Source organism: Furipterus horrens, unplaced genomic scaffold (assembly GCF_987537825.1).
Source record: "Furipterus horrens unplaced genomic scaffold, mFurHor1.1.pri manual_scaffold_17, whole genome shotgun sequence".
Classification (NCBI taxonomy): Eukaryota; Metazoa; Chordata; class Mammalia; order Chiroptera; family Furipteridae; genus Furipterus; species Furipterus horrens.
Genome location: NW_028327187.1, coordinates 69,611,248 through 69,755,426, shown reverse-complemented (window position 1 = coordinate 69,755,426; position 144,179 = coordinate 69,611,248).

The window sequence follows — 144,179 nt, the reverse complement described above, 5'->3', positions numbered from 1 at the left end:
CACCAGAATAAACTCAAAATGGATCAAAGACTTAAATGTAAGCCGTGATACCATAAAAGTCCTAGAGGAAAAAATAGGCAGGAAAATTTCAGATATCTCACGTAGCAACATTTTCACTGATATATCTCCTAAGGCAAGGGAAATAAAGGAAAGAATAAACAAATGGGACTACATCAAACTAAAAAGTTTCTGCTCAGCTAAAGAAAACATCAGCAAGATGCAAAGGAAACCAACCATATGGGAAAATATATTCTCCAATTACATCTCAGACAAGGGATTGATCTCCAAAATATATAAAGAACACATACGACTCAACACCAAGAAGACAGACAACCCAATTAAAAAATGGGCAAAGGACCGGAACAAACACTTCTCCAAAGAAGACATACAGAGGGCCCATAGACATATGAAAGTATGCTCAACATCACTAGCCATCAGAGAGATGCAAATTAAAACCACAATGAGATACCAACTCACACCAGTCAGAATGCCCATCATCAACAAATCAACAAAAAACTTGTGCTGGAGAGGATGCGGAGAAACGGCAACCCTGGTGCATTGCTGGTGGAAATGCAGACTGGTGCACCCACTGTGGAAAACAGTTTGGAATTTCTTTATAAAACTAAAAATGGAACTGCCTTTTGAACCAGCAATTCCATTGCTAGGATTATATCCAAAAAATCCGGAAACACCAATTCAAAAGAACCTATGCACTCCAATGTTCATAGTAACACTATTTACAATAGCCAAGTGCTGGAAACAACGTAAATGCCCATCTGTAGATGAGTGGATCAAAAAACTATAGTACATTTACACAATGTAATTCTATGTAGCAGAAAGAAAGAAGGAACTTCTACCATTTGCGACAACATGGATGGAACTAGAGAAAATTATGCTTAGTGAAATAAGCCAGGCAACAAAAGAAAAATAACTTATGCTGTCACCTATTACAGGAAACTAATGAACAACACAAACAAATGAGCAAAATTGAACCAGAGGTATGTAAACAAGAAGTAGACTAACAGTAACAAGGTGGGCGGGGAGGAGGAAAAGAAAGGTGTAAGGGGAAGGGTCAAGTAAAAAAAAAAAAAAATATATATATATATGAATGACCGACAGACAGGGGCAACTGATTGGGGACTAAATGTGGGGGAAGGGAGGGGCAGGGTGCAGGGAAACAAGAGGGCTAAAAAAGTGAGATAATTGTAATGGAAAAATAAACAAAAATTTTTTTTAGTGGGGGAAAAATGAAAATATGAAGAATGGAAATGCCATTTCAGTGAATATTAGGACAAAGATTTTCCTTCATGTTGTATATTTTTCTCCCTATGTGATCCCTCCAGAGTTTGGCATTCTAAACAAGTAAGTAATGACATAAGTTTCTTTGCATAGAACTAATAAGACCAGTTGTCAACAGAGGTTCCCTTTTTTTTTTTTTTTGACCAAGTCTTTGACTGGAATGTCAAGCCTAAAGGAAACATACTTGGGCTCAGATTGTTACCAAAAAGCCCTGAGGAACTGGGAATGACTTTCAAAGGTAATAAAAGCCCACGACATAAAAGGCCTGGTACCATGGTTGGTTGTGCGGTCCACAGCAATCTTTCCAGGGAAGGAACGAAGGTTGTTTTCCTGAAAGATGGCTAGAAGGGACCTTAAGCCACAAGAAAAACCAGAAAGACTTGGAAAAAACAGGTGTGTACAGGCAAGGATGAATGCCAGATATGTGGCTCAGCTTCTGTGCCCTGAAGAACAGACTGAAGGTCACCCCAAATATTCCTTGGGTAAGTTCCAGCAAAGCAGAACTAAAGATCATAAGTGATCTTTTGCTGCTCTTGTTATGTTTATGCAAACGAACAGGATAAATTAAAAATGGACTTAATGTAGTCCCTTTAAAGAAAAGGAGGGTAACTTTAGGGAGAAAAGTTATTATTCAAGGAAAATCACAATGATTAGTAGTAGAGTATAAAACAGGGCAACTAACTGTCTTAAAAGTTTCTTCTCATTTAAAACATGGTTTCACTTGAAAATTAAACCATGTCTGTGATATCATCAAAGATATTCAAGTTGCAGGCAAATAGAATTTCAAGTGCCTTGCAACTAGATGTCTTCCCAATAAGACAGTCTTACGGATTTAGAGACTTGTTTGTGGGTTATGTTACATAAATTAACACGTGTTTTTTGTTTTCAAAGGACATAAGCCTATGATCGCATTACCTGAGTGATTATCTGTACGCATAAGCCTCACTTAATCCTGTCTGCATCACTGCCTCCTGAGACTCAATGGTTTGGCTGAACTAAGTGGCTCGTTTGGTGAAGTATGGGGTGGTCTGTGGGCTTCACTTTAAAACGGGTTTCTCTTTTCTATCCTAATGGCTTGGACAGAAAAGGCCCAGAGGTCTGAGAGGGGGAAAACCTAAACTATTTACCTCAGCCCAAAATAAGTATAATGGGCAAAAGGGTTTTGGACAGGTGAGATGTGCCTAGCACAGCTTCTTACAAAGAAGCCCTTTTCTTTTTTTTTTTTTTCCTAATATGGAACATTGAAAAATTAATCCCTGCCTTTTGTCCTCTAGTAGTTATGGATTGAATGATGTCTTTTAACCCTTTTTGCCAAATCTGTTGCCCCCAGAACACAACAAGGACACCAACCTGTTAAACCAAGCACGCCGTTGACCGGAGACAGCCAACTGACCTGGAGTCTGGACAATCCTTCCCCATGTGGGAAGGCCACCCTCCCCTCCACACCCCCACTCTTATCAGGGTTTTCTGGACCCAAGGGTAGGTAGGACGACGACCATGTCCAGCTTGAAGCAGCTAGAGGAGCTTGAGACCTTCGCCCATTGTCCTTTACAAGATTACAAATGGTCCTAATATTTGAGGGGGGGGATAGTTAATTTTTACGAACCAGAGGTATGGACTTGGGGGGGATTGCTGGGGGCGGGGGGTGCTGCGTGGAGGGGAGCAAGGGGGAGAAAATTGGAACTGTTGTAACAATATAATCAATAAAAAACATTAAAAAAAACACATGTTAATTTATGTAACATGACCCACATACGAGTCTCTAAATCTGTAGGACTGTCTTATCGGAAAGACATCCAGTTGCAAGGCATTTGACATTCTTCTTGCCTGTAAATTAAACATCTTTGATAATACCACAGACATGGTTTAACTTTCAAATGAAAACAAATTTTAAATGAAAAGAAACTTTAAAGACGGTTAGCTGCACTACTTTATAGTATACCACTGAGCATTCTGATTTTCCTTGAATCACAATTTTTCTCCCTAAGATTACCCTCCTTGTCTTTAAAGGGACTGCATTAAGTCCATTTTAAATTTATCCTGTTCATTTGCATAAGCACAACAAGAGCAGCAAATGATCACTTATGATCTTTAGTTCTGCTTTGCTGGAACTTACGCAAGGAACATTTAGGGTGACCTTTAGTCTCCCCTTCAGGGCATATAAGCAGAACTACATACCTGGCATTCAGCCTTGCCTGTAAACACCTGTCTTTTCCAGGTCCTTCTGGTTTTCCAATGTGCCTTAAGGTTCTTTCTAGCCATCTTTCAAGAGAACAACCTTCATTCCTTCCCTGGAAAGATTGCCATGGACCACAGATTCAATCAAGGTACCAGGCCTTTTATGTCGTGGGCTTTTATTACCTTTGAAAGTCAATCCCAGTTCCTCAGGGCTTTTTGGTAACAACCAAAGCCCAAGCATGTCTCCTTTAGGCATGACATTCCAGTCAAAGTCTTAGTAAAAAAAACCTCTATTAACAACTGGTCTTATTAGTTTTATGCAAAGAAACTTATGTCATTACTTACTTCTTTAGAATGCCAAACTCTGGAGGGAACAGATAAGGAGAAAAATATACAGTGTGAAGAAAAATTCTTGTCCTAATATTCACTGAACTTGCATTTCCATTCTTTATATTTTCATATTTTTCCCCACTAAAAATTTTTTTCTGTTTGTATTTCCATTACAGTTGTCCCACTTTTTTCCCCTCTTGCTTCCTTGCACCCTGCCCCCCCTTCTCCCACATTCAGTCCCCACCCATTTGTCCATGTTCATGGATCATTTATACATTTTCTTTGACTAGAGCCTTCCCCTTCTTACCCCTTTCACTCCCTCCCATCTCCCCCTTTGTTGCTGTTTGTTCATTCCTTGTTTACATACCTCTGGTCAATTTTGCTCATTTGTTTGTGTTGCTCATTAGTTTCCTTTAATAGGTGACAGCATAAGGTATTTTTATTTCGTTGCCTGGCTTATTTCGCTAAGATAATTCTCTCTAGTTCAATCCATGTTGTTGCAAATGGTAGAAGTTCCTTCTTTCTTTCAGTACTTATTCATTGTCATTTTACTCCTTTGTACTCATGTTCCTCTCTGTCTCTCTCTGTTTCTTCATCTTCTTAAAGCAGACTCTTTAGCATCTCTTGCAATGCTGGTTTGGTGAAGATGTATTCTTTTAGCCTTCTTTTGTCTTGGAAACTCCTTAGTTTACCTTCCATTTTGAATGAGAGTCTTCCTGGGTAGAGTATTCTTGGTTGTCGCCCTTTGTTTTTCATTTCTTGGAATATTTTTTTGCCATTCTCTTCTGGCTTGTAGTGTTTCTGTTGAGAAATCTGATGATAGCCTTATTGGAGCTCCCTTGTATGTTATTAGTTGTTTCTCTCTTGCTGCTTTTAGGATTCTCTCTTTGTCTTGGAATGTTGCCATTTTAATTATGATGTGCCTTGAAGTGGGCCTGTTGGGGTTCATCTTCATTGGGACCCTCTGTGCTTCCTGGACATGCGTGACTCTTTCTCTCCTCATGTTAAGGAAGTTTTCTGTCATTAGTTTTTCAAAGAGGTTTTCTATCCCTTGCTCTTCTCCTCCTTCTGGAGTTCCTGTGATACAGATATTATTACATTTCATGTTGTCCTGCAGCTGTCTTAGAGCCTCTTCAGTCCTGTTCAGTCTTTTTTCATTTTTTTGCACTGTTTTGGAATTTATGTCTACATTGTCTTCCAGCTCGCTGATCCGATCTTCTGCTTCCTTTAGCCTGTTTTAATTCCTTCTATTGTTTTTTCAATTCAGAGATTGTATTCTTCATTTCCTCCTGGCTCTTATTGATAGTTTCTATGTCCTTTTTCATGCTGGTGTAATTCTCAGAAGGTTCCTTGTCGTTTTTCTGGAGTTCCTTGTAGTTTCCCTGGAGTTCTTTGTAGTTTCCGCTGAGCTCATTGAGCTTCTCCATAATCCATGTTTTGAATTCCATATCTGATAGTTCGCTCCCCTCTATTTCATTTAGCACTCTTTCTGGGGATTCTACCTTTCCTTTCGATGGGGGGTTGTTTCTCTGTCTTCCTATTTTTGTGACTCCTATTGTTTGTTGGTGCTTCTTAGAATGATCTGCACTTCCTGGTTCTGCCCCTGGTGGCATCAGATCCTGTACCAATCTGGGCCTAGGCAGCCTGTTGGAGACTTCCAGGGATCTACTACCTTTGTCTGTCTTCTTTAGTTGTTAATCTACTCAATCTGTGATTAGCTGTCAGGCTTAAGAACCGAGGGTGTGGCAGCTTAATTCCTGTAGGCAGGGCTTTTGCTTCCCCTCAGGCTGATGCCACTTGGAGAGGAGGGAATCGTCTTCCTGCAGTCCTGGTAATGAGTCAGCACTGGGACCCAGTCGGCTGCCTCCTCAGTTCTCCCCTCAAAGCTGCCACACCATACTCTCCCCAAGTGTCTCTAGTCCTCTCTGCCTTCCCTCTGCTCGAGCCCAGGGTAAGTGGAGGCCAAAATATTTTTGTATGTGATCCGCTTAAGAGCTCTTTTCCTTCCGCTGTTTCTCTCCGGCTGGCAAGAAACCCTGTGGCTTTTTACTTTTCATAGCTGGATGCTATTTTACGTTCCACTCTGTTGCCGTAGGATGGGAAGCTCAGCTGGGGATTTAGACCCTGCCCTTCTCAGGAGAAACCCCCAGCTGCTGAGCTGTTTCTCAATTCCTTCAGCTGCCACTTGTGTGAGCCCAGCGAGCCCTTCAGCATCTCCGCACTCGCTACCGGTCACGTTGTGATGTAGTGGCCTTTTCTGTCTCTCCATGGTTATAATACCTGTCCAGCTAGTGTTTAGTTGGTTATTCCAGATGATTTCTCTAAAATTAAGTAGTAAGTCGAGACTAGTTCTGGGATGAGGTTAGTGTAGTTTTCACTTACTCTTCCACCATCTTGTTTCTCCCTCTTTGTTGAATTTTTGATGATATCATTTTGATAGGTGTGAGGTGATATCTCACAGTGGTTTAAATTTGCATCTCTGTGATGATTAGTAACATTGAGCATCTTTTCATATGTCTGTTGGCCAGACATATGTTCTTTCGAAAGGTGTCTATTAAAGTACTCTACTCGTTTTTTAATTATATTGTTTGTTATTTTGTTACATTGTAAAAGTTCTTTATTAACTTTGTATATTAATCCCTTATCAGATGTATCATTGCTGAATATGTTTTTTTTTCCCTTTCAGAGGCTTGTCTTTTCATTTTGTTGATGATTTCCTTTGCTATGCAAAAACTTTTTAGTTTGATGTAGTCTTATTTGTTTATTTTTCCTTCTGATTCCTTTGCCTGAGTAGATATATCAGAAAAAATATTGCTACAAGAAATGTCTGAGATTTTACTGTCTACATTTTATTCTAGGATTTTTATAGCTTCAAGTCTTACATTCAATTCTTTAGTCCATTTTGAGTTTATTCTTGTGTGTGGTGTAGGAGGTGGTCTAATTCCTTTTTTTTGCATATGTCTGTCTAATTTTCCATCTATTGAATACGCTGTCTTTCCCCCATTGTATGTTTTTGCCTCATTTGTCAAATATTAATATTTTTGGACAAAAGTATTTTATCAGATAGTGGTTTTGCATTTGCAAAGTGGATCTACTCTGAAGATATAACAAGAAGAATGCTTCCATTTCCTCCCTCACTGTAACTGTTTAATTGCTCTCTGCAGGTGTACCTCCTTTTATGCAATAAACTTTTTATTCACAATCCCAAATACTTGTAGAAAGGTTATAATTTAACTTCTGATAGCCTCTTGTGAGTATTTTTGCAAAGTTATTTATTTTTCAAAGAAACTACTTTTAATATTTTAGGTGGGCAATTTAGGTTCCTCTACACTATATTTGTATTGTTAAAGTGGGGCATCATTTAGCTTCATACATTAGATGTTCTCACCCACACTGATCAGATATGTAAAGAAGTTGGTGGTTAAATGAGACCTGAAAAAATAAGTCAAAAACAGGGTGAAAGGCTAATCTTGCTGCTTAGCTGTGTGCAGAGCTCACACAAACCCCCACCTGGTGGATGCTCTGGGATCAGGTGATCTCATTGAAACTGATGACTGAGTCTTAGCATATGTTGAAACATATTTGGAAATCTCCCCATTATGTTCCCTTGTTTAATGGGGCTAAGTTGAAACAATGCAATCTTGTCTCTGGTCATTACTGAACATTTAACATTCACTAAGCTCTCCTTGAGCTATTATTTCTCCTTCTCTCCCCTCTCTTCATTAAGAAGATTTTTTTGTATACTATAGAGGTGATAGAAGTTGAAACTGACTTTTCATATAGTTTTTCTTTATGGTTTGACATATCCTTAGACCTTGACTATTGAAACTCAGAGGCAAAAATGTGATTCTTTGTCTTCCTTGTGTTCTTTTCCCTGAGTCAATAAGTGCTGTATATCTACTGGCCCTAATATTTTTGGTAATGGAATCACAAGAAATACAAAAACAACTGTTAATAATCTCAAAATTTTAGCATCAAACATTTTCCTCCTTCATTAAGTTGATGCATTCAAATAGAACATGTATTACTTTGTTTATTCACTTACTCATTAGCGCAACAAATATTTCTGAGAACATACTATATTCTAGACCCTGGGCTAAGCACTGCATATAAATGAGTAAGTAAGTCAGGCACAACCCCTGGCCTCAAGGAACTTACAGGTAAGTAAATTCCAACAGGTTTAAAGTCACAACATGTTAAAGATAAAAAATATTGGTGGAGTAATTAAAAGTATTTAAAAAATATTTTTAAGCATAAGAGTATTGGAGACACCTTAAGAAAGACTGCAATATCAGAAACCATAAAGAATAATATAAAAGTATTTGAGTGTACATATATTTGAAACTATTCACATTGTTAAATGTACCATAATAAAAGTAAAAAATAAACATTTTAGACTAGAAAAAAACACTTGTGACACATGATAAATGATTAATAATGCCAGTGAGCAAGAATTTCCACAAATTACTAAAATAGAGATAAGGAAACTAGTAAAAAAATATAGGCCTAGGGTATGAACTTTCAATTCATAGAAGATGATATATTGTCAATAAACATATGAGAACATTCTCAAATAACTAGGGAAATGCAAATTAATAAAAAAATGAAATGCCATTTTCCCCTTTAGATGGAAAATTTTAAAAGTGATGTAAATCCTGAGAAGGCAATGAGGCATAAGCACTCTTATACATTGCTGGTGAAAGGATGAATTTCTACCCTCTATGGAAAAATAACCTAACAATATCTATTTAAATGTTCATATCCTTTGGTTTTCTGAGAACATAATTGAAAAAAACTAAAAGTCCTTGCATGTACAAAGATGTTTATAGCAGCAAAAAATTTCCATAAACATCCTGAATATTTAACTATACAAGAATGGCTGAATAAATTGTAGTAGATTTGGCTATAATATAATGGAGCTATTAACACCAATGAATAAAATCCCTATAGAGATCAGGAGATTAAGAAGCTTATTAATTTTTTCTTGTACATCCTTATACTGCTTGATTATAAAGAGCAACTATGTTTTGTAATTAAAAATTCCATAAATTAAAAAAAATAATGTAATTATAGCACATGTTACATGTTACAGTAAGAGTCAATCAGGTGCTCTGGGAACTTACAAGAGAAGGCACCTATAACCCTGTTTTAATACATCTAGAGAGGTTTTTCTGGAGGATATGACATCCATGTTTACCCCTGAAGTTGAGTGGGAGTTAGGTTGTGGGTTGGACTGGAGAGCATTCTAGGGCAAAGGAAACAATATATATGGAGGCTGAGAGGAGAGAGAGAGCTTGACTGGATTGAGTAACTAAGACCAGAGTTATGGCTGAAGCACTAGAGGGGAAAGGTGAGTTAAATTAAGATAGAAAGGTCAGCAGTGGCTAGATTACCACATTACAATGGTCCATTATGTCATGTTAAGCTTGAACTTAATTATTATCAATAGAAGGTGTCCCTTGGAAGTTGCAAACACAGGAGTGACATGATCAGGCTATTCTCACACTGGCTGCTCTGTTGGGAAGGGGCTAGTAGGTGGGAGGCTAGGGGATATATTAGGAGGACACTGAAGTTGTACAACAAGAGAGAAATGTGATTTTGACTAGCACGGTGGCAATGGAGAACAGGGAGAACTGCATAGATTCAAAAGATGTTTACGTGCAGAACTGATGGAACTTGCTGATAGATAAGATTAAAGAAGAGAAGGGATTCAATGAGGATGTCTGACTTTTGGTCTTGAACTGTTGTTTAAAAAAAAAACAGAGAAACTGATATTTAAACTGTGTGTTCCATTTTGGACAAGGCTTGGTGGGAAGGTGGGCACAATTGAACAACACTTGACTTCCAGTGGTTGATCTGTTTGGCCCAAGAACCTGGACTCTGACAATGGTGTCGCCCTCTGGTCTGTCTCTTGGTAACTGCATACCTATGTGGGAAAGCTATGATTATATCTTGCCCTCTACTTTCTAGTCTGGAGTTCAAGACCTCTTGGTTGCCACAAGCCAGGTCTCAGGACCTGATGTAGTTTTCGTAGGGCCTGGAGCTTATACAATTTTGAGGGTCTTCCTTAACAAGATTACAATATTATAATTAGACATAAATGTTGACTTAGAATGAGAAGATAAATCACACCAAATTACTTATTTTAAATAGCAGAGAAAATTCAGAAAAAAAATATTTCAGAGACCTAATTCATTATTTATTAATTTTTGGCACTTTTATTGTTGGTCTCTTACAGTTGCCCACATTTTCTCTCATTTACTCTCCCCTGACCCACACACCACCAACTCCCACAGTAAATAATCACCCTGTTGTCCTTGTCCATGTGTCATGTGTACATGTTCCTTGGCTAGACTCTTCCCCTCTTTCATCCCTTATTCCCATTCATCCTCCATCCTCCCCTCAGGTCAGAGTCACTCTGTTACTTGATTCCATGCCTTTGGTTCTATTTTGTTCATTTGTTTGTTTTGTTCTATGGTCCTCTTATAGGGGAGATCACATGGCATTTGCCTTTCATTATCTGGCTTATTTCACTTGGCATAATACTCTCTAGTTCCATCCGTGGCGTCATAAAGGTAGGAGTTCCTTCTTTCTTTCAGATGCATATTATTCCATCGTGTAAATGTACCACAGTTTTTGATCCACTCATCTGCAGGTGGGTACTCAGGTTGTTTATAGAATTTGGATATTTTAAATAGTGCTGCTATGAACATAGGGGTGCACAGGTTCTTCTGAATTGACATTTCAGGATTCTTCGGGTATAATCCTGGAACTGGAATCACTGGATCAGAAGGCAGTTCCATTCTTAGTTTTTGAGAAAATTCCATGCTGTTTTCCATAGTGGCTGCACCAGTCTGCATTCCCACCAAGAGTGCACTAGGATTCCCTTTTCTTGACATCCTCACCAGCACTTGTTGTTTTTGATTTGTTAATGATGGCCATTCTGACCGGTTTGAGGTTGTGACTCTTGTGATTTTAATTTGAATCTCTCTAATGGCTATTGGTGTTGAGCATCCTTTTATATGTATATAGACTCTTTTATGTCCTCCTTGGAGTAGTGTCTGTTCAGGTCCTTTGTACATTTTTTAATTAAATTGTTTGTCTTCCTGGTGTTGAGTCATATGAGTTCTTTATATATTTTTCAGATCAAATCTTTGTCTGAGGTATCATTGGCAAATAAGTTCTCCCATATAACTTGTTCCCTCTTCACTTTGATGATGTTTTCTTTAGCCAAGCAGAAGCTTTTTAGTAGTCCCATTTGTTCATTCTTTCCTTTACTTCCCTTGCCCTAGGAGATATATCAGTGAGAATATTGCTGCATGGGATATCTAAAATTTTAATACCTATGTTTATGTCTCGGAGATTTATGGTGTCATGCCTTATATTTAAGTCTTTTATCCATCTTGAGTTTATTTTGATGACTGGTGCAAGTTGGCGGTCTAGTTTCTTTTCTTTTCTTTTTTCTTTTTGCATGTACCATTCCAGTTCCTGCAACTCCATTTGTTAAAGAGGCTATTTTTAGTTAATTTTATGCTCCTTCCCTCTTTGTAAAATATTGACCATAGAGACAGGTTTATTTCTGGACTGTCTATCCTGTTCCATTGGCCTGTGTGTCTGTTCTTATGCCAGCCAGACTGTTTTGAATACGGTGGCCTTGTAACATAGTTTGATATACAGTTTTGTGATTCCTCCTACTTCGTTCTTCTTTCTCAAGATCGCTAAGGCTATTTGGGGTCATTTTGTTCCATATAAACTTTTGAAGTATTTGTTCTAAGTCTGTAAAATATATTATTGGTATTTTAAAAGGGATTGCATTCAGTTGATAGATTGCTTTATGTACTATGCACATTTCAATGATGTGAATTCTTCTTATTCACAAATACAGTATATATTTTCATTTATTTGTATCTATCTTAATTTCTTACTTCAGTGTTTTGTAGTTGTTCAAGTCCAGTCTTTTAACTTCTTGGTAAAGTTTATTCCTAGGTACTTTTTTTCTTGTTGTCATAGTAAATGGGATATTTTCCTAGGTTATCTGATATTTCATTGTTGGTGTACAAAAATGCTTCCAATTTCTGAATATTGACTTTGTATCCTGCTATTTTACCACATTCACTTATTAGGTCAAGTAGTTTTTTGGTGAAGCCTAAAGGGTTTTCTATGTACAAGATCATGTCTTCTGCAAATAATGACAGCTTTACTTCCTCCTTTTCAATTTAAATGCCTTTTATTTCCTTTTCTCCTCTGATTGCCATGACTAGAACTTCCAATACAATGTTATGGTGAAAGTTTTCATTTTTTCCATTGAGTATGAGGTTGACTGTAGATTTCTCACATATGGCCTTTATTATATTGAGGTATGCTCCCTCAATTCACACTTTGCTGAGTGTTTTTATTTTTAATGGGTGCTGTACTTTATCAAATGATTTTTAAGCATCTACCCATATGATCATGAGATTTTTGTCTTTCACTTTGTTTATGTGATGTATTATGTTTATTGATTTGTGAATATTGTGCCATCCTTGCATCCCTGGGATGAATCTCACTTGATCATGGTGTATCATTATGTTAATGTGTTGCTGGATCTGTTTTGCCAATACTTTGTTGAGGATTTTAGCATCTAAGTATGTCAGTGATATTGGCCTATAGTTTTCTTTCTTTGTTGTGTTTTTACCTGGTTTTGTAACTAGGAAAATACTGGCCTCAAAGAAAGAGTTTGGAAATCTTTCCTTGTCTTGAGTTTTTAGAATGGTTAGAGAGTGATAAGAGTTAATTCTTTAAATGTTTGCTAAAACTTGCCTGTAAAGCTGTCTGGTCCAAGGCTTTTCTTTGCCAGGAGATTTTTTTTTATTTCTGCTTCAACTTCACTAGTTGTTTTCAGTCTATTCAGGCTTTCTGCTTCTTCTTGATTCGGTTTTGGAAGATTATGTTTCTACAAGTTTGTCCATTTCACCCAGGTTGTCAAATTTATTTGCATATATTTGTTCATGGTAATTTTTATAATCCTTTGTATTTCTGTTGTGTCAGTTTTTATTTCTCCTCTTTTTTTCTTGATGAGTCTAGTTAAAGGCTTTTTGATTTTGTTTATCTTTTCAAAGAACCAACTCTTGGATTTATTGATCTTTGAATTGTTCTTTTATTCTCTATGTCATTTAATTATGCTCTGATTTTGAATGTTTCCTTTTTTTTTTTTTTTTTTTTACTCTGTGCTATGTTTGTTGTTGTTCCTCTAGTTCTTGTAGATGTGGGGTTGGGTTGTTTATTCAAGATTTTTCTATCATTTTAAGGTAAGCCTGTAGTGCTATGAACTTCCCTCTCAGGATTGCCATTGTAATGTTCCATAGGTTTTGGGTTGTTTTGAGTTCATTTTCATTTGTTTCCAGAAATTTTTTGATTTTTTTCTTTGATCTCTTTGTTAACCCAATTCATTATTCAATAGCATCTTTTTCAATCTCCATGAATTTGAGGGCTTTTGAGTTTTTTTCTTTAAGATTGGTTTATACTTCCAAGCCATTCTGATCTGAGAAGATGCTTGATATAATTTCAATTTTCTTGAATTTGTTGAGGCTTGTTTTGTGTCCTACAACTTGGTTTATCTTTGAATATGTTCCACGTGCATTTGAACAGAATGTGTATTTTGCTTTTGTGGGTGAAAGCTTCTGTAATATCAATTAAGCCTATTTGATCTAGAGTGTTTTTCAATGCCACAATACCCTTGTTGATTATTTGCTTGGAAGAACTATCCATTGTTGGCAATGGGTTGTTAAAATCCATTTGTGTTGTTAATTTTTTCTTGAAGTCTCCCACTTTCCTTATATATTTGGGTACTCCTATTTTGGGTGCATATATGTTTATAAGGGTTATATCTCCTTGATGTATTGTTCTCTTAAGAATTATTTAGTGTCCTTCTTTGTCTCTTTTTATGTCTTTTGTTTTGAAATCTATTTTTAAAGTATTGTTACCTCTGCTTTTTAATTTTCATTTCTGTTTACTTGGAATATATTTTCCATCCCTACATTTTCAGTCTCTGCAGGTCTTTTGTTCTGAGGTGGGTCTCTTGTTGATGGAATATATGAGTCATGTTTATTATCCAATCAGCTACTCTATGTCTTTTGACTGGAGCATTTAGTTCATTTACATTTAAGGTTATTATTGATAGGTACTTGCCCTGGCTGGTTTGGCTCAGTGGATTGAGCGTCGGCCTGCGAGCTAAGTGTCGCTGGTTCGATCTTCCAGTCAGGGCACATCAGAGAAGGAAAACTCTGACTCCAAAAAACCTCCGCTGCCTTGCAGCATACCTCTTCAGGGGAAAGGCTAAGGGAGTAAACCCCGACAGAAAAATCCGGAGCCGGAGTCCCTAAGGCGGTTTGACGTTGTAGTCAACACCGGCAACTCCTGCGGCGCACCTGAAGCCAAGCTATATTGACTCCGTCTTTCCCTTGGACCCTTCAGCTGCGAAGAGAGGGGGTGTCTGCTGCATGGGCAACAGCAGACCCTCCATATCACCCTGCCCAGGCTCTGTAGCTTCAGCTTCACTGGAGAGGACACTCCAGCGTCATCGCAAGATGTCGATTCAACACAGGAGGAGACAGATACCGTGTCAGTCCCGAGTCGGACTGCACAGCCATTCTCGGTGGTGCAGATAGACTCTTAAGAAGCTACACCATCGTCTCTCGAGACGGACGGCTGCCGATGCCGATAGGTACTTATTCATTACCATTTTACCTTTGTACCTGTATTCCTCCCTCTTTTTCTTTTTAATTTTAATTATTTATTATTAGAGGGAGGAAAAAGATGAGATAAAGAGAGGGAAAGAAACATAAATGTATAAGAGATGTATCCCTTGGTTGCCTCTTGCATGCCCCCAAATTGGAACCTAACCCACAACCTGGGCATGTGCTTTGACTAGGAATTGAACTGAGAATACTTTGGTCTGCAGAATGGTGCTCAGTCCATTGAGCCACACCAGCTAAGTTTTTCTCTTTTTTCAATTTTCTTAAAGTAGTTCTTTTAGCATCTCTTGCAATACTGGTTTGGTGGAGATGTATTCTTCTAACCTTTTTTTCTCTTCCAATATCCTCATTTCACCTACCATTTAAAATGAGAGCCTTGCTGGGTAGAATATTATTGGTTGTAGGCCTTTGCTTTACATTACTTAGAACATTTCTTGCCATTCCTTTCTGGCTTGTAGTGTTTCTGTTGAGTATTCAGTTGACAGCTTTATTGAGATCCCCTGTATGTTACTAGCTGTTTCTCCCTTGCTGTCTTTAAAATTCTCTCTTTGTCTTTAAATTTTTCCATTTTTGGGATGTGTCTTGGAGTGGGTCTCTGTGTTCATCTTGATTGGGAGCCTTGGTGCTTCCGAGACTTGTGTGAATTTTTTCTTTCATCAAGTTAGAGGAATTTTCTTTCATTATTCTTTCAAGTAGGTTTTCTATCCCTTGCTCATGTTCTTCTACTTCTGGTATCCCTATGATATGGATATTATTCCATTTAATGTGGTCCTTCAGTTCCCTTAAACCATCTTCATTATTTTGAGTCTTCTTTAGTTTTGTGGCTCTGTCTACAAAATTGGTTTCTAACCCGTCCTCCAGCTCACTGGTTTGATACTCTGCTTCATCTAGTCTGCTCTTAAGTGCTCCTACTGTGTTCTTTATTTCAGATATTGTATTTTTCATTTCCTCCTGGCTCTTATTGATAGAGTCTATGTTATTTTAATGTTGGTGTAGTTCACAGTAAATTCCTTGTAGCTCCCCTGTTGTTTTTGTAGTTTTCACTGAGTTCCTTGAGGTTTCTTATAACCATTGTTTTAAACTCAATGTTTGATAGATTGTATGCCTCTATTTCAATTACAGTCTTTTTGGTGATTCCTCCTTTCCTTTAAATTGAGGGTTGTTTTTTTGTCTCCCCACTGCTGTGATTGTTCCTTTTTGTTTCTGTATCTTAGATTGATCTGCTTTGATTCCCTGTCTGTGGGGTGAACTTCTGTGATAGGAGTCCTGTGGGATTCAATGCTGTAGTCTCCTTAATCTCCTTAGCTTGTTGCTCTTGGGCTGCCCTTTATGCTGTTTATGTGGAATCTCTGGTTGTAGTAGGGTTTTGGTTGTTGTTGGGTCATTCTTTGGTGGGTACTACCCTCCAGCTGGATGACTGAGAATCACTCCATGGACCATGCCTTTTTTTTTTTTTTTTTTTTTGTACAGGTGCTTCCATGACAAACCTAAACAGCTCAGGAAACAATGCACACCCACAAAAATAACCCATACTATCAACAGAAAATGAGCCAATATTAATAAAAATGTAAAGCAATTAGGACTATATAAGAAAAGAAAAATGAGTATGAGATAACTCAATGAAAGAAAAATGATTTAGAGATAGTAGAAAGAGGTGCAATAGTAATATTTACTAAGATTAGGGAACAGAGACAAGGCAAAGAGAGAAAGAAAATAAAACTTATATTATAAATAAAAGAGGGTGGGAAGAAGGTGGAATGTAATAAGAGAAGGGATGCATATAGTCTTACATTTAATTTTAAATTATATATATGTATGTCTATATATATAATGAGAGAGAGAAAAGGAAAAGAAAAATATAGGAACCAAATTAAGAAAAAATATTCATGACAGCAATATTAACAACAGAGCAAAGATTAATATAGATGTAATGGCAATAAGAAGAAAAAGAGAAAGAAAATCTTAAGAAATGTGTAGAAGAAAGATAAGCTTTTTTGAACAGATAGAAGGAGAAGAAATACTAAGAGTCAGGAATAAAAACCAGACTAATACAGGGAAAAAATAAAATTAAAAACAAAAAAACAAAAAATTAATAAAAGGCAGCAAGAAGGTAAAATGGAGTAGGAGAGGGGAATGGTAAAATTTGAGATTTGAAGTACAAAAATAGTGAAGATCTAGAAATAAAATTGATGAAATGCAACAACAACCACCATGTCCATAACCAACAATCAAAGATTGATAAATGTGGAGAGAGAAATAGTGTATTTTATGAAAGAGAAATAGAATGTGAGATGACTAATGACAAAGAAAGTGGTTTTGAAAGGCTGGAGGGGAGAGAATTAGTAAGAGTGCAGAATAGAATAAAAGTCTTAGCAAGAGAGTAAATAAAATTTAAAATGAAAATAAAAGAGGAAATAAGAAGGCAAAATGGATTAAGTGAAGGGAGGATAAAAATATTGCTTTGAAATATACTATAATATGAAAACTAGTGACCTAATTGGCACAAACCTAAAAGATAAGAAATGAATGTTAAAAAGCTGTGCAGGACAAGAAATAACACAAATCTTTAAGAAGACCATGATGGAGTTTAATGTAGTAGAATCTAGTTTAGAATATAGTTTTACCACTTTTTTTCTCTTTCTGGATCTGCCCCTGGTGAGGTCAGATGGTGTCTTAATCTGGGCCTAAGCAGCCTATTTGAAACTACTAGCGATTCAAAGCCTTTGGTTGTCTCCTTCACTTGTTAATCCAGTCAATCTGTAATCAGCAGTCAGGCTTAAGCACAATAGGGTATGGCAGAGTAATTCCTGTGGGCAATGTTACTGCTTCCCCTCAGGCTGATGCTACTTGGAGGGGAGTGCTCTGCTTCAGCAAGATGGCGCCTGCAGTATGGGGGATCCTATCAGCTGTTTCTTCAGTTTTTTCCCCAAAGCCACCATCCCCAAACTCTCCACAGGCATCCCTGGTCCACTCTGCCCCCTTTTAATGTAGCCTAGAGTTAGTGGATACAAATGAAATTTTGTGCATTAGCACTTTAAAGACCTCTCCTTGTCTTCATCCATCTTTCCCTGGCAGACAGAAACCCCACTACTTTTCACAGCTGGACATTTTCTGGGTGCCCTTCTGGCTCTGCTACTATAGGCTGTGGAGGCCAACCCAGGGTTTAGACCCCACATTGGGGAAATCTCACAGCCACTGAAATATCACTCTGGCACCTCCACTGCTGCCAGCGGGAGCCCAGCGAGCCCTCTCACATATTCTTCACACTTCATACTGGTCATGCTGTGGTGAAGAGGCTTGTTCCATCTGTCTGTGGTTATAAGGCCTCCCTCCAGCTACTGCTCAGTTGGTCATTCCAGATGACATCTCAAAAATTCAGCTGAAATTCCAGACTACTCTTGGGAGGAGGTCAGCACAGTTCTTACTTTTTCCTCTGCCATCTTGGATTCTTTTCATTTTTTAATTTTAATAAAATTATGTCTATAGAATAGTTTCCTCATTTTCTACATATATCTGTTAAAAGACTGGTATCCAAAATATACCATAAAACCCCCCAAAAAACCTCTTATAACTCAAAAATAAGTAAACAACCCAATTAAAAACTGGCAAAAAGACCTGAACTAACACCTCACCAAGGAAAATATACATATGACACATCAGCATATGAAAAGATGATCCACATCATATGTTACCAGTGAAATGCAAATTAAAACAATGAGATACCTCTGCATACCCATTAGATAGGCCAGAGCACTGACAACATCAAATGCTGATGAGGATGTGGAGCCACAAGAACTCTCATCTATTGCTGGTAGGAATGCAAAATGTTACAGCCACGGTTGAAGACAGTTTAGTGGGTTCTTATAAAACTAAACATACTCCTACTATATGATTCAGCAATTATGCTTCTTGTAATTTACTCAAGTGTGTTAGAAACCTATGTTCACACAAAAACCTGCACTGAAATGTTTATAGGAACTTTACTCATAACGTCAAAAGTTGCAAGCAATGATGATGTCTCTCAGTAGGTGAATGGGTATATAAACTGTGGTATATCCAGACATTGGAATATCATTTGTTGCAAAAAATAAATGAGCTATCAAACTGAAAATACATGGAGAAGCCCTCGATGCATATTTCCAAGTGAAAAAAAGCCAGTCTTAAAAGGCTATAAGATTCCAACTATATGACATTCTGGGAAAGGTAAAAACTATGGAGACAATAAAAATGTCAGTCATTACCAGGAGTTCAGAAAGCTAATGAAGGAGAGCATAGGTGCAGAACAGGAGATTTTTAAGTCTGTGAAACTATTCTGTATGGTACTGTAATGGTGGACACATGAAGATATGCAAGTGGCAAAGATCATAGAACATATGACATAAAAAGTGAACCTGAATAATAATGTGTCAATATTGGTTCATCAATTTTAAGAAATGTACCACACAAGTGCAAGACCTTACTAATAGGGAAAACTGAGCTGAAGTGGGGAAGAGAGTATATGTACTTTCTAGTAAATTTTTATTTAAACCAGAAACTGCTCTAAAAATCTATTAAAATAAGATAATTCAGTCATTTCTTTAACATGGTCCATCAAATATTTATTTTTTTACTATTGATAATTTGGTACTATATCTAACATGAAAGTTCACAGACCGCAGTTTGTATATAGTCCATTTAAGCAGCAATTCTGCTAAATTTTATTTCAAATGATTTCATCAAAATGAGAAAAGTGGAGCTCCTGCCATGGGTGCCCTGTCCAGCGATATCCAGGAAGGACTCAGTAAAAAGGTGTGGTGGCATCCTCCCATCTGGAACTTTGGCTTAATTATTGAGAAAACATGTATGATAAGCTGGACACTGGCTGGAGTTGAGCCTTATGGCCACAGGTGGATATACGATGCTTTTTCATAGCAATCTGTCCGGTGCAGATCTTAGAAAACATGCAGTTGGGAGTCCTGTGAGTACCACCCTGTTGCCCACATGCAGTGGCTCAGTGTGCAGAGAGATTTTACAGCACTCGGAATATCTTCCCTGAGAGGTTTTGTGACTGAAACTCAGATTGGGTCTGCTGGCACAGCTGAGAGTAAAACTAGTGGGGTCTGGCTCTAAGAAGCATAAAGCAGCCTTCTTTTGTTTGTTTGCTTATTTTCACTGACCAGGGAGGAATGGCTGGAGGCACAGTGAGACTCAAGGGGAGCATGGGAGTGGGAGTGCAAGAGTATGGACTTGCCCTGGGCTCTGGTATAGGTAGGGTCAAGTGGACTGGAGACACTTGAGCAGCAAGTAGGGTCAAGGCTATGTGAGACAGTAAATAGTATTTACATTGTATGTTGAAAAAAGGAGGGAGGAAGGCAGAATGAAGTGAGAAAGTGGAAGTGTATAGTATTCAGTTCATATAAGAGTTATATGCTATATATTCAGTGTGAGAGGGAGGATAAACAAAACAGACAAATGAACAAAACAAATTAAAGAAGAATAGGAGGGAGAGAAGGTAGGAAACAGATTAAAGAAAGAATTTTTCTCCAGTACAACCTTTGGGCGCTGTTCTTCTTTTTCTGAATTCATCCCTGGTCAAAATTCCATGGGTTTCAAATCTTTTCTGGCTGGCTGGCTGTGAGGAGATCTAGCTGGATTCTGAGGCTGCTATTCTCTCACTCATGGGCCTGCCGCAGCTCCCTGCTGTGAGCAGCACTAAGTTGGGTCTCTCCCCGCTTGTCCTGTGGTACCCTCCAGCACTTCTCAGGCTTGTCTAGCAACGCTGTTCTGCTGGCAAGCCAGTGTGCAAGCCCCTAGTCCCTGCCCAGCTTCGGGTCCTATCTCTGCCCCTCCTCCAAAAAAGTCTGTGTTGTCTCCCAGCTGCAGCACCAGCCTGTGTTCCTGGCTGGCAGCGCCCTATTGTGCACCTGTGCATACAGCTTGCCTGCCTGGGGTCCCTACTGAGTCTGCATTTCTGCCACAGCTTTCCTGTATGGGCTCCTCTCCATGGCTCAGTTCTGCTTTTTTGTTTGGTGGAGTCATGATGCGAGGACACGGGCAGAGTTGCCAGCCCAGGGACTCCCCACCTAGACTCAGTTCATACAGTTTCTCACAGTCTGGGCTGTTCACTGTCTTCCCATGCCTCTGGATGTTTCAACAAAACCTTCTTGTTGATTCCCTCTGGAACTTTGCTGGTCCGAGAGCTTATGGCAGGGGGGAAAGTTTCTAAGGATATCCTGGCTAATTAGCCAGTCAGCAGTTGCCCCTTTCAGGTGAGGTGAAGCAGAGGTGCTGGGTTTGGATGCCCAGAAACTCCACTTGGAGAGCACTGGGCTGAGCTTTCTGCCCTCTTTCACACCACTCCCACACTCCCATGCATGTGCGCGCTATCTGAAATCAGCATTCACTCAGTCCTCTCCATGTTTGTACTCCAAGTTATTCCACAATGGGAGCAAGCATACAACACTGCTACATACTCTGCCACCATCTTCTTCTTGGCATCTGGACTGGAGACATTTGAGCTGAGATTGGGGCAGAGCTGTCAGCAAAAGAGAGTTGGGGAGATGGTGGAACAGATCCCAATGCAGACTTATCCCCAGTGCTGTGGTAGAAATTGTTTAAGCAGATCACTGCCTTCCAAGTGGCAACAGCTAGAGGGGAAGCAGTAGCCACACCTGAAGAAAGTACTTGGCCCTGCCACATGGTGCTTAACCCTGACTGCAGATTGCAGAGTGACTAGAATAAAAAGTGAAAGAGAGAGACACAGACAAAAGAGCACTGATAGTCCCAAACTTAGACACAAACTGAGGTCAGCAGGGGCAGATCAAGAAAGAGAAGAAAGTGGACAAATCCAGATACTATGGAGACAAATTCTACTGTGATCTTCCACAGTATTTGTCTCCTGAATATCGTTTCAACAGTCATTTTTTTTGTCCTCCTAGTCTAGGCATTATAAGTAACTAGTCTATATATTAGAATTTACTTTAAATCTCATATTTTGCTCCTCCTTTTTCTCAATAAATTTTACCATCTTATTTCCTCCTCTTATTTTTGTTTTAAATTTTAAATTTTCTTTTACTATGACTAGCTTCCAAACTACACTAATTATTTCTCATGTTTCCAACCTCTCCATGACTTTTTCCTTGTCATTAGTCACCTCACATTCTTTTTCCCATCATAAAGTACAGTAGTCCTTCTCTATATCATGGTTCACTTATTGCAGCCTCACTGTATCACAGGATTTTAAAAAACATTATATTTAATTATTTATCACAGATTTTTTCCTATATCGCAGAATTTTGTGGCACTGTGTATGTATGTTGTTAAAGTTACATAGGTTTAAGAGTGTAGAATAAGTGTAAGGTTGCTACTTTGTAGAGGGGTATAGAACGTAATACCCATGATAAGTGAGCGAATACTGTATACTTTTTCTCTCTCCACCTTGATCAATCTGTGACATTCCTGCAACTTTATTCATAGATCTTCACAATTTGGCTATTTCAAATCTCAAATGTTATTGCTTCCATCTCCTAATCCATTCCTACATTCCTGCATCCCTTTCCTTCTTTCATTTTAAATTTGAAATTTTTCCTGTTTTATCCTGATTTTCATTCCTCACTCTAAGTATTTCTTCTCCCTCTATCATCTCGAAATCACTTTCCTTTCCTCCAGGCATCTCTTAAGCTTCTCTTTCTTTTTTACCTCTTACTGCCATTCCACCTATATTAATCTTAACTAATAGGTTATTGTTAGTGTTTTGGTGAAACATTTTTCTCTAATTTGATACCCATTTTTCCTTCTTATTCGTCTTCCTTATTGTGTGTGTGTGTGTGTTGTGTGTTTGTTGTCTCTCTCACGCACACACACACACACTATATATATATATATATATATTTTTTTTTACAACTTCTGTTTAAACCTAATACCGTGAGAAAAGAAGTCAGTGACTCTCAAACCAGTAGAAGATAATTAACAGATAAATCATGGAAAATGAAATGACATTCTGCAGCTTTTAATATCACTGGGATAAAAAGGAGGAAGATTGTCATCACCAAACACAGAAAAATGGGAATATGTAGCTAGATAACTTTGCAAATAAGTTGGATATAGAGATTACCCTTAGTTAATCATAACCTTAGTTAAGTAGTTAATCATGTTAGATTGTGAATCTGGATTAACCAGTAATGGAAAAATGGGGGAGAAGTAGAAGAGGGGGCTAATTGCATTAGGGAGCAGGAGATAATAGTATTAGTATAAAACAAGTTTACTTTGCTACTTCGGGCATGCATGCCCCTGGTTGGGTATGCGCCCAACTCTGAAGACTCATGAATAAACGCGTTGCTTTGCTGCTGAAGTCCTGTGTCCCGGTGTATTATTATGAGCATTTTTCATAATACTACATGTTTCCCCTCTCTCAATTCGTTCTACATTCTTCCCTCTGTTTTTTATATATGATATAAATTTTACTTTCTTTCTCTCATAACCTGGTCTCCAATTGCTGCTATTATTGCTCCTCCGCCCCCCTCAAAAATTATTTTTATTTCAGTTAGTCAACTCTTATTTGTTTTTCCTTTCATAAAATAGTCTTAATCTCTTTACATCCTTACCCTCTTTACTGGCTCAGTTGTAGTTAATGTGGTGACTGAGGGTGGAGGATAACTTTATGGGTGTGAGACTCTTGCCTGGGCAGGTGGCTTTTTTTTTTTTATCAGCAGCTCAAAAATTATTTACAACACAAAGTAGGCGTTGTGACTCTAATCAGCTAGCTGGAGGCAAGGACCCACCAAAGAGCAACACAAAAACAAGCAAAACCAAAATACTACCAGACAGTCCAAATAAATGGCATAAAGGACATCCCAAGAGCATCAAGTTCAGGAGATCAAGGAGTCTGCACACTGAATACCACAGGACTCTGACCACAGAAGGTCAAAACACAAAAACAGGAAGTCAAAACAGATTAATGTAAGAAGCAGAAACAAACAAGAAGAGCCATATAAAATGGGGAGACAAAGAAACAATACCCCATCAAAAGGAAAGGAGGAATTCCAGGAAGGAGGAATAAATGAAATAGAAGCAAGCAAACAATCAGGAATGGAATACAAAACAATGGTAATAATGAAGCTCAATGAAATCAACAAACTCAGAGAAAACTATAATGACCTTGAGGGGAACTACAAAGAACTCTAGGGAAACAAAAAAGAACTCCGGGGAAGCTACAAGGAACTTACTGAGAACTACACCAGCATTTAAAAGGACATAGAAACTATCGGAGACTACTGACCAAGATGAAGGCCTAGATGGACACGCTGTGTCTCCCTCCACAACTAAGAAGGAATACAACTACCTCAAAATGAGAAGTTCCAGAAAATTGACCTGTATGGAAGTCCAACAAACAAAGATATAAAGAAGAAACACTCATCCAGACAAGTAGGAGGGGCGGAGCAGGGGCGGAGAAGACACGGTGCTGTGGCAGCAGCAGTGGCAGTAGTGGCAGTCTGGCAGAAAGCACAACCACACATTTTAAAACTAAGGAGGGACACCTGGGGAGCGCCCCCAGTACCAGACCAGACCAGGCAGCTCACAGTCCCAGCACTGGTGAAAATAAAGCCTCATCGCTTCTAACTGTGAAAAAAAGTGGTGGTTGGAGCAGAGGAAGAAACAGCTGGTCTCTCAGTAGAGTCTGTTTGTTTAAGGCCCCCCATGGTCCTAGAACATCCGCAGGCCCACACACTCTGAGAATCAAAACCAGGGCAACAGCTAGAGAGGCGCCAGTCCCATATGAAAGTGGGAGAAGTGCCTGGAAAAGGACAAGTGCTGAGCAAGCGACATTGTTACCTGTCAGACCCCTCCCCCACATACAGCACCACAACATGGTGAAACAGGTCACCCTATACTGATGAACACCGAAAGCTACTCTCATTACAACATAACAGGTGTGACAGCTCTACCTAAGACATAGAGGCAAACAAACACAGGAGCCTGTCAAGATGAGGAGACAGAGAAGTATGGCCCAAAAGAGGGAACAGATCAAGGTCCCACTGGGAGAATTAAGTGATGAGGAGATAGCCAACCTAACAGATGTAGAGTTCAAAACACTGGTGATAAAGATGCTCACAGGCTTGACAGATATGCTTGAGTAAGGCAGATGCATAAGGGAAGAAGTGAAGGCTATGCTAAGTGAAACGAAGGAAAATCTACACAAAACCAATGGTGAAGGGAAGGAAACTGGGGTTCAAATCAATCATTTGAAACATAAGAAAGGAAAAAACAGTCAACTAGTACAGAATGACGAAAAAATAATTTAAAAAATGAGGAGAGGCATAGAAACCTCTGAAACATCTTTAAATGTACCAACATCCAAATCATAGGGGTGCCAGAAGGAGAAGAGGAAGAGCAAGAAATTGAAAACTTATGTGAGAAAATAATGAAGGAAAACTCTTCAAATATGGTGAAGGAAATAGACATCCAAGTCTATAGAGATTCCCGAACAAGCTAGACCCAAAGAGGACCACACCAAGACACATCAGAATAAAAATGCCAAAGATTCAAGATAAGGAGAGAATCTTAAAAACGGCAAAAGAAAAGCAGACAGTTACCTACAAAGGGATGCCTATAACACTATCAACTGATTTCTCAAAAGAAACTTTATAGGCAAGAAAAGACTGGCAAGAACTATTCAAGGTGATTAAAAGCAAGGACTTGCAATCAAGATTAAACAATCAGCAAAGCTATCATTTAGAATGGAAGGGCAGATAAAGTGTTTCCTGGAAAGGGTAAAGCTAAAGAAATTCATCATCATCAAGCCATTATAAAATGAAATGTCAAAGGGTCTTACTTAAGAAAAAGAAGATTAAAATTATGAACATTAAAATGACAACAAACTCACAACTATCAACAACTGAATCTAAAAATTAAGAACAAAATCCAATTAAGCAAACCAGAATAGGAACAAAGTCTTAGGTATGGGGATCATTTAGAGGGTTATCAGCTGGGAGGGGGGGAAGGGGAGAAATGGGGAAATAATGCAGGGATTAAGAGGCATAGTTTTTTGGTACAAAATAGACAGGTGGAAGTTAAGAATAATACAGGAAAAGGTGGAGCCAAAGAACTTACATGCATGACCCATGGACTTGTACTAAGGGGGGTGGAATTGCTGGAGGGGAGGGGGGGTACTGGACAGAGGGGAGCAAAGGGAAAAAATTGGTACTACTGTATCGACATAATCAATAAAATATACTAATAAAAAAAGGATATAGAAACTATCAATAAGAGCAAGGAAGGTATGAAAAATACAATTCCTGAACTGAAGAACACAGTAGAAGGAATAAAAAGAAAGCTAAATAAGGGAGAGGATCAAATCAGTGAGTTAGAGTACAGCGTTGAAAAAAATTCCCAGATAGTGCAACAAAATAAAAAAAAAAGACTGAAAATGAATAAAGAGGGTTTAAGAGAGCTGCAGGACAACATAAAATGTAACAATATCCATATCATAGGGATCCCAGAAGGAGAGAGGGGGAGCAAGGGATAGAAAACCTGACTGAAAAAGTAATGAGAGAAAAATCCCAAATATGATGATAGTAAAAGTCTCACAAGTCCAGGAAGCACAGAGGTTCCCAAAAAAGATGAACCCAAGGAGGCCCACTGCAAGGCACATCATAATTAAAATGGCAATATTCAAAGCAAAGAGAGAATTCTAAAAACAACAAGAGAAAAACAGCAAATAATATGGCGGAGGTGCCACACATACCCTAGGCTCGGTTGGAAGTTGCTCTGTCCAGCAGAGGCTTCGTGACCATGGTGGAACAAACTTTTACCCAGGACACTTTATTATGTCTGGGGGAAGGAAGGTGACTGCCTCTCTAGTGGAGACCAGCAGGCAAACCTTCATCTCTTATGCCTTCTATTGAGGAGGATACATACAAGAGATACAAGGCTAAAATTCATAAATCATCAATAGCCATTAGGCATTTGACAGTAACAGATTATACATACCAGTATAGGGGACGCAGTGACCAATCTGTGTCAGTGTCTAAAAAAATCTTGACCAGGTGCAAGATTTCATATACTCCTTGCTAGAGATTATTTATGTTACATTACTGATAAGAAAAGCAGAGCAAGTTCTAAAGTATAATGAGCATAATGAGCATCCTTTGATTCAATTCCCATGGCAACCGTCTGAGTGGTTGTCAGTCATGTTCCACACACAGCCTTATGTTGAGACTTAGAGGCAAGCACAGCCATAAAGCTGGCAGCTCGTCATGCTCAGGCCAGGGATACAGTTCCTCAAACCATGAGGAGTGGTTGCCCACAAAATAACATACAAGGGATCTCCAATAAAGCTACCAGCTGATTTATCAACAGAAACACTACAAGCAAGACAGAAATGGCAAAAAAAAAAAAAAAAATTCAAACAATGAAAAACAAAGGCCTACAACCAAGAATACTCTACCCAGTAAAGCTCTCTTTAAAAATGGAAGGTGAAATAAGGAGTTTCCCAAACAAAGGAAGTCTAAAAGAATTCATCTCCACCGAACCAGCATTGCAAGAGATGCTAAAGGGAATGTTCTAAGAAGAAGAAGAAGAAGAAGAAGAAGAGAGAGAGAGAGAGAGAGAGAGAGAGAGAGAGAGAGAGAGAGAGAGAGAGAGAGAGAGAGAGAGAGAGAGAGAGAGAGAGAGAGAGGAGAGAGAGAGAGGAACACAGGTACAAAAGGGGAAAAACCATAATGAATAATTACCTATCAATAAAAACCTTGCCCTGGCTGGTATGGCTCAGTGAATAGAGCACCAGCCTGCAAACAAATGGGTTGCTGGTTCAATTCCCAGACAAGGCACATGCCTGAGTTGGGGATCAGGTCCCCAGTTGGGAACCTGCAAGAGGCAACCACACATTGATGTTTCTCTTCCTCATTTTCTCCCTCATTTCTCCTTTCTAAAAAAAAAATAAAAGTCATCAAAGTTGGAAAACAGGCAGTAAAACACATTATTTGCAGATGCCATATAGCATACACAGAAAACCCTATGGACTCCACTACAAAACTACTTGACCTAATGAGTGAATGTGGCAAAATAGCAGTGTATAAGCCAATATTCAGAAATCAAAGGCATTTCTGTACACCAACAATAAAATATCAGAGATATGAACTAAAAAAATTCTATTTACTTTAGCAGCAAGAAAAATAAACTACTGAGAATTAAACTTAACCTGTACTTGGAAAACTACAGGACGCTGAAGAAAGAAATTAAGGAAAATATAAATAAATGAAAATATATACCATGTTCATGGATGGAAATAATCAACCTCATTAAAATGTCCGTACTACCCAAAACAATTTATACGAAAATACCAATGGCATATTTCACAGACCTAGAACAAATACTTCAGCAATTTATAAGGAACCGATTAAGACCCCAAAGAGCCACAGCAATTTTGAGGACAAGAACACAATAAGAGGAATCACAATACCTGATATCAAACTATACTACAATGCCACTGTAATCAAAAATAGTTTGGTACTGGCTTAAGACCAGACATGTAGATCAATGGAACAGAATAGAAACACCAGAAGTAAATCCAGGTCTCTATAGTCAACTAATATTTTACAAAGGAAGAAGGAACATAAAAAGGAGTGAAAATAGCCTCTCCAACAAACGGTGCTGGGAGAAATGGACAGGGACATGCAAATAAATGAAACTAGAGCACCAACTTACACCACACACAAGAATAAACTCAAGATAGATAAAAGACTTAAATGTAAGCTGTGACATCATAAAAATCATAGAGGAAAACCGATATCCAATGTAGTAATATATTTGCCTATATATTTACTAGGGTAAAGGAAATAAAGAAAAGAATAAACAAATGAGACTACATCAAACTAAAGGGCTTCTGCTCAGCAAAATAAAACATCAGCAAGATGAAAGGCGAACCAACCCTATGGGAAAATGTATTTGCCAATGTTACTTCAGATAAGAGTTTGATCTCCAAAATATATAAATAACTTATATGACTCAACACCAAGAAGACAGGCAATCCAATCAAAAATGGGCAAAGCACCTAACAGACACCTCTCCAAGGACAGAGAGAGGGTCCGTAGGCATATGAAAGAATGCTCTACATCACTAGCCATCAGAGATATGCAAATTAAAACCACAATGAGATACCACCTCGCACTGGTCAGAATTACCATTATAAACAAATCAAATAATAACAAGGATATGGAGAATAGGCAACCCTAGTGCAGTGTTGGTGGGAATGCAGACTGGTTTGCCCATTGTGGACAATTACCTAAAAAATGTAAAAACAGAACTGCCTTTTGATCCAGTGATTCCACTGCTAGGATAATACTTGAAGAACCCTGAAATGCCAATTCAGAAGAACCTATGCACCCCTATGTTCATAGCAGCACTATCTAAAGTAGCCAAATGCTGTAAGCAGCCTAAGTCTCTATCAGTAGATGAGTGGATCAAAAAACTGTGGTACATTTACATGGTGGACTACTATGCAGCAGAAAGAAAGAAGGAACTGCCACCTTTTGTGACAACATGTATGGAACTGGAGAGTATTATGCTTAGTGAAGTAAGCCAGGCAGCAAAAGACAAATACTATATGATATAACTTAATACAGGAAACTAGTGAATATCATAAACAAATGAGCAAAATAGAACCAGAGGCATGTAAACAAGGAACTGACTGACAGTTACCAGGGAGGGAGGGAGTGGGGAGGAGGAAAAGGGGGGAAGGGTTCAGTCAAGGAAATAGTATAATTGACTCATGGACATGGACAGCGAGGTGGGGATAGACTGTCGGAAGGGGGTGGGCAGCGTAGGGGTAAGCAATGGGGAAAAATGTGGGTCAACTGTAATAGAAAAACAATAAATAAATTTTTTAAAAAATATATTAAAATGTTATGGCATATCCCAAGAAAAGACATCTTTACTTTGACTGGACATAAATGAAAATCACAGCCTTCCCTTTCAATATGTAATAGATGCACTATCTACTTACTGCATTCTGAAGATAAGCAATGTCTAAGTGAATATCTGCAGTATAAATCCAACTTTAACCACTTCTTAGCTTCCTCTAGTTTCATCTCCTGGGTAGCATATTTATTGACCAAAAATCTGGGTATTAACTTGGCTGAGCAACTAACCAAAACTGAAGACTACAGACAAAAACAGAAGTGTAGCTTATGAATCTGCTAACTTGGTAATGGAGTGAGTGTGTAACAGAGAAAACTGACTCAAGGTATCAACCTGGCAACCCAGAGTTTCATTCTTGGCCCTGAGCCTCACTAGCAAGGAGAAGACTTGGAGATTCAGACAGGGCTGATGTTGTTGTCTTCTCTCCTAAACTGATTAGCAACACAACCCTTGTACATCAAGCTTCTCTCATTTTCTTGTTGCATTTATGTTCCCTCTGCACCCCCCCACTTTCCAGCTATATCCAACTCTGGCATCTCTAGTTCAATATTTTTTATCCCTTGTTACCTGTCTCATAGACTTGGGATTGGAAGTTTTGCAATTAGGTCAAATTCTCCAGAAAACTTGAAGAGCATCTGCAATATTCTTCATACCTCTCTATACTGGGAAGTCTGGTGATAAAGGCATGAACTACATCACAAAGCACTTCTTAACATGGGGAGCGGTAGAATTTCAGATGGTATATTTCTTTGTTCAATGCCAAATCTGTCTTCCTGAGACTTTTTTTTAAGTATATTTTATTGATTATATTGTTACAATAGTTCCAATTTTTTCCCCTTTGCTCCCCTCCACCCAGCACCCCCCTTCCCCGACAATCCCCTCCCCAAGTCCATGCCCATGGCTCACCCTTTCATATATTCTTCTTCTTTTTTTTTTAATAATGAATTAATTAGTTAAATATTTTAACAATAAAAAATAGCAATCCCTCCCTCTCAGACTTAAGACCCTTTACAATCTTATAAAGGACAATGGACGAAGGTCTCGAGCTCCTCTAGCTGCTTCAAGCTGGACGTGGTCGTCGTCCTACCTACCCTTGGGTCAAGAAATCCCTAATAAGAGTGGGGATGTGGAGGGGAGGGTGGCCTTCCTACAAGGGGAAGGATCGTGCAGACTCCAGGTTGGTTGGCTGTCTCTGGACAACGGCATGCTTGGTTTAACAGGCTGGCATCCTTGTTGTATTCTGGGGGCAATAGGGTTAAAGGACATCGTTTAATCCGTAACCACTAGATGACAAAAGACAGGTATTAATTTTTCAATGTCCCACATTAGGGAAAAGAAGGGCTTCTTTGGAGGAAGGTATGCCAGGTACATCTCACCTGTCCAAAACCCTTCTGCCCATTATACTTAGTTTGGACTGAGGGAAATATTTTAGGTTTCCCCCCTCTCAGGCCTCTGGGCTCTTTCTGTCCAAGACATTAGGATAGAAAAGAGAAACCAGTTTTAAAGTGAAGCCCACAGACCACCCCGTTCTTCACCAACCCAGCCACTTAGTTCAGCCAAACCAGTGAGTCTCAGGAGGCAGCAATGCAGACAGGATTAAGTGAGGCCTATACATACAGACAATCACTCAGGGAATGAGATTGTAGGCTTATGCCCTTTGAAAACAGAAAACACATGTTAATTTATGTAACATAACCCACACACAAGTTTATAGATCTGTAGGACTGTCTTATCGGAAAGACATCCAGTTGCAAGGCATTTGACATTCTTCTTGCCTGTAAATTAAACATCTTTGATAATGCCACAGACGTAGTTTAACTTTCAAATGAAAACAAATTTTAAATGAAAAGAAACTTTAAAGACGGTTAGCTGCACTACTTTATGGTTTACCACTGGGCATTGTGATCTTCCTTGAATCTTGATTTTTCTCCCTAAGATTACCCTCCTTGTCATAAAAGGGACTGCATTAAGTTCATTTTTAATTTATCCTGTTCATTTGCATAAACACAACAAGAGCAGCAAATGATCACTTATGGTCTTTAGTTCTGCTTTGCTGGAACTTACGCAAGGAACGTTTAGGGTGACCTTCAGTCTGCCCTTCAGGGCACAGAAGCTGAGCCACATACCTGGCATTCAGCCTTGCCTGTAAACACCTGTCTTTTCCAGGTCCTCCTGGTTTTCCATTGTGCCTTAAGGTCCCTTCTAGCCATCTTTCAGGAAAACAACCTTCGTTCCTTCCCTGGAAAGATTGCTATGGACTGCTCATCCATCCAAGGTACCAGGCCTTTTATCTCATGGACTTTTATTACCTTTGAAAGTCAGTCCCAGTTGCTCAGGGCTTTTTGGTAACAACCAAAGCCCAAGCATGTCTCCTTTAGGCATGACATTCCAGTCAAAGTCTTAGTCAAAAAAATCGTTATTAACAACTGGTCTTATTAGTTTTATGCAAAGAAACTTAGGTCATTACTTACTTCTTTAGAATGCCAAATTCTGGAGGGATCAGATAGGGAGAAAATATATACAGTGTGAAGGGAAAATCTTGTCCTTCTAATATTCACTGAACTTGCATTTCTATTCTTTATATTTTTATTTTCCCCCCACTAAAAATTTTTCTGTTTGTTTGTTTTTCCATTACAGTTGTCTCACTTTTTTCCTCCTCTTGCTTCTCTGCACCCTGTCACTCCCTTCTCCCACATTCAGTCCCCACCCAGTTGTCCATGTCCATGGGTCATTTATACATGTTCTTTGACTAGACCCTTCCCCTTCTTACCACTTCTCTCCCTCCCATCTCCCCCTTTGTTACTGTTAGTTTATTCCTCGTTTACATACCTCTGGTTCAGTTTTGCTCATTTGTTTGTGTTGTTCATTAGTTTCCTGTAACAGGTGATAGCATAAGGTAATTTTCTTTTGTTGCCTGGCTTATTTTGCTAAGCATAATTCTCTCTAGTTCCAATTATGTTGTTGCAAATGATAGAAGTTCCTTCTTTCTTTCAGTACTTATTCATTGTCATTTTCCCCCTTTGTACTCGTGTTCCTCTCTGTCTCTCTCTATTTCTTCATCTTCTTAAAGCAGACCCTTTAGCATCTCTTGCAATACTGGTTTGGTGGAGATGTATTCTTTTAACCTTCTTTTGTCTTGGAAACTCCTTATTTCACCTTCCATTTTGAATGAGAGCCTTGCTGGGTAGAGTATTCTTGGTTGTAGGCCTTTGTTTTTCATTACCTGGAATATATTTTGCCATTCCCTTCTGGCTTGTAGTGTTTCTGCTGAGAAATCTGATGATAGCCTTATTGGAGCTCCCTTGTATGTTATTAGTTGTTTCTCTCTTGCTGCTTTTAGGATTCTCTCTTTGTCTTTGAATGTTGGCATTTTAATTATGATGTGTCTTGAAGTGGGCCTGTTGGGGTTCATCTTCATTGGGACCCTCTGTGCTTCCTGGTCTTGCATGATTCTTTCTCTCTTCATGTTAGGGAAGTTTTCTGTCATTAGTTTTTCAAAGAGGTTTTCTATCCTTTGCTCTTCTTCTTCTCCTTCTGGAATTCCTATGATACGGATATTATTACGTTTCATGTTGTCCTGCAGCTGTCTTAGAACCTCTTCAGTCTTGTTCAGTCTTTTTTTCATTTTGTTGCACTGTCTGGGAGTTTTTGTCTACATTGTCCTCCAGCTCGCTGATCCGATGTTCTGCTTCCTCTAGCCTGTTTTTAATTCCTTCTACTGTGTTCTTCAATTCAGAGATCGTATTCTTCATTTCCTCCTGGCTCTTATTGATAGCTTCCATGTCCTTTTTGATGCTGGTATAATTCTCAGTAAGTTCCTTATAGTTCTTCTGGAGTTCACTGTAGTTTTTCTGGAGTTCTTTGTAGTTTCCGCTGAGCTCATTGAGCTTCTCCATAATACATGCTTTCAATTCCATATCTGATAGTTGGCTCCCCTCTATTTCATTTAGCACTCTTTCTGGGGACTCTACCTTTCCTTTCGATGGGGTGTTGTTTCTCTGTCTCCCCATTTTTGTGACTCCTATTGTTTGTTGGTGCTTCTTAGAATGATCTGCACTTCCTGGATCTGCCCCTGGTGGCCCTGAGACGTTTTAAAGTCCTCAGTATTTGTTGAGTGAAACCATCCAGAAGAAGCAACATAATAAGTTTGTTCTTCTCATGTGGCAACCCTGAAGGGAGTGCTCTTGGTTCTCCTCACTTTCAGACTAAACATCCCAAGATGTTTAAACAGTTTCTCATATATCTTTCATCCCTTCACCATTTGACTGGCTGCTCTCTAAGCATAGATGAGAATCACATCTTTCCCTTTCAATGTATAACATGTACACTGTCTATTAAGGGGTGCTTCCCAGAAATTATCCAACTGATTCAGTTGTATAGAGGAAGATGGAGCTGGACCGTCTCTTTTTATGAGTGAACACCATATTTTTATTAACACAGTTGGGGTTGGATTAGCCTTACTAGCTGTCATACAGCATTTCTCATTTGTACTGAACTTGCAGACAATTCATATTTGCACATGCTGTTGCTAAGCCACATCTCTCTCTCTTATCCTGATGTCTTTTGAGATTCTGGATTTAACCATTATGTTTATCGCCCCCAGCATTCCTGACTGGTGAGAACTTTGGGAACACTGACTGTACGATTTGTTGTTATTCTTTCATACCATCTCTGATTTTGCTGTTTAGGCCAATTATGTCTTCATTCAGTAAAAGTTTTGGGCATGGGCTTGAGCTGCTTTGGCTAACTTCTTTGAGCAGCACACCTTTAATTTAGTCCTTCAGGCAATTAGAGCACCATCTGACCAAAACATCATCAGCCTGTATTTCTCTATCTTAATAACAGCAACAACAGGGCAATATATATTTATGGAACTTCTATATGCCTGGCCTCTTCTGGGGATAATAATTTTATCAGGCAATTCTTACCACAATCTTCTCAATAGGTTTTATTATCATTCTCATTTTTCAGATGATGAAACAGGATTGGGGAGTTAAATACTTGTACAAAGTCACACAGCTATGGTGTGGAGTGGATCCAAGACTTAATTAAGGTGTGTTTGACACTGATACCTATGTTCTTAACCACTATACTGTACCATTTCCATTTTCTGAAAAGCCAGCTTTCACAAATCCAAATTTATATCACACATAGTAATAATGAATATAAACTGTAATTGAAAAATAAAATTAAAAAGATACATTCCAGGCAGAGGGAAAAGATCAACAAGGTTAAGACAGGAGCATGTCTGAGGTATTTGAGATAGTTGCATGAATACCTGTCTGACTGTAACTCAGTGGGCAAGGGAGAGGCAGTGAGAAATATTTCAGAGGGAGAATTGAGGCCCAGATTTTGTAGGAATTTGTAAAAATTTTGACTTGTACTTTGAGTTAAATGAGAGACTGTAAAATGGTTTTGAGCAGATGAATGACATGATCTAACTTATATATTTTTAAAACTTACTTGTTGCTGTCTATGTTGAGAGGAGGATGTGGGGGGTGTAAGCAAAGAGCTAGTGAGTTCAGTGGACAGGGTCATATTTTAAGGAATGGGGGTTGTAGGAAGAGTCAGCTTTTGTCATAGTTCAGTTCAAAGTTGCTACATTTTAATACACTCACAATTGGGAATGTAAGTTAATTCCTATCTAAGAGAGATTGCAATTAACCGATTTTATTATCATCAGATTAGTTCTATTTTAATTGTTTCAATTAAAGTTTACTTTCAATATTCGTTTCAGGTGTACATAACAGTGGTTAGACAAAGTTGTCCCCCTGATAGTTTCATACCCACCTGACACGAAACATAATTATTGCAGTATTATCAACTTTATTCCCTTTGCTGTAATTTACATCTCCTTGACCATTTTGTAACTACCAATATGTACTTCTAGATCCCTTTGCCTTTCTCACCTCATCCCCAAACCCATCTTTCCATGTGGCAACCATCATTCTGTTCTCTGTATCTGAAAGTCTGTTTCTGTTTTGCTTGTTTGTTTATATTGTTCTTTAGATTCTTTTTTTTATTTTAATTTCCTTTATTTTTTAAATTTATTTATTTTTTGTATTTTATTGATTATATTGTTACAATAGTTCCAATTTTCTCCCCTTTACTCCCCTCTTCCCAGTATCTCCCTTTCCCAACAATCCTCCCCCAAGTCCATACCCATGGTTCGTGAAAAATAACTATCCCTCCCTCTCAGATATTAAGACCCTTTGTAATCTTGTAAAGGACAATGGGCGAAGGTCTCAAGCTCCTCTAGCTGCTTCAAGCTGGACATGGTCATCGTCCTACCTACACTTGGATCCAGAAAACCCTAATAATAGTGGGGGTGTGGAGGGGAGGGTTGCCTTCCCACATGAGGAAGAATCGTGCAGACTCCAGGTCAGTTGGCTGTCCCCGGACAATGGCATGCTTGGTTTAACAGGCTGGCATCCTTGTTGTGAAATCATGTCACTTATATGTGGAATCTAAATTTGTTACTTATCTGTCACCAGATTAGCTTCAGTTCACAAAAGACTTCAGGTGAATTCCCTTGTCCTGGGAGTACCTTTTCCCTTTTTCACTAGAGGACACTTGTGAATACTTCTCATTTCAAGAACATTTACTCCAACAGTATTTACACTAGATGGCACTCAGTCCATTTACCACTGAGGAGGGCTTGCTACTAGTCTGTGTTGACACATTAGTCTAGCTACCTATTGTGTACAGAGATCTCTGGGAAATTTGTCAATACTCGGTTCTTGTAAAACAATCAATTTATATTATTACTGCTTTTCTGTTCAATGTGTAGTGATTTTGAGTCAAATTCATAATCCAGCTTATATTCAAGCAAAGCTCCAGTTTATATTATTTTAGACCAAGGATGTGGATCCCTCCTCAGTCTACCTTTTCTATGAGTTACTTTCTTTCATATGATTAAGAATCTTGATAAAATATCTCCTAAAGCCAGAAAACTGAGCCATGATTCCCTTGCTGACATTCATGTTTTTGGTTTTCAGGGATGGCCATTCCTTAAAGTGGCCCCCTTTTTTTCATGTTTAGTTCTAACTATTATCTTTCCCTAGTTGAGATATACACACATTACCTAAACTGGTTCTTGAGATAAGAATGCATTTCCTTTTCACATTTTGTCTTTCAAAGTTAAACTGACCAAAATATTTTATAGCCAGATTGGAAGGCTAACATTTTCATCCTTTTAGCACTTCAGCCTTATCCAAATTTCCTCTGAAGTTAATTTATTGGAAAGAAGACGAAACTACAAATCATAAGACCTAGATTTAGGCCAAATCTTGACCCTTACTAATGGTGTGTCCTTGGACTTGGAACAATACTTATCTGAGCTTCATTTTTCTCATCTGTAAAATGAGAGAATACTTAGTCATAAAGTACTGGAAGATGCACTCAGCTCTTTCCCATCCAATCAGACATCATGCTGATGAGAGTCCCACTTTTTCCCATTTATTTAGACCTGATTATAAAATATAATTGGCCCCAGAAACATTTCACTTAAGAAAAACCAACATATATAACCACATATTAAGAGTGCAGAAATTCAGACACACATACACACATATAACCTATTTTTGTCAAAGAGGAGAGTAATGAACTTATAATTGCTTACATTTGGAGAGTTTCCAAAATATGTTCACATCTCCTACTTCATATGATCCTCCCACAAATGTCATGTGGAATAAGGCATGCAGCCAGTACAAGTCCTATTTGACAGGTGAAGTATGTGAGGTTAAGAAAACTGAAAGGCGTAGCTCAAGGTCCTAAGTTACTGGGTGATGGAACATGGATGTGAACCCAGGTCTTTGTGAGTCCTACACCATTGGGGACCCACTTGACTTAGGCTGCCTATTAGAGTTAACTGGATAAAGTGTCTCAAAACATTTATCTTTTTTTAAAGGTATTCAACCTAAACCACAGAAAAAGGAAAAACTATAATAGTCACCTGAGGTCATATAAAAAATCACATAAACCAAAAATTGAAGGAAAAATTAAGTCAGTCTAACTTCAGCCCATGTTTACAACAAAACCTCCTTCTGTTTAGTTAAGAGCCAATCTCTTTTTTAAAAAAGCAATCCTGTTATTCTCAAAAGAACCAAATATATTTTCAAATGTGCCCTTTATTAAAATCCCTAAGTGGGAAAAGCAAGAGATGTTTCTGCTTAAAAAAACAGAGCTACTTATTTGTGTTAAGCAAATAGAAATCCTTTGATTCAATTCAACATTTCTATTCTTGGTATGGTCACACATTTTTAAAGAAATAAAAATTGAAATATTCTATGTTTTTCAATACCACCATTCTCTCATTTTGCTTGCTTACTAATATAGTTAAAATGGATTCTTGTTTTGACATGCAAGTTTATTTTTTAAAAATAGTAGATAATATGTTACTACAGCAATAATCTCTTACTCTGAAGCTATTTAATCTTAGATCAACATGGGACTTTAAATATCAAAATGGGCCATATTTAGAATAAATGTTTTGTTTGACTATACTATACCAATAATTAGGGTATTCATGATGAAGAGAAATGGAGTTTTGGGGTTTTGTTGTTGTTTTTCCATTTTTTCTGGTGCTTCTCACTTGTCAGGCATCGTCAGCATGGGGGGAACTATTTGTACATTATGTCAACATAAGATTCCTATGCTACTGGCAACATATGAAAGTGATTAGCTGTGTGTAAGTCACATCTGTTTGTACACTAAGGATCTATGGAAGTGCACAGAGATGCCCATGTTCCACATTCTAATGCAAATATGCACCAGTAAATTTGTGGCAAAATATGCCCCTGGGTAAAACACTTTCCCTTTGTTTAGCAGTCTCTGAATCCAGCATCTGAGAAAGGACTATTTTTCAATGCCAATAGACATTTTACTCTTTGGACATGGCTTTTGAAGAGTAGTCACTATTGTGGAAGGCAGTTCATGTAGTTTGGTATAGCTGCTACCAGGTTGTGTTTAGGTTTAGAGTCAGCTTAGGTGCTTTTACTGATATGATCTGCCTATGACTTGGTCTTCATTTACCAGGATTCAGTTGCTTGTTTAAGTTGTATTCCTGTTGTGGGCCTAATTTCATTATAGAAATAAAAGTTAAATTAAATAAATTATAGAACTGTAGAGCTGGATGAATTTCTTCCTGTTTACTTGGCTGGTCGTGAGAAAGATTCCTAACATTAGCTATAGGGACCTGTGTATATGACCATCTCCTACAACTTACCTACCTTCTCCCTCTTACCCTCTCTGCCATATCTGCACTGAAATCATTTTAATTCCTCAAAGAGTGATGTTCTTTATTGCTTCAGGCATTTATACATGCTGGCCCTTTCCCTGAAATCTTTCCTTTTTTGCTTCCATTTTTAATCAGCTAATTCCTATTTATTACTTAGATCTCAGATCAAGGTAAGTTCCCGAGAGAAACTTTCCCTAAACCTACATTAGTTAGCACCCTGTGTTTCTCATGTCATAAAATTCATCACTGAGATTGCTTACTCAATATATATCTTCTTGGCTAGACAATTAATTCAATGATGTCAGGAATCTATCTTGCTAACCATGTTATTTTCAGTGCCTATCTCAGAGTGGACAGTTAAATGTTTGTTGGATTAATAAATGGATTACAGCTTTGCTGGTAGAAAATCAAGGCTGCTTTGTTTGAATTCAAAAGGCTACATTAAGACTTCCAGCCAAGATGGAGGCTTAGACTCACATGCTCGGTCTCCCTCTACAACTAGAAAGGAATACAACTACCTCAAAACAAAAGATAACTAAAAATTCCAGAAAATAAAATTACATGGAAGCCCAATGTACAAAGTTATAAACCAGTGGCGCTCGTCGGACAGGTAGGAAGAGCGAAAGTGGGCAGTGCTGTTTGCGGTAGCACCAGGGACAGCAGCAGGGAGAGCAATCCTGGTTGCAGTCGAGCCCCAACAGCTCACCACCCCAACGCTGGGAAAAGCAGCCACTGCATTGCCTCGGACGGTGAGGCCCAGAGGGTGGGAGGACGGATCCAGGTCTCCTAGTGGAGAATAACGGCAGGAATCCATCTTGGACCCCCGCCCCAACACAAAGCACCACAGTGCTGCGAAAAAGGTTGTGGATCACCGCTGGTCACCGGGTAGTGACGACGAAAAAGCACCGCAGCACCGCGAAATAGGTTGCAGATCACCACCGGTCACTGGTTAGTAAAGATAAAGTGCCACAGCGCAGCGAAAAAGGTTGCGAATCGCTGCCGGTCGCTGAATTGTGATGAGTACACAGGCTTCGCCCTCTATAGCCGACCCAAGAAGCAAAGCAAAATGCAAATCTGTCAAAATGAGGCAGACAACTATAGAAATCCCGGTGATGCAACTCACCAGGCAACATATGAAGAATCTGACAGATGAACAAATAAGAAACCTGTCAGAGGCTCAGTTCAGAGCTATTGTTATAAGGTCGCTTTCAGAATTAACAAAAGATTTGGAAAAAGACGAGAAAGGATTGAAAACCACTCATACTGAAAAGAACAAAAACACACACGAAGCAACTGGTGAGGAAATAAAATCCAGAGATCAAATCAACAAACTGAAATGTAGGGAAGAAATGAACAGTCAACCAGTGCGGAAAGAGGAAACACAAAGCAAGGAAAGTGAGAAGAGGATCAGAAACCTCTGGGACAGCTATAAGAGATTGAACATATGGATTATAGGATTGCCAGAGGGCAAAGAAGAACTAGAAATTGAAAAATTAAGAGAAAAGATAATAAAGCAGAACTTCCCAAACTTGAGGAAGAAAATAGACTTACAGGTCCAGGAAGCACAGAGAGTTCCAGAAAAACTGGACCCAGGGAGAACCATTCCAAGACACGTTATAATCAAATTGTCAAAAGTTAAAGATAAAGAGAGAATGTTAAAGGCAACAAGAGAGAAGAAAAGAATCATGTACAAAGGGGTCCCAATTAGACTATCAGCTGACTTTTCAAGGGAGACCCTGCAGGCAAGAAGGGACTGGCAAGAAATATTCAAAGTAACGAAAATCCAAAACCTACAGCCATGATTACTCTATCCAACGAAACTGTCATTCAGAATAGAAGGGCAGAGAAAGTGCTTCCAGGACAAAATAAAACTGAAAGAGCTCATTAGATCTAAACCACTATTATATGAGATGTTAAAGCAACTGGTTTTGAAAAAAGAGGATCAAAACTTTGAACATTAAAATGAAAACTGCATCACAAGAACCAACAACAGAAGCTAGGGAATTAAAACAAAGACAAACTAAATAGGCAACGAGAGTGGATAAAGAACAATAGGTATGGGAACATATTGGGGGGAGTTTAGTTGGGATGGGTAAGGGGGTAAGGGAGGGAAATGGTTCAGGAATTAAAAAGCATAGTAGGAGGGAATGGAGTAGAGAGAAAGAGGTTGAGAAGAACTATATGCACAACCAATGGACATGGACTAAAAGGGGGGGACAACTGGAGGGAGGGGGACCATCAGTAGAGGGCATCAGAGTGAAGGGAAATTGAGACAACTGTAACAGTATAATCAATGAAACATTTTTAAAAAGTTTTTTTAAAAGAAAGAAAACAGGAAAAAAATAATAAACATATTCATTGTCTCTTTCAGAAAAAAAAAAAACAACAACAAAACAAAAGGCTACATTAAGATAAGCCACCTCTGTAGCTGGCAGAGTCCATTTTAAATGTGTCACTAAGTTCCTTTTGATGAGCTATGATAAAGAATGCAACTGACTTTTAACACAGAGATCAAAATATACACATATAAATATCTGTAAATTTCTCCAAATTATCTCCATGAGAAGAGACCTTTAGATTCTGTGACACTTTTTTTTTCTTTTGAGTGAAGGTATTTTTTTTTTTTGAAACTGTTGAAAGACTTTTTAGAAATATTAAATTTGTTCATTGGTTTATTCAACAAATTCCTGTTTTTCCCCTGGAAATAAGGTGTGACTAGAAAACAATGGGACCAATTTTCTTGTGAGACTCATATACTGACTCAGAAAGCGATTCAAAGTTACATTTTTTACAAAGGGAATAGAAAATTTATTTTGCTCATTTTTGGAGTCACTGTACTACTCAACTTGTTGACTATTTTAATAAGTCAAGAAAATAATGAAATATTATATACATCACTCAAATATATCATACTTGGGTTATTTTTTGAAAGACACATTAGGATCTAGGACCACACCTGACCGCAGGCAGGTAGAATATAAAAAGCAAACAGGATCTCAGCAATAAAGCTTGTGTGTTCCTTTCCAACCCTGAACTGTGGCTCTGGTTTTCCATTTCTATCCTTCTCAGAGCTCATCCCTTACTTGCAGAGCTTTCTTCCTGGCTTCTGCAGGTGGGTAAGTCATGGTGTATATTTAACCCCTTCTAGACCCCATTAATGTGTTCCATTAATTCAATTAAGTTTAGTTCACACGTGTTGAGCACAATAACAAGTCTTTTGCTAAAAAATGGGATTAAGGAGACTGAGAATATATCGGAAAACTGCAGGGAAGTTAAAGTCTAAGAGAAAAGTTGGATAGATAAATAATTAATGTAAACAATTCTGAGTAGGGCAATAATCCTTGTACATGTAAGACTTAAAGGATGAAGGGCTACAGGAAGGGTTTACTTCCCCTAAGGACTTCACACCACAATGCATGCATTTACATGAATTTATGGTATGTGTAATAAAGGCCTATGCCAAGCATGAGTGTGAGTCAGGGTGCCACATCATCTTGAAATGCGAGAGGGATTTTGTGAAATAGCTATGTCACCTTGGGGTTACAGATTTCTCCTATAGCTGATGATGTTCAGGGACTGTATTAGTTTCCTATTGGCCACTGCAACAAATTACCACAAACTTAGTGGCTTAAAATAACAGAAATTTTACTCTCACTTTTGGGGGATGGAAATTCTAAAATTGAAATATCAGTAGGGCTGCATTTCTTCTGAACACTTCAGAGGAGAATCTGTTCCATTGCCTTTTTAACTTCTGGAGGATGCCTGCATTTTCTGGCTTGTGACCCCTTCCTCATTTTATTCCAATCTCTTGCTCCTGTCATATTTACTACTCTGACATTCCTATCTCCCTCTTTTAAAGACCCTTGTGACTACAATGAGCCTACATGAAAAATCCAGAATAATCTCTCTGTGCCAAGGTCCTTAACTTTATCACAAATACGAAGACCCCATTTTCTTATAAGGTAACATCTAAATTCCAGGGATTACAGCATAGATATCTTTGAGGGCCATTATTCTGCTTACCATAAGGACTAAGGCAACAAAAATAGCAACAACAAAACTAAGAATTTGATGCTATGCCAATCTTGCTTCAAGTCATCAACTGATTGAACCAAAATCAATGGTAGTGACTCTTCCAAATTTTTGCTTCAAACTTCTCTACTTCTTTGAAACATGTCATCGTTACATTACCCATTATACCTCCTTTTGATTTCATCTGTCCACATCCTGATCACCATCAACCCTCCCCTCATTAACTTAAAACTGTAATATCTAGATCACTGTGTTCCTCTATGTTCCTATAATCATTTTTGCTGGCTTGGCCTCTATAACACTCTGACCTCCTGTTAGGGACCCCTGAATTACAGAGAACCCCTGGTGTCGCAGATGAAATGAAGACTTCCCAGGCAGCTTGTGCTAGGGGAGAGAAGGCCAGCAAATATCTGAGAGGCAAATGTCCAGATTGCCTTCCTCCAAGGTCTTTTATTGAGTGCATTAAGCTTAAGGGTATACAGCATGTATGTAAAGCTCATCAATCAATGTTAAACAGTGCTGATTACAGATTACAGAGAACAGACATGGTTCAGGGGTAACAATTGAAGGAAGGTTGATATCTTCCTCAGGTCAGGGTGTGTTGGACATAAAAACTTCAGATAGCTATAAAATAAAGAGGATGAGTTCAATTTGAGTTAAAGTTAAAACCTTTGCTACTGGTATGATAAAGTGATCAAGCGAGATAAAAGAAGAGGGCAAGCTTCAAAGGACATAAAGCATTTTCTCATGGCCCAATTCCCACCAAGGCCCACTGGCTATAGCATCGAGGCACCCAGCTTTTCCAGTTTTCTGGTCAGGTCTTTCAGACTTCGTTTCCTTCACCTGGCCTATGTGGGTCTCCAAGTCTCTATATTTTCCAGGGAGACACCGACATCTCCCCCCACCTTTTTTGTTTGATATCACTATGATGGTGGTTAAACCAGTGAGACTCGCCACCTGTTTCTCATTAATGCAGTCCCGCAGGAACAATTTGCAGATACATCTCAAAACACACAGTATTATAATAATAAGTAGGCATTCAGCAGTTCCAATTACCCACACTCTTAGACTAAGTCCATTAAACCAGGTTTTTTGGGTTCAGCCATTGAAAGTTGTCATTCAAAGTTTGGAAAACACTTTGCTCAGTCAATTTTTTAATGTCCTCAAGTTGCTGATGTAACTCCAACTGCAGTTGATCAACCTCACCTTTCCAGTTGGTGGAAAACACCCCCTGCAAGTGGTGGCATATTTCATCCCAAGAATGTTGGCTGGCATTCCACTTTAGGGGAGTAACACACAGCTTGGAGAAGGCTGTATCACAGGTAAATGGTCAGAAACATAGGCAGTACCTTCAGGGACCCATAGTCAATGGTGTTCTTCTTCTAAGGGTCCATTAGGAGGAAGCCAAGTTCCCCCAGTCCATTTAGTGTCATTGTTCGAAAGTGGGGGTTCCATATTCCACCAGGTATGAAGCTTAAACACAAGTGGATCAAGGATATGGCTCCAATACACGTTGTCATTCTCTGAGTCGGCCATGACAGAATCACCAAGATACAAGATAGTGAGAATCAAAACAATCTTGATAAAATTGGCTGATATCCTAGAAAGATATGCTATAAATCGATTTTCTGGGGTGTCAGTGACCCCATTATCAGCCATAAAATTTTCTGCCCTTGTGTTAAGGGCCTTCAAATCCCCCCATGTTACCCACGGGGTTCAAATGGGGCTTCAGGACCCATTGGCTGGTCTCTCTTCCTCCATCGATGGGTTCTGGTCCTCCAACATCTGTCTGTTAGTGTCACCTCTGCTAGCTGGTCAGTCATATCCTCCAGTTCCCAGATCCTGTCACTTTGTGTTATCCACATGCAACAGTGTGGATACTGTTGGAATATGGTAAGGTTTTACTCATTTGGCTGGAATACACAAAGTTCCTGTGGGAGACAGAACACAAGCATACCCTCTACCCCATGTTATCAATTCAACTGGTCCTTCCCATTTTCCATTTCCAATTGGGTCCTTGTATAGGACTGGAGGACAAGGACCATTCTTCTCCTTTTTGGCAAAATGTCTTTCAATGGGGGTTTTTAAGGAATCATCACAATTTAAAAAATTATAGATATTTACAGCCATCATTAATAAATTTTTTGGTGAGGACTCCTGGCTCCCCATTTTTTGTTTATTAAAGAGTCTTAAGAGTATGGTGAGCTTGCTCGACAATTGCTTGGCCAGTAGGGTTATACGGTATTCCAATTTTGTGTTAAATTTTCTAAGACTGTAAAAAATTGAACAGATCTAGCAATATATCCTGGACCATTATCAGTCTTAATTTGATTGGGGTGCCCTAAAAAACTAAAAGCATCTGGCCAATGAACTTTGATATGCCGTGCTGACTTGCCAGTGAGGGCAGAGACATGAAGAATGCTCAAGTAAGTATCTATGGAAACATGGATATACTTTGATGTGGAGGTGCAACACACACCCTAGGCTCGGCTGGAAGTTACTCTGTCCAGCAGAGGCTTTGTGACCATGGCAGAACAAACTTTTACTCAGGAAACTTTATTATGTTTGGGTGAAGGAAGGTGACTGCTTTATCTAGTGGAGCACAGAAGCTAAACCTTAATCCCTCATGCCTTTTATCAAGGAGGATACATATTAGAGATACAAGGTCAAAATTCATAAATCTTCAATAGCTTTCAGGCTATATGTACATGCACCAATACAGCTGTCACAGTAACTGGTCTTTGTTCGGGTCTATAAAACATCTTGATGTCATACTGGCACCAGGTGCAAGGTTTCATACACTGCTTGCTAGAGATTGTTTATGTTACATTAATGATAAAGAAAGCAGAGCAAGTTCTAAAGCATAATGAGCATAATAAGCATTCTTTTATCCAATTCCCATGGCAACTCTCTGTGTGGTCTTCAGTTATGTTCCATACACAGCCTTATGTTGAGACTTAAAGACAAGCACAGCCGGAATGCCGGTGGCAGTCATGCTCAGGCCGGAGCTACAATTTCCTAAACCACGGGGAGTGGTTGCCCACAATACGTCAGTTTTCCAGAAGGCAAATAGTGAGTTACATCTTTTTTCCAGATGGAACATGATTCAAGGCCACGAGGGTTAATACCCTGGGATGGCAGTCAGGACTTTGACACACAATTTGCTTTGCCTGAGATTTTCTGATATGGAAATGCTTCCTTAGGGTCTGACTGTTCTGATAAAAAAAGTTATGTGAGTCGGCTGCTTGCTGGAAGCTATCAATGGCACTGACTAGAGCATCAGCCTTGGCATTGCCCTCAGCATTGAGAGGTTCTGATGGCCAATGCTAGATTGCTAAAATAACTCCAGAAATTTCCACTCACTGGGTTCAAGAATGTCCCTGTGAGACAACATTTTCCCATTTGCCACCTTCCTGCCAAGTGATGAGAGCCTTACCAGTTTTTGCAGATCCATCAACAAACACAGTGCAAGCTCCCTCAATGGGTGACTGGCTATACTTACTCTTCAACCTGATATTAAGCATGGGGATATTTTGCAAGAGTTTGTCTGGAGGGAGGTGTATCTCAATCCTCACAACATAATCTACTAAGGCAGAATGAAAATCAAAAGATTGATAAATCAATTGATGTAGATATACTTGGGTAAGGGGGAGGTGAATGATTGCTGGATCATGTCCAAAAATTTGGATCAAGTGCTCTCGCCCCTTAATAATAAGAGCACATAGGGAACTGACATAGGTGGTGATAGTTCGCTTGGGTTGATAAGAACAACCATTCAGTCATACCTAAGGAATGAAGCAATTAGTTCATCAAGCAGATCAGCATATATAAGGTTGGAAAACAGAAGAGTCAGACTAGCATGGAGGGATCAATTCTAGACAATTGTTGGTGCTGAAGGTGTTCGCCCATCAGCTAAAGTTCTTTAAGGGCTAGAGGGAATAGAGTCCAGGGGGATTTAAGGTTGAAATCCCCTTTAAGATAATCAAACAGCTGACAGAGCTGGTTGGTGGTAATTCTTAGACTGGGAGGAGTCCAATTAATGCAGCCAAGCAGCTTTTGAAAGGAATTGAGGGTTAAAGGTTTTGGAATCCTCAGTTCTAGGGCTTGTGGCCTGATAGTATGCAAAAACAAAACATAGCCTAAATATATCTATGACTTGCAATGCTGGAACTTGTCAGGAGAAATAACTAGTCCAACCAGGGAAACATTGTGTTGCAACCAAGTATTAGCCTGGGTCAAAGTCTCTTCTGTTGGGGAGGCGAGCAGGATGTCATCCATATTACAATAAAGTAGGATATCACTAAGTTGCTATTGAATAGGTTGCAGTACTTGATGAACATAATGCTGACAGATAATGGGATTATTAAGCATGCCCTGTGGGAGTACTTTCCACTAATAATACTGAATAGGTTGAGAGTTATTAAGAACTAGAACAAAAAAGGCAAAAATTTTCCTATCCTTCTCTGCAAGGGTGATAGTAAAGAAGCAATCCTTCATATCAATGACTATTAGAGGCCAATCCTTAGGGATACAGGCAGGATTAGGGACACCTGGTTGAAGTGCCCCGATCAGCTGCAAAATTCCATTAATCTTTCTAAGATCATGAATTAGTCTCCACTTCCCTGATTTCTTGGGGACCACAAAAACTGGGGCATTCCATGGACTTCTGGAAGGCTCAATTCAAATGGAATTCAGTTGTTCCTGGACCAATTTCTTAAGGTGGTTGATCCTCTCCCCTTTCTGTGGCCACTGATCAACCCAAACCAGCGTGTTGGACAATCAGGTAAGGGGTAGAGGAGAGGCACGAACAGTGGCCACTAGAGAAAAGATGGTATGTTGATCTGCATTCCACATTGGGTTAAAATATTGAGGAGGGCTGGAAGAACATAGGGACATATCCGCCCTTCTTGCTCCTCTGGACCACAGCATCTGAGAGTCCAGAGGCTTCGGAGAGGCTGTGAAGCCCCTCCAATGCCATTGATAGTAATATCATCTTCAGTAAGGGGCCAGTCATGTGGCCAATGCTGGTGGGAAATAACGGTAATACCAGCTCCAGTATCTAGCAATCCATAGAAGTCCTAGCCTCTAATGGAGACCTTCAGGATGGGTTTATTAAGTTTAATGGAGGCTGTCCAAAACACCTACTGATCATTGGTGCTTTCGAAGCCTCTGTTCTCTTTTTTTATCTGTTGAACATTGGGAACAAAATAAGGGAATAGAATTTGATAAATTCTCGTCTGAGATGGTATAACATGGTAGCTTGTAGTAGACAGAATAACTTGAATTTCTCCCTGAAAGTCACCCCAAGTTGGATTATTACAGCCTGATAAGTAAAACTAGATCTTCCAATTATTATAACAATCATCCCTTTGGGTAAAGATCCCCACGCTCCCATGGGGGCCTTAACAATTGTTCCCTGTCCTTTTAGGATGAACTCTCTAGTGGTGACCAGATCCAGTCCTGTGCTCCCCCTTGTGGTGGCACAGAGGTCGATAATAGGATGCTGGCCTGGTTCCATAGCAATTGCTAATCATTCCTGCCTGCTGGGCTCTTGTTTGGGTTTGGGGTGCCAGAGGTTGCACCCCCCTTCCCATTTTCCTGAGGAGGGAGAAGCTTGCCATCCTTGTCATATTTAGATCGGCATTGATTAGACCAGTGCTTCCCTTTGCCACACGAGGGCATACCTTAGGCAGGGGGCCACGGTTATCCCCCTTCCCCTTGCTGCAACATTCCTTCTGCATATGGCCAGGCTTCCCACAATTATAACACTTGATGTTGCCTCGAAGATCAGCAGCGACTGTGGTCATAGTAGTGGCGGCAGCAAGACTAGCTCTATGCTCTTCTGTCCCTATGTCCTGACAAGCCTTAATGAATTGACTCATATCAGTGGCCATCAGCTGGATAGAGTTAAGGGCTAATCTGCAGTCCCAGGTGGAATTGTCATAGGCCAATTGGAGGAATAGAGCTGTGGCTGCTTCTTCACTCTCAGTCTGTTTCTGAATGGCTTCCTGGAGTTGGTCAACAAAATTTAAATAAGGTTCAGTCGTCGTCGTCGGCAGCCGTCCATCTCGAGAGACAATGGTGTAGCTTCTTAAGAGTCTATCTGCACCGCCGAGAATGGCTGTGCAGTCCGACTCGGGAGTGACACGGTATCTGTCTCCTCCCGTGTTGAATCGACATCTTACGATGGCGTTGGAGTGTCCTCTCCAGTGAAGCTGAAGCTACAGAGCCTGGGCAGGGTGATATGGAGGGTCTGCTGTTGCCCATGCAGCAGACACCCCCTCTCTTCGCAGCTGAAGGGTCCAAGGGAAAGACGGAGTCAATACAGCTTGGCTTCAGGTGCGCCGCAGGAGTTGCCGGTGTTGACTACAACGTCAAACCGCCTTAGGGACTCCGGCTCCGGATTTTTCTGTTGGGGTTTACTCCCTTAGCCTTTCCCCTGAAGAGGTATGCCGCAAGGCAGCGGAGGTTTTTTGGAGTCAGAGTTTTCCTTCTCTGATGTGCCCTGACTGGAAGATCGAACAAGCGACACTTAGCTCGCAGGCCGACGCTCAATCCACTGAGCCAAACCAGCCAGGGGTTCAGTAGCTCCTTGATAAATGTTAGTGAAGCCTTAGTCCTGGTTTCTGGAACAAGTTTAAATGCTCTGAGAGTTGTGAGTGAACTTTGAACAAACACCAGTGGATTTATCTTAGCTTGTTCCTCAGGTTCCACATATTACTCTACCCCAGAAGCATTTTAAAGGTGACTGGGCTCCTGCTCGCATTATTCTCCATAACCTGCATGCAGCATTTCTCTTGATATTCAGATTTCCAAACCGGGAATTGAATGGGAGTCAGGACAGTCTACACTAAATTGGTCCAATCACAGGGGGCAATGTGATACATTTCCATAATTGTGGTGAGGAGCCCTGGAGATTGAAGCCTATGCTCTTTAATATTTTTCTTAAGATCCTTATATACCTCAAAAGACATGGGCTTGTGAGTGGGTTTTTCACTGGTCTTCTGATGCTTAAAAACTATAGGAAATGCTTGCATAGCTTCACAACCCCCACTTGCATGGACTATAACAAACATTTCTGCATTATGTGGGAGCCTTTAGAAGGAATGGTAGCAGTTGGTGGCGACTGGGGAAGGAACTCCACCAGTAGAAGGGGCAGAGGTTGACCCAAACTATCTGGTTTGTCATCCCACTCAGGGGCTCTCACTCCCAGAAGCTCCCCCTGAGGAGTAGACTCAGAATCAGTCTCTTCCTCCTCAGTAATGGGAACACAACCCTTGGTTTTTGTACAAGCACTTTCAGGGTAATCATAAATATTTTCTTCAGCTTTATGAGCCCTGGCTGCAAAGGCACCAATGCCACCCTAACCATTCTCCAAGTCACCAAATTTTGAGCTCCAATGTGAGTGCCACTATCTTGAAGCCAAATCAGTTTTTGCCCAACCCTTTCCCAAATATCTAGATCTAGCGTCCCTCTATCAGGGAACCAAGGGCAATGATCCCTGACAACTTTGAAAAGTGCAATTAAAGTTTTTTCCTTTACTTTGCATCCCAAGTGTTTGAGCAATTGTTGAACTACTTAGAAATAAATCTCCTGTTCCTTAGAAAGTCTATTTCCCATGTTTTCTTTGGCACTGAAAGAACAGCAGACATACTAGTTTCAACTTCAAAATTCCCCGATTCCCCTCTCCACCGCTAAACTCAGCTAGGGTTTAAGTGGGGAGAAATAAAATGGTGGAGGACAGGAAGGGATAAATTAAACCAAAATGACTGAAAAACTGGCTTTAGACGTTCCTCTTATCTTTATCTTCAGCTGCGAAGAGAGGGGGGGTCTGCTGCATGGGCAACAGCAGACCCTCCATATCACCCTGCCCAGGCTCTGTAGCTTCAGCTTCACTGGAGAGGACACTCCAGCGTCATCGCAAGATGTTGATTCAACACAGGAGGAGACAGATACCGTGTCACTCCCGAGTCGGACTGCACAGCCATTCTCGGCGGTGCAGATAGACTCTTAAGAAGCTACACCATCGTCTCTCGAGACGGACGGCTGCCGACGATATCTTTGACATACCAGCAGATATACCAAAATTCAGTACTGCCATCCCTTACCATGGGAAGAAGGTGCCAATTCCCATTGATTGGTGTGTGCCATCCACGGCGGTGGCTCATAGCCTCCCAGCATGGGTGAAGCATGAATATTAAACCCCAAGCCCTACATGGATGCCAGGCTGTTGTGGACCCCCTACCCGCAGAGATCGCCTAGTGTTGCATATAAAATGAAAACTTCCCTGGCAGCTTGTGCTAGGGGAGAGAAGGCCAGCAAATGTCTGAGAGACAAATGTCCTGATTGCCTTCCTCCAAGGTCTTTTCCTGAATGCATTAAGCTTAAGGGCATGCAACATGCATGTAAATCTCATCGATCAATGTTAAACAGTGCTGATTATTGAAAACAGATATGGTTCAGGGGTAATGATTAAAGGAAGGTTGATATCTCCCTCAGGTCAGGGTGTGTTGGACACAAAGACTTCAGATTGCTGTAGGGAGGGTCAGTTCATTTTGAGTTAAAGTTAAAATCTTTGCTGGTGGTATGATAAAAGGATCAAGTGAGATAAAAGAAGAGGGCAAGCTTCAAAGGACATAAAGCATTTTCTCATGGCCCAATTCCCACCAGGGCCCACTGGCTTTAGCATTGAGGCACCCAGCTTTCCCAGTTTTCTGGTCAGGTCTTACAGGCTTTGTTTCATTCATCTGGCCCGCATGGGGCTCCAAGTCTCAATACTTTCCCAGGGGGATCCCAACAACCTCCCACTTGGGTTGTTATGGCTACATAGGCGAGATTGAACACTCTGAAGCGGTGTATAAAGTTAAGCAAAGGATTTTTAATAATGGCCAGGAGTTGGGCAGACCCTGAGCAGGTCTCTAACATGCTCCAACCTACAATGGAGTCTAAACGCTGGGTTTTTATACTGGTGCAGTCTCTTCGTTTCTTCTTTGGCGGGAAACAGCCTTAGGAAGAGGGGGCTGGCAGGACTGCAGGAATGTCTTGGCAGTAACAGGAACAGAAATTTGCAAGGCTAAAGGTTATCTTCGATGGCAGCATAGCTCTTCAGCCAGGGACGAACTCCCTGTGAAGCAATTTATTTTCAAAGGGCTAGACATTCTGCAAAGCACAACCTTCACAAATGTTATAAACCAGACACAAGCAAGCAAATGGGAGGTGATAGAGGCTGAAGTCCTTTTAGCTTGTAAATCACCAATTGCTATAACACTCCTTCTTACATTCCTTTTTCCAAGGCCTTTTAGCAAGTCCTTGCTACTTCTTACAAAGAACATTTAAAGCCCTTACATACTTACATATTGAAACTTTTTACAGGGACTATTTGGTGCCCCTACAGGGTGACCTTTTTTTTAATCATCATTGGTCATTTTCACCAAGAGCAAATCAATCACACAGAATTGTTTAAAATTCTGGAATTACAAGTATTCAACTCTCTAATCATTTCCTCTTATCCTTCTTACTATAATAGTTGCAATGATAAAATTTAATTTAAAATTTCTCTTTATTTAACTTTCCATCCTTGTTACAGAATGGGGGTGTTCAAAGCCCCCAGAGCTTGCAGCTGGGGGATGGGGAAAAGGAAGCAGCTTTTAGGATGCCTTTGCATGCCTGGGGCTAGTGACTGGTAACTTTGTTGCACAAATGGCTTTGATGCTTCCAGGGCCAGGGAATATGGGAGGGGTCTTGGACCATGGGATGGTATTGAAAGAGCATACAGAGCCTGCATAAGGTTCTGTGAATGGTCAGTACTGGTTACCAAACCCACTGCGTCAGAGGATGCAGTCGGGGATTTAAAAAGCAGCAGCAGACACTTTTAGTGAGGCTCTCCATGCTACTTGAAGAAGGATGCTCTCTCCATGCGGCTTGGTGAAGGGGTTTTAGCCATGTGGCTTTGAGAAGTTAGGTTCTCCATGTGGATTAAATAAGTTGAGTTCTTCATGCAGTTTTGAGAAGGTTCTTCATGCTGTTTTGAGAGGGAAACAGCATACGGCTTTGAGAAGGCAGTTTACAAGGATGCTGAAAATCCACACAGCTCTGCATTGAAAGCTGGCAGGCACCACAACACAGAAAGACCTCCCCAATCAAAATTGAATAATTGGTAACTACCATAAAGCTGAACTGTGTATAGGAAGTAGGGAAATGTTACCTCTAACTTTTCTAAAACCAGCATGGTTTGGTAGTGGGAGGCAGAACTATGTGTTTGTGGGTGTTTTAAAGAACATAAGACTAAATGGCAGAAATCCACAAATAATCTAAATCTATATAACTGCTAAATAAACAGTTCTTTTTCTTTTCACTAAACTCTGGTATTGAGAGTTATAATTCTGGCGGTGGACAATCAGGCCCCTAACTAAACAGCCAGTGGGTTCTGTTTCAATCGGAGCAGCCCAGGGGTTCTGTTACACCCTGACCTCAAGTATATTCTCCTGTTATCTGCTTGTCCCAGAAACAGTGGTGAGAAAAATAAAGGTCTTGCCCTCATGAAACTTATTTTAGGCAAAACACAATTGCTCCCATGTAATTGACTATAATTCTTTGCACCACTCCTGAAATTTCAATTTCTTTATCCTCATTTTTTATGTTTTATTGTTTATGCTATTACAGTTGTTTCAATTATTTTCTTCTTTGCCTCTCTCCATCCAGCTGTGCCCTTAAGGGGCACATACAAGATCATGGCCACTTAATTTGGAGATTCGTATTCACAGATAATAAAAACCCTAAATCAAATATGAATACCTAAGCACTTTATTAAGCGAGAGCAAAGTGAAAGCAAGAATTAAAATCATACATCATAACTGACCTGGAGTCTGCAAAGTCCTTCCCCATGTGGGAAGGCCACCCTCCCCTCCACACCCCCACTCTTATTAGGGATTTCTGGACCCAAGAGTGGGTAGGACAATACCATGTCCAGCTTGAAACAGTTAGAGGAGCAGGAGATCTTCGCCCATTGTCTTTTATAAGATTATAAAGGGTTTTAAATATGAGAGGGGGGAATTATTACAGAGCAGGGGTCAGCCCAGAAATAATTAATTAGTTAATTAATTTAAAGAAATGGCTCATACATCACAAATGGGAGTTCACCAACGCCCAAGCATAGATGCTGGGGAATCCCAGAGGTAGCATTCAGGGTCCGACTGGGAAAACTCCGAATGAAGCATCCTTTTTTCAGGTGGGATTCCAAAGTCTTACTTTGGGATTTATGCTTAACTATGTTTTAGATAAAATTAGCTTCACGCCAAGGCCCTTGTGTGACTTAACTAACCAACAGGTCCCCCAGGGAGGAGGGCTATTTCTCCTAAAAGGAACAGTTAAATATTAAAAGTATTAATCTCCCAGGGAGAAGGGCCAGTTCTCCCTGGGTGAGAGCATGCCTATATTTCATGCTTACAATAAAGGCCACAGCTTGGGCATAAACATGGAGGATTCTCAATGTCCCTTTAATCCATCACCATCCCACTCCCCACTTCCATAGTCAAGTTCTACTTCATTGCCCATGTCCATGGGTCTTTCATATATGTTCTTTGACTAATCCCTTCATTATCTTTCAGAGTCCCACTCTCCCCTCCTCCCCTCATACTGCTGCCAGTCTATTCCATCAGTCTATGCCTCTGGTTCTATTTTTCTCATTAGTTTGTTTTGTTCATTAGATTCTTCTTATAAGTAAGATCATATGGTATTTGTCTTTCATAGACTGGCTTGTTTCACTTATAATGATAGTCTCCAGTTCCCTTTACAATGTCACAAAAGGTAGAAATGTTTTTTCTGTTGCATAGTATTCCATTGTGTAAACGTATCACAGTTTTTTTATCCACTCATCTATTGATGGGCATGTAGGCTGTTTCCAGTAATGGGCTGTTGTAAATAGTGCTGCTATGAACATAGGGGTGCATAAGTTTTTTGAATTGGTGTTTTGGGATTCTTAGAGTATATTCCCAGCAGTGGAAACACTGGGTCAAAAGATAGTTCCATTGTTAAATTTTTGGGAAATTCTATACTGTTTCCCACAGTGGCTGCACCAGTATGCATTTCCAACAGTGCACTACGGTTCTCTTTTATCCATATCCTCACCAGCATTTGTGGATTGGTGATTTATTAATAGTCATTTTGGCAGGTGTGAAGTGATAACTCATCGTGGTTTTAATTTGCATCTCTCTGATGGCTAGTGATGTTGAACATATTTTTATATGTCTATGGGCTATCAGTATGTCATCCTTGGGGAAGTGTCTGTTCAGGACCTTTGCCCATTTTTTAATTGGTTTGTTTGTCTTCTTGGTGTTGAGCCATATGAGTTCTTTATATATTTTGGAGATTAAATGATTGTCCAATGTATCAATAAATGGTGTTGAGAGAACTGAACTGGTACACGCAAAAAAAAAAAAAGAAAAAAAGTAGATTGTCAATTTACAATATATATCAGAATAAACTAAAAATGATCAAAATCTTACATATAAGTCATAAAATAAAAATCCTAGCAGAAAACATAGGCAGTAAAATTTCAGATATCAGACGTAGCAATATTTTTGCCTATATTTCTCACAGGGCAAGAGAAATTAAAAAAAAAACATAAACAAATGGGACTACATCAAATTAAAAACCTTCTTCACAGGTAAAGAAATCATAATCAAAATAAAAAGGGAACTGACTGTATGGGAGAACATATTTGCCAATGAAATTTCAATTTCAAACATCCTTTTCTGATGGCGATCACGAGTCCATTAAGTTCACCACTTTCTCCCTATCACCATTCTCTTTTTGCTCAAATTTACCTTAGACAAATGCTCAGCTGATGAATGTGATTCATACTTTACTCAAAAGAGAGACCTCTCATCTTTCCATTACTATGTTTTTAAATCACTCCAATTGTTTCCTCTTTCTCTTGTATCGTGTTTCTATCTTTTGACTGCATCATCTCATCAGCATACAAACATGCTCTAGTATTTTTGTCTTCAAACAAACAACAAAAAGAATTTTGTTCATATATCCCCTTCCAGCTGCTGTCGTATTACATTTTAAAAAGTTAATCCTCAAGTGAGGATATGTTTATTGATTTTTAGGGAGAGAGGAATGGAGGAAGGGAAGGAGAGAGGGGGGGAGAGAGAGAGAGAGACATCAATGTAACAGAGAAACATTGATCAGTTGCCTCCCATATGCACCCCAAATGGAGATCAAACTTGCAACATAGGTAGGCACCCTACCGGGGATCACACCTGTAATCATTTGGTGTACAGGGTAGTGCTCCAACCAACTGAGCCACCTGGTAAGGGCTGCTATTGCCTTATTTCTAGGCTCTACTTCACATCAAAATGCCTTGAAAGAATAGTGCAATTTCTGGGACACCACTTCCTCATCTCATATTCACTATTCAAGTCATTATGAACTGACTTTCATGAAAATATGTACTCTTGTCAAGGTCAATATTCATGACACCAATGTGACATTAATATTCTTGTCATTAAGTCTAGTGAATACTGCATATACACTTAATGGAGTGTCCAGTATCTCCACTTAGACACTTTCAGGGGGGTATTTCAGTCTTAATGTCCAAAATGAAACTCCAACCCCTAACCCAAATCTCTCATTTCCCCAGTCTTTAACCTTCAAATATTACTCCATGATCAAATTTATCACGAAATCATATATGAAAATGTATCCAATCTATATATGTCTTTCTATCCCAATCACCTCTAGTATAGTCTCCTGCCTGCTCTCCCTACTACCATTCTTGCCCCACTATTATCCATTCTTCACCCAGATTATAGAGTAGTGTGAAAATTATTCATATCCTTCACTCATTTTAATTATTTATGTAAAGCAGGGGCAGCAAACTCACCTTCCTCACAACAGTCAGAAAGGTAAATGAGAGAAGATCCAATGTGGCAGAGGAGTAACTGGAAGCTACACTAAACTTCTCCAAGGAACAATCTGGAATTACAACTTAAATGTGGATAAATCATCTGGAATAACCAGCTGAACAATAGCAAGAGAGAAGCCTTATAACCACGACAGACAGAAGAAACCAAGCCATCACAATATGACTGGTACAAGGTGCAGAAGAGATATTAGAGGGCTTGCTGGGCTCCCATTGGTGGCTGCTGAAGGTACAGTGAAATATTTTAGTGGCCATAAAGTTACTCCTGAGAAGTATGGGGCCTAAACCCTAAGCTGGGCTCCACAGCCTACCACATTAAAGTCAGAGAAGAACCCAGATAGCATTCAGCTGCAAAAAGCAATGTTTTCTTTTTTTTTTTTGCCAGAAAGGGAGAGGTGGCTAGAGCCATAGAGAGCTTATTAAAGGTCCGACACACAAAATTTTAATGGTACCCAATTAACCTGGGCTCCAGCAGAGGTAGGGAAGAGTGGACTAGAGATATTTGAGGAGAGTTTGAGAGTGGTGGCTTTGGGCAGAGAACTGAGGGAGCAGATGATTTGAACCTTGTACTGACTCATCCCCCGTACTGCAGGAGTCATCTAGCTAAAGCAGAGCACTTCCCTCCAAGTGGCATCAACCTGGGGGGAAACAATAGCCCTGCTCTGAAGAATTACTCTGTCACACCCTGTGCTTCTTAAGCCTCACTGCTGATTACAGGGTGACTAGTTTAACAACTGAAGAAGACAACCAAAAACTGCGGATAACTGGCAGTCTCAAACAGGCTGCCTAGGCCCAGTCTGGGACACCATCTGATACCAGGGGAAGATCCAAAAAGAGAAGACAGTGGCAAGAAACAGATACTACTGAGACAAATTCCACCATGGTATCTTTCATGAATTATTTTCTCTCCTGCATTACTTTAACATTTATTTCTTAGCCTTCAAGTTTGTGCATATTTAAGTCACTAGTTTTTTATTATAGTTTCTTTCAAAGCACACATTTTGTTCCTCTTTTCCACTATTCCATTTTACCATCTTATTTTCTCTTCTTATTTTCATTTTAATTCTTTTTTTATTTTTTATTTTTTTATTTTTATTTTTTGGTTATTCAATTACAGTTGTCTCATTTTCCCCCCATTGCTCCCCTCTCCCAGCCCATCCCTTCTCCCACAATTATATCCTTCCCTGTTGTCCATGTCCATGAGTCATTCATATACGGTCCTTGACTAGACCCTTCCCTTACTTATCCCCTTCTCTCCCTCGCCCCTCCCCCCTACTACTACTATTCTAGTCTTTGCCTATTTAGTTCATTTGTTCGTTTTGCTCTTTAGTTTCCTGTATTGGGTGATATCATATGGTATTTTGTTTTCTTTGCCTGGATTATTTCACTAAGCATAATTCTCTCTAGTTCCATCCATGTTGTCGCAAATGGCAGGAGTTCCTTCTTTCTTTCTGCTACATAGTATTCCATTGTGTAGATGTACCACTGTTTTTTGATCCACTCATCTACAGATGGGCACTTAGGCTTTTTCCAGCTCTTAGCGATTGTAAACAGGGCTACTATGAACATAGGGGTGCATAAGTTTTTTTGAATTAGGGTTTTAGGATTTTTCGGGTATAATCCTAGCAGTGGAATCACTGGTTCAAATGGCAGTTCCATTTTTAGTTTTTTGAGGTAATTCCATACTGTTTTCCTTAGTGGATGCACCAGTCTGCATTCCCACCAACAGTGCAGTAGGGTTCCTGTTTCTCCACATCCTCGCCAGCATTTGTTGTTTGTTGATTTGCTGATGATGGCCATTCTGAGAGGTGTAAGGTGGTATCTCATTGTGGTTTTTACTTGCATCTCTCTGATGGCCAATGATGTTTAGCATTTTTTCATGTGCCAATGGACCGTCTGTATGTCCTCTTCGGAGAAGTGTTTGTTCAGGTCCTTTGCCCATTTTTTCATTGGGTTGTTTGTTTTCTTGATGTTGAGTTCTATAAGCTCTTTATATATTTTGGAGATCAGTCCCCTGTCTGTGATATCATTGGCAAATATGTTTTCCCATATGGTTGGTTTCCTTTTCATCTTGCTGATGTTTTCTTTTGATGAGCAGAAACTTTTTAGTTTGATGTAGTCCCATTTGTTTATTTTTTCCTTTATTTCTCTTGCCTTGGGAGATGTATCCATGAAGATATTGTTACGGGTGATATCTGAAATTTTCCTGCCTATGTTTTCCTCTAGGACTTTTATGATATCACGGCTTACATTTAAGTCTTTAATTCATCTTGAGTTTATTCTCGTGTGTGGTATAAGTTGGTGGTCTGGTTTCATTTTTTTGCACATCCCTGTCCAGTGCTCTGAGCACCATTTGTTAAAGGCTCTTCTCACTCCATTTTATGTTCCTTCCTGCTTTATCAAAGATTAGTTGACCATAGAGGCCTGGGTTTATTTCTGGGCTTTCAATTCTGTTCCACTGATCTATATGTCTGTTCTTATGCCAGTACCAGACTGTTTTGATCACAGTGCCTTTGTAGTATTGTTTGATGTCTGGTATCGTGATTCCTCCAGCTGTGTTCTTCTGTTTCAAGATTGCTTTTGCTATTCGGGGTCTTTTTTGGTTCCATATGAATTTTTGGAGGATTTGTTCTAAGTCAGTGAAATATGTCATGGGTATTTTAATAGGGATTGCATTGGATCTGTAAATAGCTTTTGGTAGTATGGCCATTTTGATGATGTTGATTCTTCCCATCCAAGAACATGGTATTTGCCTCCATTTATTTGTATCTTCCTTAATTTCTTTCTTCAATGTTGTATAATTTTCAGTGTACAGGTCTTTTATCTCTTTGGTTAAGTTTATTCCAAGGTACTTTATTTTTCTTGTTGCTATAGTAAATGGTATTTTCTTTTTTGCTTCTGTCTCTGATATTTTATTGTTGGTGTACAGAAATGTCTTAGATTTCTGCATATTTATTTTGTACCCTGCTATTTTGCCAAATTCACTTATTATATCAAGTAGTCTTTTAGTGGATTTTATAGGGATTTCTAGGTATACTATCATGTCGTCTGCAAATAGTTATAGTTTTACTTCTTCTTTCCCAATTTGGATGCCTTTTATTTCTTTGTCTTGTCTGATTGCTGTGGCTAGGACTTCCAAGACTATGTTGAATAGAAGTGGGGAGAGTTGACAGCCTTGTCTAGTTCCTGATTTCAGGGGGAATGCTTTCAGTTTTTGTCCATTGAGTATGATGTTGGCTTCAGGCTTCTCGTATATAGCCTTAATGATGTTAAGGTATGCTCCCTCTATTCATATTTTGCTGAGTGTTTTCAACATAAATGGGTGTTGTACTTTATCAAATGCTTTTTCTGCATCTATAGATATGATCATGTGATTTTTGTCTTTCATTTTGTTTAGGTGATGTATTATATTTATTGATTTGCAAATATTAAACCATCCTTGCATCCCTGAGATGAATTCCACTTGATCATGGTGTATAATCTTTTAGAAGTATTGCTGGATCCGGATTGCCAAAATTTTACTGAGGATTTTAGCATCTATGTTCATCAGTGATATTGGCCTGTAGTTTTCTTTCTTTGCTGTGTCTTGACCTGGTTTTGGCATTAGGGTAATACTGGCCTCAAAGAAAGAGTTTGGGATTTTTCCCTCTTCTTGGATTTTCTAGAATAGTTTGAGGAGCGTAGGAGTTAGTTCTTCCCTAAGTGTTTTGTAAAATTCACCTGTGAAGCCATCCGGTCCAGGGCTTTTGTGTGCAGGGAGATTTTGGATTACTGTTTCAATTTCCTTCTTTGTTATTGGTCTGTTGAGACTTTCTACTTCTTCTTGACTCAGTTTGGGAAGGTTATATGTTTCTAGAAATCTGTCCATTTCCACTAGGTTTTCAAATTTCTTGCCATATAGTTGTTTGTAGTAATTTCTTATAATTGTTTGTATTGCTGAGGTATCAGTCATGATTTCTCATCTTTCATTTCTGATTTTGTTTATTTGGGTCTCTCTCTTTTTTTCTTAATGAGCCTGCCTAGAGGCTTGTTAATTTTGTTTATTTTTTCAAAGAACCAGCTCCTAGTTTTGTTGATTTTTTGGATTGTTCGTTTAGTTTCTACGTCGTTTTATTCTGCTTTGATCTTGACGATTTCCTTTCTTCTTTTTGCCCTAGGCTTTGTTTGTTGTTGCTGTTCTAGTTCTTGTAGCTTTATGGTTAGGTTTTTTATTTGATATTCTTCTAGCCTTTTCAGATATGCCTGTATTGCTATGAACTTCCCTCTGAGGACTGCTTTTGCTGTGTCCCATAGGTTTTGGGCTGTTGTGTGTTCATTGTCATTAATTTCTAGAAATTTCTTGATTTCCTCTTTGATGTCATTGTTAACCCATTCGTTATTTAAGAGCGTGTTATTCATTCTCCATGAGTTTGGGTGTCTTTGATTTTTTTCCTTAAGGTTGATTTTTAGTTACAAGGCATTGTGGTCTGAAAAGATGCTTGATAGGACTTCAATTTTCTTGAATTTGTTGAGGCTTGTTTTGTGTCCTATTATGTGGTCTATCTTTGAAAATGTCCCATGTGCATTTGAAAAGAATGTATATTTTGCTTTTTTGGGGTGAAAAGTTCTATATATATCAATTAAGTCCATGTGGTTTAGTGTGTTGTTCAATGCCTGTATATCCTTGTTGTTTCTTTGCTTGGATGATCTGTCTATTGTTGATAATGGATTGTTGAAGTCCCCTACTATGAGTGTGTTGTTGTTAATATCCTTCTTGTGGTCTTCTAGTATTTGCTTTATGTATTTGGGTGCTCCTATGTTGGGTGCATATATGTTTATCAGTGTTATATCTTCTTGAGGAATCGTTCCTTTAAGTATTATGAAATGTCTTTCTTTGTCTCTTTTTATTGCCTTTGCTTTGAAATCCGTTTTGTCTGATACAAGGACTGCTACCCCAGCTTTTTTTTCAGGTCCATTTCCATGGAAGATTTTTTTATATCCCTTTACTTTCAGTCTATGTAAATCTTTTGTTTTGAGGTGTGTTTCTTGTAGACAGCAAATATGTGGGTCCTGTTTTCTTATCCATTCCGTTACCCTATGTCTTTTAATGGGAGCATTTAATACATTTACATTTAACGTTATTATTGACATGTATTCATTCAATTCCCTTTTGTATCTATGTTCCTCTACTCTTTTTTTTTGTTGTTGTTTTTCTTCTTCCTTTTTCTTAGAATATTCCCTTTAGCATCTCTTGCAATGCTGGTTTTGTGGAGATGTATTCTTTTAGTCTTCCTTTGTCTGAGAAACTCCTTATTTCACCTTCTATTTTGAATGAGAGCCTTGCTGGGAAGAGTATTCTTGGTTGTAGGCCTTTGTTTTTCATTGCTTGAAATATTTTTGACCATTCCCTTCTGGCTTGTAATGTTTCTGTTGAGAAAACGGTCGATAGCCTTATTGGACCTCCCTTGTAAGTTATTTGCTGTTTTTCTCTTGCTGCTTTTAGGATTCTCTCTTTGTTTTGGAATGTTGCCATTTTAACTATGATGTGCCTTGGAGTGGGTTTTGGGGCGTTCCTCTTTATTGGAACTCTCAGTGCTTCTTGGACTTGCATAACTTTTTCTCTCATCAGGTTCGGAAAATTTTCTGTCACTATTTCTCCTATCAGTTTTTCAATTCCATGCTCCTTTTCTTCTCCCTCTCTTATTCCGATGATCCTGATATTATTTTTTTAATGCTATCCTGTAATTCCCTTACATCTTCTTCATATTTTTTCAATCTTTTTTCATTTTGCTGTATCATTTGAGAATTATTACCTATATTATCCTCTAACACACTAATCCGATCCTCTGCTTCATTCAGTCTGTTTTTGACTGATTCTACTGTGTTTTTCAGTTCAGAGATTGCATTCTTCATTTCTTCCTGGTTCTTGTTGATAGCTTCTATGTCTTTTTTTATGCTGGTGTAGTTCTCTGCAAGTTCCCTGTAATTTTCTTGGAGATGCTGGTAACTTTCTTGGAGGTTGTCATAGTTGTTTTTGAGGTTTTCGAGCATATTGAGCTTCTTCACCACCATAGTCTTGAATTCCATGCCTGACATTTAGGCTATGTCTATCCCATCTACTTCTCTTTCTGGGGATTCCTCTTTTCTTTTCATTGAGAGGTTGTTTCTGTATCTTACCATGTTGGATTCCTCTTGATTGTTTTTGTTATTTGGGTTTGTCTGCTTTGCGTTCCCACCTTTGTGGTATGAGATTTTTTTGTGGTAGATCTGGGGTTTCAGTGGTGCAGTCTCTTTGATCTCCTGAGCCTGATGGTGTTGGGGTAACTTTTATATTGTTTGTTTATGCTGTCTGGTTATATTTCAGATTTTTTGTTAGGATATTCCTTCTGGCTTGTTGATTGAGAGTCACTATCCACTTTATCTCGAATTCTTTTGTGGAGATGTCCATTTTAGCCTTGGTGTGTCGTCTTCTTTTCCTGCATCCACAGCTTGTCTAGTGTGACGGTTCAGAGGTTCTTGTTTCTTGCAGCAATGGTGTGCGCCTGCGGTTGCCGGCACGGCTAGCTTCCTTGCTGCCCGCAGGAGCCAGTTGAGGTGTCCTTGTGCGTGAGCCCCTGCACAGGCGGGGCGGCCGAGAGCTTGCCCCGCAATTGGCACCTATTGTTGCCGGGCCGAGGTGGTTCCGCGTTTGCGCCGAGCTGTCCCTGCGCACCTCCCTACACGCGCGTGAGCGGCCCGAGAACTTGCCCCGCAGTTGGCACCTATTTTCCCCGGGCTGAGGTTTTTTTCGCATATGAGTGCCCGTGCCCTTAGTCCCGCTGAGCCGAGCTCCAGGAGTTGGTCTCTCGCTTCTTAGGGCTGGGCCGCGGACACTTGTGCTCAGTGGAAATGAGCATCTGTGAGTCGCTGCCGCCCGCTGTTCCGGCGCCGCAGGTGACTGCCTTCCCTCACCCGTCTGTGCGGGCACGAACTGAGCCTGCACTAGTGGTCTGCTTTCCGGCCTGGGGCCCGGCGCCCACAGGAGCTGTCTAGGGGTATCTGCACACGGTCCTCTGAGTGTTCAGTGGGCCCTCTCTGTGTCCGTTGGGGCACTGATCTTATGTCCATTGGGGAGTGTCTGAGAAATGCCTGGACTCACGGCCCCTGCGCACCTGGGCCAGTGAGTGAGAGCAGTTCCCTATGCGCAACCCCGCGACCCAAGGGTAGGGTTGGGGAGTGTATGAGCTCACCACTGTGCCTGCACTCCTCAAGAATGGCCTACCATCCCCAAATTTTCCTCCCCTCTCCACCGTCCACTAGAGAAAAATATAAAGGAGAATTATGTTCTCACTTGTCCGGCAGCACGCTGTCTCCTGTCCTTCAGCGCCAATGCCACTTGGTCGAGTCTCGTCTCTGCCAGCGGGCAGAGATCCGCTCTCCTCCCAACTCCTCTCCCTGGTAGCCTGTGGTGCCAAAAAGCCTTTGTGTACTTCCAGCTGCAGCTCAAGCAGCAGCCCCACTCAGGAATCCCCTTTCGTCCACTTTTCCTCTGCTATCCTCCCTAAACAGGTTGTTCCCAGATGGATTTTCTCTAATCTAGCAGTGCCTTGGCTCGACTCCTGCCAGTATCCAGCTGCTCACTGAGATGTTCTGTCTGCAATTTGCCCAAACTGCAGATGGGTATCTGGAGCCTGAAACCGCAGCCTCTCCTCACTCCTCTGCCATCTTCCCTCTGTAGGCCTTATTTTCATTTTAATTCTATCTTTTCTCTTCCCACAACTTGTTTCCATTCTGAACTCTTACTATTTCTCCCCTCTCCAGCCCCTCAGAAACATTTTTTTTATCATTAGTCATTTCACATTCTTTCCCCCTTATTCTCTCTCCACCTTGATCAATCTTTTTTTAATGTATTTTATTGATTATATTGTTACAATAGTTCCAATTTTCTCCCCTTTACTCCACTCCACCCAGCATCTACCTCCCCCAGCAATCCCCCCCAAGTCCGTACCCATGGTTCGTACATATAAGCTTTCCCGCGTCACCCTTTCATATATTCTTCTTCTTCTTCTTCTCTTTTTTTAAGTAAATATGTGATTAATTATTTTAGCAATAAAAAAATAACAATCCCTCCCTCTCAGATATTAAGACCCTTTGTAATCTTATAAAGGACAATGGACGAAAGTCTCAAGCTCCTCTAGCTGCTTCAAGCTGGACATGGTCGTCATCCTATCTACCCTTGGATCCAGAAATCCCTAATAAGACTGGGGGTGTAGGGGGGAGATGGCCTTCCCACATGGGGAAGGATTGTGCAGACTACAGTTCAGTTGGCTGTCTCCAGACCACGGCGTGCTTGGTTCAACTGGTTGGCATCCTTGTTGTGTTGTAGGGGCAACAGATTTGGCAAAAAGCGTTAAAAGACATCATTCAATCCATAACCACTAGATGACAAAAGGCAGGGATTAATTTTTCAACGTTCCACATTAGGGACAAAAAAGAAAAAGAAAAAGAAAAAAAGGGCTTGTTTGGGGGAAGGTGTGCTAGGCACATGTCACCTGTCCAAAACACTTTTACCCATTATACTTAGTTTGGGCTGAGGGAAATAGTTTAGGTTTCCCCCCTCTCAGACCTCTGGGTCCTTTCTGTCCAAGCACTTTGGATAGAAAAGAGAAACCAATTTTAAAGTGAAGCCCACAGACCACCCCATTCTTCACCAACCCAGCCATCTAGTTCAGCCAAACTGTTCAGTCTCAGGAGGCAGTGCTGCAGAGAAGATTAAGTGAGGCTTATACATACAGACAATTACTCAGGTAATGCGGTCATAGGCTTAAGCACTTTGAAAACAGAAAACACATGTTAATTTATGTAACATAGCCCACAAACAAGTCTCTAAATCCATAGGATTGTCTCATGGGAAAGACATCCAGTTGGAAGGAACTTGACATTCTTCTTGCCTGCAACTTAAATATCTTTGATGATACCACAGACATGGTTTAACTTTCAAGTGAAAACATATTTTAAATGAAAAGAAACTTTTAAGACAGTTAGCTGCACTACTTTATAGTCTACCACTGGTCATTGTGATTTTCCTTGAGTAATGATTTTTCTCCCTAAGATTACCCTCCTTGTCATTAAAGGGACTACATTAAGTCCATTTTTAATTTATCCTGTTCATTTGCATAAGCACAACAAGAGCAGCGAATGATCACTTATGATCTTTAGTTCTGCTTTGCTGAAACTTACCCAAGGAACATTTAGGGTGACCTTCAGTCTGCTCTTCAGGTCACAGAAGCTGGGCCATATACCTGGCATTCAGCCTTGCCTGTACCCACCTGTCTTTCCCAAGTCTTTCTGGTTTTTCATTGTGCTTTAAGGTCCCTTCTAGCCATTTTTCAGGAAAACAACATTTGTTCCTTCCCTGGAAAGATTACTGTGGACCGCACAACCAACCATGGTAGCAGACCTTTTATCTCGCGGGTTCTTATTACCTATGAAAGTCATTCCCAGTTCCTCAGGGCTTTTTGGTAACAACCTGAGCCCAAGTACGTCTCTTTTAGGCTTGACATTCCAGTCAAAGACTTGGTCAAGAAAAAACAACCTCTATTAACAACTGGTCTTTTTAGTTTTATGCAAAGAAACTTATACCATTACTTACTGCTTTAAAATGCCAAACTCTGGAGGGATCAGATAGAAAGAAATATATACAACATGAAGGAAAATCCTTGTCTTAATATTCACTGAACTGGCATTTCCATTCTTCATATTTTCATTTTTCCCCCACTAAAAATTTTTTTTGTTTGTTTTTCCATTACAGTTGTCTCACATTTTTCCCCTCCTGGTACCCTGCACCCTGCCCCTCCCTTCCCCCACTATCAGTCCCCACTCAGTTGCCCATGTCCGTGGGTCATTTATACATGTTCCTTGACTAGACCCTTCTCCCTCTCACACCCCTCTCTCCCTATCCCCTCTCCCCCTTGTTGCTGGTAGTCTACTTCTTGTTTACATACCTCTGGTTCAATTTTGCTCATTTGTTTGTGTTGTTCATTAGATTCCTTTAATAGGTGACAGCATAAGGTATTTTTCTATCGTTGCCTGGCTTATTTTGCTAAGCATAATTATCTCTAGTTCCATCTATGTTGTTGCAAATGGTGGAAGTTCCTTCTTTCTTTCTGCTACATAGTACTCCATTGTGTAAACACACCACAGTTTTTTTATCCACTCATCTACAGATGTGCACTTAGGTTGTTTCCAGCACTTGGCTATTGTAAATAGTGCTGCTATGAACATTGGAGTGCATAGGTTCTTTTGAATTGTTGTTTCAGGATTTCTCTGATATAATCCTAGCAATTGAATTGCTGGTTGAGTAGGTTGAGTAGTTTTTGGTGGAGTCTATGGGGTTTTCTAAGTACACTATCAAGTCATCTGTAAATAATGACAGTTTTACTTTCTCTTTTCCAATTTGGATGCCTGTTATTTCTCTTTCTTGTCTGATTGCGGTGGCTAGAGCTTCCAAGACTATGTTGAATAGGAGTGGAGAGAGCGGACAACCTTGTCTTGTTCCTGATCTCAGGGGGAATGCTCCCAGTTTTTGCCCATTGAGTATGATGTTGGCTTCAGGTTTCTCATATATGGCCTTTATTATGTTGAGGTATGCTCCCTCTATTCCCATTTTGATGAGAGTTTTCATCATAAATGGGTGTTGTACTTTATCAAGTGCTTTTTCTCTGTCTCTTGATATGATCATGTGGTTTTTGTCTTTCATTTTGTTTATGTGATGTATTATGTTTATTGATTTGCGAATATTAAACCATCCTTGCATCCCTGTGGTGAATCCCAGTTGATAGTGGTGTATGATCTTTCTAATGTGTTGCTGGATCCAGTTTGCCAATATTTTGTTGAGGATTTTAGTATCTTTGTTCATCAGCGATATTGGCCTGTAGTTTTCTCTCTTTGTTGTGTCTTGACCTGGTTTTGGAATTAGGGTTATACTGGCTTCATAGAATGAGTTTGGGAGTGTTCCCTCTTCTTGGATATTTTTGAATAATCTGAGGCGGATAGGAGTTCTTTCCTAAATGTTTTGTAAAATTCACCTCTGAAGCCATCTGGTCCAGGGCTTTTGTGTGCTCGGAGATTTTTGATTACTGCTTCCATTTAACTAGCTGTTATTGGTCTATTCAGACTTTCTGCTTCTTCTTGATTCAGTTTGGGAAGACTATACGTTTCCAGGAATTTGTCCATTTCCTCTAGGTTGTCAAATTTTTTAACATACCGTTGTTTGTAATAATTTCTTGCAATGTGTTGTATTTCTGCGATATCGGTTGTGATTTCTTCTCTTTCGTTTCTAATTTTGTTTATTTGGGTCCTTCGTCTTATTTTCTTGATGAGCCTGGTTAAGGGCTTGTCAGTTTTGTTTATCTTTTCAAAGAACCAGCTCCTACTTTTGTTTATCTTTTGGATTCTTAGTTTAGTCTCTATGTCATTTATTGTGCTCTGATCTTGATGATTTCCTTCCTTCTACTTGATATGGGCTTTGCTTGTTGTTCTTCCTCGAGTTCTTGTAGCTGTAGGGTTAAATTTTTTATTAGAGATTCTTCTAGCTTTTTTAGGTAGGCCTGTATTGCTATGAACTTTTCTCTCAGGACTGCTTTCGCTCTATTCCATAGGTTTTGGGTTGTTGTGTGTTCATTATCATTAGTTTCCAGAAACTTTTTCATTTCTTCTTTGATGTCATTGTTAACGCATTCATTATTTAATAGCATGTTATTCATTCTCCATGAGTTTGCATTTTTTTGAGTTTTTTCCATAGGTTGATTTCCAATTTTAAGCCATTGTGATCTGAGAAGATGCTTGATATAATTTCAATATTTTTGAATTTGTTGAGGCTTGTTTTGTGTCCTACCAGGTAGTGTATCTTTTAAAATGTTCCAAGTGCACTTGAGAAGAATGTATATTTTGCTTTTTGGGGGTGAAAAGTTCTATATATATTGAGTAAGTCCATTTGATCTAGAGTGTTGTTCAGTACCTGAATATATTCGGTGTTTCTTTGCTTCGAAGATCTGTCCATTGTTGACTATGGGGTTCTAAAGTCCCCTACTATGACTGTGTTGCTGTCTATATCTTTCTGGAGTCTTTCAAAAATATTCTTATATCTTTGGGTCCTCCTAAGTTGGGTTCATATATATTTATAAGGGTTATATCTTCTTGATGTACTTTTCCCTTAAGTATTATGAAATGCACTTCTTTGTCTCTTTTTATGGCCCTTGCTGTGAAATCTGTTTTGACTGATATAAGTATTGCTACCCCAGCTTTATTTTCATGTCCATTTGCTTGAAATACTTTTTTCCATCCCTTCACTTTCAGTTTTTGTAGATCTTTTGTTCTAAGGTGGCTCTCTTGTAGACAGCATATATGTGGGTCATTCTTTCTAATCCATTCAGCTACACTATGTGTTTTAATTGGAGCATTTAATACATTTACATTTAAGGTTATTACCGATAAGTACTTATTCATTGTCATTTTTCCCCTTTGTACTTGTATTCTTCTCTGTCTCTCTCTGTTTCTTTATCTTCTTAAAGCAGACCCTTTAGCATCTCTTGCAATGCTGGTTTGGTGGAGATATATTCTTTTAGCCTTCTTTTCTCTTGCAAGCTCCTTATTTCACCCTCCATTTTCAATGAGAGCTTTGCTGGGTATAGTATTCTAGGTTGTAGGCCTTAGTTTTTCATTGCTTGGAATATTTTTTGCCATTCCCTTCTGGCTTGTAGTGTTTCTGCTGAGAAATCTGATGATAGCCTTATTGGAGCTCCCTTGTATGTTATTAGTTGTTTCTCTCTTGCTGCTTTAAGATTCTCTCTTTGTCTTGGAATGTTGCCATTTTAATTATGATGTGCCTTGAAGTCAGCCTGTTGGGGTTCACCTTCATTCGGACCCTCTGTGCTTCCTGGACGTGCATGACTCTTTCTCTCCTCATGTTTGGGAAGTTTTCTGTCATTAGTTTTTCAAAGAGGTTTTCTATCCCTTTTTCTTCTTTCTCTCCTTCTGAAATTCCTATGATACGGATATTATTACGTTTCATGTTGTCCTGCAGCTGTCTTAGAGCCTCTTCAGTCTTCTTCAGTCTTTTTTCATTTTGTTGTACTGTCTGGATGTTTTTGTCTACATTGTTCTCCAGCTTGCTGATCAGATCCTCTGCTTCCTCTAGCTTGCTTTTAATTCCTTCTACTTTGTTCTTCAATTCAGAGATTGTATTCTTCATTTCCTCCTGGCTCTCATTGATAGCTTCTATATCCTTTATCATGCTTGTGTAATTCTCAGTAAGTTCCTTGTAGTTTTTCTGGAGTTCCTTGTAGTTTTCCTGGAGTTCTCTATAATTTCCACTGAGCTCATTCAGCTTCTCCATAGTCCATGTTTTGAATTCCATATCTGATAGTTTGCTCCCCTTTATTTCATTTAGCACTCTTTCTGGGGATTCTACCTTTCCTTTAGAAGGGGGATTGTTTCTCTGTCTCTCCATTTTTGTTACTCCTATTGTTTTTTTGTGCTTCTTAGAATAATCTGCAATTACTGAATATGCATCTGGTAGCGTCAGATCATGTACCAGGCTGGCCCTAGGCAGCCTGTTGGAGACTTCCAGGGATCTACTGCCTTTGTCTGTTTTCTTTAGTTGTTAATCTACTCAATTTATGAATAGCCCTCAGGCTTAAGGACCGTGGGTGCGGCAGTTTAATTCCTGTAGGCAGGGCTTTTATTTCCCTCAGGCTGATACCAGTTGGTGAGGAATGATCTGCTTGCTGTACTGGGGCTGAGTCAGCACTGGCTGGTCCTGGGAGGAGGTTAGTATAGCTTCCCTTAATCCTCCACAATCTAGGATCTCTGTCTGTATTGTCCTTGATGTTATTTATTTTATCTGCCTGGTTGTTTTTCAGCTACTCTTTGGTGGGTCTTTTCCTCTGTTTAGTTGATTGAGAGTCACTCTGCCCACCTTTGTCTTGAGATCTTTTGTGGAGGTGATGCTAAAACGTAATCACACAACCCACGCAAGAAACCCACAGCCTCCAATATCTCCCCCAACTACAATATCACTATATGTTGTAAAGGAGCTCATATTAATATACTTGTGGAGATATTGGGACTCTTATTTCATAGTAGAAAGAGATAGGAGTTGTTTTAAATGAAGGAAGGGTAATTTTGGAGAAGGAAGTTGATAGAGTAAAAATATTAGCAATTGGGATCAAGGTTATGTGAGACGGCAATTAACATTTACACTGTATGTTAGAAAAGGAGGAGAGGGTTACAGTGTGTAGTTAGAAAGTGGAAGTGTTTAGTATTAGGATTATATAATAGGTATATGCTATATGTTTTGTGTGGAAGGGAGGATAGACACAACAGAAATCCAGGCACAGAGACAGGAAAATATTGAAGCAGAGGGCTGAGGGGGTTAGAATGTAGGAAACATATTGAGAAAGAATTTTTAAAGAATAAAAATACAGAATAGAAAATAGCAAGAAAGGAAGGGAGAGAGGAAAGAGAGAGAGAAAGTAGAGAAGAAAGGGTAGGAAAGAAAATGAAAGAAGAAAGGGAGGGAGAAAATGGGGGACTGGATTAAAATCTTTAAAAATATATATTATTAAAAAAATAGAAGATTAAAACATGATATAAAATAGCAAGGTAGAGGGAAAGAGAGAATATATATAGAGAGGAATAAGAGATGGAAAAGGGAAGCAAGAATAATTGAATGAAGTGGGAGCGGGGGGCAAAATAAAGAAAAATATTAATAAAATTAAAAGTACTTAGAAAGAAAGAAGGGAAGAAAGAAGAGGATGAGGGAGGGAAAGAACATTGGGGAGGGAAGAAAATCGATAGGAAGAGGAGATATTAGGGAGGGAAAAATTGAAATTGAAGAGTTGACAAAAGATAGGATGAAGGAGAGAAATACAAGAGGGAGAGAAAGGAGAGAGGGGATGGGGAGGAAAGAGAGAAGGGGTAAGAAGGGGAGGGTGAAGGGGGAGGGGAATAGATTAGAATTATAATTTAAATATTATAATATTAGAATATACAGTGGAATAGGGAGAAAGAAAGAAAGGGAGAGAAAATATTTATAGGGAGAGAAGGAAAATAAGGGAAGGGGAAGAAAGAAAAACGAATGGGGACTGAAGGGGGACAAAATAAAGATAGAAATTTAATAAAATTGAAAGTGCATAGCGCAGAGAAAGGAAAGAGAGAGAAAGGAAACAGATGGAGGAAGAGGATAAGGGGGAGGGAAGTGGATTAGAAGGAGGGAATAGGAAGGAAAGGGAGGGAACTTAAAATTAAAAAATTAACAAAGAATAGGATGAAGGGGAGACATGCTAAAGGGACAGAAGGGAGGGAAGAAGAGGGGAGAAAAGGAGAGAGAATAAGAAAGGATGGGAGGGACAGTTAGAGAGAGAGTGAGAAATAAAAGAATGAGAGGGTTTTAACTCAATTCAACTTTTAGGCACAGTCTCTGGGTATTTTTGGTTTGTTTGTTTTTATTTTTTCCTTCTTTCCTTCTTGGGTCTGCCCCTATTCAAAATTCTATGGGTTTCAAATCTTTTCTGGTTGGTTGGTTGGCTGTGGGAAGGTCCTGCTTGATTCTGGAGTTGCTAGTCTTTTATTCGTGGGCCTACCACCTCTCTGCTGTGAGCTGCCTTTAGTTGTCTCCTCCTGTGGCACACTCAGCCCTCCTCAGGCTTGTCCAGCTACTTCTTCCCACCATTGGTCCAGCCTGCACCTGCCAGCAATACCCGCTCTGCATGCAGTCATGTCTCTATTCCAGGGCTACAGCTTCTGCTCTCTTCCCTGTCTATATGCCTGCACACCCTACCTGTCTCCCTGTCTCAAGACCTTCGCTCTGTTCTGCAGGAATCTGGCACAGTCGGTCAAAGTGCCAGGTCCAGTGGCGCTCTCCAACCCAGGACCTCTCTGTGGTCTGGAGCTCTGCAGCGGCTTTCCCAATTGAACTCTTCTCTTTGCCCCAAAGCTGTCTCTATTCCCGAGCTATAGCTTCCGCTGGCTTTCCTGTCTATAGGCCTGCGCGCTCTTTCTCCCTCTCTGCCCCAGCACTGTCCCTTTGTTCTGCAGGACTCTAGTGTGGTAGGTCAGCGTGGTGCTCTCCTACCCAGGAATTTCTCCACCAGTCTGAAGTTCCACAGCAGCCTTTCCCTGCGGGCCCTTCTCCCCACCCTAAAACCGTCTCTACTTCAGAACCACAGCCTCCGCTTTCTTCCCTGCTTACACGCCCTGCGCACCCTATCTCTCTCCTAGCCCCAAACCCACCCTTTGTTCTGTGGGATTCTAGCGTGATCACTCAAAGTGCAGGGGGCATGAACTGCTCTCCTGCTCAGCAGCTCTCCCACGGTCCAGAGTTCCGCATCGGCTTTTCCGCACAGCCTGTCTCCTTGTCCCAAAACTGTCCCTTTGTTCTGTAGGACCCTAGCGTAAGTGCTGCGCGGGCCTGTAATGTCGTGCTTTCAGTCAGAGATTGCAGCTGAGGAGGTTTCCCTCTAGACTCAGATCACACTGTTTCTCCCAGTCCTGGTTGTTCACTGTTCTCCCACGCCTCTGGCTTTTTCAGCTGAATCCTCTCCATAACTCCCTATGAGACTTCACTTGTCGGTGTGCCCCTAGCAGGGGGAGCCTCCAAGCAGCTCTCGGTTATTGAGCCCTTGGGCATGGTACTGCAGATGCACCGGGTCCCAGAATGACTCAGCCTGCAGTGCGTGGTAAACCCCCCCCACCGCCCTCCACGCTGTTCTCACGCTCTCCTCCCTGTTCACGCTATCGGAGATCACACTCACTCAGTCACTCCTCTCTGCATTGGTTCCTGGAGTCTCTCCTTAACAGGAGCGAGCAGAGAACACTGCCCCTACTCCGCCGCCATCTTCCGGACTTGATCAATCTTTACTCATTGGTTGTGGATATGGTGGTTGTTTTTGCGTTTATTCAATTTTATTTCTAGATCTTCACTATTTTTGTATTTCAAATCTCAAATTTTACCGTTCTCTTCTTCTACTCCATTGTACCTTCCTCTAGCCTTCTTTTTTTCATCTTAAATTTGAATTTTTCCCTGTCTTAGCCTGGCTTTTATTCCTCACTCTTATTATTCCTTTTCCTTCTATCATATAAAAATTACTTTCTTTTCCTCTAGATATCTCTTAAACTTTTTCTTCTTTCTTTTGTCCCTCTTATTCCCATCCTGCCTATATTAATCTTTCCTGATTGGTTGTTAATAGTGCTGTGGTGAGACTTTTTCTCTAATTTGTTTCCTTTTTTAAAAATTTTCTTCTATATTAAATTCTCTTTCTCACTATATATATTTTTATAACTTCTGATTAAGCCTAATACTCTATATTTTCCTTCTTTTACTTCACTCTGCCTTCTTCTCTCCCATTTTTATTTACAATATAAATTTTACTTTATCTCATTGCTTAATTCCTATTTGCTACTCTAATTATTCCTCCTTTTCCCCTTCAAAAATTATTTTTCTTTCCTCTAGTTATCTCATATTTGTTTTTCTTTTTAATAATAGTCTTAATCTCTTTACACCTATATTAATACTGGCTCATTTGCTGTTTATTGTGTGATTATGAGTGGGGGTTATTTTTGTGGGTGTGGGTTTCTTTCCTGGGCTGTGTTTTTGTTTTGGCAGCACCTGTACAACAGCATACAAGATGTGGTAGACTGAGTGATTCTCAGTCAGCTAGCTGTAGGAAAGGACCCAACAAAAAGCTACCCAACAATAACCAAAAGCCAATTAGAACCACAGTCCACATGAACACATTAAGGGAATACCAAGCATATCAAGTTATGGAGATCAAGGAGACTGGACCACTGAATATCACAGGCCTCTTATCACAGAAGGTCACACCATGAAGACAGGGAATCAAAGCAGACCAGTCTAAGAAGAAAAACAAACAAGAAGTGCAACTTAAATTGGAAAGACAAATAAACAAGATCAAGCAGAAATGAAAAGAGGAATCCCACAAAAGAGTGATAAATGAAATAGAGGCAAGCAAACTATCAGACACTGTGTTCAAAATAATGGTTATGAGGAAGCTCAATGAGCTCATTGAGAACTACCAAAAATTCCAGGGAAGCTACAAGGAACTTACTACGAACTACACCAGCATGAAAAAGGACATAGAAACTATCAATAAGAGCCATTAGGAAATAAATAATGCAATCTCTGAATTGAACACAGTAGAAGTAATTAAAAGTAGGGTAGGTGAAGCAGATGATTGCACCAGCATGATGGAGGACAGGTAGAAAAAAATTCCTAGGCAGAGCAACAAAAGGAAAAAGTACAGTAAAATAATGAAGGGGATTTAAAAGACCTTCAAGACAATGTGATATAGAATAATATTAATGTCACAGAAATACCAGAAGGTAAAGAATATGATCAAGGGATAGGAAACCTGTTTGAAAAAGTACTGACAAAAAATGTCCAGAACTTGATGAAAGGAAAAGTCAGACAATTCCAGGAAGCACAGAGGGTCCCAATCAAGATGAATCTAAACAGGCCTACTGCAAGACACATCTTAAATAATATGTCAAAATTCAAAGACAAAGAGAGAATCTTAAAAGCAACTAGGATGAAAGAATTAGTAACATACAAGGGAGCTCCAATAAGGCCATCATCTCATTACTCAACAAAAACACTACAAGCCAGAAGGGAATGGCAAGAAGCATTCCAATAAACAAAAAGCAAAGGTCTACAACCCAGACTACTTTATTCAGCAAGGTTCTCATTTAAAATGAAAGGCAAAATGAGGAGTTTTTCAAAAAAGAAAAGGATGAAAGAACACATCTCAACCAAACTAGAATTGGACAAGTTGTGAAAAAGACTGCTTTAAAAAAGATGAAGAAAAAAAGTGAGAAAGAGAGAACACAGATACAAAGGGAAAAATGGCAATTAATAAGCACATGTCAATACTAACTTTAAATAAAAATGGGTTAAATGCAACAATCAAGATACATAGTATAACTGAATGAATAAGAAAACATGACCAACACATATAAATCTACAAGAGACTCACATCAGAACAGAAGATCTGCATAGACTGAAAGTGAAGGGATGGGAAAAGATATTTCAGGCAAGCAGACATGAAAAACAACTGGAATAGAAATGCTTTTATCAGAAGAAATAATTTTTTTAAGAAAGGCCAAAAAAAGAGATAAAAAAGGACAATTCAAAATATATAAGAGAACAATCCATCAAGAAGATATAACCACTGTAAACATACATTGACCCAACATAGGACCAACTAAATATATAAGTAAAATCTTGGAGGACTTCATGAAAGCCATTGACAGAAACACACTCATAGTACAGAATTTTAACACCTCATTGTCAACAATGGTCAGATATTCCAAACAAAGATACTCTGGCATTGAACAACAATCTAGATTAAATGGACTTAATAATATATACAGAACATGTCATTCCAAAGAAGCAGAATATATATTCATTTCAAATGCACATGGAACATTTTTAAAGATAAACCACGTGGTAGGAAACAAAACAAGCCTTAAGAAATTCAAGAAAATTGAAATCATATCAAGCATCTTCTAAGGTCACAATGGCTTGAAACTGGAAAATAACATTAAGGAAAAAATTCAAAAGCATTCAAATTCATGGAGAATAAATAACATGCTATTAACTAATGAATGTGTTAACAATGAGATCAGTGAAAAATCAGTTTCTTGAAACAGATGATAATGAACACACAGTAGCCCCAAACATGGGAGACAGGGAAGGCAGTCTTGAGAGGGAAGTTCATAGCAATACAGCCTACATAAAAGAGATAGAAAAATGCCAAATAAACAACCTAACCCTACATCTACAAGAACTAGAAAAACAACAACAAACAGAGCCCAGAGAAAGTAGAAGAAAGAAAATAATCAAGGTCAGAGTAGAACTAAATGCTATAGACACTAAACAAACAATTCAAAAGATCAATAAAACCAGGAGCTGGTTCTTTGAAAAGATTAACAATATCGACAAGCATTTAACCAGACTCATCAAGTAAAAAGGAAAGATGACCCGAATAAATATAATTAGAAACAAAAGAGGAGAAATCACAACCATATCAGAAATACAAAGGATACCAAGAAATCACTACAAACAACTATATGACAATAAATTTGACAACCTTGGAGAACTGGAACAATTTCTGGAAACATTTAATATTCCAAAATTGAATCAAGGAGAAGCAGAAAGCCTTAGAATATTGATAAAAACTAGTGAAACTGAAGCAGTAATAAAAAAACTCCTGGCACACAAAAGCCGCAGCCTGGATGGCTTCACAGATGAGTTTTATCAAATATTTAGGGAAGAACTCATGTCCTTCTCAAACTATTCCAAAAAGTCCACAAAGAGGAAAGACTCCCAAACTTTTTCTATGAGGCCAGTATTGTCTGACTTCCAAAACCAAGTCAACACCCAACAAAGAAAGAAAACTGCAGGCCAATATCGCTGATGAACATAGATACTAAAATCCTCAACAAAATATTGACAAACTGGATCCAGCAATACATTAAAATGATTATAGACCAGAGGAGGACTTCCGGCAAAGATGGAGGTGTAGACTGACATGCTGCATCTCCCTCCACAACTAAGAAGGAACACAACTACCTCAAAACTAGAAACAACCAGAAGTTCCAGAAAATCAAACTGCATGGAAGTCCAGTAAACAAAGATATAAAGAAGAAATACTCATCCAGATAGGTAGGAGGGGTGGAGCCAGGGCGGAGAGAACATGGTGCGGTGGCAGCAGCAGGAGGCCAGCAGAAAGCCCAGTCACACGTTTTAAAAAGTCAGGAGGGACACTTGAGGAGCATTTCCAGCTCCTTACTAGACCTCATAGCTTAAGGTCCCAGCACCAGGGAAAATCAGGCCTCATTGCTCTTGACTGTGCAGACCAGTGGGGGTTGGGGTGGAGGCAGAAACTGCTGGTCTCAGCAGAGTCCACCTGTTTAAAGGGCCCCCACAGTCCTAGAACATCCGCAGACCCACTCACTCTGGGAACAATGACCAGGCCAGCAGCTAGAGAGACGCCAGTCTGGTGCAGAAGTGGGAGAAGTGCCTGGAAAAGAAATGAGTGCTGAGCAGGCAGAATTGTTTTCTCTCGGACACTTCCCTCACATACAGCGCCACAACATGGTGAAACAGGTTGCCCTGTATTGACGAATCCCTAAGACCCTCCCCTTACAACATAAAAGGAGTGGCAGCTCTACCTGGGACGCAGAGGCAAACAAACACAGGAAACTGTCAGAATGAGGAGACAGAGAAGTATGGCCCAAAAGGGGGAACGGATCAAGGTTCCAGTGGGAGAACTAAGCAATGAGGAGATAGACAACCTAACAGATGAGGAGATAGACAACCTAAGAGATGCAGAATTCAAAACACTGGTGATAAAGATGCTCACAGGCTTGACAGATATGCTGGAGTACGGCAAATGCATAAGAGAAGTTAAGGCTATGCTAAGTGAAACGAAGGAAAATCCAAACAAAACCAATGGTGAAGGGAAAGAAACCAGGGTTCAAATCAATATTTGGAATATAAAGAAGAAAAACAGTCAATTAATGCAGAATGAGGAAGCAAGAATTGAAAAAAATGAGAAAAACTTACCAAATATTGCAAAGGAGATGTACATAGAGGTACAGGAAGCACGGGAGGTCCTAGGCGAGCTGGACCCAGACGGGACCACACCAGGATGCATCATGACTGAGCTGCCAAATGTGAAAGATAAAGACAAAGTCTTGGGGGCAGAAAGAGAGAGGTGGAGAGTTGCCTAAAGGGGGGTGCCTATAGATCTATCAGCTGATTTCTCAGAGGACACTTTGTAGGCAGGAAGGCACTGGCAAGCAGTATTCAATGTGATGAGAAGCAACCTACAACCTAGATTACTCTATCCAGCAAAGCTATCATTTAGAATGGAAGGACAGATGAAGTGCTTCCCAGACAAGGTGAAGCTAAAGGAGTTCATCATCACCAAGCCATTATTATATGAAATGTTAAAGGGACTTACTTGAGAAAGAGGAGATCAAAACTATGAACACTAAAATGACAAGAAATTCACAACTATCAACAACTAAATCTAAAAAATAGAAACAAAATCCAATTAAGCAAACCAGAATAGGAAGAGAATCATAGGTATGGGGATCATTTGTAGGGTTATCAGCTGGGAGTGGGGAAGGGGAGAAATGGGGAAATGGTGCAGGGTCTTAAAAGCATAATTGGTTGGTACAAAATATACAGGGGGATGTTAAGGATTATATAGAAAAGGGTGAAGCCAAAAAACTTATATGCAGGACCCATGGACTTGAACTAACGGGGGTGGGTTTGCTGAAAGGAAGGGAGGTACTGGGTAGAAGGAAGCAAAGGAGAAAAAAATAGAACTACTGTAACAACATAAAATACACTTAAAAACAAACAAACAAAAATTATACACCAAGATAAAATAAGTCTCATCCCAGGAATGCAAGGATGATTTAATACTTGCAAATCAGTAAACATACACCACATAAACAAACGAATGACAAAATCACATGATACTGAAAAAGAATTTGATAAAATACAGCACTCACTTTTGATGAAAACACTCAACAAAGTGGGAATACAGGGAGCAATTCTCAACATAATAAAGCCTTAATATGGAAAACCTGCAGCCTATATCATACTCAAGGGGCAAAAACTGAAAGCTTTCCCCCTAAGATCAGGAACAAGACAAGGATGTCCACTCTCTCCACTCCTTTCAAGATAGTTTTGGAAATTCTAGCCATGGTTATCAGACAAGAGAAAGAAATCAAAGGCATCCAACTTATAAAAGAGGACGTAAAACTGTCATTATTTGCAGAAGACATGATGGTGTATACAAAATACCCTATAGATCACAAAAATTTACTCATCCTAATAAATAAATTTCGCAAAATAACTGGGTATAAAGTCAATATTCAGAAAACAAAGGCATTTTTGTACACCAACAATAAAATAACAGAGATAGAAACTAGATAAAAATTACATTTACTATAATAACAAGAAAAATGAAATGCTTAGGCATAAACTTAACCAAGGAGGTAAAAGACTTGTACTTGGAATACTACAGAACAGTGAAGAAAGAAATTGGGGAAGGTAAAAATAAGTGGAAGCATATATTATGTTCATGGATGGGAAGAATTAACATCATTAAAATGTCCATGATACCCAAAGCAACTTGTAGATTCAACACAACCCCTATTAAAATGCCAATGTCATATTACACAGACCTAGAACAAGTACTTCAAAACATTTAATGGGGAGATCCAAGATGGCGGAGGAGTAAGTGGAAGCTACACTAACCTCCTCCCAAGACCAGTCTGGATTTACAACTTAATTTTGGAGAAATCATCTGGAATAACCAACCGAACACTAGCTGGAAAGAAGTTTTATAACCACGGAGAGACAGAAAAGACCGCTACATCACAACTTGACCGGTAGGGAGTGCGGAGACACGGAAGGGCTGGCTGGGCTCACACGGGTCGCTGCTGAAGGGACTGAGAAACAGCTCAGCAGCCAGGGATTCCACCTAAGAAGGGCGGGGTCTAAACCCCCAGCTGAGCTTCCCAGCCTACAGCAACAGAGTGGAAAGTAAAATAGTATCAGCTGTGAAAAGCAAAAAGCCACAGGGTTTCTTGCTAGCTGGAGAGAAACAGCAGGAGAAAAAGAACTGTTAAGTGGATCACATACGAAAATATTTTGGCCACCACTTACTCTGGGCTCAAGCAGAGGGAAGGCAGAGAGGACTGGAGACACTTGGGGAGAGTTTGGCACGGTGGCTTTGAGGGGAGAACTGGAGGAGCAGCCAACTGGGTCCCAGTGCTGACTCATCCCCAGTACTGCGGGTAGACCATTCCCCTCCAAGTGGCGTCAGCCTGAGGGGAAGCAAAAGCCCTGCCTACAGAAATTAACCTGCCTCACCAACGGTCCTTAAGCCTGACAGCTAATCACAGATTGAATAGATTAACAATTAAAGAAGAGAGACAACAGAAGTAGATCCCTGGAAGTCTCCAACAGGCTGCCTAGGCCCAGACTGGTACATGATCTGACGCCACCAGGGGCAGATCCAGGAAGTGCAGATCATTCTAAGAAGCAACAACAAACAATAGGAGTCACAAAAATGGGGAGACAGAGAAACAACCTCCCATCAAAAGTAAAGGTAGAATCCCCAGAAAGAGTGCTAAATGAAATAGAGGGGAGTGAACTATCAGATATGGAATTCAAAACATGGATTATGGAGAAGCTGAATGAGCTCAGCAGAAACTACAAAGAACTCCAGGGAAACTACAAGGAACTCCAGGGAAACTACAAGGAACTCACAGAGAATTACAGGAGCATGAAAAAGGACATAGAAGCTATCAATGAGAGCCAGGAGGAAATGAAGAATACGATCTCTGAATTGAAGAACACAGTAGAAGGAATTAAAAGCAGGCTAGGGGAAGCAGAAGATCGGATCAGCGAGCTGGAGGACAACGTACACAAAAACTCCCAGACAGTGCAACAAAATGAAAAAAGACTGAACAAGACTGAAGAGGTTCTAAGACAGTTTCAGGACAACGTGAAACGTAATAATATCCGTATCATAGGAATTCCAGAAGGAGAAGGAGAAGAGCAAGGGATAGAAAACCTCTTTGAAAAACTAATGACAGAAAACTTCCCTCACATGAGGAGAGAAAGAGTCACGCAAGTCCAGGAAGCACAGAGGGTCCCAATGAAGATGAACCCCAACAGGCCCACCGCAAGACACATCATAATTAAAATGCCAATATTCAAAGACAAAGAGAGAATCCTAAAAGCAGCAAGAGAGAAACAACTAATAACATACAAGGGAGCTCCAATAAGGCTATCATCAAGTTTCTCAGCAGAAACACTACAAGCCAGAAGGGAATGGCAAAAAATATTCCAAGCAATGGAAAAGAAAGACCTACAAGTTAGAATACTATACCCAGCAAAGCTCTCATTCAAAATGGAGGGTGAAATAAGGAGCTTCCAAGACAAAAGAAGGCTAAAAGAATAGATCTCCACCAAACCAGCAATGCAAGAGATGCTAAAGGGTCTGCTCTAAGAAGATAAAGAAACAGAGAGAGACAAAGAAGAACACGAGTACAAAGGGGAAAAATGACAATGAAGAAGTACTTATCGGTAATAACCTTAAATGTAAATGGCTTAAACGCTCCAATTAAAAGACATAGGGTAGCTGAATGGATTAGAAAGAATGACCCACATATATGCTGTCTACAAGAGACCCACCTTAGAACAAAAGATCTACACAGACTGAAAGTGAAGGGATGGAAAAAAGTATTTCAAGCAAATGGACATGAAAAAAAAGCCGGGGTAGCAATACTTATATCAGACAAAAGAGATTTCACAGCAAGGGCCATAAAAAGAGACAAAGAAGGGCATTTCATAATACTTAAGGGAAAAGTACATCAAGAATATATCGTCGGCAGCCGTCCGTCTCGAGAGACGATGGTGTAGCTTCTCAAGAGTCTATCTGCACTGCCGAGAAGGGCTGTGCAGTCCGACTCAGGAGTCACACGGTATCTGTCTCCTCCCGTGTTGCATCGACATCTTACGATGGCGCTGGAGTGTCCTCTCCAGTGAAGCTGAAGCTACAGAGCCTGGGCAGGGTGATATGGAGGGTCTGCTGTTGCCCATGCAGCAGACCCCCCCTCTCTTCGCAGCTGAAGGGTCCAAGGGAAAGACGGAGTCAATACAGCTTGGCTTCAGGTGCGCCGCAGGAGTTGCCGGTGTTGACTACAACGTCAAACCGCCCTAGGGACTCCGGCTCCGGATTTTCTGTTGGGGTTTACTCCCTTAGCCTTTCCCCTGAAGAGGTATGCCGCAAGGCAGCGGAGGTTTTTTGGAGTCAGAGTTTTCCTTCTCTGATGTGCCCTGAGTGGAAGATCGAACCAGCGACACTTAGCTCGCAGGCCGACGCTCAATCCACTGAGCCAAACCAGCCAGGGCTTATCAAGAAGATATAACCTTTATAAATATATATGCACCCAACTTAGGAGCACCCAAATATATAGGGAAAATTCTGAAAGACTCCAAGAAAGATATAGACAGCAACACACTCATAGTAGGGGACTTTAACACCCCATTGTCAACAATGGACAGATCTTCGAAGCAAAGAAACACCAAAGATATTGGGGCACTGAACAACAATCTAGATCAAATGGACTTAGTCGATATATATAGAAGTTTTCATCCGAAAGAAGGAAAATATACATACTTCTCAAGTGCACATGGAACATTTTCAAAGATAGACCACATGGTAGGACACAAAACAAGACTCAATAAATTCAAGAAAATTGAAATTATATCAAGCATCTTCTCAGATCACAATGCCATAAAATTGGAAATCAACCTCAAGGAAAAAACTCAAAAACATTCAAACTCATGGAGAATAAATAACAAAATAACATGCTATTAAATAATGAATGGGTTAACAATGATATCAGGGAAGAAATCAAAAGGTTTCTGGAAACTAATAATGAACACACAACAACCCAAAACCTATGAGATACAGTGAAAGCAGTCCTAAGAGGAAAGTTCATAGCAATACAGGCCTACCTAAGAAAACTAGAAGAATATCAAATAAAAAATTTAACCCTACAGCTACAAGAACTAGAGGAAAAAAAAACAAGAAAAGCCCAGATCAAGTAGAAGAAAGGAAATCATCAAGATCAGGGCAGAATTAAATGACATAGAGTCTAAACTAATAAATCAAAAGATCAACAAAAGTAGTAGCTGGTTCTTTGAAAAGATAAACAAAATTGACAAGCCTTTAACCAGTCTCATCAATAAAAAAAGAGAGAGGACCCAAATAAATAAAATCAGAAACGAAATGGGAGAAATCACAACTCATACCACAGAAACACAAAGGATTATAAGAAATTATTACGAAGAACTGTATGGCAAGAAATTTGACAACCTAGAGAAAATGGACAAATTCCTGGAAACCTATAGTCTTCACAAACTGAATCAAGAAGAAGCAGAAAGTCTCAATAGACCAATAACAGCTAATGAAATTGAAGCAGTAATCAAAAAACTCCCAGCACAGAAAAGCCCTGGACCGGATGGCTTCACAAGTGAATTCTACAAAACATTTAGGAAAGAACTTACTCCTATCCTCCTCAGACTATTCCAAAAGATACAAGAAGAGGGAAGACTGCCAAACTCATTCTATGAAGCCAGTATAACCCTAATTCCAAAACCAGGTCAATACACAACAAAGAAAGAAAACCAGAGGCCAATATCGCTGATGAACATAGATGCTAAAATCCTCAACAAAACATTGGCAAACCGGATCCAGCAACACATTAGAAAGATCATACACCACGATCAAGTAGGATTCATCCCAGGGATGCAAGGATGGCTTAATATTCGCAAATCAATAAACGTAATACACCACATAAACAAAATGAAAGACAAAAACCACATGATAATATCAATAGATGCAGAAAAAGCATTTGATAAAGTACAACACCCATTTATGATAAAAACTCTCAGCAAAATAGGAATAGAGGGAGCATACCTCAACATAATAAAGGCCATATATGGGAAACCTGAAACCAACATCATACTCAATGGGCAAAAACTGAGAGCATTCCCCCTGAGATCAGGAACAAGACAAGGATGTCCGCTCTCTCCACGCCTATTCAACATAGTCTTGGATGTTCTAGCCACAGCAATCAGACAAGAAAGAGAAATAAAAGGCATCCAAATTGGAAAAGAGGAAGTAAAACTGTCATTATTTGCAGATGACATGATAGTGTACATAGAACACCCCATAGACTCCACAAAAAAACTACTCAACCTAATAAGTGAATTCGGGAAAATAGGAGGATAAAAGTCAATATTAAGAAATCAAAGGCATTTTTATACACCAACAATAAAAACTCAGAGATAGAAACTGAAAGAAAAATTCAATTTACCATAGCAACAAGAAAAATAAAATACCTATGAATAAACTTAACCAAGGAAATAAAAGACCTGTACTCAGAAAACTACATAACACTGAAGAAAGAAATTAAAGAAGATACAAATAAATGGAAGCATATACCATGCTCATGGATGGGAAGAATCAACATCATTAAAATGTCCATACTACCCAAAGCAATTTATAGATTCAATGCAATCCCTATTAAAATACCAGCAACATATTTCACAGACCTAGAACAAATACTTCAAAAATTTATATGGAACCAAAAAAGAGCCCGAATAGCCACAGGAATTTTGAGGAAGAACACAGTAGGAGGAATCACAATACCTGATATCAAACTATACTACAAGGCCATGGTAATCAAAACAGTCTGGTACTGGCATAAAAACAGACATATAGATCAATGGAACAGAATAGAGAGGCCAGAAATAAACCCAGGTTTACATGGTCAACTGATATTTGACAAAGAGGGAAAGAACATCAAATGGAGTGAAAAGAGCCTCTTCAACAAATGGTGTTGGGAGAACTGGACAGGAACATGCAAAAAAATGAAACTAGACCACCAACTTACACCATACACCAGAATAAACTCTAAATGGATCAAAGACTTAAACGTAAGCTATGATACCATAAAAGTCCCAGAGGAAAAAATAGAAAGGAAAATTTCAGATATCCCACGTAGCAAGTTTTTCACTGATATATCTCCTAAGGCAATGGAAAGAAAGGAAAGAATAAACAAATGGGACTACTTCAAACTAAAAAGTTCCTGCTCAGCTAAAGAAAACATCAGCAGGATAAAAAGAAAACCAACCATATGGGAAAATATATTCGCCAATGACATCTCAGACCAGGGACTGATCTCCAAAATATATAAAGAACTCATACAACTCAACACCAAGAAGACAGACAACCCAATTAAAAAATGGGCAAAGGACCTGAACAAACACTTCTCCAAAGAAGACATACAGAGGGCCCATAGACATATGAAAGTATGCTCAACATCACTAGCCATCAGTGAGATGCAAATAAAAACCACAACCAGATACCACCTCACACCAGTCAGAATGGCCATCATCAACAAATAAACAAACAACTTGTGCTGGAGAGGATGTGGAGAAACGGGAATCCTGGTGCATTGCTGGTGGGAATGCAGACTGGTGCAGCCACTATGGAAAACAGTTTGGAATTTCCTCAAAAAACTAAAAATGGAACTGCCTTTTGAACCAGCAATTCCACTGCTAGGATTATATCCAAAAAATCCTGAAACACCAATTCAAAAGTACCTATGCACTCCAATGTTCATAGCAGCACTATTTACAATAGCCAAGTGCTGGAAACAACCTAAATGCCCATCTGTAGATGAGTGGATCAAAAAACTGTGGTAAATTTACACAATGGAGTTCTATGTAGCAGAAAAAAAGAAGGAACTTCTACCATTTGCAACAACATGGATGGAACTAGAGAGAATAATGCTTAGTGAAATAAGCCAGGCAATGAAAGAAAAATACCTTATGCTGTCACCTATTAAAGGAAACTAATGAACAACACAAACAAATGAGCAAAATTGAACCAGAGGTATGTAAACAAGAAATAGACTAACAGTAACAATGGGGGAGGTGGGAGGGAGAGAAGGCGCTAAGAAGGGGATGTGTCAAGTCAAAGAACATGTATAAATGACCCACGGACCTGGGCAACTGAGTAGAGACTGAATTTGGTGAAGGGAGGGGCTGGGTACAGGGAAGCAAGAGGGGGAAAAAAGTGAGACAACTGTAATGGAAAAACAAACCAAAATTATTTTTTAATGGTGGAAAAATGAAAATATGAAGAATGGAAATGCCACTTCAGTGAATATTAGGTCAAAGTTTTTCCTTCACGTTGTATATTTTTCTCCCTATTTGATCTCTCCAGAGTTTGGCATTCTAAACAAGTAAGTAATGACTTCAGTTTCTTTGCGTAGACCTAATAAGACCAGTTGTTAATAGAGGTTCCTTTTTTTTGACCAAGCCTTTGACTGGAATGTCAAGCCTAAAGGAGACATACTTGGGCTCAAGTTGTTACCAAAAAGCCCTGAGGAACTGGGAATGACTTTCAAAGGTAATAAAAGCCCGCGAGATAAAAGGCCTGCTACCATGGTTGGTTGTGCGGTCCACAGCAATCTCTACAGGGATGGAACGAACGTTGTTTTCCTGAAAGATGGCTAGAAGGGACCTTAAAGCACAATGGAAACCCAGAAAGACTTGGAAAGGACAGGTGTGTACAGGTAAGGATGAATGCCAGGTATGTGGCCCAGCTTCTGTGCCCTGAAGAGCAAACTGAGGGTCACCCTAAATGTTCCTTGGGTAAGTTCCAGCAAAGCAGAACTAAAGTTCATAAGTGATCATTTGTGGCTGTTGTTATGTTTATGTAAATGAACAGGATAAATTAAAAATGGACTTAATGTAGTCCCTCTAAAGACAAGGAGGGTAATCTTAGGGAGAAAAATCATTATGCAAGGAAAATCACAATGATCAGTAGTAGACTGTAAAATAGGTCAGCTAACCATCTTAAAAGTTTCTTCTCATTTAAAATATGGTTTCACTTGAAAATTAAACCATGTCTGTGATATCACCAAAGAGATTCAAGTTGCAGACAAGTAAAATGTCAAGTGCCTTGCAACTGGATGTCTTCCCAATAAGACAGTCTTACATATTTAGAGACTTGTTTGTTGGTTATGTTACATAAATTAACATGTGTTTTCTGTTTTCAAAGGGCATAAGCCTATGACTGCATTACCTGAGTGATTGTCTGTACGCATAAGCCTCACTTAATCCTCTCTGCAGTGCTGCCTCCTGAGACTGAACGGTTTGGCTGAACTAAATGGCTGGGTTGGTGAAGAATGGGGTGGTCTGTGGGCTTCACTTTAAAACGGGTTTCTCTTTTCTATCCTAATGGCTTGGACAGAAAGAGCCCAGAGGTCTGAGAGGGGGGAAACATAAACTATTTCCCTCAGCCCAAACTAAATATAATGGGCAAAAGGGTTTTGGACAGGCAAGATGTGCCTAGCACACCTTCCTCCAAAGAAGCCCCTTTTTTTTTTTTTTCCCCTAATGTGGAACATTGAAAAATTAATCCCTGCCTTTTGTCAACTAGTGGTTATGGATTAAATGATGTTTTTTAACCCTTTTCACCAAATCTGTTGCCCCCAGAACACAACAAGGATGCCAGCCTGTTAAACGAAGTTTGCCGTTGACCGGAGACAGCCAACTGACCTGGAGTCTGCACGATCCTTCCCCATGTTGGAAGGCCACCCTCCCCTCCACACCCCCACTATTGTTAAGGATTTCTTGACCCAAGGGTAACTAGGAAAACGACCATGTCCAGCTTGAAGCAGCTAGAGGAGCTTGACACCTTCGCCGATTGTCCTTTACAAGATTACAAAGGGTCTTAATATCTGAGAGGGAGGGATAGTTATTTTTTACAAACCATGGGTATGGACTTGGGGTTGGACTGCTGAGGGAGGGAGATGCTGGGTGGAGGGGAGTAAATGGGAAAAAATTGGAACTGTTGTAATAATATAATCAATAAAGAAAAGCTGGGAAAAAAATTAAAAAAATACATTCTTTAAAAAAAAACAACATTTAATGGAACTAAATTAGAATTGGAATAGCCTCAGCAATCCTGAGAAAGAGGTACAAAGTATGAGAAATAAAAATACCTGACATCATACTATACTACACGGCCACTGTAATCAAAAGAATCTGGGACTGGCATAAGAACATACATATAGATCAATGGAACAGAATAAAATCCCAGAAATAAACCCAGGTCTCTATGGTCAACTAATATTTGACAAAGGGGGATGGAACATAAAATGGAGTGAGAATAGCCTCTTCAACAACTGATGTTGGGAGAACTGCAAGGGGACATGCAAAAAAAAAAAAGTAATTAGACCACAAACTTATACCATACACAAGAATAAAGTCAAGACTGAAGTGTAAGCCATGACCCCATAAAATTCATAGAAGAAAACATAGGCAGTAAAATTTCAGATATTCCATGTAGCAATGTTTTTGCCCATAAATTTTCTAGGGCAACGAAAATAAAGGAAAAAATAAACAAATTGGGTTACATCACACTAAAGATTTTCCAGTCAGTGAAAAAAACCCTCAGCAAGATGATAAGGGAACCAACAGTATGGGGAAACATGATTGTCAAAGATACCTCAGACAAGGGTTTAATATCCAAAATATATAAAGAACTATATGACTCAACACCAAGAAGACAGACAATCCAAATAAAAAACTGGCAAAGGATCTGAACAGGCACTTCTCCAAGGAGGACATACAGATGACCCATCGGCATATGAAAGGATGCTCAACATCCTAGCCATTAGAGAGATGCAAATTAAAATCACAATGAGGAGAGGGGAAGATGGCGGAGGAGTGAGTAGAGGCTGCGGTTTCAGGCTCCGGAGACCCGTCTGCAGTTTGGACTAACTGCAGACAGAACATCTCAGTGAGCAGCTGGACACTGGCAGCAGTTGAGCCAAGGCACTGCTGGATTAGAGAAAATCCATCTGGGAACAACCTATTTATGGAGGATAGCTGAGGAAAAGGGGACGAAATGGGATTCCTGACTGGGGCCGCTGCCAGAGCTGTGGCTTGAAGTACACAAAGGCTTGTTGTCGACCACAGGCTTCCTGTGAGAGGAGTCAGGCGGAGAGCGGATCTCTGCCCGCTGGCAGAGACGGGACTCGACCAAGTGGCATTGGCGCTGAAGGACGGGAGACAGCGTGCTGCCGGGCAAGTGAGAACATAATTCTCCTTTATATTTTTCTCTAGTGGATGGTGGAGAGGAGAGGAAAGTTTGGGGGTGGTAGGCCATTCTTGAGGAGCGCAGGCGCAGTGGTGCGCTCATCCACTCCCCAACCCTCCCCTTGGCTCCCAGGGGTGCACATAGGGAAGTACCCTCATTCACTGGCCCAGGTGCACAGGGCTGCGTGTCCAGGTGCCCCTCGGACACACGCCAACAGACATAAAATCAGTGACCCAGCGGGCGCAGGAAGGGCCCACTGGACACGCAGAAGACTGTGCGCAGTCACCCCTGGCCAGCGCAGTGGGCGCCAGGCCAAAATACCAGGCTGGAATCTGGAGTGCAGAGCACTTGCCCAGGCTCTGTGCTTAGCGCTCAGGAGGTGCAGGAACGGTGGGCGGCTGCAGCGTGGGAACAGCGGGCAGCAGTGACTCACAGACACTCACGTCTACTGAGCACAAGTGTCTGCGGCCCTGACCTAAGAGGGGAAATACCAACTCCCGGCGTTACAGGCCTGAGGCTAGCTCCCTAGCCGCTTGGGTGCAAACTGACACTGGAGCCAAAAAACACCTTGAGGGTTTCCTCGGAGCGCGGCGCAGCTGGCTTTCTAGGAGCGCGGCGCAGCAGGCAGGAGTTTAGTTCCCCGTACACCTTGGGCACCTACCAGTCCTGGAGCCAAAAAAACACCTGGAGGGCTTTCCCGGAGCTTGGCGCAGCCTGCTTTCTAGCAGCACGGCGTGGCAGACCTGAGCTTAGTTCCCCAACCACCTTGGGCGCGCACTGATGCTTGAGTGAAAAAAACACCTCGCCAGCTTCCCCAGAGCACGGCGTGGCCTGCTTTCCTGGAGCGCAGCGTGGCAGACCTGAGGTGGGCTCTTGGCTGCCTTGCATTGCACCCTGCCGGCCACCTCACACACACCACTGCTGCAAGGAGTAGGAATCTCTGACCCATCACATTAGACCAGCTGTGGACGCAGAAAAAGAAGACGACACAAGAAGGCTGAACTGAGTAAAAACATTCCCTTTTTTTTTTCTTTTTCACTTTTTCCTTTTTCCTTTCTTCCTGAAAGAGGAGGGGAGGAGGGAGGATGGGGAGGAAGGAGGAAAAAACAAACTATATCTCTAATCTGTTTTATATAATCTTTCCTTCTTATCCCTCTTCTTCAATTGTTGTTTATTTGTTTGTGGGCCTAGTTTAGCCTCCCTTTCACTCTAAATAAATACAATATAACTACTATATTAATCTAATACTATATAACTCCACTTTCCTACTATATTCTGCACGCTTCCCCCCTTTTTTCTTCTATAGTTATTAACATACAATGTAAATATTACCTACTGTCTTGCACAGTCTCAACTATTATTAACCTATTATCCCCTCTCCCCCAAATAATATTTTTCCTTCACTAAAACAACTCTTATCTATTCTTCCTATAGTGTAAAAGCTCTAATCTCTCTACATTTATATTAATACTGGCTCGTTGGCTGACGATAGTAGGATAGAGGGTGGGGGATATTTTTGAGGGTGCGGGTCTCCTGCTGGGGCTGTGTGTTTATGCTTTTAACAGCATCGCCACAAAAGAATTTGAGATAAAGTGGATAGAGTGACTCTCAATCAACAAGCCAGAAGGAATATCCTAACAAAAAAATCTTAAATATAACAAGACAGCATAAGCAAATGATATAAAAGGTACCCCAAGAACATCAGCCTCAGGAGATCAAAGAGACTGCACCACTGAAACCCCCAGATATACCATAAAAAATCTCATACCACAAAGGTGGGAAGGCAAAGCAGACAAATCCAAATAACAAAAAAAAAAAAAAAAAAAAAAAAAAAACAAGAAGAATCCAACATGGTAAGACGCAGAAACAACCTCTCAATGAAAAGAAAAGAGGAATCCCCAGAAAGAGAGGTAGCTGGAGTAGACATAGCCCAAATATCAGATACAGAATTCAAAACTATGGTGGTGAAGAAGCTCAATATGCTCGAAAACCTCAAAAACAACTATGACAACTTCCAAGGAAGTTACCAACAGCTCCAAGAAAATTACAGGGAACTTGCAGAGAACTACACCAGCATAAAAAAAGACATAGAAACTATCAACAAGAACCAGGAAGAAATGAAGAATGCAATCTCTGAACTGAAAAACACAGTAGAATCAGTCAAAAGCAGACTGAACGAAGCAGAAGATCAGATTAGTGAGTTAGAGGATAATGTAGGTAATAATTCTCAAATGATACAGCGAAATGAAAAAAGATTGAAAAAATATGAAGAAGATGTAAGGGAATTGCAGGATAGCATTAAAAAAATCAGGATCATAGGAATAAGAGAAGGAGAAGAAAAGGGGCATGGAATTGAAAAACTGATAGGAGAAATAGTGACAGAAAATTTTCCGAACTTGATGAAAGAAAAAGTTATGCAAGTCCAAGAAGCACTGAGATTTCCAATCAAGAGGAACCCCCAAAAACCCACTCCAAGGCACATCATAGTTAAAATGGCAACATTCAAGACAAAGAGAGAATCCTAAAAGCAGCAAGAGAAAAACAGCAAATAACTTACAAGGGAGCTCCAATAAGGCTATCGACCGATTTCTCAACAGAAACATTACAAGCCAGAAGGGAATGGTCAAAAATATTTCAAGCAATGAAAAACAAAGGCCTACAACCAAGAGTACTCTACCCAGCAAGGCTCATTCAAAATAGAAGGCGAAATAAGGAGTTTCTCAGACAAAGGAAGACTAAAAGAATACATCTCCACAAAACCAGCATTGCAAGCGATGCTAAAGGGAATATTCTAAGAAAAAGGAAGAGAAAAAACAAAAAAAGAGTAGAGGAACAGAGATACAAAAGGGAAATGAATAAATACATGTCAATAATAACATTAAATGTAAATGGATTAAATGCTCCCATTAAAAGACATACGGTAACGGAATGGATAAGAAAACAGGACCCACATATTTGCTGTCTACAAGAAACACACCTCAAAACAAAAGACTTACATAGACTGAAAGTAAAGGGATATAAAAAAATACTCCAAGCAAATGGGCCTGAAAAAGAGGCTGGGGTAGCAATCCTCATATCAGACAAAATGGATTTCAAAGCAAGGGCAGTAAAAAGAGGCAAAGAAAGACATTTCATAATACTTAAAGGAACAATCCATCAAGAAGATATAACATTGATAAACATATATGCACCCAACATAGGAGCACCCAGATACATAAAGCAAATACTAGAAGACCACAAGAAGGATATTAACAACAAAACACTCATAGTAGGGGACTTCAACACACCATTATCAACAATAGACAGATCATCGAAGCAAAGAAACACCAAGGATATACAGGCACTGAACAACACACTAAACCACATGGATTTAACTGATATATATATATATAGAACTTTCCACCCCAAAGAAGCAAAATATACATTCTTTTCAAATGCACATGGGACATTTTCACAGACCACATGATAGAAGAAAAACAAGCCTCAACAAATTCAAGAAAATTGAAATCATATCAAGCATCTTTTCAGACCACAATGCCTTAAAACTAAAAATCAACCTCAGAGAAAAAAATCAAAGACACCCAAACTCATGGAGAATGAATAACACACTATTCAAAATGAATGGGTTAACAATGACATCAAAGAAGAAATCAAGAAATTTCTAGAAACTAATGACAATGACCACACAACAGCCCCAAACCTGTGGCACACAGCAAAAGCAGTCCTAAGAGGGAAGTTCATAGCATTACAGGCATATCTGAAAACGATAGAAGAAGCTCAGATAAAAAAATCTAATCCTAACGCTACAAGAACTAGAACAAGAACAACAAACACAGCGTAGGACAAAAAGAAGGAAGGAAATAATCAAGATCAGAGCAGAATTAAATGACATAGAAACTAAACAAACAACGGAAAAAATCAACAAAACTTGGAGCTGGTTTTTCAAAAAGATAAAGAATATCGATAAGCCTCTAGCCAGGCTCAACAAGAGAAAAAGAGAGAAGACCCAAAAAAACAAAATCAGAAATGAAAGAGGAGAAACCACGACTGATACCACAGAAATACAAACAATTGTAAGAAATTACGACAAACAACTGTATGGCAATAAATTTGACAACTTTGAAGAAATGGACAAATTTCTAGAAACATATAACCTTCCAAAACTGAATCAAGAAGAAGTAGAAAGTCTCAACAGGCCAATAACAAAGAAGGAAATTGAAACAGTAATCAAAAATCTCCCTACACACAAAAGCACTGGACCAGATGGCTTCACAGGCAAATTTTACAAAACATGTAGGGAAGAACTAACTCTTAACCTCCTCAAACTATTGCAAAAAAATTCAAGAAATGGGAAAAATCCCAAACTCTTTCTATGAAGCCAGAATTACCCTAATCCCAAAACCAGGTCAAGACACAACAAAGAAAGAAAACTACAGGCCAATATCATTGATGAACATAGATGCTAAAGTCCTCAATAAAATATTGACAACAGGATCCAGCAATACATCAAAAAGATCATACACCACGATCAAGTGGGATTCATCCTAGGGTTGCAAGGATGGTTTAATATTTGAAAAATCAATAAATATAGTACATCACCTAAAGAAAATGAAAGACAAAAATCACATGATCATATCAATAGATGCAGAAAAAGCATTTGATAAAGTACAATACCCATTTATGATGAAAACACTCAGCAAAATGGGAATAGAGGGAGCATACCTTAACATAATTAAGGCTATATATGAGAAGCCTGAAGCCAACATCATAGTCAAAGGACAAAAACTGAAAGCATTCACCCCGAAATCAGGAACTAGACAAGACTGTCCACTCTCTCCACTCCTATTCAACATAGTGTTGGAAGTCCTAGCCACAGCAATCAGACAAGAAAAAGAAATAAAAGGCATCCAAATTGGAAAGAAGAAATAGAACTATTGCTATCTGCAGATGACATGATAGTATACCTAGAAAACCCTATAAACTCCACTAAAATACTACTCGATATAATAAGTGAATTTGGCAAATAGCAGGGTACAAAATAAATATACAGAAATCTAAGGCATTTCTCTACACCAACAATAAAATATCAGAGACAGAAGCAAAAAAGAAAATACCATTTACTATAGCAACAAGAAAAATAAAGTACCTGGGAATAAACTTAAGCAAAGAGATTAAAGACCTGTACACTGAAAATTATGCAACATTGAGGCAAGAAATTAAGGAAGATACAAATAAATGGAAGCAAATGCCATGTTCTTGGATGGGAAGAATCAACATCATCAAAATGGCCATACTACCCAAAGCAATTTACAGATTCGATGCAATCCTTATTAAAATACCAATGACATATTTCATTGACCTAGAACAAATACTCCAAAAATTCATATGGAACCAAAAAAGACCTCGAATACCAAAAGCAATCTTGAAACAGATGAACACAGCAGGAGAAATCACGATACCAGACATCAAACAATACTACAAAGCCACTGTGATCAAAACAGTCTGGTACTGGCATAAGAACAGACATATAGATCAGTGGAACAGAATAGAGAGTCCAGAAATAAACCCAGGTTTCTATGGTCAACCAATACTTGATAAAGGAAGAAGGAACATAAAATGGAGTGAGAAGAGCCTCTTTAACAAATGGTGCTAGGAGAACTGGACATTGACGTGCAGAAAAATGAAACTAGACCACCAACTTATACCACACACAAGAATAAACTGAAGATGGATCAAAGACTTAAATGTAAGCTGTGATACCATAAAAGTCCTAGAGGAAAACATAGGCTGAAAAATTTCAGATATCCCACGTAACAACATCTTCACCACTACATCTCTTAAGGTAAAAGAAATAAAGGAAAAAATAAACAAATGGGACTACATCAAACTATATAGTTTCTGTTCAGTAAAAGAAAACATCAGCAAGATGAAAAGGAAACGAACCATATGGAAAAACATATTTGCCAATGACATCACACACAGGGGACTGATCTCCAAAATATATAAAGAGCTTATACGACTCAACAACAAGAAAACAGACAGCCCAATTTAAAAATGGGCAAAGGACCTGAACGAACACTTCTCTGAAGAGAACATACAGAAGGTCCATATACATGAAAAAATGCTCAACATCATTGGCCATCAGAGAGATGCAAATAAAAACCACAATGAGATACCACTTACGCCTGTCAGAATGGCCATCATCAACAAACAACAAATGCTGGCTAATATGTGGAGAAATGGGAACCCTACTGCACTGTTGGTGGGAATGCAGACTAGTGCAGCCACTATGGAAAACAGTATGGAATTACCTCAAAAAACTAAAAATGGAACTGCCTTTTGAACCAGCCTTTCCACTGTTAAGATTATACCTGAAAAATTATAAAACCCTAATTCAAAAAAACTTATGCACCCCTATGTTCATAGCAGCCCTGTTTACGATAGCTATGTACTGTAAACGGCCTAAGTGCCCATCTGTAGATGAGTGGATCGAAAAACTGTGGTACATTTACACAATCGAATACTATGTAGCAGAAAGAAAGAAGGAACTCCTGCCATTTGCGACGACATGGATGGAACTAGAGAGAATTATGCTTAGTGAAATAAGCCAGGCAAAGAAAAAAAAAACAACCATATCATATCACCTAATACAGAAAACTAAAGAACAGCACAAAGTAACTAACTAAATAGGACAAAGAGTAGAATAGTAGTCAATATGTGGGAGGGGGCAGGGAGAGAAGGGGTATAAGTAAGGGAATGGTTAAGTTAAGGAACGTGTATAAATCACTCATGGACATGGACAACGGGGAGGTAAATGATTGCGGGAGAAGGGATGGGTTGGGTGGGGGGGAGCAATAGGGGAAAAATGGAACAACTGTAATTGAAAATCAAAAAATAAAAGAAAAAAAATAAAATTTTGAAGTATTTCTTCTAGGTCTGTGAAATATTTCACTGGTCTTTTAAGAGGGATTGTGCTGAATCTATAAATTGCTTTAGGTAGCATGAGTATTTTAATGATGTTGATTCTTCCCATCCATGAACATGGCTTATGCTTATATTTATTTGTATCTTCCTGAATTTATTTCTTCAGTGTTACATAGTTTTCTGAGTACAGGTCTGCTATCTTCTTGGTTGTTTATTCCTAGGTAATTTATTTTTTTGTTGTTGCTATAGTAAATGAGATTTTTTCTAGTTTCTACCTGTGATATTTTATTGTTAGTTTACAGAAATGCCTTCAATTTCTGAATTTTGATTTTGTACTCTGCTGTTTTGCCATATTCACTCATTAGGTTGAATAGTTTTTTAGTGGACTCTATATGGTTTTCTGTATACACTATCATGTCATCTGCTAATAATGATAGTTTTACGTCCTCTTTCTTTATTTGGATTCCTTTTATTTCTTTTTCTTGTCTGATTGCTGTGACAAGAACTTCCAAGGCTATGTTGAATAGGAGTGGAGAGAGAGTACATCCTTGTCTTTTTCCTGATCTCAGGGAGAACGCTTTCAGTTTTTGCCCATTGAGTATGATGTTGGCTTCAGGTTTCTCCTATATGGCGTATATGATATTGAGGTATGCTCCCTCTATTCCCATTTTGATGAGTGTTTTTATCATACATGATAAAAACAGGGCGGGGTGGGAAGGCAGTGGGCGAAAGTGCCTTTCTGTGTACATTCTTCAAGAAAATAACTCATTAAAAAAATTATATATATATATATATATATATATATATATATATATATATATAGAGAGAGAGAGAGAGAGAGAGAGAGAGAGAGAGAGAGAGAGAGAGAGAGAGAGAGACCCCTGGCTGGTTTGGCTCAGTGGATTGAGCGTCGGCCTGCGAGCTAAGTGTCGCTGGTTCGATCTTCCAGTCAGGGCACATCAGAGAAGGAAAACTCTGACTCCAAAAAACCTCCGCTGCCTTGTGGCATACCTCTTCAGGGGAAAGGCTAAGGGACTAAACCCCGACAGAAAATCCGGAGCCGGAGTCCCTAAGGCGGTTCGACATTGTAGTCAACACCGGCAACTCCTGCGGCGCACCTGAAGCCAAGCTGTATTGACTCCGTCTTTCCCTTGGACCCTTCAGCTGTGAAGAGAGGGGGGTCTGCTGCATGGGCAACAGCAGACCCTCCATATCACCCTGCCCAGGCTCTGTAGCTTCAGCTTCACTGGAGAGGACACTCCAGCATCATCGCAAGATGTCGATTCAACACAGGAGGAGACAGATACCGTGTCACTCCCGAGTCGGACTGCACAGCCCTTCTCGGCGGTGCAGATAGACTCTTAAGAAGCTACACCATCGTCTCTCGAGATGGATGGCTGCGGACGATAGAGAGAGAGAGAGAGAGAGAGAGAGAGAGAGAGAGAGAGAGAGAGAGAGAGAGAGAGAGAGACTGCTTCTTGCTTCTTAGAGCCAGATGGCACTGCTCTCCACCCCTGACTCCACTCAGGGGAAACCTAAGGGCACTAAAAAATCTTTACACAATGTCAGCCACAGCCCAGGGTGCCAAACCAGCCAGAACTCACGTCTCGGCCTTTTTTCTTCTGCGAACCTCAGGAGAGAGGTCGTTCTGATATAGTCTCCTCTGCTGCCAGCAGTGCCATGGCTCAACTTCTGCTCGTACCCATATGTTAACTGAAATTCTCTGTTATTAATTATCCTAAGCTACAAACAAGTCTTGGGACCAAGCAAGGGCAGCCTTCCCTCACTCCTCTGCCATCTTTGATATCCTTTCCTTATATTCTTACTATTAATAATATTTATTACAACATAAGATTAATCTGGTGCTAACATGAAAACTCTCTTTCTGAGTATAAAAGCCATTTTCAATGTGATAAGCATAATGAATGATTAAGAATAATATGGAAGAAAATATTTTTATTGGAATGAAAGAAAATATGCCTGTGCATTTTATTTAAAACACTGAGAAAAAAAAATTGTCTCTCTGATTTAATAAAAAAACTTCTAATGAGCAATCTAAACTTGATTAATGAACTAGAATCTAGGTTTTTGTAACAATTTACTTGGTTAACCCCATTTTGTTAGATTATTACTACACTGCATTTAAATTTTGTTGTCTTATCTTCATCATTTTATCACTTGCAGTCTACTTATCACGTTCAAAGTGTAGTATTCTTTTGTTAAAACATTAATTTCCTTTTTAATTAAAGTTTCATATGTTTTGTAGCACTATTGAATATTGCTGTTCTGGAGGTTCTTGGCAAGTCCACTCGGTCACATGTAACCTTTGCTGAAGTGCTTTTCCTGGAATGTGTCATTGTTACTAAACAGCAAGTGTGGTTCTGCTGCCTGCTGCCACCCTGTAGGCAAAATTCCAGAGAGAAAGATTTGGTGGTAAATTAGAAGAGTCTTTATTCAAAAGCAGTTACTTAAGCCTATCAAGTCATAGTTTGAATTACTGAGGTCCATCAATCAAGGCTAAACTCTAACACCTGGGTACTCCTATATTTTTCCTTGTTAGTTTCTACAGGGTTAGTTTACAAACTAAAACAACATAATACACAAAATCTACACAATTCTGGAAGAATGGCAGGCTTCTGACTCAGAGCCTATTACCACTAGAACACCTAAAGAATAAACCTCCACCCGCTGCCAGGCCAGCATGCTATTAGCCTGTGCCTGAGTTCCTATCCATGCAAAATACCATACATTGGGATATGCAGGCAGCTGCGGCTTGATCATCTGTTGAATAGCTTATGACTGACTTGGGAGAAAAGTAACTGGTTATTTTAATTTTGTTTATAAGTTTCTTAATAGAAATGTAATCCATTTCTACCTTTTCAAAAATACCTATCCTTTATAATATTTTTTATATTGTTCTTTTACCATTGTCCCATTTTTTCCACCACTGCTTTTTCCTGCCCTGCGCCCCCCTCAACAGTCAATCCTTGCCATGTTGTTCATTTTCATGGTTCATTTATACATGTTCCTAGACTAGATCCTTCTGCTTCTTTCCCCCCTTCCCCCTCTCCATTCCCTTCTGGTCATTGTCAGTCTGTTCCTTGTTTCCATGCCTCTGGTTCTATTGTTCTCATTTGTTTGTTTTGTCCATTAGGTTCCTGTTATAGGTAAGATCATACAGTATTTGTCTTTCACCATCTGGTTTATTTCACTCAGCATAATACTCTCCAGTTCCATCCATGCTGTCACAAAAAGTAGGAGTTCCTTCTATCTTTCTGCTGCATAAGTTTTCCATTATATAAATATATCACAGCTTTTTGATCCTCTAATAAAAAAACTAAAAGATTTTTAGTGTTTTAATATTTTCTTTTTATGCATTCCAATATATTTCTCCTTAGGTTTGTCCCTATATATTTTAGAATTTAATAAAAATAAAAGAACTGTTCAATTGTTTTTCTAATGCATTGTTGTGCATATAAGAGAAGCTATTGTTTATTTCTAAAAATGTTCTAACCAATTTCTTCCTGAAATGTCCTTGTCTAGCAATTTCTTAGTCAATTCTCTTATTGCTTACAAATTCCTGACCAAGGGCAAAGATTAACTATGGGAGCATGAGAATGGGCACGTAGGGTGGTGGGGAGCAACAAGGGAAAAGTTGGGACAACTGTAATAGAGCATCAGTTAAAAAAAGGACAAAAAATAAAAAAGTAGACTAAATGATTAAATATGAATATGCCCTATAAAAATCATGATAAGTTTGACATTTGTTTTATAGCTATTATAACTCTTTCCTAATAATACTGACTGGAAATTGTTTAATATCAATAGTGATTTTAGCATCCTTATATTAATTCTGTTGTTAGTTGAAATATATGTACAACTAATATTTTACTATCATGCATGATGCATTATAGGGGCACTTTGGTGGATAACTGAATATGATTCATGCAATTTAAGTATTTGTCTAACAAAATTTTATTAAGATTTTTATGATGAGTAAGAATGGAAGTTTACAAGATGTCTTTTCAAAATTTATGAAAATCCTCAAATGGATTATCTCTTTCAGTCATTTAGTGTGATGAATTATATTAATAAATACCCTAATAGAGAACTGTTATTATTTTCACTTGGTTGTCTTGTATTTTTCTTTTAGAATATTGATGAATTCCACTTGATACTACTTTCTTTAGGGGATTTGATTTGAAATTCAAGTGTGATTGGTGTATAGTATTTTTTAAGTATATTTTATAGATCATGCTGTTATAGAAGTCCTACTTTTTTCCCATTTGCTACCCTCTGCCCAGTACCCCCCTTTCCCTCCAGCAATCCCATCCCCCTTAGTTCATGTCCATGTTCATGGGTCGTGCATATAGGTTCTTTGGCTTACCCTTTTCTATATTATTTTTAACTTCCCCCTGTTTATTTTGTACCAACCAATTAAGCTTCTTAATCCCTGCACCATTTACCCATTTCTCTCCCTTCCCCATCCCAGCTAATAACCATCCAAATTATCCCCATACCTTTGATTCTGTTTCTATTCTGGTTTGCTTAGTTGGATTTTGTTTTTATTTTTTAGATTCAGTTGTTGATAGTTCTGACTTTGTTGTCATTTTAGTGTTCATAGTTCTGATTTTCTTTTTCTTAAGGAAGTTCCTTTGATATTTCATTTTATAATGGCTTGGTGATGATGAATTCCTTTAGCTTTACCTTGTCTGGGAAGCACTTTATCTGCTCTTCCATTCTAAATGATAGCTTTGCTAGATAGAGTAATCTTGGTTGTAGGTCCTTGCTTTTCATCACATTGAATACTGCTTGCCAGTCACTTCTTGCCTGCAAAGTGTCTTTGAGAAATCAGCTGATAGTCTTATAGGCACTCCTTTGTAGGCAACCCTCCACTTCTCTCTTGCTGCTTTTAGGATTCTCTCTTTATCTTTCACTCTTGGCGTTTTAATCATGTTGTGTCTTGGTGTGGCCATCTCTGGGTCCAGCTCGCTCGGCACTCTTCATGCTTGCGGGAATTGTATGTCTATTTCCTTTGTCAAATTTGGCACCCCCATGATTCAGATGTTGGCACATTTAAAGTTGTTCCAGAGATTCCCAAGCCTCTCCTCATTTTTTTTTCAATTCTTGTTTCCTCATTTTGTACTGGTTTTTTTTTTTCTTCCTTATGTTTTAAGTCATTGATTTGAACCCCAGCTTTCTTCCCTTCATCATTGGTTTTGTGTGGATTTTCTTTTGTTTCACTTAGCATAGCCTATAAATCTTCTCTTCTGCGCTTGCCATACTCCAGCATATCTGTCAAGCCTGTGAGCATCTTCATCACCAGTGTTTGCGATTTTGCGTCTATTAGGTTGGCTATCTCTGGGTCACTTAGTTCTCCCACTGGAACCTTGATCCATTCCCCCTTTTGGACCATATTTCCCTGTCTCCTCATCTTGACAGGCTCCTGTGTTTGTTTGTCTCTGTGTCTTAGGTAAAGCTGTCGCTCCTGTTATGTTGTAAGGGGTGGAGCCTTAGGGATTCATCATACAGGGCAACCTGTTTCACCATGTTGTAACGCTGTATGAGGGGGAGGGGGTCTGAGAGGGAACAATGTCGCTTTCTTAGCACTCATCCCTTTTCCAGGCACTTCTCCCACTTCCATATGGGACTGGTGCCTCTCTAGCTTTTTCCCTGGCTGCCATTCTCAGAGTGGATGAGTCTGAAGACCTTCTAGAACAGCGGTTCTCAACCTGTCAGTCATGAACCCTTTGGTGGTCGAATGACCCTTTCACAGGGGTCAACTAAGATCATGGGAAAACACATATATAATTACATATTGTTTTTGTGATTAATCACTATGCTTTAATTATGTTCAATTTGTAACAATGAAAATACATCCTGCATATCAGATATTTACATTATGATTCATAACAGTAGGAAAATTACAGTTATGAAATAGCAATGAAAATAATTTTATGGTTGGGGTGATCAACATGAGGAACTGTATTAAAGTGTCGTGGCATTACGATGGATAATAACCACTGTTCTAGAATCATGGGGGCCCTTTAAATAAGCAGACTCTGCTGAGAGACCAGCAGATTCTGCCTCCACCTCAACCCCCACTGGTTTGCACAGTCAGAAGCAATGAGGTTTGATTTTCTCCGGTGCTAGGACTGTCAGCTGCATGGTCTGGTGAGGAGCTGGGAACTTTCCCCACGTATCCCTCCTGACTTTTTAAAACATGTAACTGCGCTTTTTGCTGGCCTTCTGCTGCCATAACCACACCATGTCCTCTCTGCCCTGACTCAAACTCTTCTACCTGCCTGGATATTTCTTCTTTATATCTTTGTTTGTTGGACTTTGTGCAGTTTGATTTTCTGGAACTTCTGGTTGTTTCTAGTTTTGAGGTAGTAGTATTTCTTCTTAGTTGTGGAGGGAGATGTAGAGTGTCTGTCTATGCCTCCATCTTGGCCGGAAGTTGGTATGTAGTGTTTTTAATTGAATTTATTGAGGTGACATTGGTTAGTAAAATTATATATGTGTGTCCTCCTTGGAGAAGTGTCTGTTCAGGTCTTTTGCCCATTAGTAAATTGGATTGTTTGTCTTCCTGGTGTTGAGACATGTGAGTTTTTATATACTTTGTAGATCAAACCCTTGTTCAAGGTATCATTCGCAAATATGTTTTCCCATATGGTTGGTTCCCTTTTCATTTTGCTGATGTTTTCTTTAGTCATGCAGAAATTTTTTAAATTTGATTTAGTCCCAATGTTTATTCTTTTCTTTATATCCCTTGCCCTAAAAGATATATTGGTCAAAATATTGCTGTGTGGGATATCTGAAATTTGACTGCGTATGATTTCCTCTAGGACTTTTATGGTGTCACCGCTTTTGTTTAAGTCTTTCATCCATTTTTTAGTTTATTCTGCTTTATGGTGTAAATTGGCAGTAAAGTTTCATTTTATTGCATGTATCATTTCAGTTCTTCCAACAGCATTTATTGAAAAGGCAATTTTTACTCCATTTTATGCCCCTGCCCCCTCTGTCAAATATTAATTGATCATTGACATGGGTTTATTTCTGGGTTCTCTGTTTTGTTCCATTGATCTATACATCTGTTCTTATGTCAATACCAATCTGTCTTGAATACGGTGACCTTGAAATATAGTTTGATATATGGTATTGTGATCCTTTCTACTTTGTTGTCATTTCTCAACATTGATGAGGCTATTCAGGGTCATTTTTTGGTTTATATAAATTTTTAAAATATTTGTTCTAAATCTGTGAAATATGTCATTGATACTTTAATAGGTATTACATTGAATCTATTATTGCTTTTGGTAGAATGAACATTTTAATGATGTTAATGCTTCTAATTCATGAACACAATATATGTTTCCATAAGTCTGTATCTTCCTTAATTTCTTTCTTCAGTGTTCTTTAGTTTTCTGAGTACAAGACCCAGAGGCAATTAAAAGGATGCTCAACATCACTAGCCAGCAGAGAAATACTACACAGCAGAAAGAAAGAAGGAACTCCTACCTTTTGCAACAGCATGGGTGGAACTGAAGAGTATTATACTAAGTGAAATAAGACAGGCAGTGAAAGACAAATACCTTATGATTTCACCTATAAGAGGAACCTAATGAATTAAAGAAACAAAATGTATGCACCCCTATATTTATAACAGTGCTACTTACATTAACCAAGATTTGGAAACAGCCTAAAGGCCTATCTGTAGACGTAATAGATTTTTGTAGAACACTTCACCCAACAAGTGCAGAATATACATTCTTCTCACATACACATGAGAAATTTTTTTAAAACCTTCAATAAATTTAAGTATGGAAATAATAAAGTGCTTGTTTTCCAATTAGAATGTAATAGAGGTAGAAATTTAAAAAAAGGAAATTTGGGAAATTCATATATATGTGAAAGTTAAACAACACACTACCAAATAACCAATGTTTAAAAGAAGAAATCACAAAGAAACATAGAAAACACTTTGATACAAATGAAACAAAAAAACATATCATAAAAGTTGTGGTATGAGACTTCTAGTCAAGATGGAGGCATCGGTAGACATGCTTCATCTTCTTGTACAATCATAGAAAGAATTACAGCCAGATCTCAAAAAAAAAAAAAAAAAAAGAACAAACAGAAAATTCAGAAAACTGAGTTATATGGAAGTCTGACAACCAAGGATTTAATGAAGCTGCATCATCCAAGTGGGTACGAGGAGTAGAGTTGTGGAGGTGCAGTGGAGCGGTAGTGTGGCTTGGATAAACAGTGGTTACAGTGGCATGGACAGTCCCACACTCACATATGGTGGATAAAAATTGGAAGGGATACCCTGGGAGTAAGTAATCCCAGCTCCAGGTTGACCACACAGCCCAGGGTTCCAGCATCAGGAAGATAACTCCTGATTACCTCTGGCTGTAAAATCTATTGGGGTTTGGTCCAGCAGAAGGAAGTCATGGATTTTCACCACTTAAAGGGCCTTCATTGCCTTAGAACATACTCATGCACCAGGACAGCATCCAGAAAAGAACCAATCACATATGTGAAGTGGGTGAAGTGACTAGAAACAGGGCAAGTTCCAGGAAAATTGCCATAATCCAGGTAGCATCATTGTCCCTTCTTCAAATCCCCCACTACAAACAGAGCCACAGAGCAGCAAATATCATATCAGAGACTTCACCAACCTGGTTCACACAGGTTGCCCCGCCGTTGTATTTACCAAAGAATATGTTCCATCCAATTTATGAGTGCACTTTTCTACAACAGGACACACTACTAAGACAGAGTCAAAAAAGCTCTATCTAACACACAGAAACAAACACAAGGAGGCTGCCAAGTTGAGGAGGCAAGAAACATGACCCAAATGAAATCACAGACCAAAACCCCAGAAAAAAAACTAAACAAAATGGAGATAGCCAATATATCAGATGCAGAGTTCAAAACGCTGGTTGCCTGCTTGCTCCCATTGCAGAAGGACTTGGAATACAAACACAGAGTGGAGTGAGTGAGTGCAGATTTCAAATAAGGTAAACAGGGATGCGAGTGTGGGAGCAGTATGAAAGAGGGCAGAAAGCATGGCCCATACTCGCCAAGTGGAGTCACTGGGCTTTCCAGCCCAGCACCTCTGCTGCACTGCACCCAAGGGGGGAGCTACTGACTGGCTCATTAGCTGGGATCTGCTTGGAAACTTCCTACTGCCATAGGGACCCTGACCAGCAAAGTACCAGAGGGAGTCAGCAGTGTGCAACGAGGCTTTGCCAGGCAGGGACACAGCATGGTGCTGCAGCTTGGAGGCAACACAGAGCCTTTTTTGGAGGAGTAATAATGACTACCCAAGGCAAGGCAGTGACTATGGGCATGTGCACTGACTCGCCAGCAGAGTAGTATTCCTAGACAAGCCTGAGGAGTGCTGGAGGGTGCCAAAGGGACAGTGGGGAGGTGGCTCAACACTGTGCAGCTCAAAGCAGAGAGCTTCAGCAGGCCCAAGAGTGAGAAAATAGAAGCCTCAGAATCCAGTTAGATCTCCTCACACACAGACAGAAAGGAAGATTTGAAACCCATGGAATTTTGACCAGGGGCAGATCCAGAAAAAGAAGACAGCAACCAAAGGTTGTACTGGGGAAAATCTCTTTCTTTCATCTGTTTCCTACCTTCTCTCACTCTTATTCTTCTTCTCTAATTTTTTTGTCTGTTTTGTTTATCCTCCCTCTCACACTAAATATATAGCATATTACTGCTATATGAACCTAATACTATACACTTCCAATTTCTCAGATAATTCTGCATTCTTCTTTCCCTTTTTCAACATAGAATGTAGATAGTTCTTACTGTATCCCATAGCCTTGACCCTACTTACTACTATTATTATTCTACCATCTTCCCTATCAAAAATAATCTTTCATTCAGTTAACAAACTCCTATCTGTATTTCATATAGTATAATAATCTTAATCTCTTTACATCTATATTAAGTCTGGCTTATTTGCTACTGATAGTGTGACTGTGGGTGGGGGATGTTTTTGAGGGTGTAGGTTTCTTGCCTGGGTTGTGTGTTTATGTTTTAACAGCATCTCCACAAAATAACTCAAGACAAGGTGGCCAGAGTGACTCTCAGTCAACTAGCCAGAGGTAAGGTTCTACCAAAGAGTAACTGAAATACAACCAACAGCTTAAACAAATGGCACAAAGGGCATCCCAAGAGCATCAAGCTCAGGAGCTCAAAGAGTCTGCACCACTGAATCCCCCAGGTCTGCCATACAGAATATCATACCATGAAGGTGGGAAATAAAAGCAGACAAATTTAAGAAAGAAAAACAAAAAAGAAGCATCCAATATGGGGAGACATAGGAACAACCTTCCAATGAAAGGAAAAGAGGAATCTCAAGAAAGAGAACTACACTATTCCCTCACATATTGTGAGTATTAGATTCCAGTCCCCCCCCCAGCAAGGTAGGAACCTTATATTTATTCTACACTCTTAAACCTACAAAACTTTAACAACATAGGTATATAGTACTGCAAAATCCCACAGTATAGCGAAAAATCCGTGATAAATAATTAAATATAATATTTTTAGAAATCCCGCGATACAGTGAGGCCACGATAAGTGAACCGCGATATAGTGAGGGACAACTGTAGATGAAAAAGAGGTAAGTAAACAGTAAGACATGGAATTCAAAAGAACGGTTTTAAGGAAGCTCAATGAACTTCACAAACTCAGAGAAAACTACAGCGAAATCCAGGGGAACTATGAAGAACTCCAGGGAAACTACAAAGGATTCCATGGAAGCTACAAGGAACTTACTGAGAAATGCACCAGCTTAAAAAAGGTCATAGACACTATGAATAAGTACCAGAAAAAAATGAATACAATTTCTGAATGGAAGAACACAGCAGAAGTAATCAAAAGCAGGCTAAATGAAGCAGAGGATTGGATCAGTGAGATAGAGGACAATGTAGAAAAAAATTCCCAGACAATACAACAAAATAAAAAAAGATTAAAAAAGAATGAAGAGGGTTTAAGAGAACTGCAGGACAACGTGAAACAAAACAATATCCATATCATAGGGATACAAGAAGGAGAAAAAGAGGAGCAAGGAATGGAAAACCAGATTGAAAAAGTAATGACAGAAAATTTTCCTAAATTGATGACAGAAAAAGTCATGCAAATTCAGTTAGCATATAGGGTCCCAATGAAGATGAAACCAAAAAAGCCCACTCCAAGGCACATCATAATTAAAATGGCAACATTCACATTCATGTCAGGGCCTTGTCGAACAAAGGGGCAGATCTGAGTCATGGAGATGAGTCCATATGGGAAAGCTGCGACAGAACTGCAGACTCGGTGGGGACCCCAAGAAGACAGGTGGCACACGCCCCTGCACTTTGGGCATTCGCACCAAGGCCCTACCAAACAAAGCGCCAGATTTGAGCCACAGAGAGGGGCCTATATGGGAAAGCTGCAGAGAAACTGCAGACAAAATAGAGGCTCCAGGCAGGCAGGTGGTGCTTGAACCAGTGCTTCAGCTCGGGAATGGAGACAGGACTGGAGGCTGAGCAGAGATTATTGGCATGCACATGTTGGCTCACCAGCAGAACAGCATTGCTAGACAAGCCTGAGGAGGGCTGAGGGTGCCGCAGGACCAAGAGGGAGGGGACTCAACTAAGTGCAGCTCACAGCAGAGCTGCGGCAGGCCCACGAGCGAGAGACTAGCAACCCCAGAATCAAGCTGGATCTCCTCACAGCCAGCCAACCAGAAAAGATTTGAAACCCATGGAACATTGACCAGGGCGGATCCAGAAAAGTAAGATTGCACTCAAAGTTTGAACTGAGTAAGAACTCTTTTTTCTTCCTTCTTTTTCCTTCCCTTTTTTCTTTCTTTCTTTTTTTAAAACTCTTTCTTTAATCTCCTTCTTATTTTCCCTTCTATCTTTCTTCTTTAATTTGTGTTTCTTTGTTTGTCTGTTTTGTTTATCCTCCCTCTCACACTAAACATATAGCATATAACTGCTATATAAATCTGATACTATACACTTCCACTTTCTCACCTCATTCTGTATTCTTCTCTCACTTTTTAAACATACAATGTAAATACTAGTTACTGTTTCTCATAGCCTTGATCCTATTTGCTACTATTATTATTCTATCATCTTTCTCTCAAAAACCATCTTTCTTCCATTTGAAGCAACTCTTATCTGTTTCTTCTATAGTATAATAGTCTTAACCTCTCTACACTTATATTAATACTGGATCATTTGCTGCCGATAGTGGGATAGTGGATGGGGAATATTTATGAGGGTGTGGGTTTCTGGCCTGGGTTGTGTGTTTATGTTTTAACAGCATCTCCAAAAAAGAACTCAAGACAAGGTGGGAGAGCGACTCTCAGTCAACTAGCCAGAAGGAAGAATCCACCAAAGATAAACTTAAATACAACCAGACAGCTTAAACAAACAGCATAAAGGGCATCCCCAAGAGCATCAGGCTTAGGAGATCAAAGAGACTGCACCCCTGAATCCCCGAGGTCTCCTATACATAATCCCATATGATCAAAGCGGGATATCAAAACAGACAAATCCAAGACACAAATACAACCAAGAAGCATAAAACATGGGAAGACACAGAAACGATCTCCCAATGAAAGAAAAATAGGAATCCATAGAAAGAGAGATAGATGGAATAGACATAAGCCAACTATCAGACATGGAATTCAAAAGAATGATTGTTAAAGAAGCTCAATGACCTTGACGATCGCAAAGAAAACTACAACACACTCCAGGAAAATTACCAGCAACTCCAAGGTATCTACAAAGAATTTCAGGGAAGCTACAAGAAACTTCTGGAGAACTACTGTAGCATTAAAAAGACATAGAATCTATTAATAAGAACCAGGATTAAATGAAAAATACAAAATCCGAACTGAACAACACAGTGGAATCGATCAAAAGCAGGCTAAACAAAGCAGAGGATCAGACCAGTGAGTTAAAGAACAATGTAGATAAAATTCTCAAACTATACAACAAAATGAAAAAAGAGAAAATGAATGAAGACGGCTTGAGAGAACTGCAGGACAACATGAGACGAAACAAAATTAGAATCATGAAGATACAATAAGGAGAAGAAAGGAGGAAGGGATAGAAAACTTGATAGAAAAAGTAATGACAGCAAATTTTCCTAACCTGATGAGAGAAAAAGTCATGCATGTCCAGAAAGAACAGACGGTCCCAACGAAGCTGAACCCCAAAAGGCCCACTCCAAGGCACATCATAATTAAAATGGCAATATTCAAAGACAAAGCAAGAATTTTAAAAGCAGCAATAAAAAAACAGCAAATAACATACCAGGGAGCTCCGATAAGGCTATCAACTGATTTCTCAACAGAAACACCACAAGCAAGAAATATTTGAAGCAATAAAAAACAAAGGTCTGCAACCAAGACTACTCTACCTAACAAGATTGTCTTTCAAAATGGAAGGTGAAAAGAAGTTTCTCAGACAAAGGAAGACTAAAAGAATACATTTCCACCAAACCCACATTGCAAGAGTTGCTAAAGGGAATGCTTTAAAATAAGATGAAAAATAGAGAGGGAGAGGAACATCGGTACAAAAGGAAATGAATAAATTCCTGTCAATAATAACCTGAAAAGTAAATGGATCAAGTGTTCTAATCAAAAAACATAGGTTAGGAGAATAAAAATGAAAACAGAAACTAAATGTGGGCTCTCTACAAGAGACACACCTCAAAACAAAAGGTTTACACAGAATGAAAGTGAAAGAATGAAAAAAATTATTCCAAGCAAATGAACACAAAAAAACGCTGGGGTAGCAACGTATATCAGACAAAACAGATTTCACAGCAAATGCCATAAAAAGAGTCAAATAAGGGCATCTCATAACACTTAAGGTGAAAATCCATCAAGAAGATATAACGCTGGTAAATACATATGGACCCAATATAAAAGCACCAAAATGTATAAGGAAAATATTGGAAGACTACAAGAAGGATATCAACAGCAAGACACTCATAGTAGGGAATTTTAACACTCCATTATCAATAACGGACATATCTTCAAAGCAAAGAAACACCAAGAATATTGAGGCATTGAACAACACTCAGGATCAAATGGACTTAGCTGATATATATTGAATTTTTTCACCCCAAAGAAGAAAAATTTACTTTCTCTTCAAGTGCACATGGAACATTTTCAAAGATAGACCACATGGTAGGACACAAAATAAGCCACAACGAATTCAAAAAAATTGAAAGTATATCAAGCGTCTTCACATAACACAATGCCTTTTAACTAGAAATCAAACTCAAGGAAAAAAACTCAAAGACATTCTACTCATGGAGAATGAATAACATGATATTAAATAATGGATGGTTAACAATGACATCAAGGAAGAAATCAAGAAGTTTCTGGAAACTAATGATAATGAACACACAATAACCCAAAACCTATGTGACACAGAAAAAGCAATCCTGAGAGGAAAGTTCATAGCAATACAGACCTGCCTGAAAAGGATATAAGAATCTCCAATAAGAAATCTAACCCTACACCTACAAGAACTAGAGGAAGAACAACAAATAAAATCCAGAGCGGGTACAAGGAAGGAAGTCATCAAGATTAGAGCAGACTTAAATGACAGAGAGAGAGACTAAACAAACAATTCAAAAGATCAACAAAGGTAGGTTCTTTGAAAAGATAAAGAAAATTGAAAAGCTTTCAGCCATGCTCATCAAGAAAAAAAGAAGACCCAAATAAACAAAATGTGAAATGAAAGAGGAGAAATCACAACCGATATCACAGAAATACAAAGGATTTTAAGAAATTACTACAAACAACTTTATGGCAAGAAAGTTCACAAACTAGAGGAAATGGACAAAATTTCTAGAAACATATAATCTTCCAACACTGAATCAATAAGCAGTAGAAGTAGAAAGCATGTACAGAACGGTAACAGAGTGAAATTGAAACAATAATAATAAAAAAAAAAACTCCCAGCACACAAAAGCCATGGACCAGCTTGCTTCACAGATGAATTAAAAAAAAAATAGTGAATAACTAACACCTATCATTCTCAAACTATTCCAAAATATCCAAGAAGAGGGAAGACCCCCAAACTCTTGCTATGAAGTATTACCCTAATTCCAAAACTAGGTCAAGACATAACAAAGAAAGAAAACTATAGGCCAATATCACTGAAGAACAGCGATGCTAAAATCCTCAGCAAAATATTGGCAAACTGGATCCAGGAACACATTAAAAAGATCATACATCACAATCAAGTGGGATTCATTCCAGCGATGCAAGGATGGTTTAATATTCACAAATCATTAAATGTAATACACCACACAAACAAAGTGAAAGACAAAAATTACATGATCATATCAATAGATGCAGAAAAAGCATTTGATAAAAGACAACACCCACTTATGATGAAAACACTTAGCAAAATGGGAATAGAGGGAGCATACCTCAACATCATAAAGGCCATATATGAGAAACCTGAAGCCAACATCATACTCAATGCACAAAAACTAAAAGAATTCCCCCTAAGATCAGGAACAAGGCAAGGATACCCACTCTCTCCACTCTTATTCAACACTGTGTTAGAAATTCTAGCCACAGCAATAAGATAAGAAAAAGAAATAAAAGGCATCTAATTTGGAAAAGGAGAGGTAAAAGTGTCGTTATTTGCAGACGACATGATAGTGTACATAGAAAACTCTATAGACTCCACCAAAAAGCGACTCGACATAATAAGTGAATTATTTTGCAAAACAGCATGGTACAAAGTCTATATTCAGAAATCAAAGGCTTTTCTGTACACCAACAATAAAATATCAGAGATAGAAACTAGAAAAAAATCTCATTTACTAAAGCAACAAGAAAAATAAAATACCTTGAAATAAACTTAACGAAAGGAAAAAGACCTGTACTTGGCAAACTACATAACACTGAAGAAAAAAATTAAGAAAGATACAAATAAGTGGAAGCATATACCATGTTCATGGATGGGAAGAATCAACATCATTAAAATGTCAGTACTACTCAAAGAAATTTACAGATTCAATGCAATCCCTATTAAAATACCAATGAAATATTTCACAGACCTAGAACAAGTACTTCAAAAATTTATATGGAACCCAAAAAAGATCCTGAATAGCCAAACAGTCTTGAGACAGAAAAACACTGTAGTGGAAATCACAATACCTGACATCAAAATATACTACAAAGCCACTCTAATTAAAATAGCCTGGTACTGTCATAAGAATAGATGTATAGATCAATGTAACAGAATAAACCCCGGTCTTTATGATCAAATAGTATTCAACAAAGAAGTAAGGAACATAAAATGGAGTGAGAAGTGCCTCTTCAACAAATGGTGTTGGGGGAACTGGACAGGGACGTGCAAAAGAATGAAACTAGATCACAAACTTATACACCCCCCAGAATAAACTGGAATGGATCGACAACTTAAATGCAAGCCTTGACACCATAAAAGTCACAGAGGAAAACATAGGCAGAAAAATTTCAGATATCCCACATAGCAATATTTTCACTGATACATCTCCTCAGGCAAGGGAAATAAAGGAAAGAATAAACAAACAGGACTACATCAATCTAAACAGTTTCTGCTCAGCAAAAGAAAACATCAGCAAGATGAAATGGGAACCAACTATTTGGAAAAACATATTTGCCAATGATAATTCAGACAAGGGGTTGATCTCCATAACATATAAAGAACTTACACATCGCAATGCAAAGAATCCGAAGAACCCAATTAAAAAATGGGCAAAGAACCTGAACAAATAGTTCACCAAGGAGGTTACTTAGAGGATCCATTGTCATATGAAAGAATGCTGAACATCATTAGCCATTAGAGAGATGCAAATAAAAACCACAATGGGATACTACTTTATACCAGTCAGAATGACCATCATCGACAAACCAAAAAACAAGTGCTAGTGAAGATGTGGGGAAATGGGAACTCTAGTGCACAGTTGGTGGGAATGTAGACTGGTGCAGCTACTATGCAAAACAGTATGGAATTTCCTCAAAAACTAAAAATGAAACTGCCTATTAAACCAGTGATTCTACTGCTAGGATTATACCTGAAGAATCCTGAAACCCCAATTCAAAAGAACTTAAGCACCCCTATGTTCTTTGCAGCACTGTTTACAATAGCTAAGTGCTGGAAACAGCTTTAGTGCTTATCTGTAGATAAGTAGATGAAAAAACTATGGTACATTTACAAAATGGAATACTATACAGCAGAGAGAAAGAAGGAACTCCTGCCATTTTCGACATCATACATGGTATGAAAGAGAATTATCCTTAGCAAAATAAGCCAGACAATGAAAGAAAAATACCATATGGTATCACCTGATACAGGAGACTAATGAACAATACAAACAAACAAAATTGAACAGGGAAGAAAATAATAGTTATCAGGAGGGGAGGAGTAAGAGAAGGGGAGTAAGTGTGAGAAGGCTTTAGTAAAGGAACTAGTATAAATAACCCATAGACATGGACAACCAGGTGGGAAATGAGTGTGGGAGAAGGGCTGGGCTCTATGGGGGGAGCATTGGGGGGAAAATGGGACAACTGTAATAGAAAAACAATGAAATGAAATTAAAAAAAAAAACCACTGTTGATAAGGATGCTCAGAGAACTTATATAGTACAGCAAAAGATTAAGGAAGAAATGAAGTTTACAGAAAGAGTCGTCGTCGGCAGCCGTCCATCTCGAGAGACGATGGTGTAGCTTCTTAAGAGTCTATCTGCACCGCCGAGAATGGCTGTGCAGTCCGACTCGGGAGTGACACGATATCTGTCTCCTCCCGTGTTGAATCGACATCTTGCGATGAGGCTGGAGTGTCCTGTCAAGTGAAGCTGAAGCTACAGAGCCTGGGCGGGGTGATATGGAGGGTCTGCTGTTGCCCATGCAGCAGACCCCCCCTCTCTTCGCAGCTGAAGGGTCCAAGGGAAAGACGGAGTCAATACAGCTTGGCTTCAGGTGCGCCGCAGGAGTTGCCAGTGTTGACTATAACGTCAAACCGCCTTAGGGACTCCGGCTCCGGATTTTCTGTCGGGGTTTACTCCCTTAGCCTTTCCCCTGAAGAGGTATGCCACAAGGCAGCGGAGGTTTTTTGGAGTCAGAGTTTTCCTTCTCTGTAACCAAGATTACTTTATCCAAAAAAGCTATCATTTAGAATGGAAGGGCAGATAAAGTGCTTCCCAGACAAGGTAAAGCTAAAAGAATTCATTATCTCCAAGAAATTATCACATTAAATGTTAAAGGAACTTATTTAAGAAAAAGAAGATAAAAACTATTGTAATAAGTGGAAAAACAACAAAGTACCTCTCAAACTTAAAGTAGAAAATTATAAGCTACCCTCATGAACTATCTGTCCCCTGCCCCAGATGGAACTAGAGTTAGGCACCCATGAAACAAACATTGCCTTCAGTCTCGCAGAACCTGAGCCAACACCTGTGCTAAAACAGAGTATTCATCACTGGCCATGTACCTGATCATGAATTTCCCTATTGTCAGAGGCAACTGAGGTATAGCTGCCAGCACCCATCTGAGAACTGGTTTCTCCTCCCTTAAGCATATCCCAGGAGCAAGGGCCATAAATCTCCTGGACTTTCTGTTCCCACAGCAAGCATTCTTAACCAGAGGGCATTGTTATTTCATCTACATTCTGGACTCTGGAACTGACTACCACATTGACTCAGTAGAACCTATCAGTTTTAGACATCTCACACTTAGAATGTAACTCTGTACTACCCAGCCAATGGAGAGACAGGAGAGGGCACCCTGCGTTAGAGCTAAAATACTCCTGTCTGTCTTGACAATGGTGTGCCAGCCTCTGGCTGTGCACCTGTTTCTGCAGAATTGTGAATAAATGCCTCGCTTAGCTGCTGAAGTCCTGTGTCCCAGTGTCATTGTGAGCATTTCTCACGCTATGAACATTGAAATGACAACAAACTTACAACTATCAACAACTTAATCTAAAAAACAAAAATAAAAACAAAGTAAGCAAACAGCCAGAATAGGAACAGAATCATAGGTAGGGGGATCATTTGGAGGGTTACCAGTAGGGAGGGAGAAGGGGGAGAATTAGGGAAATGGTACAGGGATTAAGAAACATTGGGACTTTTGACCAAGATGCAGACCAAGACAGACACACTGCATCTCCCTCCACAACTTCCTCAAAACTAGAGACAACCAGAAGTTCCAGAAAATGAAGCTGCATGGAAGTCCAACAGACAAAGAAATAAAGAAGAAATACACATCCAGATAGGTAGGAGGGGCAGAGCAAGGGCAGAGAAGACACAATGCTGTGGTGGCAGGGCAGCAGTGGCAGCAGCTGCAGGCCAGCAGAATGTGTGGTCTCACCTTTTAAAAACTAGGGAGGGACACCTCGGGAGCATTCCCAGCACCAGAACAGACTGCAAAGCTCACGGTCTCAGCAACAGGGAAAACAAAGCCTCATTGCTTCTGACTGTAAAAACCAGATGAGGTTGGGGTGGAGGAAGAAACTGCTGGTCTCTTAGTAGAGTTTGTTTTTATAAAGGGCCTCCATGGTCCTAGAATGTCCACAGACCCACCCACTCTGGGAACAATTCCCAGGACAACAGTTAGAGAGGTGCCAGTCCCATATGGAGGTGGGAGAAGTGCCTGGAAAAGGGGCAAGTGCTAAGCAAGCAACATTGTTCCCTCTCATATTCCTCCCCCACATACAGTGCCACAACATGGTGAAACAGGTCACCCATTACTGACAAATACCTAAGGCTCTGCCCCTTACAACATAACAAATGTGACAGCTCTACCTAAGACACAGAGGCAAATAAACACAGGAGCCCGTCAAGATGAGGAGACAGAGTTATGGCCCAGAAGACGGAATGGATCAAAGTTCTAGTGGGAGAACTAAGCAAGGAGGAGATAGCCAACATCACAGATGAGAAGACAGCCAACCTAACAGATTTAGAGTTCAAAACACTGGTGATTAAGATGCTCACAGGCTTGACACATATGCTTAAGTACAGCAAATGCATAAGGGAATAATTGAAGGCTATGCTAAATGAAATGAAGGAAAGTCCACACAAAACCAATGGTGAAGGGAAGGAACGGGTACAAATCAGTGATTTGGAACCTAAGGGGGGAAAAAAAACCAAACAGTCAACTAGTACAGAATGAGGAAACAAGAATTGAAAAAACTTAAGAGAGGCTTAGGAACTTCTGGGACAACTTTAAACATGCCAACATCTGAATCATAGGGGTGCCAGAAAGAGAAAAGGAAGAGCAAGAAATTGAAAGCTTATGTGAAAAAATAATGAAGAAAAACTTTTCAAATTTGGTGAAGGAAATAGACATACAAGTCCAGGAAACACAAAGAGTCTCAAACAAGCTAGACCCAAGGAGGACCACACTAAAACACATCATAATTAAAATGCTAAAGGTGAAAGATAAAAAGAGAATCTTAAAAGGTGCAAGAGAATTCAATGTGATGAAAAACAAGGACCCACAACCAAGATTACTCTATCCAACAAAGCTATCATTTAGAATGGAAAGGCAGATGAAGTGCTTCCCAAATGAAATGAAGCTAAAGGAGTTCATCATCACCAAGTCATTATTATCTGAAATGTCAAAGGGACTTACTTAAGAAAAAGAAGATCAAAATTATTAACATTAAAGTGACAACAAACTGACAACTATCAACAACTTAATCTGAAAAATAAAAACAAATTCCAAATAAGCAAACCAGAATAGGAAAAGAGTCATAGGTATGGGGATTATTTAGAGAGTTATCAGCTGGGAAGGGGAAAGGAGAAAAATGGGGAAATGGTGCAGGGATTAAGAAACGTAATTGGTTGGTACAAGATAGACGGGTGGGAGGTAAAAATAATTTAGGAAAGCGTGAACTCAAAGAACTTATATACATGACCCATGGACATGTACTAAGGGGGGTGGGATTGCTGGAGGGAAGGAGGGTACTGGGTGGTTGGGAGCAAAGGGAAAAAAATTGGGACTACTGTAACAACATAATAACTAAAATATACTTTTAAAAAAGAAGCATTGTTAGGAACAAAAGAGACGGGGATGTTAAGCGAGTACAAGAAAGAGAAAAGCCAAAGAACTTACATGCACTACCTGTGGACATGAACTAAAGGGAGGATTGCTGGATCGAACAGGGTTACCAGGGGAGAAAAGGGGGGAAAGTTGGGACAACTATAACCTCATCATTTATAAAATATACTTTACAAAGTATGGTGTGAAGCTAAAACAATGCTTAGAGGAATATTTACATTTGTAAATGCAGGTAGTTAAAGGACTATCTCAGGCCCTGGCTGCTGTGGCTCAGTGGATTGAAGGTCAGTCTGTGAGCCAAGCGTCGCTGATTCGATTCTCAGTCAGGGCACATTATTAGGTTGCACGTCAGGTCCCCAGCTGGGGGCGCAAGTGAGAGACAACCACACAGTGATGTTTCTCTCCCTCACTTTCTCCTTTCCCCTCTCTCTAAAAATAAAACAAACAAACAAATAAATAAATTATTTTTAAAAAGGATTATCTCTAATTAACAACTTAAGCTCTTATCTTTATAAACAAAAAAAGGAGAACAAACTACACCCCAAACAAGCTAAAGTGATGAAATAATAAAGATTAGGAATAAAGAATACAAAAACAATAGTACAATTATATGAAACAAAAACTCAGCTCTTTGAAAAGGTAATTAAAATGCACAAATCTTTAGCAAGACTGACATAGAAATAAAGAGAAGACTAGAATTAGTCACAAAGTACAAGAAAAAGCAATTCGCAGGGTGAGTAGTTTATAAACTTGTGAAATGTTACTAAGCCTTTTGCATAATGAAATACATCTAAATTAAAACAAGAGACCATTTCTACCTGTGAGAATGGACACATAAAAAACCTCAACATTGCATAATGTTTTAGGAGGTATAGGAAAACAAGCATTTTTATTTCTTCATAATGAAAATGTCATTGATGCAACCACTTTGGGAGAGAATTTGTTAATATATATCCAAATTATAGTGCATATAAACTTGCCTCTATGCACAAAGCAGTATTTACAAGGTTATTTAGTAACAGTTGCTACCCATGGAAGGAGTGATAATAAGGGAATACCTTTTTGGTAGGGAATTTAAGAAGAATAAAGCAAATGACTAAATGTTCATCTTCTTTTGATGATCATCATGAAAAGCTTATTCTAAACTGTGTTAGTGTTAAAATCATGTATGCCTCTCAAGGTAGATTATCCCTGTTGTCTCCTATTTCATGCTTGGTGTGCCATAGAACTGTAGCATTGTTTATTTTATAGAAGCAACCTAAATGTTCATGTATAGGGCAGTTGTCGGACAATAGATCCATATAGTAGAATACTATGCAGCCATTAGAAAGAAGATAGGTATTTTTGATTTGGAAGGATTTGTAAGATATATTTTTTTTTTTTCATTTTGACATTGTGAATCTTAGTTTACATTTTTTTTTTTTATTTTGGTTTTTCAATTACAGTTATCCCCTTTTCCCCCAATTTCTCTCCCCCACCCAGCCCACCCCCTCTCCCGCAATCATATCCCTCCCCGTTGTCTATGTCCATGAGTCTTTTATACAGGCTCTTTAATTAAACCCTTCCCTTACTTATCCCCCTTCTCTCCCTCTCCCCTCCCCCCTATTGACTTCTATTCTGCTCTTTGTTCTATTTAGTTCCTTTGTTTGTGTTGTTCTTTAGTTTCCTGTATTAGGTGATATCATATGGTATTTTTCTTTCTTTGCCTGGCTTATTTCACTAAGCATAATTCTCTCTAGTTCCATCCATGTTGTTGCAAATGGTAGGAGTTCCTTCTTTCTTTCTGCTACATAGTATTCCATTGTGTAAATGTACCACAGTTTTTTGATCCACTCATCTACAGATGGGCACTTAGGTTGTTTCCAGCACTTAGCTATTGTAAACAGTGCTGCTATGAACATAGGAGTGCATAAGTTCTTTTGAATTGGTGTTTCAAGATTCTTCGGGTATAATCCTAGTAGTGGAGTCGCTGGTTCAAAAGGCAGTTCCATTTTTAATCTTTTGAGGTAATTCCATACTGTTCTCCATAGTGGCTGCACCAGTCTGCATTCCCACCAACAGTGCAGTAGGGTTCCCGTTTCTCCACATCCTCGCCAGCACTTGTTGCTTGTTGATTTGTTGATGATGGCCATTCTGACTGGTGTAAGGTGGTATCTCATTGTGGTTTTTATTTGCATCTCCCTGATGGCTAATGATGTTGAGCATTTTTTCATGTGTCTATGGACCTTCTGTATGTCCTCTTCAGAGAAGTGTTTGTTCAGGTCCCTTGCCCATTTTTTAATTGGGTTGTTTGTGTAAGATATATTTTTAAGGAAGAAATGTCAAGGTGAAAAATGTGTGTATAGTGTGTTTTAGTGTAGGCTTGCTTTGCATAGGAAATTGCTGGAAGGTGCAGAAGAAACTTGTCAGTTGTCTTGGTGAAGTGGAACAGGGAAGTTGGATTGTCGGGGTGGGGCAAGAAGGAAACTAAGTTTCACTATACATCCTTTTTCTTGTTTTGGTTTCTTACCATGTTCACATATTATTAAGCATGCTTTGAGTGTGTGTTTTTTAATCACATACATGTTATTATATATATATATATTTAATTTAATTTAATTGTTTTTCTATTACAGTTATCTATTACATTTTTCCCCCATTCCCCTCCCCCCACTCAGCTCACCCCTTCTCCCATAGTCATTCCCCACTCCGTTGTCCATGTCCATGGGTTATTTATACTAGTTCCTTTACTAGACCACTGTTGTTGTTTGGTTTCCCAGACTTTCTGGCTGTCCACCAGAGGAGTTGTCAATGAGTGATGTCTTTCCAGTAGCCCAAAATAAGGAGTTGAAAGTCAGTTTTTGTATTTAGTTTAGGCTGTTTGGGGTCATAACATGTTAGCAGTCTGATCTAAGAGAGACAAGGGAATGGAATTTGAGATTGGGACACAGAAGCTGTTTGTTGGTTCTCCTAAAGTACGGATGAGCTGGGGTCCCAGAAGGGTCATCATCTTGACATGAAATTGTTGTATTCTAGAAGTGACAAATTTAACAAGAGGGTTAAAGAGGCATGGTCTAAAGATGAGCAGAAGAATTAAAACTGTTAAGGGTTCAAGGAAAGGTAAAACCCAGGTAATGGAGGGGAAATCAGATTTTACAGTATCCCAGATAGAACTGGCAGTGGGGTTTCCTTTCCCAAAATTATGGAGCCAGGTATCCTAGTCATAGATCTTTTTGATGTCTTCCTCTACTAGGTTTGAAGTGTTGATGTAAGTGCAAGTGTCCATCAGTAGATGAGTTGATGAAACAACTATGGGGCTTTTACACAATGGAATACTACTCAGCCATAAAAAATAAGAAAGCTTCACCCTTTCCAACAGTATGAATGGAGCTGGAGAACATTATGCTAAGTGAAATAAGCCAGTCAGAGAAAGACAAATACCATATGATTTCACCCATATGCGGAATCTAATGAACAAACTGAACTAACAAGAAAAACAGACACAGACCTATAGATAGAGAGCAGGATGACAGCTGAGGGGGAAAAGTCAGGAGGTCGAGGGACTGAGCACAAAGGAAAAAGGACTCATGGACATAGACAACAGTGTGGTGATTGTTCGGGGTGGGGTATAAAGAAACTAAATGGGGAAGAAAAAAAAAGAAACTAAATGGTAATGGTAAAATACAATAAAGATTAAATCAATAAAAAGAAGAAAAAAATAGAACACCAGACTTGTAGGGTTGGACCCCAATAGAGGTCTACCTTGCAGTCAGGGGAGAGGTATGCCCCTTTAAAGAGGGGGTCTCTTGGACCTGTAGGGGATCCATGTGCCTTGGGGCTTGGTAAACAAGTCACCATTTAACATTAGTTTCTCATTACCAATAGCTGCAGGTATTCTGGGGGTCATTTTGTGAATCAATTTCCCAAATACCAGATTAGCTCCTGTGACTTAGTGGACACCAGTGTTTCAGATTAGCGGTGCAAGAGATACCACTAGAAAAAGTCATTGGATATATTGGAAGTGGGATAAAATTACCTAGTGCTGGCTAATTGAAACATTCATTGGATATAAAACAATGAAAACAGGGTTCTTTAAGGGTCCTTCATAAAAGCTTTAATACTGACCCATTATGAGTCTCATTAATGATTTGGGTGAGAATGGTACAAGGAAGCTTCCCAGAGCTAGAGGGATGTTTATTAATAAAGGACTGACATTATCAAAACATTTGGGTGACCCTGATAATAGAGTTAGATTTAAGCTAAGGGTTGTAGGTTGAATCTGAGGTGGGAATGCCATTGCATTTGGCTGTCCATGGCTTTTTCCTTTCCTCTGCCATGTTTTGATAATTAAGAACACTGATGGCTATTTTTAAAATTTGCTTATTGGAGTTCTGAAGTCCTAAGATCTGTTTGTACCTAATATTTAGGGTTGCCTGCTGGATAAAATGCATTCCCAGAAGTGCTCAGCCCTTGGAAGACTTAGGGTTGTTGTTTGTGTACTTTTGTAAAGCTCCAGTTAATTGTTTCTGAAAAAGGGCAGAATTTTCATCCCCCCTTGTCCTTCTTCTATCCGACTTTGATTGAATTAGCTGGGTTCATGATCTGGGATTGTATATACCCCAGTTTATATATACAAATGTTGAGTATGATGACCAGCTAATTTATCAGTATAAGCCCTGATGAATTATTTTTATTCTGTTTATTTTCTTTTAATCTACAGTGAAGCAGTGGGGAGCAATCTGTAAATTACTGTTAGGTCACAAGTCAGTGATCACATTGCAGTTGACAAATAAATTTGATTTTGTAACAATATTTTGAATAACTTAATTTGTTTTCTACTGTCTAATTGTACCTGAAGTTTCTGATGGGCAACAAAAATTAGCTTTGGAAAATCAAAAGGAGATTTTGACTTTCTCATTTGTCACTAAAAGTATTACTTTGCCATTTACCTATGTGCTTTTCCTTTTCTTTCTTGTTTCTAGTTTTCCTCATTCCCATACACATCCTTGAGTTTCCTACTCCAAACCCCTTTCTTCCTATATGTCTCTTTATTTGATTCTTTATCTCCCTTTTTCACTTCCTTAATTCCCTCTCTTTTTGCTCCTTTCCTCTACACAATCCTTTTGCAACTTGCACAGAACCTCTGCAACATATGCAACCCTTTTGCAATTTTCATAGTTCTTTTCTGGAAGATACAACATTCTAAAATAACTATCAGAATTATAAATTAAAGTGTATAAGAACTTTATAGTGTCTCAGAGATTCTTTTATAATTCCTTTATTTGACAAAGCTTCTCATGTATTTTAAATATATTAAACAAGCCTAATTAGTCCAAATTTTCTTTTCATAAGAAGTAAAAATAAATTTTTGATATATTTCAAGGGCCTTTTGAAATACCTCAAACCCATTTCTAGGTTAAGGAAAAGTCTTTTAGCATTTAAACCCTGGAAACCTTCCAAATATACCTGATATAAGGTGTGTATATATATATATACTATTTATTTAAGGTGATATTAAAAGGCATGCAATATTTATATAGAATTACAAAACATCAGTTATTAGGATTGAGAAAGATGAGACTTTTGAAAGTTAATCAAGCATCTGATTAATATAATATGTCAAATAAATATTTAATGAAACAGAACCTTTGATTTTAGGCAGATATAAAAAACTTTTCTCCTGTTTATTATACTGAATAGAACAAACCAAATTTTTAATTAAATTATTTATATAATTTCCTCTCAAGATTTCTCTTTATAAACTTTCTTCAATTTGTACAGCCTTTCTGCAATATACACTGTCCCTCTTAGTGTGTTTCTTTTTATTTCATTCAGGAATAAAACAGTTTTCTTTCACATTGGCAGATACATACAGTGCTCAGAAATGAGCTGTTTTATTATCTGATGACCTTGTCAACTTCAAGGAGGCTGGAGAAGAAAGTTGGGGAGGGGAAGATGTCAGGCTTGGGAGACATTCAGATGCTTCAGTTCTAAAAGTACCAGCTTTTCTCTTGCACACTGAGGAAGGAAGAGTTTTTGCTTCTGGGGAGATTGAAACAAAGGAAAGACTTTGGGTAGAGGAAGTATCAGGAGAGAGCCTAGGCAGCCTGCTTTGGCTCCTTAGAAAAGTTATGGATAGGAATGGAGTGAGCCAAAGCAGGGATGCCTTGGTTCACCTGGAAGTCAGAGAAAAAGGGGGTCCTGGAGGCAGGATCAAAAGGTAAGTTCAGGTTGAGCAGCCACTGCCTACTGATCCCCTGAATGCAAGTCTCCTTAGAACCCTTAGAATTTAGATGTAAACAAGAAGTTTATATCCAAGAAAGGACATGGTTATTTTTTTGAGAGAGAGAGAAAGACACTTGCCTGACAAATACAACACTTCCCCTTGGGGGAGAGATGCAGCCGGCTTGCAATAGGTCATTGATTCAAACTTATTGTTTCCTGGCCATGGATTACAGGCAGAAAATACTAGGTTATTTTGAAAAGTGGGTCAAAGTGTACTGTTCAGTGAGAGGGGATCTCAAAGTCCATTACACCTTTGGTCATCCCCAACTCTCTTACATGCTTTGGTTTCTCCCCTGATCATCTAAAACAGACAGTGGGGTGCTGAGTACTGGGTGACCGACCATTATTTTGCACATTCCTGGCTGAACCAAAGTTACATTACAGTGATGAGAGTTCCCTATGAGGCCCCTGCATGTCTTAGGGATTGACCCCGGACACCTCTACGAGGTCACCACTCATGGAGGGGAGCCTGAGAACTTGAACAGCGGGGAGGAGGTGTCTCTCCAGTCTTTGGAACCCTGGGTCAACCCAATCACTCATTTTAGATCTTATCTTGTTTCTGCCTCCCAACACATATCCCTCCTCCACAACACCACTGTAACTCCTTTAACCCCAAAGGTAAAGCAGACAATAAAATGTTGTTGGTGAGACTGTTACTCACAGCATTATGGGAGGCTGGAAACAAAGAGTGGAATCCGAGTCATGACACCAAAATATCTTATAGGGAGACAGATTCAGGGGGCTCTCTGCCTCAGTTCTTATCTCACTCACAAGAGATGAATTCAAGAGAGAGAAAAACATTTTTAATAGAAATGAGATAGCAAGTTTATTTATGAAACACATAAGCAAAAAAATCTACAAGTGGGTACCTGGCTTATATGAGTCCCCTCACTATTGGTGTTCAAGGGATTATATGAGGTCTGTCTGGAAAAATTTCAGCCCTTGTTTATATAACAAGAATGGTTTATACAACATTGACTTAACTGGGCAGCCAAGGACAATAGACTGGAATGTGCATGCATGAACAATGATGACTTCACTGTGTGAGAAACGCTCACAATAAAAACTGGGACACAGGACTTGAGCAGTAAAACGAGGCCTTTATTCACGAGTCTGCAGAGCCGGGCGCACCCTCACAGCCAGGAGAATGTGCACCCCAAATAGACAAAGGAACCTGGTTTTATAGTCTTAGCTTCCCCACCCTGAAATTGCCACCCTAAAGTGACTATTTTCTCCACCCTAAAATTGCCATTCTAAAGTGAGAGCGATTAGCTTCCCTGCCCTAACGCAACTAGTTTCCCCTCCCCTCTCCTTCTTCCCCGTTTCTCCATGACTGGATACTCCAGAGGTACAATCGAACGTGTTCATCTAAATGCCCCTATTGTGATTTGTGAATATGCTAATGCTGTCTACTCCCTTCTCAGAGATCCTTTAATTACATTTGCCCTTAAGACCCTTTAATTACAGTTGCCCTTTGTTACCAATGACTTTGCTACTGGTTTGGGAGTCACTATGACCTTGTTTCTAACAACTGCACTAGTCAGTGGGGTGGGAGAAGCCATTGACTGAGTATGTGTACTGTGTAACCTTCACTTCAAAATGACTGAGCAAGCAGAGCAACTAATCTGCATCAAATATTGCATTAAGCCTGAACACATTCCTCCATGGAGAGTATTCAGATTTTTTAGAAGGCCAAAGCTATGAGCAACTGGTGATTGGCAGCTTCATCATGACAATGCCCCTGCTCATGCAGAGTCTTTTTGGTAAAACACCAAAACTACCCAGGCGACGGAGTACCTCTAAAGCCCAGATTTAGTACCTTGCTACTTCTGGCTTTTCCCAAAACTATTATGAACTTTGAAAGGGAAAAAAATTAGCCTGTAGATCAGATTCAGGAAAATATGATGGGGCAGCTAATGGCGATTGAGAGAACTGTGTGAGGTCCCAAGGTGCCTACTTTAAAGGGAACTGAGGTGTCATTGTCCTGTATACAATGTTTCTTGTATCTTGTGTCTTCTTCACATTTTTCATATTATATGTCTGGATACCTCCTGGAAAGACCTTGTATAGCTTAGCTAACTTCCAGGTACCCCTCCTTCTTCCCCTTGTAGACCTTGGGACTAATACAAACGCTTTCTTTCTCAGCTAGTAAAGGCTTTATATCTAGTTAGCGAAGTTGCTACAGAGGCTCAAGGACTCCCCTCCCCTGTGCTATCTTTGCTTGTGATGTTCAGAAACCCAGACAATCATATCAAACTTGGCTTAGAACTACTGAAATTGTTGTTGAGGCATGTCCTCATTTTGTTTATAGCCTCCTGTTTTAAGTTCTTTGTTAGATTGTAATGGTGGGGTCCCTGAATTATTTCCCCTCCAGCCACTCATTCCTAGTTGCTACTTAACTGTAGCACAAATGACGGATTATGCAATTATGAAGTCCACTGGTGGGATGGTAATGGGAAAGAATGTTCAAGGAAGATGTCACATAAGAGATGACACATAATTTTATTCTTAAATAATTATTGGGTATTCTCCATGAGGATAAGTATAGAAGTAGGCTGCCCCAAAGAAGAAATAACAAGTGTGAAGGTGTCATAAGTTGGGTTTTCTTACTGAAGAAATAAATTAAGGAAGATACCAAAAAAAAAAAAAAAATGGAAGAACATACCATGTTCATGGATGGGAAGAATCAACATCATTAAAATGTCCATACTACCCAAAGCAATTTACAGATTCAACACAATACATATTAAAATACTAATAACATATTTCACAGACCTAGAACAAATATTTCAAAAATTTATATGGAACCAAAAAAGACCCCAAATAGCCAAAGCAAACTTGAGACAGAAGAACACAGCAGGAGAAATCACAATATCAGACATCAAACTATACTACAAAGTCACTATGATCAAAACAGTCTGGTACTGGCATAATAACAAACATATAGATCAATGGAACAGAATAGAGAGCCCAAAAATAAACCCAGGCCTATATGGTCAACTAATATTTGACAAAGGGGGAAGGAGCATAAAATGGAGTGAGAAGAACCTCTTCAACAAATGGTGCTGGGAGAACTGGACAGGGATGTGCAAAAAATGAAACTAGACCACCAAATTACACCACACACCAGAATAAACTCAAGATGGATAAAACACTTAAATGTAAGCCATGACACCATAAAAGTCCTAGAGGAAAACATAGGTAAGAAAATTTCAGATATGCCACGTAGCAATATTTTCACTGATATATCTCCTAAGGCAAGGTAAATAAAGAAAAAAATAAACAAATGGGATTACATCAAACTAACGAGTTTCTGCTCAGCAAAATAAAACATTAGCAAGATGAAAAGAAAACCAGCCATATGGGAAAACATATTTGCCAATGATACCTCAGACAAGGGATTGATCTCCAAAATGTATAAAGAACTTACACATCTCAACACCAAGAAGATAGACAGCCCAATTAAAAAATGGGCAAAAGACCTGAACAAACACTTCTCCAAGGAGAATACACAGAGGGTCCATAGACACATGAAAGAATGCTCAACATCACTAACCGTCAGAGAGATGCAAGTAAAAACCACAATGAGATACCACTTTCTACCTGTCAGAATAGCCATCATCAACAAATCAACTAACAACAAGTGTCGGTGAGGATGTGGAGAAATGGGAACCCTACTGCACTGTTAGTGGGAATGCAGACTGGTGCAGCCGCTATGGAAAACAGTATGGAATTATCTCAAAAAACTAAAAATGGAACTGCCTTTTGAACCAGCGATTCCACTGCTAGGATTATACCCAAAGAATCCTGAAACCCCATTCAAAACAACTTATGAACCCCTATGTTCATAGCAGCACTGTTTACAATAGTCAAGTGCTGGAAACAGCCTAAGTACCCAAAGGTAGATGAGTGGATTTAAAAACTGTGGTACATTTACGCAATAAAATACCATGCAGCAGAAAGAAAGAAGAAACTCCTACTATTTGCGACAACATGGAGGGAAGTAGAGAGAATTATGCTTAGTGAAATAAGCCAGCCAATGAAAGAAAAATACCATATGATATCACCTAGTACAGGAGACTAATGAACAAAACAAACAAATGAACAAAATAGAACAAGGAACAGAATAACAGTTAACGGGGGGAGGGGGGAGGGAGAGAAGGGGGATAAGTAAGAGAAGGGTCTAGTCAAAGAAAAACTATAAATGACTCAGACATGGACAACTAGGTGGGATATGACTGTGGGAGGAGGAGTGGGCTGGTTGGGGGGAGCAATGGGGGAAAATGTGACAATTAGAATTGGAAAACAATAATAAAAAAATGTTTTTTCTTGGACACAGACTCTGAGTTGGAGTTTGGAATTCAAACTATTAAGGAGTGCCATTGGGTTCAATACTTAGTGAATGAAGGAGAAGAAATAGAAGGAGAATATCAGTTGTGATACAGATCTATGAGGATACCACAAGGATCTTAGAAGCTTAGATGGCCTCACAGGGTGTGAGTTGCCCCTTCTTGGGCCAAAATGTCCATGTGTTTATACCCTACATTGGTCATTAGATTGAGTTTTCCATGGGAATGGGCATAGCCTTGGGCAAGGTAGCTCTCTGCAACTGAGACAATTCACCACATGTTTGCCAGTTGAGAGATGCCCACTGGTGAAATTCCCAACAGCTGGGGAAAGAAGTCCTCCCTTGAAGAGGGGTGTTGTTGGTGCATTACAGATAACAAGGAAGAGTAAAATAACTTTAACAATTTAGAAACCAGTAAGTATTTTTTTAATACTCTAGCTTAAGGTGCCAGTTGTGGGAAACCAGTCTGTATGGTATTAGAAACTGTGACCACTACTTTCAGCTGGGACCAGCATATTGGCCCATACATCTTAAGGACAAGCTGGTTAGCATGCTCCAATTCCTGAATAACCATTTCCACTTTCCAGAGGGTCTTAGGAAAATAAATAATGATGCAATGTGCTTTTTGACACTAGTAAAGCCTGCTCTGCCAGTTTTGCTTTGTATAACTCCAAGTCTATATCAAGAGAATGTCTAACTTCAGGAATGCAGTCTAAACTTTTGCAAGTTACTCTGGCCCTAAATGTCTAAACCACGTGTTACTACATGTTTCAACAAACACAAGTCGACCAGGCATGTTTGCCTGGCTCTCCGCTGTAGAATCTGCGAGAGTTGATTAGGGAAATGGCAGGACGCGTTAGTCACTTGTCGGCAGCTTACATACAACCAAGGGTTTTCCAAGCTCTGTGTCACCCTTTTAAAATGAACTTTTAAATCCCTGGCTGCTGTGGCTCAGTGGATTGAGCATCAGCCTGAGAGCCAAATGTTGCCGGTTTGATTCTCACTGGGAGCGCAAGTGAGAGGCAACCACACAGTTATGTTTCTCTCCCTCTCTTTCTCCTTTCCCCTCCCTCTAAAAATAAACAAACAAGGAAATAAATTATTTTAAATAATAAAATAAACTAAAATGGACCTCTAGCCAACATTCATGGGAAAAGGTTCAATGTCATCTTAAGGGGGCTTTCTCACCAATCTCAAGTGTCAAGTTAATCCATTGTAGCTTAAACTCCACCAGCAACTTCAGGACATTAAAAAAAATAACTAAACAAAAGGTTTTTCGAACCCTGCAGTGCCTCAATCTTAAAAACTAGTTTAATGAACTAAACCTAAAAATTTGGGCAATAGGAGCTGTAGGATGTATTCTAATCATTATTATACTCTGTATACTAAGATGCCTATATAAACTGTTTGCCTGTGACAACATATGGGAAAGACAAATAACAGGCTTTATTGGTCTTACTACCATATCCCACTCTGTTAACAGAAAAAGGGGGAGATGTGGGAAACTGGTCTGTATGGTATTGGAAACTGACCATTACTTTGAGCCAGGACCAGCATATGGGCCCATAACTCTCAAGGACAAGCTGGCTAGCAGGCTCCAATTCCTGCAGAGGGTCTTATGAAAAGAAATAAGAATGCGATATGCTCTTTGACACCAGTGAAGCCTGCTCTTCCTGCTCTGCTTTGTATAACTCTAAATCTGTATCAACGGAATGTCTAACTCCAGGAGTGTAGTCAACTTTTGCAATGTATTTTGGCCCTAAAAGTCTAAACTGCTTATTACTACACGTTGATTCATATTTCTCTTTGTCATTGCTAATGATAGTTAGGATGGGGGCTGCCTCCTCAAGTCATGCATTTCTGCACATAGCCAACCTAATAAACTCTGGCTATTTAAATGTGTTTGTTTTGAGGGGCCTGATAAAAAGAAAGGAGTGATTGAAAATGATGTATGCTTTCTGAGTGGGAACATTAGGCAGTTTGTGGTTTCATTAACCACAGAAGGCAAAAGGGGAAGGAGAATAGATCTGGTAAGGTATTTATGAAATAATGAGCTAAGGAGTGGACAGGTGGACTTGACAGCATCTGTAGGACATCCAGGGGGGGCATTCAGTAGTAAGATGGATATGATGTCTAAAAACATAGGAGAGAAGAGCTGAAGACATAAATTTGGGATCCTTAGCATACACATGATAATAAAAACTGAAAGATTTGATGGTTGAGGACTTTAAGTGATGAATCCCAATTTCACAGAGGATGACAAGGACTAAACCTGTTACAACCCCAGCAGTGCGTAAAGTACATAATGGGGTTTAATGAATTAAAGAAAAACAATTTGTTTCTCATGGAACAACAAACAAGGTAAACATCAGCATAGTTGTACAGTTTTCTAGCTTCCAAGTCCTATTGGACAATGTGATAGTCCCAGATAGATGTTAGGACAGCAATTTTCAACCAGTGTGCTGCAAGAATTTTTAAAACATGCAATACCTGACTATTTAGTCAAGGGCACTAATCTTTTTTATTAAATTGTCAATTTAAAAAATGACAGCACCCAACACAACAATAGCTATCTGGTGGGAATGAATAAAAATTATACATTTTTTTGTCAAGTAAGTGAAAAATGTAATATATTTTTTGGTGTGCTGAAGAATTTTAGTAATTAGTTTGTGTGTACCATGACATGAGAAAGATTGAAAATCACTGTGCTAGGCACATGATGGGTAGCATTGCACCGTTGCTGAGAAAACAAGAGCCAAGGACTCAACAGTATGTTTTGAGCAAGGAGCAAATATTGTAACAAGCAGCAAACAACCCAAGCCAGTCACATTCCTCAAGAGAGTCAGCGTTTGTACAGTAGTCAAGCTGTGGTTGCCTTGACCTACTTAGTTGCCTATGTGACTAGCCATAGAAACAACTTAGTATCAGGAGACCAATAAGCCCTGTAGTTTGACACAGTCAGGAAGGACATGCAGGAATGCTCAGGGTTGGTAGCGAACTGCCTTTCCCTAAAGGATGTGATTTTATCTGACCCTCACAACACAATAAAGTAGGCCAAATATGGATCTATGCCCCATTTACAAAGGAGGAAATTGTTTCTGAGAAATGAAAACTGACATTTCTGTCTCTAGCTTAAGAAAGACAGGATTGAAACCCCATTCTTGTAACTTCTGTATATGTTTTTTCTTGGTATTTAAAATGATAAGTATAAAACGTAATTATGAATACAAGGCTATGCTTTAGTCTGAAGTGTGTCAGATATAAATGAGAATTGCCTCACAAGTTCTATAGTTTTGAATTTACTCCGGTGAAATTTGCCAGCAAATGGTGTTCACAAAGCTGCTTTAGAATCCTGTGTGGGCAATGCTGAAGGTTATCAAGAGGTGAAACCAAAAGGAATTAGTGTGGCATCCTTCTATACACTTGGCCTTCCAATTTTCTCGTGTTTCTTCTGATTTGATTTCCACTAATTGTAAAAAGTAATATCACATAGTTTCTCTCTGAATACAATGAACAATTTAATAAAACTAGGATTCATTAACGTGTGTGTATTTTTATAGAATCACCTTGCTGAAGCTTGCAGAGTGTGCTCTAATGATTCATGAGCAAGCCACACGTATAGTTTGCAGTAATTCCATTGGCTGGGTTGAAATATGTTATTTTGCTCTCTTTTAAAAGTTATTTTTTTCAATCAAAAGTACAATTTAGCTGGCAGTCATCTCTTTGCTGCTGCATTGGAATAAAGTAGATTTAAAAGGATGGAGTAGAGAACATTATATAAAATTTGGTCTTTATGCAGAAATGAATAAAAGAGAAAATGTAAGGAACACAGAGAACTGATTTGCTTCTGAATATTGGTGAAGATTTTTGTTAGTGACTTCTTTCTTTGCTGTAACAGAATACCGATAACAATGGACAGGGAACCAAGCAGGAGAAGTGTTCAGGTAGACTAAAACAGAGGTCATAAAGGGATATATGAAGACCAAATGAAGTTACACAAAGTTCTCTATGTTGGAACTAATGTACTGTTAATATTGGATTGGCCAAAAAGTTTATTTTTTTCCATAAGATGAGTCTAGTAGAACTTAGTTGTCTTTAACTTAATTTGAAACAATTTGTTTAGATTGTATTGTGACAGCTGTCATATCAGCATGCATTAAAAAACCTTATCAGAAGGAAAAATACGGCAGCAGAGTAAGTAGCACTGTTGTCTGCTTGCTCCCATTGTGGAAGGACTTGGAGTACAAACACGAAGTGGAGAGTGAGTGAGAACTGCTTTCAAATAGAGTGAACAGGGACAGGAACATGGGAGCAGTGTGGGAGAGGGCAGAAACCACAACCTTCACTCTCCAAGCAGAGTCATGAGGCTTCCCAGTCAAGTGTCTCTGCTATATCGCAGAGGGTCAGCTGCTGCCTAGTTCATTAGCTGGGACCTGCTTGGAAGCTGAGCTCCTGGAATAGGCACCCTGACCAGTGATGTCTTGGAGTGAGTCAGTGAGAGGGTTTGGTGAAACAATCGGAGTCAAGGAAAGACAGAGTCGAGCCCTGACTGCAAGTAACTGTGTGAATTGAGACTTGGTAGAAAAACCCAGGGTGTCAGCCCTGCACCCACGGGCACATGCACCAAGGCTCTGCCAAACAAAAACACAGAACTGAGCTGCAGAGAAGGGCCCACACAGGGGAAAGCTGCGGTGGAACTCAGGGCTTGGAAGGGACTCCCAGGTAGGCGTGTGTGTGCACCAAAGCATGCCAAACAAACACGCAGACCAGTGCTGCAGTTTGGAAGCCACAAGAGCCTTTTATGGAAGAGGAGTGGAAATAAGACCCAAGACTGGGCAAGAGCTATGGGTAGCACAACAGCTTGCTAACAAAGTAGCATTGCTAAACAAAAATGCAGAGTGATAGATGGTACCACAGGACCTGGGTTGGGGGGACCCAATTCAGTGTGGCTCACAATGGAGAGCTGTGGCAGATCCATGAGTGAAAGAATAGCAGCTCCAAAATTCAGCTAGATCTCTTCACAGACAGACAGCCAGTAAGGAATATATGAAACCCATGAAACTTTGACCAGGATCAGATCCAGACAGAGAAGAAAGTGGTAAAAAAACAGATATTACTGGGACAAATTCCACCGCGATATTCTTCATGAGTCATTTTCTTGTCCTTCCAGTTTATTCAGAAAGTCACTAGTTGTTATATTACAGTTTATTCCAAATATCATGTGTTGTTCCTCCTTTGTATTACCCTACTTTAACATCTGATCTTCTCTTCTTACGTTGGTCTTAATTCTATCTTCTCTCTTACTACTACTAGTTTGCATCCTTTCAGCTTAAATTTGAAAAAAATTTCCTTCTCTCAGCCTGATTTTCACTCCTCATTCTTAGTATACCTACCCCTCTATCATCTCAAATTCATTTCCCTTTCCTTTAGATATCTCTTAAACTTTTATTTTTTTTCTTTTTTCCTCTTATTCCCAGCCCACCTATATCAATCATACCCCAAAGGCTGCTCTGAGAAAAAGATCTTTCTTTACTCTGTTTCATACCTCATTTTTCTCTTATTATTCTTTATTATTTTTCTTTTCTTTATGTTTCTTCTCACACTAAATATATATCATATAACTTTTTTATAAACCTAATACTCTACGTGTCTACTCTCTCACTTCATTCTGCCTTCTTCCTTCTCTTCTTTGCAACATGTAATATAAATTTTACTTACTATCTTGCATTCTCCTGTTCCTACTCACTACTATTACATTTTCACCTTTGCTCTCAAAAATCAATTTTCTTTCAGTTAGCCAACTCTTATCTGTTTTTCCTTTAGTATAATGGTCTTAACCACTTTACATCTATATTAATGCCGGCTCATTTGCTGCTGATAGTGTGATTGTGAGTGACGGATATTTTTGAGGGTGTACATTTCTTGTCTGGGCTGTGTGTTTTTTTTTTTTTAATTAATTAATTTATTTATTTACTTGTTTGTTTATTTAGTTATTTATTTATTTTTAGAGAGAGAGGAAAGAAGAAAGAGAGAAAGAGAAACATCACTGTGTGGTGGCCTCTCACTCGCAACCCCAACTGGGGACCTGATGTGCAACCTAGTCATGTGCCCTTACTGGAAATCAAATCAGTGACACTTGGTTTGCAGGCCGACGCTCAATCCACTGAGCCACAGCAGCCAGGGCTGTGTGTTTATGTTTTAACAGCACCTCCACAAAATAATTCAGGACACGATGGGCAAACTGACTCTCAATCAACTAGCCAGACATCAGGTTTAACCAAAGAGCAACACAACAACAACCAAAACTGAAATACAACCAGAGAGCCTGAATGAATGGCATAAAAGACATCCCAAGAGCATCAATCTCAGGAGATAAAAGAATCCCACAGGTCTTCTATTACAGCAGGTGACACCATGAAGGCTTAAAATGAAAACAGGCAAATCTAAGAAACAAAAACAAACAAGAAGAATCATCCAAAATAGGGAGACAAAAACAACAACAACAACAACACCCTAACAAAAGGAAAAGAGGAATCCCGCAAAAGAGTGCCGATGAAACAGAGTCAAGCAAACTATCAAACATGGAATTCAAAAGAATGGTTATAAGAAAGCTCAGCGAACTCGACAAACTCAGAGAAAACTATAATGAACTCCAGGGGAATTACAGAGAACTCCAGGGAACCTACGAAGAACTCCAGGGAAATTACAAGGAACTTATTTAGAACTACATAAGCATTAAAAAGGACATAGAAACTATTAATAAGAGCCAGGAATAAATGAAGAATACAATTTCTGAACTGAAGAACACAATAGATGGAATAAAAAGTAGACTAGGAGGAGCAGAGTATTGGATCAGCGGGCTGGAGGACAATGAATAAAAAAATTCCTAGACAGTGCAACAAATGAAAAAAGGCTGAAAAAGGGATATCAGAGGGAGAAGAGGAAGAGCAAGGAATAGAAAACCTGTTTGAAAAGGTAATGACAGAAAATTTTCCTGACATGAGAAGGAAAAAAGTGACACAAGTCCAAGAAGCACAGAGGGCCCCAATGAAGATAAACCCAAAGAGGCCCACTCCAAGACACATCATAATTAAAATGACAACATTCAAAGACAAAGAGAGTTTCTTAAAGGCAACAAGAGAGAAACAGCAAATAACATACAAGGGAGCTCTGATAAAGCTATCAGCTGATTTATCAACAGAAACACTACAAGCCAGAAAGGAATGGCAAAAGACATTTCAAACAATGAAAACACAGGGCGATAACCAAGAATAGTCTACCCAGCAAGGTTCTCATTTAAAATGGAAGGTGAAATAAGGAGTTACCCAGACAAAGAAAGACTAAAAGAATACATCTCCACGAAACCAGCATTGCAAGATGGTAAATAAAATGATTTAAGATAAAGAAGAAAGAGAGAGAGAGAGAGAGAGAGAGAGAGAGAGAGAGAGAGAGAGAGAGAGAGAGAGAGATATGCAGGTCCAAAAAAATTAAAAGGAATAGCTACCTATTAATAATAATATGAAATGTAAATGGATTAAATGTTCCAATAAAAAGGCATTGGGTTCATGGATGAAAAGCATGACCTACATATATGCTGTCTATAAGAAACAAACTAACAACAAAAGATCCAGACAGACTGAAAGTGAAGAGATGGAAATAAGTATTTCAAGCAAATGGACATAAAAAAGTGGAAGTAACAATACTTACATTAGACAAAATAGATGTTACAACAAAGGCCATAAAGAGAGACAAAGAATAACATTTCATAATACTTAAGGGAAGACTCCATCAAGAAGACATAACCCAGGTAAACATATGCATCCAACATGGAAACACCCAAATATAAGGGAAATCTTGGAAAACAACAAGAAGGATGTTGACAGCAACACACTCAGAGTAGGGAATTTTAACACCCCATTATCAACAATGCACAGATCTTTGAAGCACAGAAACATCAAGGATAATGAGGTATTGAACAAAACTCTAGATCAAATTGATTCAATTGTTATATATAGAACATTTCACCCTCAAGAAGCAAAATATATGTTCTTTTCAAGTGCACATGGAACATTTTCTTTTTTTTTTTTTTTTTTTTTTTGAAAAGCAAACAGATAGAAATTTAATATTTATCTGGGTTGATTGATTTAGAAAGCCAATCGATATTAAGAGTATTGTTTACTTCTTTTTTTTCAGATTTAATGTGTTTTATTGATTAAAATATTACATTTGTGTTAATTTCCCTTCCCTCTGCTCCCCTCCACCTGGTGGCCCCCCTCCCTCCAGTTGTCCCCCCCTTTTAGATTATGTCCATTAGTTGTGCATACAGTTCCTCCCAACCTCTCTCCGTCTATTCCATTCCCTCCTACCATGATCCCCAATTCCTATATCATCTCCCTCCCTCTCCCCACTCCCCCTCCCTGTTGACCTCCCCCCACTATGCTTCCCTTACCCACAGTTCCTTTTCCACTCTCGTTGCCTGTTTCGTTTGCCTTTGTTTCATCTCCCTAGCTTCTGTTTTTTAAACCAGTCCCTTTAACATCTCATATAACAGTGGTTTGGATCTAATGAACTCTTTCAGTTTTATTTTGTCCTGGAAACACTTTCTCTGTCCTTCTATTCTGAATGACAATTTCGCTGGATAGAGTATTCGTGGTTGTAGGTTTTGGATTTTCATTACTTTGAATATTTCTTGCCAGTCCCTTCTTGCCTGTAGGGTTTCCCTTGAGAAGTCAGCTGATAGTCTAATTGGGACCCCTTTGTACATAATTCTTTTCTTCTCTCTTGCTGCTTTTAAGATTCTCTCTTTATCTTTAATTTTTGACATTTTGATTATAATGTGTCTTGGAGTGGTTCTCCCTGGGTCCAGTCTCTTGGGAACTCTCCTTGCTTCCTGGACCTGCAAGTCTATTCCCTTCCCCAAGTCTGGGAAGTTCTCCTTTATTATATTTTCACTCAATTTTTCAAGTTCTAGTTCATCTTCCTCATTCTCTGGCAAACCAATGATTCTTATGTTGGGCCTTTTATAGCTGTCCCAGAGGTTTCTGATCCTCTCATTGTTGCTTCCTATTTCCTCTCGCTGCATTGGTTGACTGCTTGTTCCTTCTCCATATTCCAGTTTGTTGAAATGAACTCTGGATTCCTCACCTTCTGTCTCGTATGTGGTTTTGTTCCTTTCGTTATGAAAGTTTTTCGCTTCTTTCATCTTTTTCCTGCTCTTTTGTGAATTCTGTAAGCCACTTGATAACAATGGCCCAGAACTGAGCATCTGACAGGTTTCTTATCTGTTCATCTGTCAGGTTCTCTATCTGCTGTCTGGTGAGTTGTGCCACCGGGATCTCTATATTGGTCTGCCACATTTTGACAGATGCGTTTTGTTTTCCTGGGCCGGCTGTCCGGGGCGGTGCCTGTGTACGCGTCACAAATTAGCGACCGGTGTCTGTCTGCGACCTATTTCGCAGCCCTGTGGTGCTTTCTGTGGGGGCGGGGGTCCAAGATGGATTCACACAGTTATTCAGCTAGGAGACCGGGATCCGTCCTCCCGCCCCCCTGGGCCTCACTGTTCAAGGCGATGCTGCGGCTGCTTTCCCCAGCGCCGGAGTCGCGCACGCCAGGGGCTTGATTGGAGTCCCGCACGCCAGGGGCTTGATTGCCTCCGGGATTTTTCGCCGCCCCGCCCGCCGCTCCGCAAACAGCTTTGCCTTCTTTAACTCTTACCTGCCCAAATGGCACCGCTGGTTTATAACTTCATGTGTTGGGCTTCCGTGTAGTTTTATTTTCTGGAATTTCTAGTTATCCTTTGTTTTGAAGTAGTTGTATTCCTCTATAGTTGTAGAGGGAGACCTAGCGTGTCCGTCTAAGCCTCCATCTTGGCCGGAAGTCGGAACATTTTCAAAGATAGATGACATGGTAGGAAACAAAAGAAGCCTGAAGAAAATCAAGAAAATTGAAATTATATAAAGCATCTTCTCAGATCACAATGACCTGAAACCTGAAACAAATCTGAAGGGAAAAACTCAAAAACATTCAAATTCATGGAGAATGAATAATGTGCTATTAAATAATGAATGGCTTAACAATCACATCAAGAAATAAATAAAAATGTTGCTGGAAACTAATGATAATGAACACACAAAAGACCAAAGCCTAGGAGATCCAAGATGGTGGACGAGTAAGTGAAAGCTACACTAACCTCTTCCCAGGACTAGTCTAGATTTACAACTTAATTTTGGAGAAATCATCGGGAATAACCAACTGAACACTAGCTGGAGAGAAGTCTTATAACTACGAAGAGACAGAATAAACCGCTACATCACAACATGACCTGTAGGGAATGCGGAGACGTGGAAGGGCTCGTTGGGCTCACACGGGTGGCAGCTGAAGGAACTGAGAAACAGCTCAGCAGCTGGAGGTTCCCCCGAGAAAGGCAGGGTCTAAACCCCCAGCTGGGCTTCCCAGCCTACAGCAACAGAGTGGAAAGTAAAATAGTATCCAGCTGTGAAAAGTGAAAAGCCACAGGGTTTCTTGCTAGCTATAAAGAAACAGCTGGAGAAAAAGAGCTCTTAATCAAATCACATACAAAAATATTTTGGCCCCCACTTACCCTGGGTGAAAACAGAGGGAAAGCAGAGAGTACTAGAGATGCTTGGGGAGAGTTTGGTGTGGGGGTTTTGAGGGGAGAACTGGGGAAGCAGCCTACCGGGTCCCAGTACTGACTCATCCCCAGTATGGCAGGCAGACCATTCCCCTCTGAGTGGCGTCAGCCTGATGGGAAGCAAAAGCCATGCCTACAGGAATTAAGCTGCCACACCCTCGGCCCTTAAGTCTGATGGCTAATCACAGATTGAATAGATTAACAACTAAAGGAGTCAGACAAAGGGAAGTAGATCCCTGGAAGTCTCCCACAGGCTGCCTAGGCCCAGACTAAGACACAATCTGATGCCACCAGGGGCAGATCCAAGAAGTGCAGATCATTCTAAGAAGCAGCAACAAACAATAAGAGTCACAAAAATGGGAAGACAGAGAAACAACTCCCCATCGAGTAAAAGGTACACTCCCCAGAAAGAGTGCTAAATGAAATACAAGGGAGCAAACTACCAGATATGGAATTCAAAACATGCATTATGGAGAAGCTGAATGAGCTCAGTGGAAACTACAAAGAACTCCAGGGAAACTACAAGGAATTCCAGAAAAACTACAAGGACCTTACTGAAAATTACACCAACATGAAAAAGGACATAGAAACTATCAATAAGAGCCAGGAAGAAATGAAGAATACAATCTCTGCATTGAAGAACAGAGTTGAAGGAATTAAAAGCAGGCTAGAGGAAGCAGAAGGTTGGATCAGGGAGCTAGAGGACAACGTAGACAAAAACTCTCAGACAGTGAAACAAAATAAAAAAAGACTGAACAAGAACGAAGAGGCTCTAAGACAGATGCAGGACAACATGAAACATAATAATATTTCTCATAGGAATTTCAGAAGGAGACAAATAAGAGCAAGGGATAGAAAACCTCTTTGAAAAACTAATGACAGAAAACTTCCCTAACATGAGGAGAGAAAGAGTCATGCCAGACCAGGAAGCACAGAGGGTCCCAATGAACATGAACCCCAACAGGCCCACTTCAAGACATATCATAATTAAAATGGCAACATTCAAAGACAAAGAGAGAATCCTAAAAGCAGCAAGAGAGAAACAACTAATAACATACAAGGGAGCTCCAATAAGGCTATCATCAGATTTCTCAGCAGAAACACTACAAGCCAGAAGGGAATGGCAAAAAATATTCCAAGCAATCAAAAACAATGACCTACAACCAAGAGTACTCTACCCAGCAAGGCTCTCATTCAAAATGGAAAGTGAAATAAGGAGACTCCAAGACAAAAGAAAGATAAAAAAATACATCTCCACCAAACCAGCATTGCAAGAGATGCTAAAGGGTCTGCTTTAAGCAGCACTATTTACAATAGCCAAGTGCTGTAAACAACCTAAGTGCCCATCTGTAGATGAGTGTATCAAAAAAATGTGGTACATTTACACAATGGAGTACTATGTAGCAGAAAGAAAGAAGAGAACTTCTACCATTTGCAACAACATGGATGGAACTAGAGAGAATTATACTTAGTGAAATAAGCCAGGCAATGAAAGAAAAATACCTTATGCTATCACCTATTACAGGAAATTAATGAACAACACAAACAAATGAACAAAACGGAACAAGAAACAGAATAACAGTTATCAGGGGGTAGGGGGGATGGAGAGAAAGGAGGTAAATAGGGGAAACTTTTATTAAAGGAACTTGTATAAATAACACATGGATATTAACAATAGGGTGGGGAATGAGGGTAGGAGAAGGAGTGGACTGGGTGGGAGGGAGCAATGGGGGAAAATGGGACAACTCTAATGAAAAAACAATAAAAATTAGGAGGGGACAAAGATGGCCGCGGAGTAGGGACAGTGTTCTCAGCTCGCTCCTGTTAAGGACAGAATCCAGGAACAAATGCGGAGAGGAGTGAGTGACTGAGTGAGTGTGGATATCTGATAACGTGAACGGGGAGGAGATCGTGGGAGCAGCGTGGAGGGGGTTGGAGGGGTTTATAACAAACTGCAGGATGAGTCATTCCGAGACTCCGTGCATTTGCAGTATCAAGCCGGAGAGCTCACTAGCCGGGAGTGAATTCTTGTAGGGAGTTAGGGAGAGGATTTGGCTGAAAAAGCCAGAGGTGGGAGAGAATAGTGAACAACCAGGACTGGGAGAAACTGTGATCTGAGTCTAGAGAGAAACATCCTCAGCTGCAACCTCCGACCAAAAGCTCGGCACTCCGGGTGAGCCCAGCACTAGCGCTAGGGCCCTACAGAACAAAGGAGCAGTTTTGGGGCAAGGAGAACGGCAGCACAGAAAAGCTGCTGCGGAACTCCGGACCGGGGCAGAACTGCGTTCTTGAAACCAGTGTTTGCTCTTTAGTCGCGCTAGAATCCCACAGAACAAAAGGCCGGTCTGGGGCTAGGAGGGAAACAGGACGGGCAGGGTGTGTAAGTAGAGAAGAGAGCGGAGGTGGAGGTCCTGGAAGGGAGATGGTTTTAGGTCAGGGAGAAGGGGCAGAAGGGAAGGGCTGCTGCGGAGCTCCAGACTGGCAGAGAGCTCCGGGGAAGGAGAGTGCTGCGCTGACTGACCACACTAGAATCCCACAGAACAAAGGGATGGTGCTGTGGCGGGAAGAAAGATAGAGTGCGCAGGCCGATAGACAGGGAAGACAACGGAAGCTGTAGCTCGGAATAGAGAAAGTTTTGGGGCAAGGAGAAGAACACACGCAGGAAAGCCACTGCAAAGCTCCAGACTAGGGGAGAGGCCCTGGGCAGGAAAGGGCCACTGAGCCCGGCACTTTGACCGACTGATCCAGAGTCCTGCAGAAAAAAAGGACCATCTTGAGAAAGGGAGAGAGATAGGGTGCGCAGGCATATAGACAGGGAAGAGAGCAGAAGCTGTAACCTGGGAATAGAGACAGGACTGGAGGCAGGACAGGGATTGCTGGCAGGCACAGGCTGGACCAACAGAGGGAAGGAGTAGCTGGACAAGCCTGAAGAGGGCTGAGGCTGCCTCAGGAGGGGACAACTAAACGCAGCTCACAGCAGAGCAGTGGTAGGCCCACGAAAAAAAGACTAGCAATCCCAGAATCAAGCAGAACCCCCACACAGCCAGCCAACCAACCAGAAAAGATTTTAAACTCATGGAATTTTGAATAGGAACGGACTCAGGAAGGAAGCAAGGAAAAACCAAAATACAAACAAATCAAAAATACCCAGAGACTGTGCATAAAAGTTGAATTGAGTTAAAATCCTCTCATTCTTTTATCTCTCACTCTCTCTAACTGCCCTTCCCGTCCTTTCATATTCTCTCTCCTTTTCTCCCATCCTCTTCCCTCCCTTCTCTCCCCTTAGCATGTCTCCCCTTCATCCTATTCTCAGTTAATTTTATAATTTTAAGTTCTCTCCCTTTCTCACACTCTCCTTTCTCTGCGCTACGTATCTACAACTTTATTAAATTTCTTTCTTTATTTTGTCCCCCTTCAGTCTACATTAGTTTTTCTTTCATCTCTTGTCCTTATTTTCCTTCTCTCCCTATACATAATCTCTCTCTCTCCCTATTACACTTTATATTCTAATCTCTTAATATTCAAATTATAATTCTAATCTATCCTCCTCTCCCTTTACTCTCCCATTCTTACCCCTTCTCTTTTTCTACCCCATCCCCTCACTTCTTTCTCTACCTCTTGTATTTCTCTCCTTCATCCTATCTTTTGTCAACTCTTCAATTTCAATCCTCCCCACCCTAATATCTCCTCTTCCTCTTGATTTCCTTCCCTCTTCTGAGCTCTTTTCCTCCCAAACCCTCTTGCTTTCCTATCTCCCATTCCTCTCTCTCTATATTCACCCTTTCTCTCTATCTTGCAACTTTATATCATGTTTTAATCTCTTAATCTTTTTTATAATACATAATTTAAAAAAAAGAATTTTAATCCAGTCCCCTCTCTTCTACCTCCCCTTCTTCTTTCGTTCTCTCTCCTACCCTTCTCTTCTCTACTTTCTCTCTCTCTTTCTTCTCTCCTTTCCTGTCTTGCTATTTTCTACTCTGTATTTTTATTCTTAAAAAATTCTCTCTCAATCTGTTTCCTACCTTCTAACCTCCCCAGCACTCTCTTTCAATTTCTGGCTGTCTGTCTACCTGGATGTCTGTTGTGTCTACCCTACCTCCCACGCAAATCATATAGTATACACCAATTATATAATACTAATACTATACACTTCCACTTTCTCCACACTCTAACCCTCCCCACCTTTTCAAACATACAGTGTAAATGTTAATTGCTCTCTTACATAATCTTGATCCCAATTGCTAATATCAATACTCTATCAAATTCCAGCTCAAAAATTACCCTTCCTTCATTTAAAACAACTCCTTTCTGTTTCTCCTACAAAATAAGAGTCCCAGTATCTCCACAAGTATATTAACAGGGGCTCATTTGCAGCCTATAGTGGGATTGTATTTGGGGGAGACATTGGAGGGTGTGGGTTTCTTGCCTGGGTTGTGTGATTATGTTTTACCAACACCTTCACAAAAGATCTCAAGACAAGGTGGGCAGAGTGACTCTCAATCAACTAACCAGAGAAAAAGATCCACCAAAAAGTAGCTGAAATACAACCAGACAGATTAAAGAAATATCATCAAGGACAACACAGACGGAGATCCAGGAGGGTGGATGAGTAAGTGGAAGCTACACTAACCCCCTCCCAGGACCAGCCAGTGCTGACTCAGCCCCAGTACAGCAGACAGACTATTCCCCTCCAAGTGGTGTCATACTAAGGAGAAATAAAAGCCCTGCCTACAGGAATTAAGTTGCCACACCCACGGTCTTTAAGCCTGAAGGCTGATCACAGATTGAGTATTATAACAACTAAAGAAGAGAGGCAAAGGCAGTAGATCCCTGGAAATCTCCAACAGGCTGCCTAGGGCCAGTCTGGTACATGATCTGACGCTACCAGAGGCAGATCCAGGAAGAACTGATCATTCTAAGAAGCACCAACAAACAAAAGGAATCACAAAAATGGGGAGACAGAGAAACAACCCCCCATCAAAAGGAAAGGTAGAATCCCCAGAAAGAGTGCAAAATGAAATAGAGGGGAGCAAAATATCAGATACAGAATTTAAAACATGGATTATGGAGAAGCTAAATGAGCTCAGCGGAAACTACAAAGAACTCCAGAAAAACTACAGTGAACACCAGAAGAAATATAAGGAACTTACTGAGAATTATACCAGCATCAAAAAGGACATGGAAGCTATCAATAAGAGACAGGAGGAAATGAAGAATACGATCTCTGAATTGAAGAACACAGTAGAAGGAATTAAAAGCAGGCTAGGGGAAGCAGAAGATCGGATCAGCGAGCTAGAGGATAACGTACACAAAAACTCCCAGACAATGCAACAAAATGAAAAAAGACTGAACAAGACTGAAGAGGCTCTAAGACAGCTGCAGGACAACATGAAACGTAATAATGTCCGTATCATAGGAATTCCAGAAGGAGAAGAAGAAGAGCAAGGGATAGAAAACCTCTTTGAAAAACTAATGACAGAAAACTTCCCTCACAGGAGAAGAGAAAG